This window comes from Cryptomeria japonica, chromosome 3 (assembly GCF_030272615.1).
Source record: "Cryptomeria japonica chromosome 3, Sugi_1.0, whole genome shotgun sequence".
Lineage (NCBI taxonomy): Eukaryota > Viridiplantae > Streptophyta > Pinopsida > Cupressales > Cupressaceae > Cryptomeria > Cryptomeria japonica.
In genome coordinates this window covers 255,980,134-256,124,312 of record NC_081407.1, presented here as the reverse complement: position 1 = coordinate 256,124,312, position 144,179 = coordinate 255,980,134, and the positions used below count along the sequence as shown (strand labels likewise).

The 144,179-nt window shown below is 37.1% G+C and overlaps 1 protein-coding gene and 2 non-coding genes across 3 annotated transcripts; all 3 read left to right on the top strand.

Moving 5' to 3' along the window:
• The first annotated feature begins 33,324 nt into the window (after positions 1-33,324).
• On the top strand, positions 33,325-120,281 carry LOC131064144 (glucose-6-phosphate isomerase, cytosolic). Its single transcript, XM_057998169.2, has 24 exons — positions 33,325-33,522; positions 34,006-34,071; positions 34,188-34,264; positions 34,454-34,535; positions 34,697-34,744; positions 35,291-35,446; positions 35,554-35,650; positions 35,836-35,878; positions 36,230-36,297; positions 36,395-36,479; positions 36,605-36,653; positions 63,791-63,863; positions 63,986-64,046; positions 78,263-78,329; positions 78,444-78,500; positions 78,615-78,668; positions 78,787-78,915; positions 118,449-118,512; positions 118,601-118,674; positions 118,806-118,859; positions 118,958-119,026; positions 119,253-119,342; positions 119,451-119,558; positions 119,711-120,281. The coding sequence occupies exons 1-24, from the start codon at positions 33,376-33,378 to the stop codon at positions 119,762-119,764; spliced, it is 1,872 nt and encodes a 623-aa protein (XP_057854152.2). The 5' UTR covers positions 33,325-33,375; the 3' UTR covers positions 119,765-120,281.
• Positions 46,214-46,285, top strand: TRNAV-AAC (transfer RNA valine (anticodon AAC)). The gene has a single exon. It is a non-coding gene; the product is annotated as a tRNA-Val (tRNA).
• On the top strand, positions 48,947-49,018 carry TRNAV-AAC (transfer RNA valine (anticodon AAC)). The gene has a single exon. It is a non-coding gene; the product is annotated as a tRNA-Val (tRNA).
• Positions 120,282-144,179: the final 23,898 nt, after the last annotated feature.

Sequence of the window (144,179 nt, the reverse complement as noted above, 5' to 3'; positions counted from 1 at the left end):
ATTATGCATGTCGTGGGTTCATGAACATCTTGCACTGACACATTAGAATCATGAAGGGGATTAGGATCATGTTGTGGACATGGTTCAATGACAGGCTCTTCAAGAGATGGAATGGGAGGAATAATGGGATCATCACAAGAAATACGATCTTGGAGTGTGTATGAAGGATTAAGACAAGGAGATGGAGGAACAAGTGGATCTTGTGGAGGATCTGAAGGAATGATAGGGTCTTGTGTTGGAAATGAACTTGGAAGGATACTTTGATCTTGACAAGGAGGAAAATCATTGGATTCCTCTTTAAAGGTACTTTGCTCTTGACTTTCAATGGGATCATCGGAAAGGATGGAAGGGATATCTTGATCTTTCTTAGGAAGTGGAATGTCCATGGGATTTGAAAGGACATTGTTTTCATGAAATGGAAGGGGATTGTTTGGGATTGGATGAACTGGGATATCTTGATCTTGCTCAGGGAATGGAGTGTCAATAGGACTTTGGATAGGATGGACAAGAATAGGAGAATCATCATGAGTTTCTGAGAAGATGAGATCCTGGTCAACAATTGGATATGATGATAAGGTTGTAGGATCTTGATCTTGATTTTCTTTAGGACACATTTCTTCATGCTCTAAATTATCCTCTTGACATGAGGTTGGACTTTTGATATGCATGGCGGATTCTGACAAGGGCTCAATGTTTTGGGATGAAGGAAATGCACTTTGAACATTTGTGATGGATTCTGACAAGGAATCAATGCTTGAACATGAGGAAGAGGGACTTTGAATGGGGTCCTCTAAAATAGGTAATGGCAATAAAGTGCATGGTGGCATTGGGTCTTGTATTTCTGAAACATGACAAGGATGGGCATCATGAATTGGATTATCTTGGCAATCAATTATGGATAGCTCTTGGATAATTGCATCCTTGGGTGTATTGTTTGATGAGGACAACATAGAAGGTTCCTGCGAAACTTCTAAAGGTGTAGGGATAGATGCCACTGGAGAGTCAATTTGTTTGTGAGGGGATGAGGCATTGCTAGACATAAGTGTATTATCTTGATATTCTTCAAAGTACTCACTTGGTAATTTCCTTAAGAGCATTGCAATAAAGCCACCTTTCTTTCGAGGTTTTGACATGGTTGTATCTGGAATTTGAACTTGTTTGGAAATAATTTAGTTTTGATCTGATGTCATGTTTTGATATTGGACTTGGTTCAATTGTTCTAACATGTTTGAAACTTGGGTTGGTGTGGGCTGCAACCTTTGTTTTTGAATTTGTGATTGGGGTTGTTGACATTGATATGTTGATTGAACTTGTTGATATTCCACCATTGGTTGAACTATTTGTTGACATTGTATAGTTGGTTGGACATATTGTTGAAATTGGACCATTGGTTGTGTTGGTTGCATATGTTGGACAATTGGTTGTGATGGTTGAAAATCTGATTGATAGTAAACACCTTCTTGTTCTTGTTGTGGAGGCACATAATGTTGTTGGCTCTTTTCTTGAAATTGTTTCATCATCTCTATTTGGGAGAGAAGAACTGGTATGTCTGATCGTTTGATAAGAGACCTTACATCAATTGGCTCAATATTTGGATTTCGACCTGGAAGTTTTCGAAACATTTTGGACATTTGTGATCTATTCTTCTCAATGTTTTTCACTCTTTGTTCCAATATCTCCTCTTCTTGAGCTAGTTTCTCTCTAGTTTTTGTATTTGGAGACTTGTTTCATCATAAAAAGTTTGATCAATATTGCCTTGTTGTTGGGTTGGATAGAATTGTGATTGCATTGTCGGTTGATATGTCAAACTTTGTTGCATCATTGGTGCTTGAAACCTTGTTTCAATAGACATGTCACTATGAAAATGCAATATTTTTGGAATTTTTCAAGGATAATGTATGATATGCAACTAAATGCAAACTAAATAAATGAAGATGCAATCTATGGCAAGAATGCAACCTATGTTTTTGGTTGTTTTTCAAGATTTTGACAAACTTTTTGGAATGCAAATCTAAAAGAGACCCTTAGGAAATTGAAATGATGTCTAGACCTCAAAGGACAAAAGGACCAAGTGACAAAAGGACAAATGACAAAGTCTCCCCTATATGCTTGGATACTAAGCTAGGTTTGACCAAATGACAATAATGACATAAAAAGAAAAGGTTTGACAAGGTCTAGACTTCTTAACAATGACTTAGGGTTTATCAAAGATTTGGATTACTCAAGTATGGCAAAACCTAGTTTTGGCATTATATGCAAAGGGACAATTACTATGCAAATGACCCTAATATGATATGATAATGACCCAAGCTTAATGAAGAGACCTAGGGTATGCAAATATGAATGAATGACAATGATATGACTTTTATGCAAGAGGACATATGCAAATGGATGACTCTTATTGATATGCAAAGGAATATGACTTAGGTGACACCTAACCTTGGTACTTGACAATGACTTTTGCAAAATGCAACCTAGGATGCACTTAAATGTAAGTGACATGAATGTTGAGACAAGATTTTGAACAATATTTGACAACCATGTTTGAAAATGAGTTTTGAATCTTGATAAACTTTTGTTGGATGAATGTCTCTTGTGTTTAAACTTATGTTGGATCAATTTGTTTTTCTTTTTGAAATGGGATGCAATTCAACTTTTGACAAGCAAAGAATACAAGATATTGCAACTTAGACTCAAGACAATCATGCTCATTTCCACATTTCTTATGGTAGGCAAAGACATTAGGTACTTGAGAGGTAGACTCATTATGGGATTCAAGGAGAATACATAGATGCTTGACCCCACGGGCTCCCCTCCATGGCACTCACTTCTCAGGGCAGCCAAGCATCAGTCCCCATGGAAATCTCCCCATGGCGAACTTAGTATCTCTTCCAAGTATCTGAAATTGTCCTTCTCAAGCAACTAGAAGGGTTTTTGGCCTCTAAAAACAAGGTGTTTAGTAAGGATTTCTGTTAAGCATTACTCCTTGATGTCACGCAAGCGTGATTGAGACATTAAGCCCATCAAGATACCAAACAAATGCAGTCGTACAAGCACGATTTAGACCAAGAGGCCCTACTTAGATGTTGATATGAGAAAGAGTCCAAGGGTCATCACTTCCCAAGTAACTGCAATTCCCACGTAATACTTCCTTCAAAGCTTTCGCTCATCAGGTATTTTTTTATAGTAGTTAGAATGCCAAGGAATTCTAGCCGTACTCACTTTGGGTCGTTCCCTTCTCACGATTATCACTTGCTTGCAAAAGCAAAATGGTCGGGAAGGCAGGCCCTCTAAAGGAGACAAACAATCAAAGACATGAGCATGGTATCGAAGATCTGGATTTCTGATCACCCTAAGAAGGATGAGAGCATACTCTCCTACTCCAATGTCACACTCAACAATCAAAGCACAAACACGTTCATTCCAACCTATTTAAAAAAACACTAGGTGCCTAAAACATTAATGACAAACACCAAGTTTAGTTGTTTCTCCAAGGCAACCTGCAAAAACCCAAGTTAGAAGTTTGATACGCTTATTCTTTGACTTTCGAATCTGCACAAAGCGTGTTAGTAGTTTGATTTATTGTCTTTTCCATGCGTATGCCAAGATTCTGCACAGATAATTAGTACCAAAATCCAAAGCACAGAAAACAGAATGCAAAAACTAAACAAATTTCAAATAAAACACTGCATTTTTACCTCTGATCTGGACTTTACACAGGCGCAGAACCCATGACACAGGCGCAGAATGCAGAACACAAGCACAGAATGTCTTCAACACAGGCGCAGAATGCTCAACACAGGCACAAGATGTAGGACACAGGCGCAGAAGTCTCCAGAAAACCCTGCACGACCCTGTTTTTGGTTTTTTTTTGGCCTGCAAATCAACTTGAGAGCACTCAAAACACCATAAAGAGGTTAGAAGGTTAGTGTTCACGTTGGGTTCACCAATTAATGTACGTTAGGAAATAGGAAATCATCACAAGAAATAGATAAACGTAATAGCTCAATCACAAATGCATTCATTGCAATGATCTATCCTAAACAACACTCAATAGAGACATGAAATAAAAACATTCAAAAGCAAAGATTATGCAAACCAAAAATGTGATTTGAATGCTCCTTCATGTGGCTCCATTGTTCTTCTTTCCTCTTCAAATGGTTGTGGATCTCACCTACAAGTGCACATACATAATTGAAAGCAAGATTGACATTGATTATTGATCAAGAGTACTAGAAGCATAAATTTGATAGCCTGATTACCAATTATTAGCCTTGATTGATGAAGATCATCCAATTTATAGAAGAATTGGAGAGATGACAAGATTAGCATGATTCAATTCAAATGGAAATTGCAAATCAATTATGTCAATTATGACAAATTATGACAAATTATGCACTTTCTATGCAAAATTTGTTGATTGATAATTTATGACAAATTGATGCAGAGGGTCAGGGGTTTTAGGTGATTTTAAGAAAATATGTTTTCAAATGCTTCACACTCCTTGTAGTTACCTAGTGTTTCCAAGGCACCTTAATGGTTTTAAAAGGGAAAATCTCAATCCACTCTCCACAATGACTCCTAAGGTTGTTAAACACCTATTCCAACCCAATCCAACAAGATTCAACTATTTTCAAAGGTTCAAGTCTTCACCATGCTCTTAAACCCCACTATGTCTGCTACTAGCCCTAGAGCCTCAATTAGGCCACCTGAGGCTGAAATAAATTGTTTTCTCCAACTTTTCCCAAATAACTCCAAAAACAAAATATATTTTCAGACACCCTTTTCAGCTTACTACAACATATCAAAGATTGAGGGTAGGTTGTTTTGGACCGTGCCTTTTCTGTCCTAAGATTGGGACAAATTTGCTTGCCAAAAACCCAAGTTTTACAAAGCAAGTGTAAGAAATAATTCTTCCCCAATATTGAAACTCTCAACAGTGTTTAGTTATGCCTCAAAAATAATTAATATCCAATAAAATTGGTTCTATGTGCTCTTTTAATGTGCAAACCCCAAAACCCTCACCATTAGGCTCCAAAACCGAGGATTTTCTAATTAAGACCTTTCCAATCACTTCCAGGGCTCATTCAAAGTCCCTTCACCATCTTCTTGGTCATATTAACCAACTTAAATCATCAAACTACCCTCTCCAAGAGGTAGATCTTCTGCTGCTATAAGTTTGCTATGCTTCCTACTCACTTCTCCCTCATCAAACTCATGGTGTACACCTGTTAAAACACACTTCCTACAAATTTTTTGGTTAGGATCATAATGTACATGTTAGATAGAGCCTCCTCTATGAGAAACAAGACCTTACGTCCATAGAAGGGCTCCAAATTGCATTTTGGGCCTTCAATGCCAATGACACAACTCAGAAAATTTTAGGACAGTCAGCATAAATGACAAAATCTGAGAAAAACATGCTAAAAAATCATTCCAAATCAATTATTACAATGTTTAATGAATGCCCAAGACTTATACCATGAAAGATCAATCACTTTCAAGCAACAAAACACAAGAAATTGCAAGAAAATGAGGGTTTTATTCACTTTTTCTGTTAAATCCGTACAACATCCGTACTGTAGCATCCAACCACACCAAAATGGAATTCCAAGGTTTTATAATACCTTCCCCTAACTTCCCAAACTGAAATCCATCAGTTATTCATGATTAAAATGCTTAACAAACAAGTTTTTAGCTTTTCCCCCCAAAATGACACTAGCCACTATTTTCAAATTTTTGAATTTAAAACTCTTATGAAATGGACTTCTACCCCAACCTAATGACTTCTAAAGGATAAAAATGATTTATCAAATAGGTCTAAACACCTTTGAGACCCTTCCCAATTCTATATCCATGAAACCCTATATTTGGTCCTATGGCCTTATTAGGTCCATTAGGACAATTAATCATTACATTAGGATCATTACTATAAAATGCCATAATTGGCTTCAAGACATCATAATTGAGTCTATTAGACCCATACACCTCCTTGTCATGCTTCCATGGTGTCCTCCAAGTTGTCTTCATGCCTAGTGCCCCTGCACCACAAATTATGACAAACTTCTATGTCAAAATTGATTGATTGTCAATTATGACAAATTGACATGTCATTTCCATGAATTTAGGAGAGAAATAGGAGGAAATTGAAATTAGGAATTAGAAAATTAAGAAATTGATGGAAATTATAAATTAGGTAAATTAATTAATAATTTTTCATTTATTAATTAATTCACAAAGAGGAATAATTAGCCAATTAAATGAACATTTAATTGTGATGAGAAGACTTAGGATAAATAAATAATCTATTAATCCTAAAGGAAGAAATGACACACAAGGTTAAATGATTAAATCATGAAACCCTAGAAGATGAATTAGCAATGCGAGAATGACAATTAGGTCTTGATTGAAGATAATTGATATCGATCATGATTTTGAATTGATAAATGACCAATGTGATAAATGATTTGATTGAGAAAATGCGCCAATTGACGAGGAACAATGACAAATTGATCCAAATTGACATATTTGAGGCAGACAACGATCGATGACAAATCAATCACAAAATGACAAGATCGAACAAGATGACAAGAGTTGATGATAAATAGATTGCAAAATGACAGGATTGAAAATGACCACGATCAATGACGAATTGATCGTAAAATGACAAGATCGAACATGACAACGACCGATGACAAATCGATCGTTAAACGACAAGATTGAAGGATTGATGATAAATCGACAAGATTGATAAGAGGACAACAATCAATGACAAATCGATCGCAAGATTGACAGGAGGACAAAACCCTAATTAGGATTGACGATGTCCAAAATGATGACAAATAAGCACGCACATTGATGCAATAGGATAAGATCGATTAAAATCATGACTGGATAGTGTTGTCGACAAGACCAAATTCGAGAGCGAGATAAATGAAGAATGTAGAAGAATGACTCGATGTTCACAAATGATAAAGACCAAGTACGAATCATAGGAGAAATGTTAATGCGACACAAAAACCTAAAATGAGGTAATGCGCAAATGTTAAAGTATGACTCTGCAAGCGTTGACCATTTTTAGGTGTCTACACACTCATCACAATAGAGATTGGTACAAAAGAGAGAGTTGAATAGTCTAACAAGTTGTTTTATGCTAGTCAACTCATCTCGAAAATGTATCGATGCAAAGGAAAGGTCAAATAGTCTAGAAGCAAGTTGCGTTATGCTAGTCAACCTATCCTAAAAATGTTGTCTGGTTTCAGGAGTTAAGCATCTCATCTAAGGCTTTGGTCTAGTTTTGAGCATGCAACAACCTATACATGACATGTAATTTGAAAAATGTGTCTTGTTTTGGGAATGCAGCATCTTATTTAAGATGTTTGGTCTAGTTTTGAGCATGTACAACGCGTCTAAGATATGCGATAAGAATAATCAATCAAGACTTTATGCAAGGAAATCCACAATAACTGGTGCAAAAGGATAACCAAGGAAAGCATTGTCTCTAAGGAAATCCTCAATATAATACACAAGGGGGCCACATATATGCCCCCCTCCTTGATATGACAACGTAGAGCTATGGTGACATCTTAAGGTAAATAAGAAGAAGGATGCACACCTTTAATCGCCAAGGAGATATCCATAACAAGAATGTACAAGCAACCTTGGCAAAAAAGGTATAACTCTTATGAGCCAAGGAAGGGATAATTGTGAGATATATTGCAACAAGTGTAAAGGGGATCCTTTAGAGGAATGCACAAGAAGGAGGAAGAGATATTTGCTTAAAGAAATATACCTCCAATAGGAGTTCTCAAACAAAAATAATATCTTTGACCAAAATAGAGGAAGGAGAACACGAATTCACACCTTCCTCCTATTTCTTGGTAAATAGATTCTTAATGAAGGATAACACAATTTTTATCCCCAAGTGAGGGATTTGTTTATAGTAGACATACATCATCAAGTGAGAAGAGGTTGTACCCAAGGACACACACCTCTTGCATAATAGAGAACCCTTGAACAAACAAACAATTCCACAAAACAAATGATATCATATCATAAGAAAATACCACCTAACTAAGGAAACTGGATCCTTAGAAAGAGATAGAAGATAGAATCCTTGCCCCCAAGCATAGGGATAAAGAGAAGGGTACACACCTTCTAAGGAGAGATTATGCATAAAATATGTACCATTTCAAACAAAGAATAGGTCCTAACAAGGAACACACATGCACTCACATAAAGGACAATTCTATACACAAAAATACATCGTGTTATGAAAAATGCAACTCGGTAGAAAGGAGAAAATGATAGAAAACTACTCTTTCCCCCTAGGAATAGAGACAATAATAAATAAACTATTATGTTGTTGTCCAGGTATGATTGGAATTGAAGTTGTATCACCATCCATGACAACTAGCCCCCGAATAAAGGTAAACTATCAATGTCATAAGGTGGGGAGCAACATAATAAGGTGAGAAGAGTGCTAAGGCACTTTTGGTATACCAAGAAAATGTATAAGATCAATTGTTGGAGTAATATAGGATTGATCATATTGGTCTTGAACAAATTATTTAAAAGCTTTACAATCTCCAAGAGAATGAGAATAACTATGATGAAATATACAATACACATCATTATCTTTGTTCTTGTAATTATTGCTATACTTTATGAAAGGAAAAAACACATTCTTATCGTATTTCAATCTCCAAAATATTTGTGTAGCTAGTTTGTCATGATTATCAATATCTATATGGCAAGAGACATTAGTAGATGGTGAAGAATTGTTTTCTTGTAGTAAAAGGATTGCTAAGGGAGGAGGAGGATTGTTAAACGAAGAAGCATGTTTAGATGGATTACAGTTTCTATGTCTTGAAAAGTATTCCTTAAGCATTTGTACTTTAAGGAGATCATCAATAGATGAGTGATGGGGATGTCTTAGACCTTCTTTACTAGCTTGTGAAGGAGGTTTTATAGGGACTTTGATTCCTTGTTCATGTTTTCAAAGTCCTTGTCCACTATAACCTTGTTTTGATATTATATCATAATTGACCTTTTAAGAATTTTTCAAATATGAAGAAGGAATATTATCATGAACTTCTTTAATATTTGTAGTTTAAAGACACATGGAAGGGCCAAAGGGATGATTAGATGATGAAGGAAAAACCTTTGTAAGGAGATTCTCCTTTCTATCATCATTATTCATGTCCTCTTTGGTTGGTTGGGAAGGAGGTTCTTTATCATCCAAGGCTTCATCTTTGCTTAATGTTATGTGAGAAGATGGATCATGCATAAAGTGCATGACATCATATTATTTTATAATATTTTGACCATGAATATAAGAATAAGGAGGACCTAGAGGGATTGATATACCGACATTTCGACCTTGCCTCCCTTGCACTTGAGTATGAAAAGAAGATGATGTCATATTTATCTTCAATGCTTCCTCTCTATTGGAGGAATCATTGATAGCAATATTGACTCTTTTCTCATTCTAATGAGATACCCAAGGAGAGGTACATGTGTTATCCTTTTCAATGTCATCTCCAGTAGTATCATTCTCTACGAAAGCTTTTATGTGATCTACATATGCTATGCATTTTTCTAAGAATATTATCATAAAACAATATGCAACATGGATAAAATCTTTGAGAAATGATTCAAAAGTAGGAAATATCTTTGAAATTTGAATGATGCCATATGCAAGAGTACTATGAATGAAAATAAGCAATGTAAAGTGAAATAAACCATTTTCCAACACATAATTATGATAAATGTAACTAAGAAGCAATGTAATCATATGTGAAACAACAAACCAATTAGATTAAATGAATTTCATTATGAATAATGAAAGACACCTAAATTAGATCTGAAAAGAAAAATTAGAATTAATGCAATGTAAGAAGTGTCAAGTTTACCAAAATGTAAGGTGGTGAAATAGGTTTCACTAGTTTTTGTATGTGGGGTATTGCACTCCTTTGCAACATAGTCCTTGGATCTCCATTCTCATATCCTTCATCATTTAGTCCTCCCATATCATATCACTATTCATCCACTTAATCCATCGAGATCCTATCCAAGACATCTCCCCATCCATTTCACCCTTTTATCAAGCCTTGGTTCTCCCTTGTTATTGGTACCAATCCATTTATCCTTCATTCAACATCCAATCCCATCCTATCCCATCAATTTATCCTCCTCCCATCCTATCTAATTATTTCACCCCCCAAATCCAAAAAACCCAAGTCAATCCAATCCAATGCAGTCAATCCTAATCCATGCAATCCAATCTTGAAATTTAGCCCATCATCCTTAATCAATTCATCATATTTGTGAGATTTTTCCAAGATCAAGAGCTCAACAATAGAGACAAAATATTGATAGGAATAAACTATATTCTATCAAGATGAAAATACTAATCAACTGGATCATCAATCGTTGCATATAATGAATATGAGCCTTCTTATATAGGCAAGGCTACATGGATATGTGAGCACACAAACATGAAATGTGGCTCAATAAGAAATAGTGGTAGGTAGGAAATAGGTGTGGTAGGTAAGAGAAACAATATAATATTCCACATGAGGTGGATCACCCACTAAATGTGGAATGTAACACAAGATAAGACCACAAAAGGTGGAAATTATCCTACACATACTATCCCAATGTGGCACAAACACCCAAGTGTCTCGTACCCAAACTACTATGAAGTGCATTATCCTAAGTAAACTTAAGTAAGGTGTAATAATATCCAAGATGAATAAATAATTACACCAACAATCTTGATCCAAATTAGTTGATTATCCATTGATCAACCTTTAATATAATTATCATCATGGGATGTATCCTTCCAAATCCTCAGAGTATGAATTATTCTTATTGTTAACATTGTTATGCTCTTAATAAATCAATCAATCAATTGGTTTTTAGCTTGAATAGGGTAGGAAATTGGTTTGCTTTTGGTTTGTTGTGCATTTTTGTGTGTGTTATCATTGTTTGTATTTATCATGGTGTTTGCATCTGATTGCCATGAAGACATCATGGTCTCCCGTATCATGGTGTCATAAGGCATATGGTTGCACTTGACCTTTTTGATCACGTACTTGGCACATGTCATCTTGGTTCCTTATACCTTGGTGCATAATGTCAAGTATAATATTAAATCTAGGTTGCTTATACCACTACAACATGACTCTCCTCCATAATACATCTTATTCACACCTTCATCATCCCTACCCTTTTCCTTTTCATGTTTCATCCTATAGTCCTCCTATCCATTTCGAGATCACACCCATGTTCTTTGAACCTAGCATGTCCTCTCAAGGGAGCATACCACTACCTCCTTGTCATCCTTCCTAAATCTTATTAGTGACCGGGGCATCACACTACTAGTCATCATCCACTTCTATCCACCATGTTTTATTCTTCTTTGATATAACATGACTTCATGATGCTATATCAAAGAGGAGCAAAATGTAGACACCTAAATTTGTCTATACTCAACCACACTTGATTTTATCCCATTCTAGCCAATTAAATAAATATTTATTATTTATTTAACTAATCCTTTATCTTTACCCCTCACCCTTAATTAAATAAATTTACATTTATTTAATTAAGTTTAACCTCACCTTTAATTAAATAAATTTATATTTATTAATCTTACCTTATCCCATAAATCATCCTACTTAATCAATTAATTAATACCTACTTAATTACTTGATTTAGGCTACTTAACCATCTTTACCATTTTCCCTATTATTTAATTCCACATCAACCTCAATCCTTATTTACTTAGTCCTAGCCCTTGAATCCATCTACATGGATCAAGATCTAAACTTACCATCATGTGATAAGTGTCCCTATGGACCCCTCTTGCTCACACATGTGTGAGCATGAAAGGTCACATCATACACATGTCATAGACATGCCACTTTCACAAGCCCTGTACCTTTTACACATGTCACTTTCGCAAGTCAACTTATCTCTTACACATATCATAGACATGTCTCTTTCGTTAGCTTCCCCATGTGTGCCCACACATATGTGAACACACTTAGCCCTTACACTTCACTTCTCATCAGAAGGCTAAGACTCCAAATCTAAGACCACACTCCCATTCAAATCTAGTCATCCATTTAACTTCCAATCTTGGCCATTGATTGTTCTTATAAAAAATCTATAAATTAAGGCCTCTTCTCTCATTTTTATCATATCTTCATATGCTATCCTTATGATGTTCATTTCATCACTCAATCACCTTCACAACACTATCATGTTACTAGATCAATGAGCAACCACATCTATAACCAATCAACATATCAACATACTTATTGTTTTGAGGTTTGCATGTCTTTTTTTGAATAGGCTAAGTTGATATGCATATTCCTTTTATTACATTTGCATGCATTCAATACTATTGAAGCTAAAGAGAAAGTTTCCTCTAGGACTAAGAATCTTCAAAGCTAACATTACAAATCTTTGTTTGGGACTTTCTTTGCTAGATATTGCAAACATTCCTTTTGAATGAAAAAATTATTGTGCAATTTCCTAAGACCCATGCATGTTTGGGTCCAGCTTAATTAAATGAATATTTTCTATTTATTTGATTAAAAATCCACTAGCCATTAGTTAATTAAATTAATATTTAAGTAATTCTTCTTCAAACATTCTTCTATTAATTAAATAAATTATTCAATTTATTTTAATTAATTCGTTATACCAAATTCACAATCAATTAAATGAATAAAATCTATTTATTTAATTAAATCCCCCTTTTCCTCTTTTAAATAAATTAAAATTTATTTAAATCATTTTAAACCCCCCCCCCACTTGCATTTTTCTACAAATGCAACTTGCACACATTTATTGAAATAAATGAATTTTTATTTTTAAAAATCTTATTTTCTTTCACCCACCAAACCCACTTGCAATCCTAATCCCCTTCTAGATTCTTCTAAGCCCTTCCTAATTAACCTAATCCATTCCCTAATTATTGTCACATTCCTAAGCAACTTTAAGTCACTTCTCAAAGACTCCAAAGTCTTTGAGAAATATTTAATGCTTTGTGTGTTCAACAATTTAACCTCCAAAGTCTTCCAAAACCACTAATGGCTCTTACATGACCATTTATGGTTATTTCAACTTGCACTCATGGGTCTCCTCAAGCATTTATTGCTTTGACCATGTTTATCCCTTTTGCCTTTGCACAAGAGTTTATCTATTCGATAAAAGCTTTATTCTTTGTGTAGCGTCCTAAAATTGCGACACTTGCAATTTCGACTGCATTTGGGTCTTCACAATGGCGATGCAACACGGAACCTAAATGGAGACCCCGAAACTTGCTTATGACATCAAAAACTGCATTTTTCTTGCACCCTGGCCTGATCCTCCTTGCACCCTGCTGCCCCTGGAGGTGGGACCATGGCGCCCAGCGCCCTGGTTCCCCAAGACTAGGGCGCCCAGCGCCCTGGTTCCCCAGGACCATGGCGCCCAGCGCCCTAGTTCCCCAGGACCATGGCGCCCAGCGCCCTGGTCCCTGGCCCTATTTTGGGCCTGGTCTCTTATGGGGCTTCGGGTCTTTAAGTTTGCAAATTGGAAAATAATGTTTCCTAGTCGGCCTAAGGTCGGGAAAATCAGTCTATCAGCCCTAATTGACAAGTATATAAGCTACATTTCCTCTCCCATTTTGGGTAGATGGAAAAAAGGCGGAAACGATATTCAAGCATTCAAGCATTTCTTCAAGCAATTGATCATTCTAAGTCTCCATTCAAGGCTAAGTGTTGCATTCAAGACAAGGATTCAACCATTGAAGAGGAGATCATATACAACATACAACATACTACATACATTACACCTTCGCATGTAAGAATACAAACATTTACATTTACAACATTCTCATTTCTTGGTTAATTCCAAAACCGGGGTTTGACCTAAAGGCAAACCCCTCATCCCTAACCCCCCAATCATCCTTTCTTTTCTGTGTGTAGGTTGCAGGTACGTGGCTGTAATTGAAGATCTGGAATCCTTGTGCAGAGACGAACAGATCCCCTTTCATTTCGCGGATTTTTCAGAGGACCGTGCGCACGCCGGGCGCCATCATCCCGTCAACTTTCGCTCAAATTTGCAGAACAACATCATCTCAACATTTTACTGCATATTCCAGTTCCGCAGCTTCATCCCATATCCCTATCTCTGTTTATAAGCAAATCTTTCCTACTTTACATGCATTCCTAGTTCAATCTTTCTATCTACATTCTTTACAAAAGAGGGTATCCTTGATGTCACAACCCTTGAAACTCATATAGAATCCAATCTTGCATTGCGTAGGATTGGATCTTGTGGGTTTCAACCCCTCTTTTGAATGTAAAGTCTCTCCTAAGTGAAAACCATCAACCCTAGTGACTCTCCCTTCTCTCTCCTTGGAGTTGGGGAGGGGAGAACGACTAGGGTTCGATTTTTCCGCTTTACACTTTGAATAAAGAGTTTATTCATTCAACTAACCTTGACCTTAACTCCCAAGGTCATGTCAAGCATTTAATGCTTATTCCCTCTCCTCTCAACCTATCTCACATTGACACTTGTCATCCTAAGATTGGGTTGAAAGCCCTCACATGGATCTCAAATCATTCAATCCTGACCCTTGTTGAGATTGCTCAATCTCAACCATCCATTGCTCCATTTTTCCTATAAATAAAACCCATTTCTTCATACTCCAGATCCTAAAAACTTGTATGCATTTAAGCTATAGGCATTTTGAGAGAGCATTTTAGCATAATCAACTAATATATTGTCATTTTGGATAAAATAAATCATTTTAGTATCAATAGCATAGTATTAGCTTTTTATTCACATTTAGAGCAAATACTTCAATCTCAAACCTCCATAAGCATCCATAGTGCAAAAAGCTGTTGAGAGATACACTATTTTGGAACTTGGAGAGGAGAGGAACAAAGGAGAAGAAACCAAGAGCATGTTAGGAGGCATTTGGAGATGCCTCATCATATTTACCTTCCTAGTTAGATATTCTATCATGCTTTTGATATCTCTTTTGATATGCTTGTGTAGGAAAGTATTTTGTTTGTGATTTCTGACACTAATAGTTTGGCTTTTTTTCTTGTTTGTGTTTTGTTATCATTGACTAACCTTCCCTTTTTGCAGAGCATCATTTGGTGAACCCAACGTGAACCCAAGCACCCAAAAACTATTTATTTTTGACCAATAACATGTTTGAATGTTGAATTTGACACACAGGTTGCGCTTTAGCACTATTGATCACGTTGTAGCGCTATTGCAACTTGTTGTTCTAGCGCTATTGTTCTTACAATAGCGCTATTGACATTGTTTGAGCACTTTTGACCTTGTTTTGGCGCTATTGAGCATGTTTGAGCACTTTTGCCTTCCTTGTCATTTTTCTTCTTTTAGTGTGTTTGTGTTAAATAGCGCTTCTGTTTAAACACAGAGTAGCGCTATTGTAACAGAATGTTGTAAAAACGACCCTGTAACCGAACAAAAAAAAATTCTTAGGCTTGTGGAAGCCCACCATAGGTTCGGTTTTTGCTAACTATTTGTCTCTTGTGCAGGTCTAAAAACCAACCTCCTTAAAAATCAAAAACTTCTTTTTGGTGTTTTAAAATTGAACAACACAAAATTTGCTTTCTTGCAAGCTTAGGATCAAAATTTGTGTTTGGTGCTCTAAAATTGAACAAAACAACTTTGTTTATTGCAAGTTTAGGCTTAACTTTTCATTTGGTGCTTAAAATCAACAAAACAAATTCATTTCTAGCATAAAAAACTTAAGCAAAAATTTACAATCCACACTTCAATTTTTGGGGCAATTAAAACTTACAATCCACTTGTTTCAAAATTTTTGCAAAGTGATTTTTCCTTCATACGTGCTTCAAATTAAGTTGACCAGGATTTTCAAAGTTCTAGTTTACTTAAAATTTTGCATTTGAGGTTAAAAAGAACACCATGATTGTTGGAGCAACATCTCCAAATAGTTAGAACACATTGTGATGGCAAGTTAAAAAGAACAAGTGTTTTTCGTGCTTGGCACACTTGTGCAAAAAGTTGGTCGAGTGGTTCTACTTCTAACACACACTATCCTCTCCCTTGGCTTTCGTGGTTCTAGGTGCAAGAGAAAAGTGTTAGTAACACTCAAATTTTTATCTTTTTAAGAGAGGCCTGTCAAGAAACACATCACTCTTGGGAACAACCTCGCGAGGTAAATCCTTCGAGCCACTATAGAAATCAAGTGAGAGCGAAAGTTGTAGCCTTGGGTATAGTTGTTCCTACAGTGTAACTTGTCGAAAGGACAAATGGGCCCCACCAAAAGTTACAAGGCTCTTAAGTGAGTCACTGCAAAATGAACTTATGTCCAAAGACATCGAAAATGACTAAACACCTTTAAGTAGTAGCCCACCCGTTCTATTGATTGAGAATATTTGAGACATAATTCAGTGCAAGAGCATAGATGGTTTTGCTCCCAAGATACTCACCATACATATTTCCTTGAGTAGAAACATAGCTTTTTGAAAAGTCACTTGTGGCATGATAAAAGTGGTGACTCCCCCATCATAGGGATCATCTATTTGTTATACTCGTGCAAGACTTAGTATATCACATCCTTACCTGCCACGGCAGGATTCATAAGGTATGTAGTACCAAAGTCAAAGAAATATCAAGATGTGGGTTGAATTTATCACAACTGGCCATTTGACCTTAGGCATACAAAGTGTTTGAAGTGTTTTTGTTTTAGTCAAGACCAAGTACAAATTGAGTCGCCTTCAGGCTTTGGAAAGAGAACACCTAAAATACACTGAAAGGAAAGGGTCATAAAAAGTCCAAGGATTGGGTTGATCTAGACCCATACTTATTTGTGCCTTTTGAGGAAACATTCTTGTGTTTGTGTGCTTGCTTTGTTTTCTTGTCAAAGAAACATCCTAAAATCCAAAAATCGGAACAAGTATTCATCCAAACAAACATTTTTCAAAACAACACAAAAGATCAAAAACAAAGAAAAGTATCAAATTTTATGACCATTCTTCACACCTTGCGAAAGAAGAATCGTCATCAGAACATCAACTTGAAAAGAAGACCATTGAGCTCAAAGGCTTTGATCAAAAGGAGGAAATTCTTCTATCTAAATAGACAAATCTTTGTCTCTCATAGAGTTTTTCTACATCATGTGTGTCTCTACCTTCAAGGCAAAACAAATGAATTTGATTCAGAATCATTAAACCGCAGAGCTTTTATGCAATATAGAGCTTTGAGTTATCACAAGAACCAAGGAGGCAAGATTAATCCCAACTTCTTCCCAAATGTTTGTATCACATACAACATAGCTCGAGAAATGCCACCAACACCCGAAAGGGAAGAGGTAGAATTTGTTCCATTTGTGACACAAAGCTTTTATTGAAGTTAAAACATTTTATCCATTACCTCATTCATACATCATCACTTCATCAGCAATCCATTCCAACTCTCGAAACATTAAGAGGTTCTTGTCCTAAGTTCTCTTTTAGATATTGCTTGAATCAAACGCATCACATCACTTTTTAGATTGTTTCTACATCTGGGATAAGCTCATCCTAAGAGACACATCTACACAGGTTAAAACTAGTGTATGAGTGAATCCTCTCATTACTAGGTAGTTAAGTCTGTAACACATCTCAGATTTTTCTACACCTTATCAACATCAAACCTTATCAAACAAACAAGCAATTCAAAGAAGGAATTTTGGTCACATATACCTTTAAAGTGCCAGAGATCCACATGCAACACAATTCACCAACCATCAATCTCTCATTTCATCAACAACTCATCATCATTTTCGCTCAACTTCAACAAAAACTTGTAAACAAAATGGCTCACACCCGATCACAATCAAGGCAATGAGAAGTAGAAATTGAAGAAGAAGAGGAGGAAAATATCAATGAATTTCAAGAAGCACTTGGAGGAAATGCGAATGATGAAAACCCAAGTACTCCTACTCCTGCAACAATAGAAAGGGCCCAGCATAACCCTCTCTTTAATAGACTTTTTGACAAAATACTCAGGAGCAATGCGGATGCTCACTTTTTAAAGCTCGCTCAAGAAGGAGCCAAACTCCCCTCTGACTTTGATCTTGCCCAATTAAGACAAGAATCAGAACGACAAAGTCGCCATGAAGAAGAAAGAGGTAGAGATCCCATCAGATATAACATTCCTCGAGGTAACCCACCACCTCCTCCTCCAAATGAAATGGAGATGTTGCAGTAACAAGTCAAAAATCTCGCCCAACAACTTCATAGTGGTGTAAAGACTAACCAATTCTCACTCAATGACATCTGTCCTTATCCCTTTGATCAAAATCTTTATATGCCACCCTTTCCATGAGGATTCGAAACACCCAAATTTGAAAAATATAGAGGAAAGGGAGATCCTCGCGATCATGTCAAAGAATTTCATTCAGCTTGCCTCGAAGTGAAATATGAGGACACATACCTAATGTGACTTTTTCCCCAAAGTTTGGGAGGAACAACTACATCATGGTTTTCCCAGCTACTAGGTGGCATTAGGACCTTTGAAGAGCTAATTTAGAAGTTCTTGGCACATTACTCTCATAACATTGAACGCGACATCACCATGGTTGATCTGTGTAACACTAAACAAAAACCAGGTGAACTATTCTCAGTATTCCTGCAACGATGGCATCAAATGTCTAGCAGACATTCTCTTCAGTTACCTGAACGAGAACTAGTGGAAATATTCATTTCCAACTTAAACGAAGAAATGGAGTTTCACCTGGATGTCAAAGACATAGACTCTTTTAATGACATGATCACTAAGGGCTTGAAATGTGAGCGGGCCCTCATCAAGAAAGGACTTATCAAAATCTATAATGAACCAAATGATGGTCCTCGCCCACGCTTCAATAGTGATAAACCAAGCTTCTAGAACAAAAACAAGAATATCATCAACGATGGGGTTGTGGATGCCATAACTATCAAAAGTGCACAACCTGTCGTTCGATTTGCAGGACAAAATCCCCCACCTCAGAACAACACAATTGTTCCTTCAAATCAAGGTCACATCACATCTCGTGACGAACCCAGACCTCATCAGCAAAAATAAAAATGAACATACACTCCCTTAGGGGAACCCATCGAAACAGTGTTGCGACAACTGGTTTCTCAAAATTTGGTAACTCTACCTAAAACATCAAACTATGAACCTCAGGTCAAACCTACACGGTGGAGGGATACTGAACATTGTGATTTCCATCAAGGGAGAGGACACAAGACAAGTAATTGTCACATATTAAAAGATCTTATTCATGATCTTATTGACTGAGGTGAAATTGAAATCGAAGGGCATGACCCAAAAACAACAAACAATGATCATCTGATGTTCAAAAATCCACTTCCATCACAAGATCAAAGGGGTCCTTCCACTTCCAGGAGAGGCACTAATACCACTGATTATACACAAGCTGCATATAATTATACTGTAAATCACCTGTATGATGCCAGTGAACAAATTGCAACTATAACCATCAAAAATCCCAACTCCAATTGCAATGTTGTTACACGTCGCGGCAAGGTTACCATAAAGGCAGCTCCACAAGGCACCACCTCCATACCAGAGTAGTACAATCTCGTAGAACAATTAGATAATATGCCTGCGCTTATATCCATTTTAGAGCTATTGCGCCTATCTCCATCTCATAAAACAATCTTGGATCAAGCTCTCCAAGAAGTGTCAGTCCCTGCTAACTTGAATACAGACCAATTTCAAGCCATGGTTGAAAGTCTAAAGTCATCACCTTGTCTCACTTTTTCTGAAAGTGACAACTCTTCCTTCCAGCAACGTCATAACGCTTCGCTACACATTGAAGGCTTTATCAACCAACATAGGATCAAGCGAGTCTTGATCGATAATGGAGCAGGCCTTAATATTTGTACACTGTAGTTGGTCACAACATTGGGATATGCCATAGAATCAATGGATCCCCGTAAGAAGATCACAATCAAAGCCTATGACGATGCAGAGCGTTCATCCAAAGGAGCTCTGGTACTAACAATCTGAGTGGGCCCTGTGGTAAAGCACATCATCTGTCAGGTTTCGAACCTTCCTCTGCCATACAAACTATTGTTAGGAAGACCTTGGATACATGCCATGCAAGCCGTTCCATCTACCTACCATCAATGTATCAAGTTCCCACATAACGATGTAGAGATCACAATCCTGGGCGATGCAAATCCCTTTGCATATTGTCATAATATCAGCCATCAACCAGAGATTACCATTCCTAACAATAGAGAAGCCATTTCCTCCACATCATATATAAGTCCAACCTCTCTTGCCAGTTCAAACACCACTATACCCAAGCAAGAAAAGCTTAAGATGAAAATAGTAGAGGAAGGTCTTGGGGAATATAATTTGAGTCAACTCTTTTGTGTGGGACAAATGCCCACTTCTCCTAGAACACATGGCAAACCACAACAATTACTTCAGCAACCACTGATCACGCCAGCATGTGCTTTGACGCCTTTCATCCTTGGAAAGAGTCAAGAAGAAAAAACCCAAGATGAGGACTTAGCGGAATGGATCTCTAAAGATCCCATCACCATTGATATACCGCAAGCTATACTTCCCACAGATCAATATGGCAAAGGCCTACTCATTATGCAAAGAATGGGTTATGATGGTCAGAGTGCTTTGGGATTTTGCAAACAAGGAAGACATGAACCACTACTGCCAGAATTAAAGCCCAAAGGTAATACAGGCCTAGGCTTTGAAAAGGAGATCTTTCCTAAGCTCAGATTCAAAGGAAAACCCAGCAAACCACTATATCAGCCTATTACAAAGAGGACACCTTTCATTATCAAAGCAACATCAAACACCATCACAACTGCCCCATCGAGGCTCAAAATCCCAACACAACCATCTACAATACCAGTCATCCCACCAATCAAACCAGTAATCCCATCAGTAGCAGCAATAACATCAATAGCACCACTAGCAGCAGCAACTGTATCAGAACCCGTAGCAACATCTACAACACCAGTAGTTCCAGCAGAAGCATCTGAGTCAACAATACTGATACTCCTCGTATCAGATTCATTGATCCCTATCATCCTTCCTACAACACCGATTATTTCATCTACAGAGGTACATCAACCGATCACACCCGCAATGTTTAACACAAAGGACATCCCAGTATGGTATAGTAATCGAATGCTGGAAAGTGATTCAGAGACTGACTCGCATGAATGGGAATTTGATTCCATACAGCTTAAAACTTCAGATAAGGAAGACATATCACCATCTCCACCCTGCAAAGACATCCTTGTTTACGAAGAAGCACAGATAAAGACTTCTTGGGTTCTTGAGTTGGAAACTTCTTCCACAGACCCTACGTCGCATCCCACGCCTGATTCTAACAGGGAGAGTACCATCAGCGACCTTCACCATAACGTCTTAACCCTCACTAATACATCTAACGAACTTAACCTAATCGATGAAGTAATGCCCATTATCCATCCTGAACTCATTAAATGGAACCAACCAAATCCCCCATGTCTTGACCTCTTCCAAAACAACGAGGCCATCATTGACTTTTTGGAATTAAGGGATAACCTGCCAAGTGGGGATCACAAAGCTGGATTCGCCATAGAACTTAATAGCGCAACATACTTTGGGGCGGATGCCAAACCTTTCAGCTGCAAAAATATAACAAAAAAACATGGATCTTCCAATGAAAACCACACCGTGGCACTGTTTGATTCAACAAAAGTAAAAAGAAAGAGCATATCCAACGATGAAAACCTCTCTGAGGTGCCTGAGGATGAAAGGTTTGACATCCTTCCCTGTAGCACACAATGGGAATGATCAACGATTCTCATCGAGGAAACAAAGGAATACAACGTGGGGACTCCTGAAACTCCTCACCACATACATCTGGCATCTCTTCTAACTCCAGAGGAACAACCTAAATTTGTAGAGTTCTTTCAAAAGCGTTAGATCAACTTTGCATGGTCATATGCATATATGCCTAGACTTGATCCCGATTTAGTCATGTATCACCTCATCGTAGCAGAAGGCGCCAAACCTGTCAAGTAGAAGCTTCGCAAGATGCATCCTCAGATTGCAGTACTAGTCAAAATAGAACTCAAGAAACTCCTAGATGTTGGTTTCATTAGACCAATTGATTATGCAGACTGGATCTCCAACATTGTTCCTATCGGCAAACCAAAAGGGGGCATTCGCATTTGTACTGACTTCAGAGATCTGAATAAGGCATGTCCTAAGGATGACTTCCCCCTACCAAATATTGACATCATAGTAGATCTGACAGTAGGACATGCCATGATTTCACTCATGGATGGCTTCTCAAGATACAATCAGATAAAAATTGCACCAGAGGATCAACATAAGACAACCTTCACATGTCCGTGGGGCACATATTGTTGGAATGTAATGCCTTTTGGTCTAAAGAATGCAGGAGCAACCTATCAACGAGCAATGACCACCATCTTCCATGACATGATGCATACTATGATGGAAGATTATGTTGATGACTTACTAGCAAAATCACTCACCAGAAAAGGTCATCTCGACATATTAGATAAAATCTTTGATAGACTGGAACAATACCATATTCAACTCAACCCAAAGAAATGTGTCTTTGGAGTAACCTCTGGAAAGCTTCTAGGATACATTGTCTCAAGCAAAGGTATTGAGGTCGACCCAACAAAGGTAAAAGCCATCATGGACATGCCACCAACAAAGAATATCAGTCAGCTAAGGACATTACAAGGACAACTACAATCCATTCGAAGATTCATTGCACAACTGGCAGATAAATGTCATCCTTTTACACACCTGTTACACAAGAACATCTGCTTCCAGTGGGATGCCAGATGCTTAAAGATTATCTCGTGAATACGCCATTATTGATCCCACCATATCCAAGTAGACCTCTGTTATTCTATATATCAGCAACAAGTACATCATTGGGTGTACTATTGGCACAACATAATGCAGAAGGGAAAGAGTGCACTGTTTACTACATCTCTCGTACACTGGTGGGCTATGAACTCAATTACACACCTATTGAGTGAGCTTGCCTAGCAGTAATCTTGGCAGCCACTAAACTGAGGCACTATCTGTTAACACACAAGGTACAACTCATTGCAAAGATTGATCCACTCAAGTATTTACTTAGCAAAGCAGCATTGATAGGCCGCTTGGCCAAATGGGTGATGATTCTAAGTGAATTTGACATCGAGTATGTAGACCGTAAAGCTATCAAAGGACAAGTTATTGTAGATTAGTTGGCCGAAGCACCACTCATAGGCGATCATCCTCTCATTTCCAATTTTCCAGATGAAGAGATATTCATGATCACACCAACACAACCATGGAAACTATACTTTGATGGTTCATACACTAGGCATGGCTCGAGGGCAGGCATTCTATTTATCACACCTCAGGGTGATAGCATCCCGAAGTCTTACAGGCTCACATTTCCATGCACCAACAACATAGCAGAGTATGAGGCCTTGATCACAGGACTCAGGCTAGCTGTACAATGGAAATTACAAGAACTACAAGTATATGGCGACTCACAACTGGTCATTCGACAAGCAACAAATGAATATCAGACCAAGGATGATAAACTCATGCCATACAAGCAAATGGTGGATAGTCTAAAGGTATCATTTACTACAATTACCTTTGAGCAGATACCCAGAGATCAAAATCGAGCTACTGATGCTATGGCTACTATCACATCTCTTCTAGATCTTCCACAGAATTCAACACACTATGAGTTTTTGGTCGAACAACTTTGGATTCCCACTTATGATATCCCCGAATCCGAGATGATATGTCACCTTGTCGGTTCCGAATCCCCATGGTACGGTGAGTTCTACACCTATCTCCGCAATCACACCCTTCCTCCTAACCAATCGAATAACCAACGTAAAACCTTCATTCGCCAAACTGCTTGATATACCATTATTGTCGAAACCCTATACTGACGCAATCTTGATGGTACTCTCCTTCGATGTTTGGAACAGGATGAGATAACAAAGGCCTTGGAAGAGGTACATGAAGGAATTTGTGGAATGCATTCAAGCAGTTCGTCACTAGCCAAGAAACTCCTGCGCAATGGATACTATTGGCCATCTATGGAAAAAGACTCCTACTACTTTGTCAGGAAGTGTAAGAAATGCCAAATTCATGGAGACCTAATACATGCACCGGCACAAGAATTACAACCCATCACAACACCATGGCCTTTTTGTCAATGGGGCCTTGACCTTGTGGGTAAAATCCATCCATCTTCATCCAATGGCCATAAATTCATTATTACCGCCACCAAATACTTCACAAAGTGGATCGAAGCTGTTCCACTTACCCAAGTTACCAGCAAGCAAATCGCCTCATTCATCCTCAATTACATCATCTGCCGGTATGGTGTACCCATGTCCATCATCACAGATAACGGGCTTCCTTTCAAGAATCAAGATGTCCGTAAACTCTGCGAGAAATTTCACATCCAGCAACGCTTTTCCACTCCCTATTACCCACAAGGCAATGGTCAGGCCGAAGCATCAAACAAAAACATATTAAGGATCCTAAAGAAGACAGCCAAGGATGTCGGACGTGATTGGCACGTTCAATTGAATCCAACACTATGGGCATATCGAACTAGCATTCGAACCCCTACAGGCGCAACTCCATACTCATTGGTCTATGATGCAGAAGCTATTCTACCTATTGAGGTCGAGATACCATCACTACGGGTTTCCTTGCACAATCTCATCGATGATGAAGCATACAAAGCATCCCATCTCCAAGACTTAGAGCTACTTGATGAGAAACGACAAGCTGCATACAACCACCTCAAAGCCTATCAACAACGCATGAGCAGAAGTTATAATCATCGAGTTAGGCCTCGTACATTCGAGGTAGGTAATCTTGTTCTTCGAGAAAATCCTCATAACCAACCCAACTGAGAACATCAAGGAAAGTTTGAATCAAATTGGCTGGGTCCATATGTTGTCACTGCTATATTTGGGTCTGGGGCATATCAGTTGGCTACGTCAAAAGGAGAACCACTAGCAGATCCAATCAACAACATGCAACTCAAACGGTTTTACACATAAGCTGCATAGAGCATTAGGCTCCCATATATACTGGCAAAAATACCAAAAACATTCAGATAAATGTCCTGAAGAAAATACAAAAACATCAAAATAGTAAAGAAAAATCATGCATCTGAATGGTGAACAACCACTCCGGTGGCACCTTGAGTAAGTGCGATGGTGAAAACCTGGCAAACAAGCGCCACTCGTAAAGGCTATGGCTCCATTGTCTTTCAGACTTGTTGCAATCACATTCTACTTCATACAATACATCCATCTGTCCAACACCATGGCTTGTTATTAATCTGCAATTAAGAAAGTACTCCATGCATCTCGCATCCCGCTTTTTCATAGTCATGTCTAAACTGGGGACAATACCCTTAACCTATTGATGGAAGTAGATTCTACATTGTCTTATGATTCATTAAAATCAACATTGGAAAACTATCTCACAAAATCCAAAAACATTCAAAACCAATCATCACAAAATCCAAAAACATCAGAAAACATCAAAAATCAAACAAAAACATGGCAACACCTTGTACATACTCATCCGCGCAGATACCAAACAGGCATTGAAAAATCTTCGCACGATGATCACTTCTCAAAATTGACCAAAACAATCAACATCAACAATCAAATTGTCTTCAATAAGGATGCATCCTTCCTTACCAAAACAAAGACAAATTGACGTTTTCTTTGACAAGAAAATTGTGTCAAGCTATCAAATACTTGGTTGATTAGTGAAGTAATTCATTCATTTATATGTATCAGGTTCTTACATCATTGTTTGTGCTTCAGTGCATTATTCCGATGAAGTTTTGGGGCATGTCCTAATGGTGTCTACGTGGGAAGTTCACTAAGCTACATGATCTTATGCAAAATGCAGTCATAGATCACTACGACTTGCTGACTACAGCGTATACCTCGACCATATGAGCACAAACCATTACCAAGGATCCATATTCTTTATTCTTTATGAACATACTATTTGCTTACCCAAACAATTCTCCTTCGTTGGTTCCTCCTCATCCAATTTGGATAAAGGTTTTTGTCTTTTATTAAGGTGTGAACTTGTCTCAGGATATGATCAATTCAAGATCAAGGAGGACGATCCAAGTCATGCCTAAACGAGGATGATCCTTGTCCGTTCTGCAAACAATACTCTGGTCGACTTGACCCTTATATCAAGTCGTTTGTAATAACTTGCTATATCAAATCCATGTAAGAAATACTCAGGTCATCTTGAATCATTATGTCAAGATGCTTGTATTCTCTTCCAACATTTTAAAGCTCAATAATGAAAATAGAGCACTATGGATCGTCATTTCATCTCATCTGATTATATATTGCATTTTGTTGCATATCACCCATCCATTCACTCATTCATATATATGATTTGTATGCAAATATGAACAAGGTTAATCTGAACAGTTATGTGAAAATTAAGCTGGTCTTGGATACAATCATGACCGAGTACTCTGATACATCATCCATGCATCATGCAAAGTCTCAAAAACCTTACATTCCTCATGGTCATATCATCATTACATTTAGTTGCATTTTGCATTAAGTACATTCATGTCATTTTTAATTAAAATTGCATATAGTTCATTTAGTTTATTGACATTAGTCTTCATTAAATCATTTGCATCATTGCATAATTCGATTCATATGATCAAATTGTCTTTGATCGATTTAAACCATTTACTATGCATTCATTTAGTATCAGTTATCCATTATCATTTTATCATCCTTTATCATCCTTTATCATTGCATACATTCACTTATCTATTCATTAATTGAAAGGTGCATTCATTCATCCATTATTAAGTATCTTATTATGCTCATTTTAGGATTCATTTACATTGCATTCATTATCCTTTTTTAATTGCATTAAGGTGCAGTTATTAAACCATAAGTTGTAGTATCATCACATTATCATTTTTACTTAATCATATTGAGACATTTAGAATCATAAAACCATTTGTTTCCAAACATTGGTTCATACCATTTTATATATCCATTATACATATGCATTCATCTAGACATTATCATATAAACATTTGTACTTTACATTTTGTTTATCCATATTACATTCATCTAAAAACATCTAGATGCATAAACATACATAACATCATTCATTCAAACATTGCATTAACATCATTGCATATCAATATCTCATCATTATATCAAAATAGGAAACACCAAAATCCTATTCATAAATCATCATAAGCATACACCATCATCATGGCATTACATACATAAAGCATTACATCAACCAAAACATGCACACATGTATAAACTTGCATTCATGTGTCAGTATCCAACATCATAAATCATCATAAAAACATGCATATAGGAATCATCTCATCAATGCATACATGTACACGTATCCATCTAAGCAAAAAACTCATACAATCACCATCCTGCATAGCATCCATACATATCAAATACATATCATCAAAATATGGGATCTCCTCATATGCATCATCTCATGTATCAGAGTACAATGAAGTCTACAAAATCGGCTACCAAGAGCCATCCAAGATACAGTCCAAAAGAAAAATACATATATGCAAAAATGCTCTCTCAGATGCCACTTTGACCAGATGCTGCACCACCATCGCCACCTGCTCCCCCACTCGTCCCCGCACCACCTGATCTATTTCTGTGTGGAGGCCCCATCAATCCCCCACTAGCTCCTGGCCCCCCTGACCTGTCTCTCCGTAGAGGACCCATCACACCCCCATTACTCTGCATCCTCTGGGATCGCTCTGATCTGGCATGTCGCATCTGCGAATAGCTCAGTGCTCGCTGACTGGATGGTACCACCTGCTCGTATAGGCCCCGCCAATAATCAACCTCTCCACCTGCTCTCCATACCTCCCTCGCCAATGCCTCCACATATGGCCCCTATCCCTGTACTCCCTCCAAAACCCTCACTCTCTCCTGCAACTGGATCACCCTGTCCATGGCCTGATCTCTCTCTTGCAACACTACAGTCAGCTCTAACTCTCGTGCAAATAGCTGCACATCTCTAGCTGCAACCTCCGCCTCCAAATCCTCCACCCGTGTCTCAGATGCCTCAAGTCGAGACTACAAATGTACTATCAATCACTCCTGCACATCTCCACCCGATCCCTCTCCTGTCTCCATGGCTACCTCACCAGTATATCCCTCTCCAGTGGCTCCCTCCCCTCTATCCATCAGTATCTCCCTCTCCATACCTCTCCTGCCCAATCTAACTCCTCCCTGCATCAACGGTCCCTACGATATCCGCAGTGGCAATCCGCCTCTCCCTCTCCGCTGGATCCGACTGCCCAACCCACCACCTCCTCCACCATCCCCACCATCTCCTCTCCCTCCTCCACCTGCTATCGGCCCTCGACCTCCTGCCCTCCTCCATCTTCGGCCCCTCTCATCCTCAAAATCGGGCACCGACTTTGCTGGATCAGATATCCGTAGAATCGGATGAGCCGCCAGGTACTACGTGTACTCATCCGATACCCCTACATCCACAACCCTCGGTTGTATATCCCAAGGTCTCGCCTGCAACATTTGAAACTCTGCCAGTGCCTGGTCATACGGAAGTACTGGCCCCCATGCATATCTCTCTCGTATCACCCGTGCACACTCTCTCGAACCACTAGGTAACCCCTATCGCCGCCCAAACTGTCTCAACACTTTACCGGACACCTATCTCTCTACATGATACGAGGTCCTCCTAATGAGGAATCGGGTTATAAACACATATGGCAGTGCCTCCGCATCATCATCCTAGGGTTCGCACTCCAGATAGGGTCTCCATATAACTCAATCAAGATCATCCAATACCCGCCGCCACCACTCTAACTTCCCCAAGTGGGGCTGACTCATCATACCGCTATACATAAACATATACGGTTGATCCATTGCTCGAAATCTGAGACTCATTGGTCGAGTTACTGGTAAGTGCTCCCATGCCCAAATATGTAGCAACGTCACTCCCACTGCTAATGAGCCCCTCCCACAGTATACCACCTTATGCAACTCCTGATAAAGGTGCGCCAGTACGCGCGGTCCCTAGGAAAATCGGGTCCCCTCTGTAATCATCTGCTCTATCACCTGTCCCCATCCGACGACCAGACCATGCGAGTGCCTATCAAGACACAGTAGTCCTCCCACAATGCCAGACAAAACTGCTGGTAAAGACTCGTATAATGTAGCAATATCCTCCCAAGCAATGGAGCCATCATCAATGAATACATCCTCATCAAAAAATCTTTGTACTACTAGAGTCCCCCAGGATCTATCATATGTAACCAACTCCCCTCGAATCAGAATATGCAGGATGCGCCACACATCCTCCAGGGTCACTGTCATCTCCCCCTGCGCAAGGTGAAATGTGCATGTCTCACTGTGTCAGCGCTCTGCTAAAGCGGTAATCAATCCATGATTCATCCGAATCACGGGCATGTGCATCACATCATATAAACCAGTAGCTGCAATGCAATCGATCTCAACCTTTGTCAGCCTTTCCCGCAACCCTTGTTTCGCCGAATGTCTCTCGCGTAACTACAACACGCATAGATCCTCCTGCACATGGGCATCAATCAATCATTATCAGTTGTTTTGTTTTCAAACTTTCTTAAATTTTAAACCTAGACTATCAACAGATATTTTGATCAAGTATTTTCGGGTCTCAACAGGTAAGCAATCATGGCACACCCAGACTTCAACAAACATTTATCCTAAATGACCTAAGTCTCATCAGGCTGCTATGGTTCAAAACAACTCCCACTTCGCCTTCTTATCCATCCATCTTTAACATCGAGAGATTTTCACACAAACTAGGGCATCCATTATTTTGCAAACAAAAACGCTACTTCTCTACAATAGCGCTAACCCCCTAACAAAAGCGCTTAATCAACTATCCAAAAGCGCTAAAACTACAAACGTGCTACAACAACTATACAATAGCGCTAAACCCCTAACAAAAGCGCTTAATCAGCTATCCAAAAGTGCTAAAACTACAAACGCGCTACAACAACTATACAATAGCGCTAAACCCCTAACAAAAACGCTTAATCAACTATCCAAAAGTGCTAAAACTACAAACGCGTTACAACAACGTTGATTAACAACAAAAACGCTTAATTAACCATTCAATAGCGCTAATCCAACAATAGCGCCTAAACAAGCCTACAAAAGCGCTAAAAATTTCAAAAGCGCTCAAACAACACCTCAATAGCGCCATTGCGGCACAATAGCGCTAGTTAATTGGACAATAACGCCAAAACGTAGTTTCAGCGCTATTGTCCCGACTCAACTTCGACTCAGCAGAAAGCGTATAAAAAATGCATAAAAATTGAAATTTCAAATTTGCGTACCGCTCGTCCGTAGTCGCCTAGCCGCTGGAACCGACAGACTCGCTCGAATTGGTGCTCTGCTACTGGTACCAGCATCTTGATTGCTGCTCGCTCCTCTCAAAAGTCAATCTCAGAGCTCTGGTTTCACACTGGTCGCAGTAATAAATGATCCTGTTTTCACCCCTTTCTCCCCATTTAAACCCTTTGCAGTCACCGTAACTTTCCCCGCTCACCGCTGTGGTCCCCGTAAAATTTCCGAGTCTCCCATTTCTCCATTTTACCCCCGATTTCTTCTATTTTTCACCTGCGTTGCTACCTTCTTCTCTTCTACCACCCTGCCAATTTTCATTTTTTTTCGAGAGATCGCTCGATTTTTCAAAAAAATTCGGCTCATCTCTCGAGGAGGCATACCACCCATTAAATTTACATTTTATGGCACATTTCCTCACACCTATTTTTCTTTCTTTGAAATGACACGATAAATCGCACCGTCTCAAAGAGGGGCAAATGTAGTCACACAAATCTGTCCAGCTTAATTAAATGAATATTTGCTATTTATTTGATTAAAAATCCACTAGCCATTAGTTAATTAAATTAATATTTAATTAATTTTTCTTCAAACATTCTTCTATTAATTAAATAAATTATTCAATTTATTTTAATTAATTCATTATACCAAATTCACAATCAATTAAATGAATAAAATCTATTTATTTAATTAAATCCCCCTTTTCCTCTTTTAAATAAATTAACATTTATTTAAATCATTTTAACCCCCCCCCACTTGCATTTTCCTACAAATGCAACTTGCACACATTTATTGAAATAAATGAATTTTTATTTTTAAAAATCCCATTTTTCTTCACCCACCAAACCCACTTGCAATCCTAATCCCCTTCTAGATTCTTCTAAGCCCTTCCTAATTAACCTAATTCATTCCCTAATTATTGTCACATTCTTAAGCAACTTTAAGTCACTTCTTAAAGACTCCAAAGCCTTTGAAAATCATTTAATGCTTTGTGTGTTCAACAATTTAACCTCTAAAGTCTTTCAAAATCACTAATGGCTCTTACATGACCATTAATGGCTCTTACATAACCATTTATGGTTATTTCAACTTGCACTTATGGGTCTCCTCAAACATTTATTGCTTTGACCATGTTTATCTTTTTTGCCTTTGCACAAGAGTTTATCCATTGGATAAAAGCTTTATTCTTTGAATAAAAAGTTTATTCATTCAACTAACCTTGACCTTAACTCCCAAGGTCATGTCAAACATTTAATGCTTATTCTCTCTCCTCTCAACCTATCTCACATTGACACTTATCATCCTAGGATTGGGTTGAAAGCCCTCACATGGATCTCAAATCATTCAATCCTGACCCTTGTTGAGATTGCTCAATCTCAACCATCCATTGCTCCATTTTTCCTATAAATAGAGCCCATTTCTTCATACTCCAGATCCTGAAAACTTGTATGCATTTAAGTTATAGGCATTTTGAGAGAGCATTTTAGCATAATCAACTAATATATTGTCATTTTGGATAAAATAAATCATTTTAGTATCAATAGCATAGTATTAGCTTTTTATTCACATTTAGAGCAAATACTTCAATCTCAAACCTCCATAAGCATCCATAGTGCAAAAAACTGCTGAGAGCTACACTATTTTGGAACTTGGAGAGGAGAGGAACAAAGGAGAAGAAACCAAGAGCATGTTAGGAGGCATTTGGAGATGCCTCATCATATTTACCTTCTTAGTTAGATATTCTATCATGCTTTTGATATCTCTTTTGATATGCTTGTGTAGGAAAATATTTTGTTTGTGATTTCTGACATTAACAGTTTGACTTTTTTTGTTTGTTTGTGTTTTGTTATCATTGACTAACCTTCCCTTTTTGCAGAGCATCAATACCCAATAAATCTAAAAACCATCAAATTAAATTATCATAGATTGTGGAAATTTCATGCATTTAAATTCATAAGTGCCCTCTTTATATTCCTTCAACAAAGCTCAAACCTATTCCACTCTCTTCAACTAAAAATGAATATAAAAGTTTTTAATGTTCACAAAGTAGACACACCTAATCATTTTAAACTTTCTACTAATCTTTTATAATAATAATAATAATACTCTCTCACCTATACCTAATTTACCATAATTCTATTGTGCCATTAAGATAAAATAAATTTTTAAATGTTCACAATAGTAGTCACACCTAATCATTTTAACTTTTTCCTATATTTTATTTATTATTATTTTAATAATAATACTCTCCTACGATCACACCTACATTAGTTTGAATTGTCTACATAGCACATGGAATGTCCCTTGATCACATTTATTAATTAATTATAAAATAGAAGGAAATTGTAATATAATTATTTTTTATTTTTTTTCTAATTTTTAATTAACTAATAAATACAAAGTCAACGATGCATTCTTGTATATGTATAAACGTTACCCAAATAAAAAATTATATACTATATGAATGTTACCCAAATAAAAAATATATCAAGAATGTGTACTATATAGACTTTTACCCAAATAAAAAATACATAAAAAAATGTGTACCATATAGACATTACCCAAGTCAAAAATGCATTCTGTGTGCTCTATAGATTACCCAAATCAAAGATACATTCTATGTGTTGCCCACCTAATTTACCATAATTCCATTGTGACATTGAAAATGAAAGCAAATAAAACTAAAGAGAGAACTATGAAGTGATTAATTTCCATGACATGGCAGCCACGTGGAAGATATGACACGTAGACTCCCTCTTGTTCCTCCCCTGCCACAGATGTGGTGTTGTGATTTGTAATATTATATTGGAAAATAACGCACGATGTATTCAACAATTAAGAACATTGTTTAGAAAACTGGATGAATAACGCTTGGTGGCTGAAAAATATTTTGATATTCAGCGGCGTGACCAGTGCAGGATTAGCAGCATTCTTCGTACACCGTCATATAACCTCTTTGCCCTCCTCTACTGTAGCTCTGCGCTTTAGCAAATTATCAGATTCTGCAGTAAGTCTTTCTACAAACAGCTAATTGACTGTAATTTATCTAGAAAAAGTCTAGCATTTGGCTCCGATTGTTTTCAGTTGGTATTAAGCTTTTTCATTTTATTTTAATGAGGATCTAGGACTATTTTACAATGCTAAAAACCCTTGTATCCGTCTCTGGTGCATTTCAATCTTTAGATTAATTTAATACAATTAAACTGTATAACGGCTATATGCCCTAGCTTTTCATTGGAGAGACATAGACTTTGCACTTTGCATTGGTTATATGGACATGGAAAGGAAGCTGTTTCTGGGAATGTAGTATGTATGTGTGTTTCAAAGCAGATCCTCGGCTATTCACTGTGAATGGTTGTATTTACTGAGATGTTTCTCTGAGTAGAATTCAGGCCTCTTCATTTTCTGGGTTTGTCATTTGATAATTTTAAAAGCGGCTTTGATATGAAGTGCACATAAAGAATGAATTATGGTCGTTTTATCAATGCAGGCTGAAAGCCTTTCAATGGCAGAGACAACACTCATTCACACAACTGATGCATGGAAGGGCTTAGAGGTTGGTTTTCTTTAGTCTTCATTTCTTTTAGGTCTTGCTCTTAAAGTGGATGTGTGTGCTCTGGTTGCTCAATACTTACTGAGCATACTTAATTTGAAATTCATTCCATTCTTCAGGCACATGTTGCAGATATCCGTAAGACACATTTACGTGACTTATTGAAGGATGAATCCCGCTGTAAATCAATGAGCATGTAGGTTTTTTTTGGCTTTTGTCAGGTGTATGTTTTTCTATTTATTGAATTAAAATATTTGTTGGTATTCATTTTTCCATTTATTGTACCTGGTTATATTTGACACACTGGTAGAACTTTTTGGACTTTTTTGTAGCACAAATTAAAAAATAAAATAAAATTTGGTGTTTCATGTGTTTAACTCTCTAGAGAATATGATGGGATTACATTGGATTACTCACGGCAAAGAGCAACACAGGAGACATTGGAGAAACTTTTTAACCTTTCCAAGGTGACGTGCCATTTTCTGACTTGATCATAAGAGGGATCTGAGAACCATCCTTAACTTGAATTCGCAAATTTTTATTGAAATTTAGTCTAGAACTTGTCCATTATCAGTGCTAAAATCTCAGGTGCTGGAAACCTAACGACCTTAATTGTTTTTATAACTAGGTTGCACATCTGAAGGAGAAGATTGACAGAATGTACAATGGAGAGCATGTACGTTACCTTCATCACTATGCATCGTTGAACAAGGGTCCTGTTTATTTAGGGAGATGTTCAAATAACTTAAAAGGATTAGACATCCTACCACAGGCTTAGAGCAAAGTCTGAGATATTCATAATGTGATCTGTTGTTGGAAACACAAATAGTTTTTAATGTGCCTTGAGTTTAATGGTACCATGCACTAATGTCAAATGCCCAATATATATGGCAAACATCTTTTATCACATTTTGGCTCTACCAATATTTTGATTACTAAGCAAAACGTTCAGCTGTTATTTAAGCCTGGTTACTGCATGCTAAAAAGAACATGCAATTAAGAGTTGATGAAAATAGGAAAATTCACCTGATAAAATTTTTGAAATCTGGTAAAGGCTAGTTGGATTACTTTCTGTTACAAGTCTCATTGTATATCGTTATGAGCATTTGGAGAGACAATTTAATAGGTTGTATTCAGGATCCATGTTCATAATCTTTATGTGCTTCTTTAGTCTGTGCAGGTTTTTATTAATTTGTTATCTAATAATTTATAACTATGACAGATAAACAGTACAGAGAATCGTGCTGTGCTTCACATTGCACTAAGGGCAGCCAAGGATACAGTTATTAACTGTGATGGGAAAAATGTTGTTGATGATGTCTGGAATGTTCTTGACAAAATTAGTGAATTTTCAGAAAGGTTCCGGAGTGGTGCTTGGGTAATGACAAAGTTTGAGTAAGATATTAATTTTGCAGGTTTGAGCTAACAGGAATGAATTGGCTATGATATATTACCACTGTTTTAGTAATATTTAGAAATTGACAGGTAGGTGCAACAGGGAAGCCACTCAAAGACGTTGTATCGATAGGTATTGGTGGCAGCTTCTTAGGGCCACTCTTTGTGCACACTGCACTTCAAACAGGTAGAGTAATAATATAAATCTTCCATTTACTTTTCTGATTTTCTTCTGCATGGACCTCCATCTCTGTTTCATTAAACAACTTCTTAGAACTTTTCTTTTATGCCTCATTTATTTTTCTATTTTACAAGAAGTGTGACAATAAATTTGGGTGGTAAGACTATAATATGTTATACAAATATTTGCAGATCCAGAGGCAGCAGAGAAGGCAAAAGGCCGTCAGTTGCGATTGTATGTAGGCAATAGCATGTCATTTTCTTTTTTTTTCAAGTTGACGAACTTTCAAGTGCATTGCTTCTCCATATGTTTTTCTCTAAAACTTTTTTTTAGTCTTAATTGTTTGGAATCCATACAATAAATACTAATAGTTTAGGTATTGTATATGCAGTATAAATGCATAAATTTGTAGTTATAACAATAATTGTTGCAATCATAGCATGCCACTGTATTACAAGTGAGAGAATATTCTTCTATCCAGAAGCGATATTATCTTTTTATCATTTTATGAACTATTTATTATCAATGTAATTTCCTGATTTTACAGACAAAATTCTTTTGAAGCTAAACATTCCTCTTATGCAGTTTGGCAAATGTGGATCCAGTTGATGTAGCACGGAGTCTTAATGGTTTAAATCCAGAGACTACATTAGGTCTGTTTTATCAATGGATGTGTTTGAAAAAATTCTAGCTTATTCAATGAACATTGTATTCTGTTATTTATGAGAATCCTGTAATTGGTTGCTGTAGTTGTTGTTGTCTCAAAGACATTTACAACAGCAGAGACCATGCTAAATGCTAGGACATTGAGGACATGGATTATATCTGCCCTTGGGTGAGTTGGGGAATTAAGGATATGGATTGAAAATGTTTTTGATGAATTCTGTTGGGAATTATCATGTTGTATTTACATGTTGAGAACTTGAGATAGCTTACAAGCCTCCATTGGCACATCTACAGGCCTGATGCTGTTGCAAAGCACATGGTGGCAGTTAGCACAAACCTCAAGGTATTCTTTTATTGGATTCAATAATTTTTTCTTCAATATATTTACTCTATTTGCATGTGTTCTTTCTGTAATGGTTGGTTGTCTTGGTTTCTTTTGTTTAAAAATATAATGTTTTTCTGGTTCAACTTAACCTGGCATATTATCTCATATGTTAGCCAATATCTTTAGCTTGAAGTAGTATTACATAGTTGGAAGTTGTGGCATTTATCCATGTCCATTTGTATTTATCCAAGTAATTTTCCTCTAAGTAGATATCTTGTTGATGTAAACTTGTCAATTTTGGCAAATGGTTATCATCCAAGTGTCGTTGCCTTTGTTATTACACATGTTTTAATAATGTAGTCCTAGCCCTAGTCTTTGTTATTATTTAAGTAATATAATAAATTTTGTACCTAGGCTCAACATATCGTTATACTTATGTAATAATGTTTTGTCTACCTAAGGTCAGTGAAGAGTGAGGTCACGAATCAGACGTTGGTTAATTAGGGTATAGTGAGGGAAAGCCCTAAATGATGTATATAGGAGTGCTCTTCAATGTAAAAGACTAGGATTATTCTTGGCAGCACCATCAAATTAACTTGATCCATCTTAGAGGGGTTGCATGATAAACTTTCTTCCTTTTGGCCAATTACTAAGAAGAATAAATTTTTTGTTTTTCAAGGGTAAATGCTTTTGACTCGGAGCTATTGTGATGCCCCAGCCTGAGATCGTGACTGTAGTAAGGAACAGATACCAAACCCTAGGCGGCTGAATAAAAGAGAGCCGGCACAAATGAAAATAAAATTTGCCCATGTTAAATTAAAAAGAGGGCAGACTAGGATTGAGGGGCCAACTACTAATAAGGAAAATTATAAATATTTAAATTATGTCAATTTCTTTAAGAAGGTTGACTGAGCCTTGTTTGGAAAGTTATGATTCTTGCAAAAGGGGAATGGGGTTTCAAGAAGAGGTGTGACTCCCTCCAAATGGGAGATATAAAAGGAAAAAATAGGACATTTTTACAAGTAGAGCAGACTTAAGGAGCAGACCTTAAGAACATAAAATTGCAGAACTTATGGGTGGAAATGTCAAAGGATATGAACAGAAAATTACATCGTGGAGCAGATTTAAGAGTCCCTTTGAGAAGAATCCAGATTTCAATAAGAAGCAGTTAAAAAATAGAGAAGGGAGTAAGTATTCAATCTGAAATCAGGTATCAAGTCAAAAGGAGCAGACTCTGATTTTATATATATGCAGTCTGAAATTAGTGGAGATCTATCAAGCAATAAATCCAAGCAACATCGGTACTCATAAGAGAGCAGATCAGTTTATAAGATAACAGCAATCAAGCATATAAATCAATCAGACCAGAGGATTACTATATATTGCAGACAATAGCAATCTTATTCATCTTTGTGGTATGCAGCATGATAATGTTTTTATTTATAATTTCACATATTGATATAGGCAGTAATATGTATGCAACATAATAATATATTTGGTGTATAACCTCTCATATATATTGGATATAGGCAATAATGTGAAACATCTAGATTCCTAGTCTATTCATCAAATTGCTGTAATCAATCATGATGAGGTTAGTAACGGAATACAAGGAGGGAGATTTGATATGAGATCCTCTTCTAATTATGCCACCTCATGGTGGATGGCTGGCAGCCTGCCACATGAGGCCAAGTGGGCAAGGTGTATACCGCCCTTGGGCTTAAATGGGAAGGATACTGTGGGCACCATACTGTGGTTTCACCTCCAACCACTACCATGGTTGATTGTTAGAATGAATTAAAAGAAGTCTCAATCATAGGAGGGTGAATAAGGTGGCATGAAAAGGGAGGGCAGAGACAAGCCCCCACTAAGTACACCACCTCATGATGGATGGATGGCATGGGGCCAAGAGGGATGGTATATCTGCGCTTGGGCTTAGTGAGAGGATTGCTTCAGGCACTCTATCATGTCTCCTCATCCAAGCTCTATTATGCTTGAACCCCAATAATGAAATATAGATATTGTATGTTTTATTTAAATAAGATGGTTATGAATGTATGTTCTTTAACCCTAGCAAAAATGATTGATTTTATGAATTATGTTTTTGATAATTGTCTAACATGGTTGCAGGATCTCAACCAGGATCTATCTTGTTTAAACAGTTTTTTTGGGTAAAGATATAATCTCTGACCATATTACATTTCTTGTTTTTATCGAACTTGTGATTTCAGGGCAAAATTTAGGGTAATCCCAAAAGGGGACATTACAGCTATGAACTAGTGAGGTCACAAAATGGAGACCTCATCCCCAACATAATAACTCAGTAATACACCCCAATGGGTTTGAACCTTGGTGGCAAGAACCTCAACACCACAAATTATCCATCAAATTATGCCAATACCAGCTCTAAGAAGAATAATTGAACCCAACTCTTCTTGTTTCCTTTAAAGATTTATTGTTTCTTTCCAATCATATCCTCCACCCAATCATACTCAATGCCGTATCCCAAAGGTTTTGATTGACCAATGCCAAGACTACAAATGATCTTTAGAATGAGTTGCCAATAACTTAATATATATTGAAATTGTTAAAAATCAATTCCAAATGTCCATCATGTAATCATAGTGAAGAATTAAGTGATTGTTTAAAGAAGCCTTTCCATCTAAGGTGCTTTAAAGTGAGGATCTTAGTGTGGCAAACTGATCAATTAAAGAATTTTGCCTTAGGCCAAGCTTTGGAGGTCCAAATCTTACCCCAAGAAAAGGAAGAATTGCTTGCTATCCTTGGATTCACTAGCTTGTAGTAACCCTCCTTCATAGAGTAGATGCCATTTCCATTATGAAGCAATCCAAACCAGTTTGCTTATTACTCTAGATCAATTTGATTCTATGTAGAAGGAAAGACATACTAGATAAGCCCTCCATGATATTAGGGGGCCTTGGAAGAGTTTTCCAAAACCTAGATCTTCCAAAAGTCTCTGCCTTTTCCTCTTGGTAATCTTTGACCTTTGGTCCCTATCTATCTTTGAGATTGTAATGCTTCAACTGAAGCACCAAGGGAAAACCCTAATGGAACAACTCTTTTTTTTGAAACAATGACATGGAAGATATGACAACATGTCACACTTGCACTACAATGTACACACAAGTGTCATATGAGACACAATGACACAAAGGTAACAACAAGAATGACCTCATCAATGCACAAGCATGGTGGCATCAATAGAAGACTTAACAATCATGGGACAAATACACCATGATGAACCTACGAGAGAGGGTACAACACTTAGACAACGATCAGGTATTAACCCACGATCGTGTTCTCTCACAACATGGCATTAGAATAGGATGCGAGAATCACCAACCTCCAATCCACATCTAAACATACTTTACAACTCAACCACACATTTGGAACCCAACACAAATGATGGAATGCCTAGAAGCTAATACTGTCAATCCACTCAACAAGACCTAAGGCAACATCAAAACAAGGGCCAACCTTCACAGGCGTTTGCATAAATAGGAGGTACAAACTCTCCACCCTCTTTAACAACGATAGGTCACTTCCATACAACAATACACTTCCCAAGGCAAGGAGATGCCATAAATCTTGATGTATGACACTTGTTGACAAAACGACGTCATAGGAAGACTCTTGAGGTCAAGGCAGATAACTTTCATATACAAGGTTTCCTCGAAAAACTATCAAAAGATAGGATTGGACAATGAAATGGAGCACTAGAGGACACTAGTGCCTAGAGAGGACACTAGCGCCTTGGTGTTGGAGTCCAGTTCTAGTGTTGAATTCTCGACAAGGCATTGTAGTCCCCATAGGGCGTTGACGTCTAGATTGGTGAGCAAACCTAAGCTAGGGCTTGGATAGCAAGACATGCCAAACACCTCGGAACTAACCAAGATTGCACTTGATGAATGATAGACTTAGAAAGTGACAAAATGACTTAGGGCCATTCAAAGAATTCTATTCCGTAGGCACACAACACCTAAGACATGCATAGGAGAAGGCATGTAGGGTTATTGTGACCTCCTTGACGCTCCCACATGCTGCCCTAAGCAAGATGACCAAGGGAAAGGTGTGTACCACAATTCCCATTCACAACAAGGGCTTACAAGAGGCCTCAAAACAGTCCAAAACAACCTGACTTTCAAAGGACAGTCATCTAGATACTTGACTAACAGAGGATGCTTTACAACACCATCCAAAACATTGCCAAGATTCATTACATTCATTTTAAGCCCAAGTTAAAATGTGCCTGTATTAACTTTTAACCCAAAATAGGAAAGCTTTGAGAGCATACAACATTACATTTGTGCTTCGCTTTAGCACCGAGGCACACAAACGAGATACAAAGATGGCACTACTTAGGTAGCACAATACAATCTGCCCTTAAACAGGAGGTCCCATGACATACCATTATATTTTACAAATGAGGACTCAAATGTCCTCTCTTCATCATTTACAACATGTATTCAAAATGTGAAATGAGCCTGAAATCTGAAAGACTCCGATCTCTATTCTGTTAAATTCAAAGATAAACTGATTGCAAAAGGTAGACTCAGAAATAGAAAACATACAGGGCTAGTAACTCCAAGTTACTTATAGATTATCAAAATAGATAATAATAATTGCACAGTACATAATATTAGCAGCATGATGCATTCTTGAAGCTACAAATCCAAGAGTTGATTCACACACAGGATCTGATATCACTCAAAATATCTAAATAGCAGTAATCTGACCTTACATATCTTATTAGCAGAAACACCTGATGGGCCAGAACTCTTTCAGAGAGCTCAATATAGAATTTGGCAGGGTGCTGTTATTCACTTATGTGTTAGGAAAATAGATCGCTGCTGACTCCCTGTTGATTCACTGTCTCAGACCTACAAATATAAATGGATTGCTAACTGGCACCAACAGCGCTGATGCAAAATGAAGAACAGAAGATGAGGTGTTGTCCCACCTTCCTGGTCTCTGAGGTTTCCATTTCAATGGCAGAGCATTTGTTTAATGCAAATTGAATAATAAAATTCTGCTGTCTTCCAATGAATTCATCTCCTTTAAATAGGCGCCAGCCACACTAATCCTCCAAGTCGGTCCAAAGGAAATAAAAATAAAATTGTATCATCCAGGTCGGCCACAAAACAAAAAAATAATCATCCCAAGTCAGCCTCACAAGGCAAAGTAATAGAAATTAATAATATTGCCACAAGTCGGGCCTAGGAGTGATTTTATTAAAATTAACAATATTTAATGTTTATTTATAATTATAATTTATTATTTATGTAATTAATTAAAATAGTAGCAAAAAAAACGGCCTCAGCTGTTCTTAATCAGGGACATTACAAAATGAATAAACCAGCTTGAAGCCATCTTCGACTCCAACCATGATCCTCTAATCCCCAATGATGGTTTCCACGCCATCCAACCTTGTGGAATCAAAAGATCCACTCCCACAGCCCTAGGAGATAGTCGTACAGGCCACAAACACACACTCACACCAAACAAATTGAGAGAGGGCTTACACACATGCTATACATGGAGCATACATGCGTCACATGTAGAGCAAAGTAAACCAACATCACTAGATGGATCAAATACAAAACCTCTCTAGGTACTATTGATGTGCGTTTTATGACACTTCAAACACAAAATAAAATATTGAATACTTTATCCTCTCTTGAACAAAATCTTCTTAAATGCTGAGTGCTAGGATCACTTGAGATGAGTCCAAGGTTTATATATGTCAGGTTTTGATGTGTGGATAGCTTCAATGGTTGATGTGATTGCTGCTCTTCCAAGAGGACTTATGTAGTTGTTCTTTAGGAGACGAATCTTTTAATCACAGGGAATGCTTTATGAGTCTAATCTTTCAAATGATATGCAATGAAGCTCTTTACCTACTACTACTACTACCACTACTACTAATGATCGCTTGATAAAAAAAGTGCAAAAGGGTTTGAGGGTTGAGGAATGCTAAACTAAAGCTAAGAATGCAAGGATGATGGATGATTTCTAGTGAAATTCAACTAAGCTTTGCTTTGACATGCAAGGAACAACTCCACAACTCCACAAAGCTAGTGTAATCTTCAAAGGTAAGCATACGATATTCAAATCACCACCAATGACATAGAGACCATCAATGTGATGCATATCAATGGGTAAGTAGCAATTGAAGTTAAGCTTATAAAGAGTTCATTTAACCACACAAGTATTTAGCAATCAGCGAAATACAAGTAGTATGAACATAAGAATTTCACCATTAATCATCCACAATAGCTTCCATCCATCTAATCAACACCATCTAATCATGAGGATATAACAAGAAACCATGCAATATGTAGAAGAAACAACACATTCCACCATAAATTCAATGAAAAGGATGTTTATTTACAAGCTTGGCAACGATTTTTGCCGTCGCCTCATACTCTACTCCTAACTGCTAATTGCTTGCTACTTGCTATTGAACTATTAACTATTAACCTTTACAAATGAGAGAAAAGAGCCTTTTATATTGCTCTCAATACAATTGAATGGCCAGGATTAAATCTACATCAATGGCCAAGATTGAAAGATAGAAACCCTAATTAGGGTTTGTTACACCCATTACATGGCATTTAATGCTTGACCAATGATAAAATTACAATAAATAGGACATGTCCTTCTTTGAATTTTGACCAATAGATGATGAGGGTAGGTACCGTTGATGTGTTTTTTATGCACAATCTAACACATTAAAATACCCAAAAGTATCTTATCCTCTCTTGAACAAAGTTACTCAAATGCTGAAGATTAGCTTAAGGATCACTTGAGTCAACTCCAAGGTTCATAAATGTCGGGTCACGACGTGTGGATAAGCTCAATGGTTTGATGTGATTATGCTGGAATCACAAGGGACTTACGTTGAATTGTTGAATGCTTGAATTGCTGGAACTTAGATCCTAAGTACTTACTTGGAGAATAAAGAAAGAGCAAAAGGCATGGGGTTTAGGGAGTCTCTATTCTAATTTTAAGAATGCAAGAGAATGGGTGAATGAATTGAATGGAATCCTACTGGGCAAGGTCTCACCATCAAATTGAACAATTTGACACAAGCTCAGTGCAATCTTCTAAGGGATAATTCAAAGATATTCAAATCTTTACCACCAAACATTGATTACCATTCAAGTTAATGCATAAGCAATGGATATATAACAATTTGAAGTTAAGCTTATATCATTCTAGTTGACCACGCAAGACACACTTACAATCAGCAAGAGGCTAGTGGTGTGGACAAACGAATTTCATCATTAATCATTCACAACTTCTTTCATCCATCTAATTATTCATCATCTAACATGAAGATCCAACAAGAAACCATGCAGTTTGTAAAGAAACAACACATTCCACCATAACTTCAATGAAAAGGAAGTTTATTTACAACTTTGGCAACAATTTCGCCTTCTCTTCCTCCTCTACTCTAGCTGCTATCTGCTATTGAACTACTAACTATTTTCTATTTACTCTTAACTATTCTTCTATTCCTTCTATTAACCTTTACAAATGAAGAGCTTGAGCTTTATATAGAGAGCTCATTACAATGAATGGCTAGGATTGAATCTCCATCAATGGCCAAGATTTTACAATGAAACCCTAATTAGGGTTTGTTACAACAAACTCCATCAATGAAGAGCTTGAGCTTTATATAGAGATCTTGAGCTTTACTATTCTTCTATTCCTTCTATTAACCTTCACAAATGAAGAGCTTGAGCTCTTCAATTAACCTTTACAAATGAAGAGCTTGAGCTTTATATAGAGAGCTCATTACAATGAATGGCCAGGATTGAATCTCCATCAATGGCCAAGATTTTACAATGAAACCCTAATTAGGGTTTGTTACAACAAACTCTATTCTACCAATGAAATAATTACAACACTTTGACACATGTCATCTTTAGAATATTCAACCAATAAATAGTGGGGGTAGGTGCATTGGAGTTTGTGCCCCCATGTATAAGCTTGATTCATTGAATTCGGACATGTTGATGTGGAACTCCTTGATTTGGTGAGTGGTGACTGGGATGACACCTCGATCTGCACTTGTAGATCATCACGAAGAAATGTTGAGCAATATCTCTTGATACTCAACATTATCCAGCTTCAACAATGATGATGATGATCTTTTAACTTTGATTAACTCTTCTGAAACTATCCTCTTGAATGTCTCGGTGCAAGGTGTAAATATTGACTTCCTCTTAGTTTTGGATCTTGAGACTATCTTGGAATGAATCCTTGATGTCATAGCTGCTTTGAGGTGATTGTATGACTTCTCCTTTTTATGAAATCTCTTGAATATCTTGAAGTCCTCCCTTCCTGCTGTTGGTGTTGTGGATCATGTCCTTGTGTAAGCGAATCTTTCTTGTGTAGTCACCTTCCTAGATGTCCTTATTATTTGCTGATGAAGTTTTCCTCTTGAAGACATCTTCTTTGTATTTTGACCTTGATATTGAAATTTTCTCTTTGAGACACTTGTTCCAATCTTCCCCCAACTTGGTTCTTTTGATTTCTTTCTTCACCTCCTGCAAAACAAACAAATGAGCATCAAACACACATGATATACACCTTCTATATAACCTCCTAATTTGATATAATTTCTAATTTTATGTGATTTGCAGGTTTAATAAGAGGAGGTCGCCCCTAAGGGTGGGCAATGGAAGTTGGAGCAATTCCATCACCTCTTCAGTAATTGATCTCTTGTACCTCATTCATTCCTTAATTTTTTTTAGTCTCCTTGTGCAAAAACCATCAAACTACCCTCAATCAGTGCCTTAGAAGTGAATTCGCTCTCATGAAGGAGCAAAGGCAAGTGATTTCGCTCCTCTCAGGGAGCAAAAGAAGTAGTTTTCGCTCCAAAAGGGGAGCATTTTCCAACACAACAGATTTTGGCATATGCATCTCTTTCAATGAGCAAAAGGGAAATCCGCTCCTCCAAAGTGGCAAAGGAAGTGATTTTGCTTCAAGGTCAAGGCAATGGAAGTTCATCAAATTCAATTATTAAGCTAGATTTCCACCTCTCATGTCTCAAAATCGCCATCTATTCCATGTGAAATGCTTGAAATTGTCATCAAAATTGCCTTCGGATGATTTTCGCTCTCAAAGAAGGGCAATGGAAGTAGAATTTGCTCCTAGCAAGGAGCATTGGAAATTTTTTGATACATAGCCAAAATTTCAACCTCTTTTCATTCCATCATTTTAAAACTTAAGTTTTCTATCCTTCATGCGTGAAAATGTGTCAAAATAACCTCAAGAAGAGCCTTGGAATCAACTTCGCTCCTATCTAAGGGCAAAGGATGAGCTTTTTGCTCTCAAAGGGAGGCAATGGAACAAGAATTCGCTCCTAGAGGGGAGCAAAGGAAATTTTTTGGTACTTAGTCAAATTCTTGCTCTCCCTTCATTAATTCATCTCTCATATTCAAGCTTTGTCAAATTTCTTCCAAGCTTCTTGAAAATGATTTTGCTCCATCATAGTGTTGGTGTTGGAAATAAGCCACACCCGGACTGACGATGGACTGGTCCAAGAGGGGCCAGTAGCTCAGTGGTAGAGCACTCCAGCAACATATGGAAGGTCCTAGGTTCGAGTCCTAGCTGGTCCATGTCTCAACATGGTATCAGAGCGGGTTCCTTCTATTTTGCCTAACCGCTTGAAGGTAGATCTTGTGCTTTTGAGGGAGTTCAATCAAACTAATTTGCAATCTGAGAAATCTAAGTGCAGGCAAAAGTCGATTACCGAGCCTATCAACTCAGTCGTGAGCATTGCATATGCTCTGCGGCGAGTAATGACTGTTGAGGTGCCGATGATCGTCATAGATCTGTCATTAGTGCTCAATGACAGATTTAGTCTGATGCCTTGGCGTTGAAAGTCTCCAAGCCTGGTATCGAAATGCTGACGGTAAGTAGAGTCGCTATGAACATCTCTGTCCATTTTAACATTCTATATTTGAATTCTTCATTCGGGGAGGAGAACATGTTGTGGAGGATTCTCTTCGGCGATCGTAACATTTTACAAGCAAATGAAAGTGGCGGAGATCGCTCACTTCACGACGCTTGTGGCTAGAGACATCGACAAGGTGGCAGCAAGCATTTTGAGGATTCAACGAAGCGACACGAGTCGGTATGCGTGCTATCGATTGCTTAGTGTAATGGAAGGTTGAGATAGAGCAACAACATAGTGGCGAGTTTTGTGATGATCACATTAAGCTGTACACAAATGTGAAATGTGTGCTTATGGGGACGAAAGCGAATGGAGGCACCTCTGATCAGGAATGGTGGAGAAGGCCTCCGTGCAATAATGCCTTGCAACAACTCCAACATCATCCTAGAAGCTTCGAGAGTCACATGAAGCATTTGTTTCACTGAAGCCTGCATAGGCATCGGATGATATTGCAACTGAAGGTCTAGTTATTCGAGTTCTTACTTATGTCGCTCTTGAAGATCATCTAAAGTTTGTCCTAGGATAGGCACTGCAGCTTAGCATTTTGGCACACCCTGCTACAAGTGGATTTCTGTCACATTTATGTGGTTGGTCCATCACTTTGCTGTGGATGGTATTAAAGGCAATTCTACAGATGATGCTTAAGCTATGCTTGAAGCAGATATTGTGGACATATGATGAGTGATGGCGAGGGCCAAAGGCCACGCAGCCATCAGATCATCACTAGGTGCTTCGGTGTGATCAATCCAAGTGAATGGAAATTCCATTGCTGAGCAAAATTACAAAAGATAAGTACTCTTTATGTTTGAATAATGCTACATCATTGAATAGTGAATCATGTATTGACTTTTCCCCTGACTATCATTATCTCTCTCTGAAATGCTTCTAGGACGAATCAGAGATTGCATTCAAGGAAGGAAGATTGCTTGCATTTCTTCGCAGAGGAAGAATCAACATTTAGAGGGAGTCTGACATATTGTCAGAAGTAACCTTGGATGAAGAGATCAAAAGGTTGATATCTGCTTCAGAGGGAGCTTGACATGACAATTTAGCTTCAGAGGGAGCTTGACATTTTAGCTTCAGAGGGAGCCTGACATTTCAGCTTCAGAGGAAGCCTAACATTCTAGCTTCAGAGGGAGCCACGCCATCATGAAGATTTGGTTAATGCATTTTTCTCTGTGATGGAGAAATTTGAGGTGAAAGCCCTTGTTAATGAGTTCTTCTTTGTGAGGGAGAAGATTGAGGTGCAATCCCTTGTTAATGAGTTCTTCTCTGTGAGGGAGAAGTTTGAGGTGCAATCCCTTGTTGATGCATTCTTCTCTGGGAAAAGTCTGAGGTTAAAGCCCTCGTTCCACCCTCTGCGAGTAGGTATGGTGGATCCACCCTTTGCGAGTAGGCATGGTGGAGATGCATTCTTCTCTGGGAGAAGTCTGAGGTTAAAGTCCTGGATCCACCCTCTGCAAGTAGGTATGGTGGATCCACCCTCTGCGAGTAGGCATGGTGGAGATGCATTCTTCTCTGGGACAAGCCTGAGGTTAGAGCCCTCGTTCCATCCTCTGCGAGTAGGCATGGTGGTAATGCACCCTTCTCTGGGAGAAGGTTGAGGTGAAAGCCCTCTTCCACCCTCTGCAAGTAGGTATGGTGGGTATCATGGAAGAAATTCCATGATGTGCTTGTTCACCCTCTGGGAGTAGCTATGGTGAACGTATTATTCATGGGAGTAGCCATGGTGGTAGTCACTATGTGACTTGGTTATTTAGAAGGAATCCTCCCTAGCTAAGAGGGAGTGTTGTTGTGTAGCTAGGTCGGATCCCTTCTAGGGCCGACCTAGTGCACAAAATGACAAGTGTCCTGTCGGCCTTGGCATTTGGATATCTCAGTTGTATGAGTCTAATTTGGGGCAGGCCCTATTTGGGCGAACCACTTATGTGTAACTTGTGATTAAGTTAAATGTAACTTGCAACTAAGGGAGACTCATATGTAACTTGTAATATATAGGTCTGACCCTATCCTTGGCGCCAAAAGTATATGGACGACTTGAGGTCTATTAGGAGGTATTGATTCATATATATGCAAGGTCATGATTGCATCATAGACGATAAGAGCTTATCGTCTATGGTTGGGAAGGCAACAGATCTGATGTTTGCCTGTGGTTAACGAGCACTACCATAAAATTAACATGTTATCAGAGCCAGGTCCAGGCTAGGAGCCCCAAGCTTTGTCAAATTTCTTCCACCAAGCGTCTTGAAAATGATTTTGCTCCATCATAGTGTTGGTGTTGGAAATAAGCGACACCCGGACCAACGATGGACTGGTCCAAGAGGGGCCAGTAGCTCAGTGGTAGAGCACTCCAGCAACATATGGAAGGTCCTAGGTTCGAGTCCTAGCTGGTCCATGTCTCAACACATAGAGGCAATAGAAGTAAAATTCACTCCTGATGAGGAGCAATGGAAGGATATTTCGCTTCAATCAAGGAGCAAAGGAAGTCATTGCAATTTAGATACTTAGTTCAATTTTATTCACTTTCCTTCATTCCATTGACTCAAACCTTTAGTTTTTAGCCACCCATACACGAAAACATGTCAAATTGACCTCAAAGAAGGCATTAGGATCAATTTTGCTCTCAACCAAGAGCAAAGGAAGCAAATTTCGCTCCTAATGAGGAGCAAAGGAAGTGCATTTCACTCCTAACAAGGAACAAAGGAAGTCATCTCCAAGTTGACACTTAACTCACTTTCGCTCACTTACATTCACTTTCTCAACTCAAATGCATCAAACCATGATCAATGTGAGGTCTAGAAGCAAATTCGCTCTCATGGGAGAGCAATGGAAGAATATTTCGCTCCAAAAGAGGAGCAATGGAAATCCATTTCGCCCTCAATCTTGAGCAATGGAAGTGACTTCTATCTTAGTCTTATCAATTCGTACCTTAGATTTAACTTTCATGCACAAAAGGTTATCAAGTTACCCCCCTATGATCGCTTTGAGTATGATTTTGCTCCTAACCAAAGGTAATGGAAGGGAAATTTGCTCTCAAAGGAGAGCAATGGAAGTGCTTTCCTCTCCTAGAGAGGAGCAATACCCTAATTCACCATCTTCCCTCCATTCCTTAGCCAAAATCATGATGAACTTCACCTCTTCTATGATCAAAATGGTGTCAAAGGCATTAAAACTCACTCATTCTCTTCAAATGTGCTCAGGAAAGCAATTTCGCTCCTAGATGAGGTTAAAGGAATTGGTTTTCGCTTCTAATGAGGAGCAATGGAAATGATCTCCACACTTAACCTCATTCAAGGTTCCTGATCAAGGATTGAATCCTTTGCTCAAACTAAGGTGTCACATGATGATTAGAGGCAACTTTAGGTGATTTGGAAAACGTGGAGAGGGATTTCACTCCTAAAGGGGAGCAATGGAAGTAAAATTCGCTCCTAGACCTGAGCAAAGGAAATTTTAGCATACTTAGTCAAATTTTGCTCCCGGGTCTCACCTCTCATTGAAATGTAATTGGGTCACTTGGAGGATCAAGAAAACACTTGGATAGTCGACTAGGCTTGGCCTAAAGGGCTCCTCTATCAAACTCTTGACTTGACTTCTCATCTCACATTACTTCATTTCGCACCTCACAAAAGGGCTATTCACCTGACTCCTGGCTTCTTGACCAACTACACCTCTCCAATGCAAAGGTTAATAGCAAAAGACTATAACACTACCCTCGAAAGCAAAAAATAGTGGGGTCCCAATTTGCAATGGGGCGATGTGTGAATACATCACAACAGGTACATCGAACTTTGTGCCCCAATATGTGGTAGTTATCCTCTTTGTTGGATGAGTTAGGTGCCTTGAATCTGGACATCCTAACTTGGGATAAGTGATTAGGGTGATAGATGATGACTAGGCGCCACCTTAGCTTGCTCCTTGTAACTCATCACAAATGTAGGTGATTGAGGCATATCTCTTGATACTCAATATTTCCAAGCGCCTGCAGTGATGAATGTGATGATGATGGGAGATACTCCCAAATTGCATCATCTTCTAACTTTGATTTACACTTTTGGACCTGTCTCTTGTCTTGATCACCTTTGCATTCTCTTTCTCTTCTGTAGTAACTCCTTCCTTATGATGTCTTGAACTTGTCCTTGCATTGCTCTCTTGCTGTACTGGCAATAGTTCTTGGATTTCTTGAGGAAATTCAAGATAGTCATATCTTCCTTCCTTTTATTTGATCTCTACACTCGCCTTGAAGATGCTGATATCCTTCTTTTTATGATGATGAGTCTTTATCTCTCCCTTGCAATGTTGATGAATGCTGGAGTGTTCATCATGTGGAGCAATCTGCTTCTTTGCCTTGTATAATCTTGTGAAATCTTCCCCTTTGAGCAGCTTCCTTGTATGTTTGTAGCTGTGGGATATCCTTCTCTTTCACTCATTCATCAATCCATAATGCTCCTTTGCAGTGGTAAACAACCCTAATGCTGTCTGTAATCTGCACCCTCATCCTTTCCCTTGATCATTCCTGCAACATAAACAAAGAATACATAAAACGTACAGGATATAGACAGATTTCTCAACATCCTCAATCTGATATGCATCCTAGGTGATGGTAAAATTGTGATTTGATCCTTGATTTCCATGTCTGATTTGGTATGTTTCAGGTCTGATTTACTGATATTTGAAATCTGATTATTCATGTTCTCAGTCTGAAAGTTCACCTTCTAGAGGTCTGATTCATGTTTTCACCAAACCTGCTGCACTTCACCACTAACTTAGGTCGGGGATTCTAAAAGATCAGGCATGTGCTGGGCTTTTGAAGGGATCAGGCATGTGCTGCGGGGAAGGAGTGATGAGAAATGTGTGGCTTGTGTTGTTATTCTCCTTTATCTTTAGGACTTCTTCACTTAAATCTCTTTCAAAACATTTTCATCTTCCTTCACCACATTTTTTTCTCAAATTTTTAAGTCATCTTGCTATATCGTGGATTTGGGATGGTGAGGAATATCCTCAAGATCTGGTCAGGGTTTTTGGAGGACAAGGAACATGCCGTGGTTTTGAGGTCACGAGGAACATGCCTAAGGAATGGTCGGGGATTTGAGCTTGTGATGAAGGTGCGGGGCCTTTTGGTGCTGCAAGAGAGGTGCTCACTTAGACTTCTCCAAATCATATCTGCTTCAAGCACTTTCACCGTCATCAGCTTCATCTCTTGCTTGATCAAATATCAACATTGTTCCTTCCATTGCTAGGTCATGGATCGTAGGGACACAATCACCACCCTCTTGCCTGGCCATGGAATTAGAGTAGTGAGGAATGTTGCTGTGGATTTGGAGCAGTCAGGCATGTGGCCGGGGATCAGAGGAGGTTGGGCATGTGTTGGGGATCTTGGATGGTGAGGAACATTGCTAAGAATGTGCTGTGGATTTTGAGGAGCAAGGAAGGTTGGATCTTCTGATGGATGAAGAAGGTGCCAGACTTTTGGGGCTGCAAGGAACATTACCAAGGATATGTCGAGCTCTTGAAGGCATAAGAAATGTGCATCTTCATTAATCTCATCTTCAACATTGAAAGCTCCCTCACTCCATTTTCCTCAAAAACTTTTTTCTTGATTCACCAAGGTAATGATATCCAAGCTTCGAGACTTAAAGTCATCTTGCTAGGTTGGGGATTTGGGGCAATGATGAACATATCGGACTTTTGAAGGCACGAGGAACATTCCCCACTTCGGTTAGTTTTATTGGACCCGGCCCATCCTTCCGTACTCACTAAGGCATTGTCTTCATTTGATTATTCCAAGTCATGGATTGGGCATGTTTATGCTTCATCTTTTGATAATTGCCTCCATCTCCTTCCTTGTCCTTGACTTCCAAGTTCTGACTTGAGGGCATTCACTTGCTTGGCATCCTAACCAGACTATCACCCCTAAGACCATACCTTGACCTGACCTAGAAGTTGCACCACATCCCTCACAAACAAAAGGTTAATAGCTCAAGAAACTACTGCCGAGCTAGATGAATAGACTAAGACAACTAACCTACGAGCAAAAAGTGGGGGTCCGCATTTGCAATGAGGTGATGTGTGAAATGGTCACAACTGGTACAAACACCAATGGCATAAAATATAGTACTCACATTGGGCACAATCACCAATGGAGCAAACAATAAGTCCTCATTGAGCAAATTCATGAATCGGATAAACACACAAACCTGATTGGGAAAATTCACTAATGGCATAATAAAAAACACTCACATTGGGCACACTCACCAATGGAGGAAAACACCAAAGCTATAAATACAAAGCACACTGGTTTGGTAAGTGGATTTGTGTACACCTCTCTAAGATACAAGGTTACTCAATCATACAAGTCCAGTGCTTCGTGAGCGGTCATGTCTTCTAGAGATATCCTAAGCCTTTATGAGCAGTCGAAGCATGACAGGGCATCCGTTATCTTGGTTCATTTTATTCTCATGTTTCATTAGTTATAACTTAATTACAAGACTTCCCAACAAGATATCTTGGTGGCACCATTGTGCCCTGATAAACGTTGGAATCTACTCCATTTTTTTTAATTAACATGTACCTCCTAGGTTCACATTCACCAAAAATAGAATGTGGCACAAAAAACAATGCAATAATTTCGCATAAATTTTTTTATCTTAGAAAAAGGAAAACATGATCTCAAGATGATCCTTATTAAATCCACGAGGGAGTCATCTTTTCCCCCGTTACAAAACATCCTAAAACACTTTGAGTATTCAAATTATCTAGAAATTTTTACAAAGGAAACCAAAAAACCATAATATTCCCAATTCCACTATTGGAGAAAAGCTTGAAAATTGAAATTTCAAATTTCAAAATTCTAAAAATACCTTGTGGCTCTAAATATACCCAACACATGTTTGAGGTCAAATTCACATTTCAATGATTTTAAAAAAATGCCAGTGAGGGCTCGAAATGGAATTTTCTCAAAAATTTAAATAAATTTAAATCTCATAATTGGTCAAAATTGAATCTATGCAGGAAGTCCTATGCTCCCTTAAGAGTGAGCATGACATCCAATTGAAAAATGTAAAAGAGGAGAAAATAAAGAATTACCTCAATCTTTAACACACCAAAATGATGAAAACTCACAAATTTTCCAACTGAAGGAGAAGAAATCTACACACCGATCACAATCCCATTCCTATTCCAATGAGTCCCATGCAACTCCATCCACTTCCAATCCAAAGAACAAGATTTGCTTGCAAAAGGTTTTTGGAGAAAAACCAATTTCCTTCCCAAAATAATGAATGAATTAAAATGACCTTTCTTTTCTGTATTAGTCTATTTCCCTTTTCATATTTTTCTAACTTTATTTATTTTGAATTCCAAAATTTTTATTTAACAACAAAAATCATTTGCCTTCATTCATTAGCAATCATATAACAACATGATCAAATTGAATATAAATACACCATTCCCACCCCAAGAATTTTTTGAAATTATTGAACTAAATTATATTTTTTTCCCAATTTTCATGGAATAACCCATTAGTATAAAAACAATCTTTTAAAATGTAGAGATCATTTAAACATTTTACCTCAATCTGATATCAATTTAAATATGATTAAATCAAGCAATATGCAACTCAAAATGTCTTTATGAAAAAATACAAAATTTAAGAAATCAAATAAATCATGCATAAATTGGCATTTCATGACAGATGGATTTTACAATCATTCCTAACTTAGATCCGGTTTAACACCAATCAAATACATCATAAATTGCACTCAGATCAAGTACAACAGGGTTTGGGCAATAAGGGATTGCCTAGTGTGACATCTCTTATACTAGGGGTTGGTGGGTGGATATAGTTACAAAATGCGGCTTTGAAGATTGGGAGGAATAGAAACGAGTCGATTGGTTGCTTGTCGGAATCAGCCCCCTACCTTAGTTGGAAGGGAATAGGAGGATCATTGTACAAAGCATTCTACATCTTTGTTGGCATTTGCTCACTTGCTAGATAGTGGGATATTGGAAGGGGTCGATCATTCAGTCTAATGACTCCAAGGATAAGGATTGTGGGTGTAGTTTCACTGTTGGGATTTGTAAAGACTTTTTATTAAATTGATACTTACAAAAGGAGACAAAAGACTCCTTAAATAGAGACCACAAGTCAATCTTTCCATAACGGAAACAATCGAGAATAGAAACATGAAAGATAGAAAGGAAACTAAACAACTAATTAAGATGACAAATATAGAAATATTACATTACTATTTTAATACTCTCCCTTAATGGTCATCGTACTAAGTACTAACTACTCTATGAAAGACTTAACATAATCTGCAAGTCATTTGGCCATGAATGCAAAGAAGGCTTCCCCATTCTCTTCAGAATGCTCTGTGGCAGGAGCCTTTTAGACTCTAGTTCTGCAGAACTTCTGGATATGACCAAGAATACCACAATTCTTCTACCGCAATCCTTCCAACTTGATGTTGGGTAACAAAAGCCATCCCTCCCTTTGTCCAGAAACATCGAGATCAGCTTCTCAAAACCACACAAAAAACTCATTCATGATTTTTTCATTGGAAAAAAATGAAAAAGCCCAGTAAACAACAACAACAGTCATGATTTTTTGCGGAAAAAACTGGAAAACTTCTAGCAGAAAAAGAACCCACGAGTTTTGTGTGAAAAATCATGTAAAAAACCTAAAAAGGGCAAATCTGAAATATCATGAGAATGAGAGTGCTGAGAAGGGCAATTCTGAAATAATATCAGACTGCTGCATTGCGCCTGATCTGAAGATTAATTCCTTGTTAGACTTCTATGAGCGATCTTAGATCTGTTTTCTCTTGTTTGAGTGCTTCGATCCTCCTAATCGATCTTCCTTGATGTAGGTGTATTGCTTGCTGATTGTTGTTGATCTGTAGAATGTCTTTAGGAATAAATGTTCTTGACCAATTGCCTGATGGCTTCCTTCCACCGCAGCCCTCTCTATTTATATCCCACTATTCCTTTGAAGGGAGATGATTCTTGTGAAGAGACATGCCTCTTACTTAACCACTGATCAATTATTTGTTTCTTTTTCTTGATTGCACCTCCTTATGTTTTATTAACAACTTTAATTATCTTACAATGTTGCTGTTTGTTATCTTTGTCTGCTATTAATATGATTGCTGTTCATCCTTACCTGATCACTGACTTGTTATCAAGTTCACTTCCTTAAAATCATTGGTTCTTTTTTGCTTCATTCATTACTTTCTATCCTTTCCGTTCATGAGAAGAGTCTCTTTTGAGGCGGGGGCATGACATTTGTAGCCTCGTTAATATTTTTCATCATTTCTTGCTAATATGGTGACCAAACAATGTTGAAAGACAATCCATTTAAATGATGCATCTTGCAGTGTGTTAATTGACAATCTCAAGGTTCCTTTTAAATCACCTTTTGTAATGTTCCCTTTGTTCTCTTATGTATAGTGGGTTCTTTTTCATGTGTGCCAAAAGTGGGCACTTCTCTAGCACAGCTATAGGAATTCTAAGAGGGGGGAAAATAAAGGTCCTCATTGATTGAGATCCTCGCTTTGCCAAAAGTGACTTGCGCTAAGGGCATCTTATTCTTTTACTTGCTTCTGCTCTCAAATATATTGCAATATTCTAGATGTTGGCATGAATGCATCCTTTTGGTCTAGGCAAGAGTTGTTCATGTATGTCTACAATCGCACTTGCTATAAATCCAAACATACACCCCACTACCTAGTACTTGCTCTATCATGTCAACACAATTCCACAAGGGTGATTTGGGTTGGCCCATGGACTAGAGCAAGCAAAGGGAATGAAGGATGAACTCTATCCACCATTGGAGCTTTCAAATTTAATCTCAATGAAGATGGAGATGTGATTATAGGAGTCTTTGTTTCATTCATTGGAGGAGTGATTATTTCATCCATTGAAGGAACGCAAGTGGGCTTGTTGGACCCAAACTCATTTAACATCCCATTAGATAGAGTAAGAGGTAATGCTCTAAGTTTGTTAGAGATATCTGAGAGGGTTTTGAAGGGGTACTTGACTTCTTCAAAGAATTTGAATAGACAAGTGATGGGGAAGAACATTTCTCCATCAATAAGCTTGGCTCATAGATTAGCGCTTAAGGCTAGAGCAATCAGCAACCATGTGGGTATAGGAGTCTTTGTTTCATTCATTGGAGGAGTGATTATTTCATCCATTGAAGGAACACAAGTGGGCTTGTTGGACCCAAACTCATTTAACATCCCATTAGATGGAGTAAGAGGTAATGCTCTAAGTTTGTCAGAGATATCTGAGAGGGTTTTGAAGGGGTACTTGACTTCTTCAAAGAATTTGAATAGACAAGTGACGGGGAAGAACATTTCTCCATCAATAAGCTTGGCTCATAGATTAGCGCTTAAGGCTAGAGCAATCAGCAACCATGTGGCTTGTTGCATAGCACTTGTGACAATGGAAAGCAAGGCCCTCATATTCCAAGGGCTTCTTACATGAGCAATCTCACACTTTCAACACTATATTTGCTAGGAGATCATCCAAAATATCTAGTTCAACTTGTAAGTAGGATAAAGTAGTATGGGAGAAAATAGAGGTTGCCACATTTGTAGATAGAAATCTCCATAGGGGATCACATATTGCTACAAAGCGAAAGTTCAGCCAAAATTGGAGAGGGAGATTTGGAAGCTAGATCTACATTAGAATCTTATTAAAAGATTCCGTCAAGGGATTGAAATTAGCTAACCAAGGCTTCATGAAGAATGTATGCTTATCCCAAAACTAGATCCAGTCTTTAAGAATAAAGTCTCTACCCTTGGTAGATTCAAAATTTCAAATACTTCTATAAAAACACCTTGCAAACAAGGGTGAATTTCTAGACAATGCTCTGCAAATGGTTTCTATGTAATGTCCTCAACCAAAAAATAATATTACTCTAGGATGTAGAAATTAGATTCACAAATGCTATACCAAATTTCGCCAAAAACACCAAAACTAGCTAGCGAGTCTTGCACATAAGAAGCCAATTTCAATGAAAGCTTCAAGAATGCATTGAAACTGATTTTTTCTGATATGAGAATCATATAATCAGGCCTGAAACTGATCTATTACAGCAGCAACATAAATATGTTCAAACTCCAATTTTGAAGCAAAATCCACAATAACTATTACAACCGAATACCACCAATGTCATTGTAAACATGACAAACTGATTTTGTTTGATTTCCAAATGAAAAGTACAAAGCATATGATCTTATACAAGATTGCTAACAGCAACAAACCTCTTAGAATACATCTAGATCACTTCAGCAACATTAATAAGCCCCAAACACAAACAATGGAAAACTACTCGAACTGCTGAAATCTTGAAGCTCCAATGCAACCTCTAGATCAAGTTGTTCTATGCGAACAATGGGGTTTTGTCCACTATCCACCTAAAACTCATGGGTTTCCGTCCACAAGTCTCCAATCTCCAATTGGTTTTCGTCCACTGATGAATTTTGCTGAACATGAAGTTCATACAAAGAGAAATTGAGAAGTAGAAATAGCATAATGATCCATTTTCCCAAATATGCTTTGTATTTATCTTGTCCTTGGCCAATTTGGTGGGAAAATCAATAATGAGAAATATTACAAATTTCCACGCCACTCCTACTTTCCAAATTTGCAATTGGTGGGAAAATCATTAATTAGAAATATTTTAATTTCCCACTCCACTCTTGCTTTCCAAATTTGCTCTTGGTGGGAAAATCATTAATTAGAAATATTTCAATTTCCCCTTCCTCTCTTGGTGGGAAAGTCATAAATAGAAATATTTCAAACTTCCCATTATGGCACAAAATCCAATTCCCCACTAATTGTTTCCAAATATTTAATTTAATATTTGAATGTCCTTTTAATATTGATAATATCTGGACATTCATAAATATTAAATTAATTATTCTCCCAAAGATTGTCCAATTAACCCATAAAAGAATAAAATGGGTTAATATTGACCAAGATCCATTTTTAGTACAAGGGGACATGACATTCTAATAACTTGACAACCGTTTGTGCATCTCAAGAACATTGGGCCATAATCAATTGGAATTATAGATCAAACCATTGATCAAGAAAAACATCTCTCATTTGAAATCTTCTTGCCCAAAAACTAGAGTAGGGGGAACTATAGAGCACTAAAGGGGCTTTGTCCTTGCTATTCTACTTCAAGCCTTTATTTAAACTTGCATCCTTAGAGCATGTAGTTGATCCTCCCTGATAACATAAGCAAAGAACTTTGAAAAAAGTAGGAACTATACCTTGAACACGTTGTTGTAGGGAAACGTGTTTTCGACCCCCATGGGATGCGTTTCCCATATTGGAAATGCATATGGAGACATCCTTGCTTATAGGAAATGTCCCATCCATGAATCCTTAAGTTTCTAGTAAAAAAACCTACATTGTGTGTTGTTAAATATAAATAGTAGAAAGATCAAAATGAAAACCCTAAAAAGCAGCACACAAAGTCATTTTTCTGTGTTTTGTGTAGGCGTGAGGTTGTTTGGACAAGTTGAGTAGATGCGATACTAGCAAACAAACGAGTAGTTTGACCTAGATAGATACAAATAGACTTGACCTAGGAGAAAATTTGAAAATTAAAAAATGTTGTGTTGTTAGGGTTGTGTGGCAATGAATAGACTTCCATTCGTATAAAACTTGTGTTCACCTTCCCTATGATTGTTTATCAATCTGATAGCAAATTTTGACTTGGTAAAACTATAAAAGATGTATGCCTTTAGTGGGGTGTGTGCCCCTGCACTATATTACAAAATTTTGTGAACTTCAAAACATGTTTCACTTCAAATTATATGCCGTTCCAAGTTTTAGTTAAAACTTCTTGTTGACGCTTAATCAAGCACACACTCCTTCATTAAGGAACACAATTTCATGTTTTGATGAATTTCCAGTGAAATTTAAAATTCAAAACAATGAAATTTATTATCAAACTACCAATGTTGTTTTTAAATTAATAGTTTTATTCATTTTTTGTTTAAAATGTTAGGCGGGGGAAAAAAGGGCCTCTACCCACTGTGAAAGTATTGTGATCATGTTTTATGGACGAAGGGGTCAAGTAGAATAACCACCATCACATGTAAACTTTTTGAAATGTTATGGCAATATACTTGAGGGTGAGAGTTCATTTCCTTCACAGACTTGAAAAGGTGCTGATCCTTGTTTAAATGAATGATATGATGTTATTAGGGATCAAGAAAGGGTTGATGGGAAACTCTCTAATTTGAGCTCTCACTCTTCAACAACAGGGGCAATTGTTGCAACTCTGAGTCAAAATAGAGTGTCAGAGGTGGACGTGTCTTCTAGTGATGTTCATGTGACAGCAAAAGATGTAGCAGCAAAATATTCTTGCAAGAGACTGCACATTGGTAGCTCAAGTCCCATTGGAAGATTAGTTGACGTGTAAGCTCAAGAAGCGGTTGATGTAGTGATTGCACTCTTCTTTTATGCAATTGGAATATTGTTTAATATTGCTTATTCACCTTTGTATGGGGAGATGGTCCAAGCTATCAATAATGGACCAGCTGTGTATAAATCACTTGGGTATGAAAAACTTCACACTACTCTAATTGATAAAGAAAAATTTGATTAGAGTAAAAAACCACACCAATGAAAAGAGTGTAGTCTATATAAGGATGCGGTATTATAATGGATGGGTGAACAAATGCTATAAATCATCCACTACTTAATATCATGGCAATATGAAACAAAGGGCCTTTTTTTTTAAGGCAATAGATTGTTTAAGGCAAGAAAAAAATGAAAAGTTCCTTCATGACCAGCTATGTGATGACATTGAGGAGGTGGGACATCACATGTAGTCTAAAGTTGTTACAAATCCTACCCTTGTTTGTAATGCAATAGGCATGTTGGTGCAAAAAAAAATACAAGCATATATTTTGGACAGCATGTGGCGTGCATTTGTTGAATAATGCACTCAAAGATGTTGGCAAGTTCTAGTGGATTTCAAATCTCGTTAAAAAGGTTAAAAAAATAAAGATGTTCATATATAACCATCATCACACACACAGCCATTTATTTAAAATTTGCCAAGGTGGAACTTCTCAAACCTTCTGATACACAATTTGCTTATTATATTCTTCTTGAGCAGCTTTGTGAAGTCAAAGGAGATTTGTGTTCCAAAGTAGTTAGTGATGCATGAGCAGCTTGGAGAGCTACATTAGATGTTGCAGCTGAGGTGAGAGTTATGGTCCTTGATGACCATCTTTGGGCTGATGTCAAATTTGTTGTGGACTTTATTATAAGCCCAAATGTGAGGTGATCAAATTTGCAAATTTAGAGAAGCCATGTTAGGGAGAAATTTATGAAGAAATAGATTCCATGTATGAAAGAGTTAAGAAAGTAATAGACGAAAGAGATCCTTCTTTATATCCTTTGATAGAAGACAAGATACATTGAAGATGGAACAAACTTAACACACCCCTTCATGTCATAGCTGGAGAAATTTATTTAATAAAGTGACTTATTTTATTATTTTCACTTTATTTTATTATTAATTTAATCAATTAAACTCATCCCTTTTGGAAAAATATTAATGTCTGGACATCTTAATTAATTAATTTAATTAAATCAATTTATAAAAAATTGTGGACATTATATGAGTATTTGGAAAGCATCATAGCTGAGGACCTAGGAATGGATGATATAGAAGCGTAGACAATAGATTTCTGATTTTTGTTATATGTATGTGTGTCAGCCTATCAGGCTATCAACATTTCTGAATTTCAATATGGAGTACTCTTTGACATTTTGTGTTTGAACTTTGAAGTTAATGTTAAACTTTACCGGTACTCTTGTTTTGAAAGTTAAATGTCATGATATTTTCATTTTTAATGTTAGTAAATTAATAAATTATATTAAAAAATTGGCATCTCCAAGTACCCTTGTCTCCTATTTTTCAAAAACAGATGTACCAGTATCATTCTCCCATACCAATGGCAGTACGGGTCTCCTAGCAACCATGATTGAACTTCTTTCATTGCATTGTCTGTAGTAGAAGCTACAACTTTATTATCCTGCACTAGCACAAGATTAATAATAGATGAATCCTATGTTGGGCACTGGGCTGGGTCCCAGGGATACCCCTGAGCTACGAAAAAAAAAATAGCAGATGAATCCTTACCATTGCAGGTTTACTAGTGGGAGATCTTTTTGGGTGAGTAAATTATGGTTTGAGGTGCTGCAACATCCAAAAACCATTTCTTTTTTAACAAAATATGGGATCCTAGAAAGTTTTAACTTATATTTGCGTATTTTTCTATTTTAATTTAAATAGATTAAATAGTAATAATAGCTTCTAAAAGTAAAATATTGATAGAACTTTTTAATTAAAAAATGAAAGAAAAAAGTAATGAAGCCTTAAAACCTATCTCAGCTGCCCAATGTTGCTGCAGACACGGGAAACCCCTGATGTCACCTGTTGTAGAATAGCAGTTGCTTAGTAATATCTAACTCCAATACACAATTAAAGCGCTCAATCCTTGTTGCCCAAAATACAATACATGGCAAAAAGCATTCAATCTCCATTGCAATGTTTTTTGTAAACTCTTTTGCCAAATCCAGAGTTAAGATGGTAGGCACAGGAGTATTTGAAGCAGGTCACAAACAATGAACAAAGATGCTTCACAAACAGAGACACTGCATAGATGCCTTCAAATCTGCAAGTGAATAAACACACAACTATGGCTATTGAAAGGAAAACGAGATAGCACTGGATGGGTTACATTTTTGCAATGAGTTTGGGTATAGATAAAAATGTAAAGCCCTAATACAAAACAAATTTTTTTAATGAAATATATAATTTTTCCTTCAGAAATTTGTATGACCGACACATAGATCATCTTAATGACAATCTAAATGAATTTTAGGGTTTATTTAATGTTCACCAGATTTTGAATTTCTATGGTAAAAGATGACAAACTTTGGGACTTAGCTTTGTATTATGGAAGAAGATTTGTGAAAGTTGCAAGCATGGAACAGCTAGATGCATCTCTCAGCGTTTGGGTTGTGATTTGGATATGTGGATGTGTCCTGGATTCTTGGAGAAACAAGATGGGGACAGAGATGTTTCACAGGTCTTGGAGACTTTGTCTAGAATCTCCTGTCTCCTTGGAAAGTCCATGTCCTTGAAAATTTAAAACTGTTAAACACTTTTGTTTATGGTTTATGAGGAATCTATTTTGTGCTCTCTTTTTAATCTCATGTATTGTGCTAAAACACTTTATGTATTTTGTATGGTTGTCAAATTATTTCATTGTATGATGTTTGACATATAAATTCCGAATTTGATGCATTTTAGTTTACAGAAAATCTCTCTCTCCACACACACAGACATATATGTATATACATATACAGAAGACGGGAATGAATCATCTATAGATTAATATATAGTATCTCACAACCATAGTCACCAAGAGATGGGGACAAGCATTCCAATTTGAGATACTTTTCTACTTTTTTATTTTGTCTCTTGTAGTTTCTCTAAAACATTTTATACATTTTGTTGTGAATTTTATTTCATTGTTCAATGTTTCCTATATAAATTCAGCAAATTTTATTTTGTTGTTTGATGTTTGCCATATAAATTTTGAATTTGGTGTATTGTATCTCTCTCTCTCTCTCGCTCTCTCTCTCTCTCTCTCTCGCTCTCTCTCTGTATATATACATATCACACAATCAGTCACCAGGAGAGAGGAACGAGCATGCCAATTTTGAGACAGAGTATAGGGTGATACTTGGAGATGCTATATATTAATCTGTGGATGATTCGTTCCCCTGCCCTATGTTTATGTTATACTTGCATTAATGCAATTTTCTGGCTGAATTGATCTGTTAGCTCTGCCATTAATGTTGTAATGTCAAATAGAATGGATATATGGAATTTACATTTTTCTTACATCCTTATGTAGGTGTCACATGGGACTCGGCATTAAATTAATGCCACTGACCCATGTTAATCTTTTGTTTTGAAGATATATTTTCCTACTAAAAGTTTATTGATATTTGCATCTGAGAGTAGGGTACCCTAATTCATAATACATTGTGCTGCACCTGTGTAGCACAATTGACTTAATGGAAATTTGAATGGAGCTTTCTATTTCTCTGTATGCAGCTTGTAAAAGAATTTGGAATTGATCCCCAGAATGCTTTTGCATTTTGGGATTGGGTTGGTGGCCGATACAGTGGTATGTGGCAAATATTTGGTTCTTTTGATGTGAACTTTTTTGCTGACATATACTTCCAGATGTACATTCCCACTTGCAACCTTTGCCATGATTTTTAAACTAAATACCTGTATTTGCGACAGTGTGCAGTGCTGTGGGTGTTTTTCCATTATCACTTCAGTATGGCTTCCCTATTGTAAGCAAGTATGTATTATTTTTCTGAAACGACATTTATGCTCTCAAATTTTTTAATAGCATATTTTATAGCGTGAGAATCATGGCTTGTTCACAAATTGTAGCTATTAAAAAAGTTCAAATATATTTCATTTAAATAAGCTTAGAACAGAATGCAGAACAAGTATGAAGAAATCACCATCACTGCCATTGAAACATTTCCATACTTAGATTGTAGGAACAGCCTGAACAGAGAAAGATCAAGATGTTACACATTTACAGGAAGATAGTACCTACAAGTACAGATTTGGTCCAAACTTTAACCATGTTATGCAACTGACTCCATGCACAGTTTTTGTTTTTTATCAGAATATTATCCTACTTATGAAACTAAAACGTTGGTTTTGACCAAAACTCCCTGAGTTCGCACATATCTAAATGCTTGCATCAGACATTACATTTCAGCCTGAGGGCATAGACCTGACATAAGAAAACCTTGTTGATTGATCCCACTGATAAAAAAACATTTGCTTCTAAATACACATTTTCTCATCTTTAGTAAAATTAGCAAGGCTTGTTTCAATAATTTATTGCTTCATCTTGTGCCCATTAGGGTAAGAGCTCGATGCATTTTTTAACAAAATTGGGAAAAGGTGTAATGTCCTCCTTTTAGAACTCTCTGATTTTTTGTATTTTCCTGAATTCCGAAACAAACAGAAACTGAAACAGCAAAGTGGAAATGGAAACAGACAATTTTCTGCTTTTTTGTATTTTCCCGAATTTTGAAACAAGCAAAAACTGAAGCAGAAAACTTAAAATGGAAACAAGTGGCTGGAAACTAAATGTCAAACCCTTAAATACTGATATGTGACTTTATATAGAAAATCTGAATCAAATCTCATCAATTATAATTACTGGGATAAACCTAGATTGCCAAAAACGCTCAGATCTGAATTGAAAAAATTTTGACAGCATATTTCCACATTAAATATCAATTTTGGGAACTCTGGGTGCTCAAACTCCAAGGGTCATAATTTTATTTATTTAAGGCAAATTAAAATCTTTGATTTGGGCCCCAAAACTAGATTAGGTCTGCCAGCAAATGTAAAGGACTGTCTTGATTTCCTCTCTGACATTAATGACAATATTTTTCCAACATACATTTCTATAGTATCTATGTATCTTTGAACTCATTTGATATTTTTTGTTATCTAGTCGATGTATAGCTTAGTTGGGGTTTATGAAATGTAGGTAGTTAGTTAGATGTAGGTAGTTGGGGCCCTTTTGAGGTTGATGAGGCTATAGGCAGGAGGTACTGTCTGCAGAAGATGATTAACAAAATCTAAGATAACATCTTTCATGGAATGCTCAATGATGTGTTCAGGTGAAGCAATTGCAGCAATGAGTCGCTTTTTATAAGTTGATGCTCTAACTTGGAGAGAAAAGACACCATGGAAAAGTGTCCCAAAGCAATTATCTTCATTCAATCCATGCGAAGTATGATTTCATTTTATACCAGTAATGAATAACTCAAGGTACTGTTACAAAATAACATACCAGTAATTGCACATAACATGTAAATGTATAGAAGTGTACTTTGTTGATATACTATGTGCTGTACGTTCACTGCTATGGTACATGAGGAATATGACAATGTATGAGAGCTCCCTTCCTTAGCTGAGATCTTCCTATATGTAGGTTGATAGACTGAGAGGTGTGTTGACTAGATCACAACTATCTTGGTACCAACCGATGCTAACTAAAACTTAAATAAGTGCATATGGTCACTGATGATTTGTGCCAAGCCCAGGAATTTTGAATGGCACAATTCACAAACTAATTAAAGAATAAATCTGCTTAACTTTTTGTAAATTATGCTTAACATGCAATGGGAATGAATGAACAAAAAGCAAAAGCACCAATACACATTCATTGGAGAGAAGAGATGGCAGATATTTTGTTTTGTTATTCATTACAGACAAACTACTATACTTACAAGCACACTGTGGGATGTGTTCTCCACTAAGGACTAGCACATTCCATGTTGACAAAGGATTATAGAATGCCTGATAAATTCCCTTTCTAGTCATTCATATACACTTGTGTTGGAATTAGAGTCCCTAAACAACAACCTTTACTCATGCAGTAGAGTTGTTTTAATTGTTGTATTAAGTGCTTCTAATTGTGTGAGAATGGGCTCCAATAACTGTTTTAAACAATGCTAGATATCATGTTGTACTTCCCATATATGCAAAACTTGTGAGTAAAAACCTACAGTGAGTAACTCACTAAAAAACTCGTTGGCAATGTTTTCAAAAAGTTGTTATATTGTTTGGTCTAAAACTCGTAAAAAAATTGTTAAAACTTTTTTTTGATCAGTAATCGCTTTTGACTGGAGCTACAAACCAGTGGGGTCACATTGGGGGACCCCATCCCCGTGGTGATATTTTGCCGAGGTATTAACACCTCCTTAATTTGACTCTTGCTGATATTCCTGATCACATCTTTTCTTTTCTCCTTATCCCTCCATTCACCTTATCCCTCTGAGCTTGTGTCACCCTTATCTCTCCATTTTTCTCCTTATCCCTCCACTGCAATGGCCACCCTTATTGCTCCAGCTCCTCCATCCTTGACCCCTTATCTCTCCAAACCTCGCAGCCTCCAATATTTTTCACGGTGAGAGAAGGCATTAACACCTCCCAACGGTGGTGTGGTAGAGCCTATGGATGGTACGGGGTCCATCAGGTTACCAGCTTTGCCCATCACTCAACACGTCCAGCATCTGGTCCGCAGTGCACACTTGTCCACCTGGATATCGCTGCTGAAAGATAAATCATTTTCCTGCATCAAACAAGGGACTGAGCGAAATTTCAACCACCGTTACACCAAGCATGGTTTGGACTCGAACTGAGGTCTCTGTATTAACACTAACTTGCAACTGCTGTTTTCATTGCGGGATCAACCCCAAAAAATTGTTAAAACTTGCCAAATGGGGTGTAAAATCATTTTAGCTGCCTAAAGTTAAAAACAAAATTGTGATTTTTGCATTTCGTGCATGCAAATACACAGGTTTTTTTTCGCATTTCAGGTGATGATTGGCTGTGACTTAAGGCATTGCGACTGACAGTGGCTTAAGGCACATGAATACATAGGTTTTCTTTGGATTTTATCCCAGTCACTTTCAAACGACTATATCCCAAAAACTGTAGAAAATACAAAATGTACTTTGTGACTTTAAAATGACCAGCACAGTCAGTTTCTTTCAAACAATTTTAAGAATTTGTCATTAAATTCTTTAAAATTTATGATTTATAATTTTCCTTGATATTGAAACTTGAAGTTCATTTGTATTTCGAGGTTGAACTTGTTTTTTGGTCTATAATATGTATTAAATGCTAATTTTGGTTTATATATGAGGGAAATCAGAAATATGTTCTACAAATTTAGTAACGTGCATTTTTGAAGAATATTTTTTAAAATTTGTATTTTCAAATGTTCGATAAATTTGTTGAGTTATTGCCGAGTCCCGAGTTGTTATAAATATTGGGCTTGTCAAGTAGTTGCTGGGTCTGAGTTTTTCAACTACGGTTCTTCTAAAAAAGGAAATATATTACCATATACATCTAGGCCATTTGGAGGTTTTTGTTGATTTGATGCTTCGATTAAAGTAGATTTCCCAGAAACATAAATGTAGGGCCACTATTTAACAAGGGAAATTCTGACAATACTATGTCTATCCCTTGTACAACAGATATTGGCTACTACCCATAAGTTTCCCTATCAGATACATGTGCACTAGTACTTGGTGTCAGAATCAAACTCCCTAAACGAGGCAGCTTAGTTGTACAAGAGTGTTGTTTCAACTGCTTTATCAAGTATTTCAAATGACATGACATTTGGCTTTGCTAATTAGAGTAGTCCACGCAAAAAAATGAGCTGAAGGAAATAGATTTATGATATACTTTTAATTTATATACAGATTTTTGATGATGGCATTCTTTGACAAAAGTAGATTACTCAAAAACATAATCATTCTTACCTAGGTGGTAACCAGACTTGGATTTGACACAGACTTGGCAAGCTGATTTTGGACTCAAACACAGACTTAGTCTGGACAGTTTGAAAAAAAAACCATGATATATTGAGATTATTTAAGCAACTACACGTTTTTCTATGCTCTATTCTCCATATAAATTTGTAGTTTGTAAACATAAATAACTTATCAAGCACAAGCTATATTCATCAAATACACAAGCATACATCATACAAATGAGTGCAGAGGTGGATTGGAGCTTAAGGAAAGAAAATTATTAAACATATAAATATGAACATAATAAGAAGTGTATTTAGTGCACACAATTCATTGATTAGAATATCTGTGATATAAAAAATAAAAATCACATGAAGTCATGAACTACGGTAGATTTTAGCTTGTATCACTCAACCCAAAATCACTAGCTCTATGTTGGGTCCTGCAGTCATGTCTTAGATAGGTCTCAATGTTTCTGTAACAATGATATCTGCATATGTGCCAACAACATCAAAGGGATTTGCTAGTCCCCTCTCCACTTCACCCACCATCATTCCTTTTCCTCAATTTCAACTTGATCAACCAATGCGTGGTCATCCATTGTAAACATATTATCCTCAACCTTCCACTTAGTAAACATAGTATCCTCAACCTTAGTGATGAACATAGACAAAGTTACTCAACTTTTGCACCGTCAATCTATTGCGTTTTTAGAGTGTGTATGCTCAAACATACCAATTATTTTCACATCTTGAAGCGCTCCATGGTCAGATTAAGACATGTAAATCATCATTTGAAGATTTGACACCTTAGCATTAAAGCTCTCCCAACATGCATCTGATTCAATCTCATTGTTTAACATTAACATAAGGAATATAACTGTATAACCTTACACAACTTTTACCTAGTTGCAATGTCAGTCAAGTTGTCTTACATATATCTTGCACAAAGAGGCCCCCTTGCACAAATTTGAAGGTCTCGATCTCAAATATGATTGTTGCTCTAAGTTGAGAATTTTCTCTACGACTATCTAGAGATCACTCCAGACCATCTAAATGGCCTTGAAATTTGAACAGAATTGAAATGTTGGTCTAAGGAAATAACCAACTACATGCAATGGCTTATAAAGTTGACAGTGTCATCTTTTTTGTTTTAATGATTTCTCATTGGGATGATATTTTCCATCAGTCCTACCATAGGTGGCTCTAATAGCCTCCTTGGTCCTATCCATGTCCTCATACATAGCTCATTTTGGAGTTTTTCCTATTAACAACATGAAGGCTGCTAACTAATGTTTTATGACTTGTTAAAATTTAACACAAATAAATAGCTGGATTGGAGAAGAGAATATAAACAAATAAAAAATAGATCTTGTAAAACAATATCAATATGGCAATGGTGTTTGAGTATGAAGATTGGTACTACTCCTCACTAACAAACAAAGTTTCATAACAAACTTTGACTGAAACAAATATTGCAACATATTAAATTGGTTGCTATTTTATCACTTAAATTGTAAGACAATGTAGCTATTTTATCAGTAACTAAAATTACATAATGACCATTAAATAAACATTAATTACTCTAATACCCTCCCTTAATGGTCATCCTGTCAACTACATCAAGTTGTCCCCTAAATTTTACAAACTTGTCCAGGCTCAAAGAGTTGGTGAAAATGTTTGCAGTCTAGTCCACAGTTGGAACATACTGCAAGACCACAGTTCCATCTTCAACAAGCTGTCGGATGAAATGACAATGAATCTCTATGTGTTTGGTTCGCTCGTGGAAGACTGGGTTCTTGGCAAGTTTTAGCACCCCTTGATTGTCACAAAACAAGGGTGAAGGACCTGCTTTAGATATTTTCATGTCAGAAAGCATCTTCCATAGCCATACTGCCTCACATGTTGCTTTAACATTTCCCTGATACTCTGCTTCTATTGAAGAAATAGCTACCACCTATTGCTTCTTACTAGTCCATGTGACTGCATCCATACCAAGACTGAAGACATAACCAAAAGTAGATTTTCTGTCATCGACAGAACCTGCCTGATTTGATTATGTAAAACCAATTATCCAAGGATCTTTTCTTCTTTTGTATGGAATGCCAAAGTTAGGTGTCTCTTTCACATATCTCAGTACACATTTTGCTGCAACCCAATGTTTTTCTTTAGGGGCTGTCATGAAATGAGATATATAGCTCACAACATAACTAAGATCAGTTCTAGTGGTTGTAAGATAGATGAGACTGCCAACTAGTTGCCTGAATGCCGACTCATTCACCATATGTGAATCTGATTTGGCTGATAGTTTATAAAACATATTTGCAGAGATCTTAACGCACAAACTGCACAACAAACTTCCAATAATTGAAATAGCTACAATGTCTTACAAATTTAGTGATAAATATAACCTCCTAGTTAGGAAATTTTCCCAGAACTATTTGATTCATATGGCTTAGGGTCTGTTTGTTAATTTGCATATGCTATGCCTGGTATTGACCTTTTGTTTCCCTACTGAACTGGTACATTGGCTAGATTATCGTGGTCGTTGGTTTGTTTGGTGAACCCTCCTATTAGTGATTTGGAGTAGATTTGGCACCTATCTAGATCAGATTTTGAGGATACTTTAGCTAGTTAGTTGCTTGACAATTTGATGGTTTGCAATCTCCCTTGCTATTGACCATATATGGGAAATGTTGTCCTTGATTTGTGTTTAGTAGAAAATTTGCCCTCAATCTGGCCCTGTACAGTCTACAAACTTGTCTTGAATGATGGTGCCACTTAAATCTGGGGAGGGTCTTAGCTTCACCTGTGAAGCATCCAAGGAGTGGTGATAATCAGTGCTCCATAGAAAACAATAGGAAATTCACAGTTATAAAACACTGTTGGTAGTTTGATCCAAGACAAGAATTTTGTCCTACCTCAGGGCACTTATAGGGGTTTTTCTCACTGTTAGAGCAGAGTGAATTGGCTGCCACAGCAGTAGTTGCATATCCAAAACTTCATACCTCCAAAAGTTGTATTCGCCATATATGCTTGCTGTTGTTGGGTAGTTGGAAATCTAGGTTGGCCCCAAAATAAGCACATTAATTATTGATGTTTGAACTTTGAACGAGGTCGGCCGACAAGTAAAATTATTATTATTATCAATATATAATTATATTATTATAGTAGTGTTAATAAACACTTTTATTATTAAAATAGTACTAACTTGGGATTAAGTGGGAGGGACATGACATGCTAAGATCCTTCAATATAAGGTCAAGGCAATGAGCAGATCATGGAGTCTAGAAAAGATACGCGTGCCTCTCCATGTGAGGTCTATTGATAACAAGATAATTTTCTGCATTAACTAGGATGATTTGCAACAGATAGGCTTCATTTACCTTCTACGACTTACTCTAAAAATCTTTTAAACATTTTTTTTCTTTTTTTACCTTTATTGAAGCGCCAATGGATTTCAACAAAACTATACCACTTTGGGAGGAAACAAGGAAATTCAATGACATGTATTGCCTATCCATCCAACCATCAAACATGATAGTGCAACTCTTTTTCCACCATATCTAATGTCTCATCATTGGTGGACCTCACATCTACTATTTTCACAGTTAAAATTGAGTCTCTCATCTTTTGATCATTAGAGCCTTTGAACTCCATCCCATCCTAGTAAATAATATTCTAAATTTATAAAACCGCTTATTTTAAAAAATTTAAGAAAAAAAAAAATCATATTTTAAAACATAAATAAGAACCAATTATCTTATGATATTGCTATCAAGATTCAGTTGATTTTGAGTCAACTTATTGACCCGTGTTTTATGAGTAGTGGTTCACAAGAACCTATCTCTCATGAGAATGACACTTAGTACTCATTGCATCTAGGTCATGCTCACAGAGGTGAAGCATTGGGCCTTTTGGGAGGTCACCCATCCTAGTACTAGTCCAAGTCAAGCACGCTTAACCATGGAGTTTCCTCTAAGGTTAAGCCCGCTTAGCTTGCAACCCCATTTGCAAAACCTTTAGCAAGTGTTTTTCTTTATGAACCATTCATTATAGAGCCCTCTTAGCTCATCAATTGACAAGTAGGAGATATATCCACAACAAGCCAAATTATGACATTGCTATCAGGATTCAACAGTGTAATTTTTGAGTCAAACTCATTGACCCATGTTTTATGAGTATTGGTTCACAAGAACCCTTTTCTCATGAGAATGAATGGTACACTTAGCACTCATTGCATCTAGGTGATGCTCACAGAGGTGAAGCATTGGGCCTTCCAGGGAGGTCACCCATCCCAATACTACCACTTGTGCACTTAACCATGGAGTTTCCTCCAAGGTTAAGCCCACTTAGCTTGCAACCCCATTTGCAAGACCTTCAACAAGTGTTGTGCCTTATGAACCATTCATTATAGACCCCCTTTAGCTCATCAATTGATAAGGAGGAGATATTTCCACAACAAGTTAAATTATGATATTGCTATCAAGATTTAACTACGTAAAGTCAAACTCATTGACCCATGTTTTATGAGTAGTGGTTCACAAGAACCCATCTCTCATGTTCACTTTGTGCTTTCAAGTGATGGTTGGGAACTTGGAGAAGTGTGTGGTACAAGATAGGATCTATGTCATTTGTGAACTCCAAAGTGAACAATAGTGCTGGAACTAGAAGAGAATGGAGTAATTTTAGAATTTTAAGTCTCATTTACCCATGGCTGCCATCTCTTCTCTTTGGCCTTCTCTCTAAGGTCCTTCATTTCTTCAAAGCATTCTAATTGAGTTTGGACCTCTCGTACAACTTCTGGCAGGAATTGTGTGCACAAAGAAGTATCTTGCCTAGGTCTACATGCAAAGTGAAATTTTAGGCAATTAATACCTTGTCCACTAATTTTGGTTTTGCAATAGGTGCAAAGCAATTCCCCTTTCTTAGCCCCTTGGGTAGTATGTTTATAACATGGTTTCTTTCTTTTGGATTGACATTATGATGATTTATAAATTGCAAGTCGGGTGCAAAATGAAAAAAAGGAAAAAGAAGATTTTTATAAAAGGCATTTCTACTTGTAGATAAAAGAAAGAGAGATCTGGGAAAGCAATGGGTTATGAAACAAGTTAAAAAGAGGGAAAACTTAAGGCAATAAATTCTCTTCATTTTTCCCACTTTTTGTTTCCTGTTCCATGAATTCAGAGTAAAGAGGAGGAAAAATGTAAAATGGAATGGCAGATGAAAAAAAAAGGAAATGATTCAAAGAACGACAAATATCTCTTCAAATTTGCTGCTCCAAATGGACTGTGGTCTGCTTGAAATGCTTTGTGTGCTGCCCCAAATCTAAAAAGGTAACCTTTCATCACTGTTTGCTTCCCAAATCTGTTGACTCTGTTTTGTTAAAACCACTTTGTTTTGCTCTATATGATATATTTTTCTTTTTGTCGTTGCTTGTAACTTGTAAGTGATGTCTCTTTATTTAAATTGGTCGTGTTTGTGCTTTTTAGGATTTAGATTGTCACATTTTTGTTTTTTCTTGGGAGTTTTGGATGATCAAGTTTGCATGGTGCCAGGTGAGACTTGACAAGTTGACAGACTCGGTGAGTCTATCAGGAACTTGCTGAGTCTTACCATTGAGTCTGCAGGACTTCTTTTGCTTGCCTCAACTCAGGACTTGGCTGTATCTAGTGATTTCTATTAATTGACTAAAGTAAGGTTCAATTGTGATTCTTAAATACCTCCACTGTCCTTTTTTTGGATTTAAATATACTGCATGAGAACTTATCCAACATTAATACATAAGGCATTATTGTCCTTAGAACTTTTCATCCCAACTCGATTGTTGGTGCCTTACTTCAAGCTTTGCACATGTTCTTTATACTTTGGACCTTTTTCCTTTTCCTCATGTTCCTGTGTTGTGTATCCTATCAGACATATTTACCTTTGTATATACGTGCCATTTCTCTGTTCAATGCATGTGCTAGATGATTTTCTTTGCCCTTGGCCTGTTCCATTGTAAACAAGCTTGGCTGTCTGCCTATATATCTTTTTGTTAAGAAAATCCTTACATTTTATTATTGGTTCCTCATCAAGAATCTTATGGGAGTAAGATGAATGGAATCTTTCTTTCTCTTTATGGCAAGGGTTTCCTTCTCATAAGAATAATAATTTAATTCTGCACTTTTTAATGAACCTGAGAAATGACTGCATAACTGCTCTCCTTTTGTCTTATCATCAAGTAATACAGTGGCCAAATACTTAGACAAAGGATTAGTTTGTAAAATCAACTTGGCATTTGGCAAGAGCTTATTTAACTCTGGTAATCTGTAATGTCCCCTTTAAGAACGCTACTTGTTTCCCAATAGTTATATACATCATTTAACATCATTATGTCTTAAATTAGCTCATTGAGATTGGAAGTATATACAATGCAATAAATAACTAATTAAATTTAGGAATCACCCTCACTTCTTCCCTAACCCTAATGGAAGATGGTGGAATTACTGTGCTAGGGCGCTAGGAAACAGTCTACGAGCGGGTTCCTTCAAGGTTTTTTAGGAACATATGTTTATGCCCATCTCGGGACTCTCCCTCAAGGCTTCAGAAATATGTCCTCACCCATCTTGGGATTTACCCATCTAGTGACCGAATTACTCCGCCTTTCCCTACACAAACCAACCTATCCTCATGAAGGTATTAGCGAAAGATCAAGGAATGGGCTATTAATACAATAGTCTTTCATGTATTATGAATGTATATGAAATTAAGTATGACTGTCATACATATTGCAGTCTATATTAATATTACTATTAAATTCTGCATAAGAACATCATCAGGCTTCATATAATAAGCATACATATTAAGCACATCCCCATACATATCACCAAGAACAAGGATGTTACTTCCTGTAACTTAATAACAGTTCTGATCTCATCTGATTTGACCAATGGTGATGTCACTGGATGCTTTTGATTCCTTTCCTTTATATCTCTCAATGTGAGGGAGAGGTCACACGTCTTCATCATGCATGCCCTTTGGCAAGAGACACACCCTTTCCACCATTATCACCCTTTAAAATTGTGCAACTCTTCATTATATCTGCCCTTTGAAAGGGACACAACCTTTTATGATCAGATCTGCACTCTTTATTTAAATCAGATCTGCACTTCTGATTCCCCAAATTATCCCCCTTCAAATGAGTTCTCTTCTCCCTCTTATACCTCATATTTGGGGGAGTCGCAACTTATCATTTCATGCCTTTTGAGTCTTGACCATTCATTAACTTCAATCAAATTTTAATTATATTCTTTTATATTTTAATTTAATGTTTGTTTTTATTCTTTTGTGTCTTAATTTAATTATTATTATTTATTATTGAATTATATTTCGAAGTGGGGACATTACATAATCTTTAGCACTTGATCTTAATGGTTTTAACCATGCTTGTCCAAACTTGTGACCATTTCCATGGGCTCCTTTTTCTCAGCAATTTTTCAAGTTCTATTCTGTTTTAGGCAAGGTATGGATAGAAGGGCTTGCATTATTGAAACAACCCAACAATTGCTTTCTAAGATAATTAGAAGATAAAAGGTGAGGGTTTGCTCCCATGAGATCCATAATCTGGCCAGCCACGTTACTTACAAAATAAAAAGCTGAAGGTGTGCTTTTTGGTCAGCTGTGGGTATGCTATTGCCAGTACAATTTTATGTCAATCGTCATATTCTGAGTTTGAGAGGACATGTTGTTCCTATTTTTCATATTAGGTTGAAATTGAGGAGCACTTCATTTTCAAGTTTCTCATCTACTATGAGATTGAAAGGTATAATTGTCTATTTAGAAATTGATGGTTCATCCACCTTCTGCTACTTTGAGCAGTGATGTTTGGATCTCTTCCTTTGAGTGGTTGTCATTTCAATCATAGCACTTTGCTTGGAGCCACAGTAGTGCGATATTGCTAATCCCTATATCCCTCCTCTAGGGCACCCCGACAACCTTACTGACATTCTAGCTATACCAGATCTACTTCGTTTTAGCATTTAGGCCTTCTGACCCCTTTGATTGTAGTTAGTTTTGCAGGGGCAGATGCTCATTACTAGTGTTTTTTATGACATCAAGGGTTCTTTGCCTTTAGATGGTAGGAGATATTTAGGGTGAGTGCATTGCTTCCTCTTGGGATTGTCCAATCAAATCCATTAGAGCTGGGCATTTTCGTGATAACATTATCAATTTTTGCGCTTGCAATTTTCCTGTGATTAACAATGATGTTGTTGGTTCTTTTAGCACAAGCATTGCTGTAGACATGTGAAAACATTATTTTATATTCTTGGTTGGACATTTTGATCTTCCTCATTTCTATGCTTCATTTTGTCACCTAGTATGGCAAAAGGTTTGTAAGCATTTACAATTTATCCCCCATGCCTCTATCCCCTGCCTGTCTCTCTCTCTCCCCATCCTCCATTTACTTTTTCTTTTGTGTTTATCACTTTCATAGCCTAATGTAACCCCCCTATAATTTTGAGTCCCATGACCTACTTTAGTATGTTAACATTCTTTATTTCTTGTTTAGAGAGCCTCAGTAAAAAGTTCATGATTTCTTCTGTAAAAGATGGCATGGAAAAAATGATAGTCTTCTCATTTATATACTTCACTGTCATATAGGCTGGTTTAGGATAGATAGAGGCCTTACTGCCTTCAGATATCTACTCTGTACTCATCTCATGATGACAGGACTAATGGTGGCATCTAATTTTTGCCAGTTGAGATAAAAATCACATTTTCTTTTTACTTCTCTTTTCAGGTCAGTTTTGTATTCAGAATATGGCCAAGCACTAAATGTGCAAGAAGTGGTTGTTGGAACGTGTCCAGTCCCTCCCCTCCAAATTCATGACATGTTTTAACAGCTTCCTGTGAGATCCTTAATTGGAATGGTAGTGGTTTCTTGAACAGATGCATCTTTTGGAAAAAATGGCCAGTTCAATTCCCTACAAGTGGTATCAGAGCAGGGTCGTAGGTTTGAATCCCCTTTGGTATGCTGATGGGGAGATTGTTGGAATATGTTCAGTGTCTCCCCTCGGGATTCGTGACATGGTTTAACAGCCTCCTATGAGATCCTTAACTGGAATGGTAGTGGTTTTTTGAACAGATGCATATTTTGGGAAAAATGGCCAGCTCAATTCCCTGTAGTGGTGAGTATCACTAACCCCTTGTGAGAATTCTTCTGAACAGAAATATCTTTCAAAAATTAAACAGCTGCAGACCTTGGCGAGTATCATGGACATGGAGGAGCATTGATAAAAAAATAAAGCAAAAATATCTGACCCTGCTTGAGCTGAATGGAAAAGGTTGAGAACTTGAATGTGCAGGGGCATGGGGGTGAAGTTATTTTTGATCTGGTCAAATTGAAAAGCATTATTTAACATCTCCAGTGCTAAAAATGATCAGATCAGTGGGAGAGTCTGAATACTTTATGACTGCACAACACGACTCTCCAAAATTTTAAGTACTGGCTTTCTAATTTTTTCTAATAATGTAAAACAGAATATAGGAGGGCTTTTCTATTTTACTTCTTTTAGTGACAAAGAAGAATGTTGACGACAGTGGCATTTCACATGTGGATGAAAAGTTGAAAACCTTTTAGCTTAGCTACCTATATTCAGTAGAGCTTCAGAATTCTAAGTTTTACTATTAGCCCCAAACAAACGTTCTTTTCTAGACCATAAATCTGTAATGAACGCAAACATGCTATATCACATAAAGGTTGTATGGAGTTCATGGTAGTAATATACTGTGTATGGCTAATTATTTTTAAATTGAGTCAACATAATTATGTTCTTTTCTCATTCCTCATCTAGTTTATTTGACTAAACAGTAAGAGGTTGTTGCCAATGAAGAAAAAGGTCACCTGCTACTGGCTTCTATCTTTTTCAATTGACAAATCAAATGGAATCATGTTTCTGGTCACTGAGCATTGTCAACATTTTGTCTGTTAATGTACTGATTAAGGAAATACAATAACATCTGTTGTCCATTACTATGAGGAGATAGAATTATAAGCAAGACTCTTCTCAGTAGATGAAAAATAAAATGACTTTGTGTGAGCATGCAACAATCTTCCCATGGAATTTAAATTAATCAGTTTTATATAGGTCAGTTGAACTGGGATTTGAAGTTCTATAACATATTAATGGTTCATCAATGCCATTGAACTCATCTATTGGAATCTGTGTATGAAGGTTCTTGGAAGGAGCACGGAGTATAGATCACCACTTCCACACAGCTCCCTTTCAAAAAAATATTCCTGTATGCCAGGATTCAAATAATTTGATTACACAAAACTTAGTAGAATTTGATGTGTTTGCTTTCACTTAAATAGCATGCTCATTTTTAATGACCATGACAGTGACTTTATTTCAGGTTTTACTAGGCCTCTTGAGTGTGTGGAATGTATCCTTTCTTGGGTATCCTGCTAGGGTAATCTTTGCAAGAGCCTGATAAATTGTATTTATGAAAAGATGTTTCTTTACTTTCTTAAATAACCTTTTTGTAAGCTAGAATGCTAACATTTTATATTTTCTATTTTGTCAGGCCATCTTGCCTTATTCTCAGGCTCTAGAGAAGTTTGCACCACATATCCAACAGGTATACTTTGTTTTGCATGCTACGTAGTATGTCCATCTTATTTTTGCATGCTCCAGATTTCATTATTTGAGGTTGTCTTTGTGGTATTTGATAATTGAATTACTAATGGATATTACAGCTCAGCATGGAGAGTAATGGGAAGGGAGTTTCCATTGATGGCACCCCATTGCCTTTTGAGGCTGGTGAAATAGATTTTGGGGAACCTGGAACAAACGGCCAGCATAGCTTTTACCAGTTAATTCATCAGGTATAACTGTCTTTCATTGAGCTATTAAAGCATTATTGATTTTGCACAACCTATTTCAAAATTTAGCAGAGGTTTTGCATTTTAATTCAGCAGAAATGGTGTTTTATCAAGGAAAGTTTAGCTGTGCTAAAGATGATGTCTGCACCTATCAAATGGTTGCTTTGTGTTTTTAAATATGACCTCAGCCACTCCGTTCTCTTGTCAGACAGATGCCATTATTTAGTTTTAATCACTAATTTTTATGTGCAATTCAAGGTATAGATAATTTCTGATAGCCTAATTCTAAGCCAGTATGGTACTTACTGTTTTAGTATTTGTTTCCAAACACTTTTTATTAATTTGGAATTCTTTGATGTATGCTGCTAAAATGTGCTCTGAAACTTGCATAACTAGCATGAATAGAATGCACAGCACTTTTCTCAATGAGAATCACTAGCACTTTTTTGAATTGTTTATTTAATATACGATTTCCATCTCTGGTAGGTTAGAGTTGAGCAGTACTTTGGATTGAATATAGAGGAAAGACTGTTCAATATGCCCTGAATGCTAGATTTCCATTCACAATTTAAGATGGGTTATCAATTAAATTTAACTAGAACTTGCAAATCACATATAACTATTTGATTTTCCCTACAGTATCTGGGTATTCTTTTGGCTTTAAGTCTTTTGTCATATCTTTTTTTCTTTCTAAAAGCATTTGCTCGGGTCAGCGTAACAACTATGTAGGCCATTTGGGAATCATATAAATAGGTTTCTGTCTTAAATTTGACTATCAGAAATTATCATCTCTCCATCATAGAATGCTAGAAATTGAAATTACGGTAATATTTTCTTAGCCTCAAATGAGTAACAATTCAATTTTTTTGTAGAAATTGTATCTAGACCTTTCGGAATTGAATAATAAACTGAAGTGTTACTGAGTGATCAACCTAGAAGTCAACCATGTAATTGAATCAACATGTTGAGTCACTTGTGGACCACAGGATCTTGGTATGTGGCTGTATATTAGATATATATACATATGCAAATTCCATGCCTCTATATGCTGAAAGATAAAAATAGAATGCAGTTAGAACTTAGAAATGAGAATTTAATATGTATCATTATTTTTATTCTGTTTATAATTTTTTAATTTTTATTCCCTCTTTGTGAGGACTGCAAAAAGCCCTGACTAGTGCCTCAAAGGAAGCCCCAAAGATAAGGCATTCAAAAACTAGTCTGAAATTGGGTTACATGGCTCAATGACGTCAGGTTTGGCTGTCTCTCACCTGCATAACGTGTGTGGGTTCATCTGGGGTACAACCTTAAAACTGTTGGATTGTAGAAAGCAGGTACAGAGAACCTTTTGTGGACCACTAGGTCTTAGTATGTGGCTCTCTTTTAATAATTATAAATAAATAATAAAATATGTATATATAGAAATGCCATATATATATACTATTATGCACACTGCAAGAAAACATTAGTATCAATTTCTGTTTGTAATTTCATTATTTTTACTTTCTCATTATGAGGACTGCAAGAGGCCCGAGTTGTCTCAGAGGCTTTTCAATGCATTGTTCATGCAAGGAACACAGTCAGAAATTTGGGTTTGCGTTGTCCAAAGATATCAGGTGTTGGTTGCATCTTAGATGCCATGTAAAAACTCTCAGATATGCATACCTGTGCAAAACTGCACTGAAAAATTAAAGAACATATTTTACACGTTATGTATCCATGACTTAAGAATAATATTAGAAACGAGCTTTAATATTTGGCATTATTTTTTGTGATCTATTTTTAACTTCTCCTTTTGTCTTTAAAATATACAATTTTAATGTTCTTGTTTTTGGGGTGCATGGAGAGGCTTGGTTTGTTGATCAGGATTCATAGGGTAAATGGGATTAAACATAGTTTAGCTTTATTTTAATTTCCTATATCATAATTTATGAATTTTAGTTTTTATCCTATGTAAAAAGTGAAAACTTAAATAACTAATTTCAAGTAGTTTATTTGTTTTCATTTAAGTTCACATTGGTTTTTCATTCAACAAACAAGAATTTGCCATAGTTTATGGCTACACACACGGCTTGTAATTTTTTCAATATGATTAATCAAGGTGGAAGCTTCTTGTTGATGGCGAAGGCTTGCACTTTTGTTCAACGTAGAATAGAATGTCGAGTGTTCCTATCCTCTCTTGAATAAGGAAATCCTTAATGCTGTTCGAACTGATCATATGGGGTTGTCAGGTCTTGACTTGCTTAGGATAACTCAGCGGTCGATGTGTATTGCTGGTAAACACGAGGGGACTTATGCATTTTACAAGCTGGCCTGCATCTGGTATGGCTATCTAGTGATGCTTTACTTCTCGAACTAGGGAAAATAAAAGGCAAAGGGACAAGGTTTAGAGATCCTAAGGAAAATGATAGTAACGGTTGGTGCTGTAGGTAGACAGATTTCAAATAAACTATTTCTTGCTGAGCTAGAGATAAACTCACAACTCCATAGGAATAGTGCAAGCTCCAAGGGAAATAAAAGGATATTCAGACTATGAATTATTCATTTAGATATCCAATTCTAGCACTATCTAAAACGAAACATTCACAGTTGAACTAAGAGCAATGGTAGGCTCAGATTAACCATGCATAGAGACCTACAATCAGCATGCCTCCAATGGTATGAACCTAAAATCAAATCAAATACCCTCACACTCCACCATTAAGATAGCTGACCTTTGCTAACTTGATGAAAAGAAACCATGCAAAATGGCTAGAGCAAATGGCAAAACACCATTCTTCAATGCTTTATTGATTTGTTCTAACTGCTATTACAACAATTCCTATCCAACAATCCTACTCTATTCTACAATTTCTACTTGTATTTCTAACTATTGCTACTTCTCAACTAATAGCCTCTAAAATCTAATCTTATAACCCTAAAAAATTAACCCTTTGCAATGAGAGAGGCACTGGCCTTTTGTAGCTTTTACATTCTTAATCAATGGCCGGGATTCCTTATCCATCCAATGGCTCTAGTTTGCCTTCTAGAGTCCTAGCAGCTTATTGATTAATGATCTCAACAACCTTCAGCCACTTTTTCAGCTGCCTACAACTATTTTCAATTAATTCTATTAGAAGACAAAAATGCACAATGCTCGAGGTACAAAAAGGTGAATTTGGTAGCTAGGAAATAACTAACTTGCGGCCCCCTTTTGAATTACATTAAACTGGGCCCACAAGCAGTCATCTTACAATAAAGCAATTGCTTTTATAATAAATTTATTTTCTGTTATCTCCAGCTTGTTCATTTTTTGTTTTCACATGCCCTGTAGCATTTTGTGCATCTTGTCAATGTGTTTCAGAATTTTTGAAACAGTGCCAATCAGCATATTGCTATGTGATTCTTCCATCAATCCCTCGCTTTGGGAGAAAACCAGGTTACTGGGTTCGCCCCTGGGCTGCCCTGGTACGGGTCCGGGTTCGACTAGGTCTGTGGTACGGGTCCGGTTCGACTTGGGTTCGAAAAACCCAGAGTGGGTTTGACCTTGGTCGAACCCAGTTGAGCCCGAGCAGACCCAGTCGAACCCGGGCGGTTGGGCGGCCCATAAAGTCAAAAAACATTGCAAAATTAATTTTTTTTTCAATTCCGCCTTGTAAAAAGTGAAAATTATAACCTAAAATTGACTTTTAAATCATTTTATTGACTCATTTCACCTCATTTGTGTTGCAAACAAAAGTTTTATGAGAGCAGGTTGAAGAAAGGGTGAACAAAATTTGGCTTCCAAGATCAAAGAGGAGGAGTTGAGGACTGATTTTTGAAGCTTCAACAAGTGTTGCAGCATCATTTCCATACATTTTCAAGCTTCCATTGGCTGCAAAAGGTAGGTTTTTAAACATTTTTTTCCAACTATTTTTGTTTCACAAATTGTCAAACATGAAACTTGAATTTTTTTTCATTATTTAGTTTTTGTTTTTGAATATGTTTATATTATTTCTTGCCATAGGAACTAGAATGGCATCTACATCTTCCTCCATTGGCAATGAACAAATAATTGCAAAACAAAGAAATGATCCAAATTCTCCCTTATGGAAATATGTGGACATTATAAAACAACTTCCGGGAGGTGGGGGATTCCGTTGGAAATGCCATGGATGTGATATTGAACGTAATAGTTCATATTATCGGGTGGTAGGCCATTTGTGTGGAATAAAAGGAAGAGGCATCAAAAAATGCCCTGGAAAAAATGGTAAATGTATACCAGATGAGACAGTGATGAAATATATTAGGGAGCATGAGGCAGCAGAAGAGAGGGAAGCCCGTAGATTGAACCAAACCGCATCAAAGAAAACAAAGGGAATGCAAGGCCCTTCTAATCCCACTATTGTAGTAGAAGACTACCCCTTCTTTGCCACAAATGAACCTCAAAGTGAACCACCCTTGACACGTAAAAGAACAAAGGGGCCTTTCTGCATTCCAAAATGAGAGTAGAGACAATGCTGACGAAGATATAGTAAGGTGCATTTATGCAAATGGGTTGTCATTCAATGTTGTTCGCTCCCCATATTGGAAGCAAATGATAAAAAGTGTTAATGAGGCTCCAAAAGGGTATAAGGGCCCCGGTTATGAGAAGGTATGTGGAACATTATTGGAGAAAGAGGTGAAGAGGGTTGAAGATGCATTGAAACCCATAAGGGATTCATGGGTTGAGACAAGTGTAACAATTGTTTCAGATGGGTGGAAAGATGCTAAAAACCGTCCCTTGATCAATGTTATAGCGGTGTCCCCTAAAGGGACAATGTTTTTGAGAGCTGTGGATTGTGAGGGCCAAATAAAAGATGGCCAATTTATTGTAGAAATTCTCATCTCTGCCATTGAGTTTGTGGGATCCTGCAATGTTGTCCGAGTCATAACGGACAATGCAAAAAATTGTAGAGCTGCTGGTTTGTTGGTTGAGCAACGCTATGATCACATCTTTTGGACACCTTGTGCGGTACATTCACTCAATCTTATGCTACAAAGGATTGGGCAAAAAATAAAATGGATCAGAGATGTGTATGCAGAGGCTGAGGACATCCAGATGTTCATCACAAACCACCACATGTCTTAAGGGATTTTTAGAACCTATTCGAATTTGGAGCTATTGAAGGTAAGTGAAATAGTAATTTAATTTTACATTTTCTGATTTTTTTAAATTTTCAATGTTCATAATATCATTGTGTAAGCTATATTGTGTATTCTTCTTTAAAGTTTGGCTTTATTTTTTAATCATTTGGCATTAATTTGTGTTATAGGTTGTTGAGACCCGTTTTGCATCAAACACAATCGTCTTAAGACGACTTGTGAAAGTTAGAGTGGCACTATGCAATATGGTGATCAACACCAATTGGACTGTATGGAAGCAAAGTAGCATTGAGAGGGTAGAAAAAATTAGGGATAGAATATTGAGTGAGAAATGGTGGGATCTTGTTACATATCTCCTAAGTATCATTGAGCCCATCATGAGCATGATTCGCTATACAAACATGGATAGGCCTTGCATAGGTGAGATTTATGATGGCATTGACTCAATGCTTGAAAAAATAAAGGTCACTATAAATGAAAAAGAGAATGATCCTCGGGAGAAATTCTTCAAAGAACTGGAAGTAATTATTGTAGAAAGGTGGAATAAGATGACCACCCCTTTGCACCTTCTTGCCTATGCCTTGACACCTAAGTACTATAGCAATCAGTTTCTTGATAAACCAGGAAGGATTCCACCATGGAGAGATCTAGAAGTATCTGATGGGTACAAGGCGGCATTTCTTAGACTATATCCTGCTGATGATTTGCGAGATGTTGTTACAAATGAGTTCATAGAATTCGCAAATGGGAATGGTCTAAGTGTTGATGCACTTCGTCATAGATCCAAGAAGGATGCTCATAGCTGGTGGTACTTCCATGGCACATGCTTCCAACACCTACAACCCCTCGCTATAAAAGTTTTATCACAAGTAAGTTTAATTAATTAAAATTTTAAATTTACAAGTTTTAGTTTATTTATAGTTTACTTTGTCTTCATAGGTGTTGTGACCATTTCACACATCGCCCCATTAAAATGGGGACCCCCTCTTTTTTGCTTTTGTTTTGCCTGTTCTTCTCTCTGCTTTTAGGATTTTGAGTAAGTGAGTGAGTCGTCTGGACTAGGGTTAAGCTTTAGGAGTTGCCTTTTGATATGTTCAAGCCGAGTCCAGTCTAATTTTGAAAGATAATTAAGCATCCTAACTGAGATTGCAATTTTGAAATAGCTTGAGCCTGTCAGGAAGTTGAGTATGTCTCGGGATGGGTCCAGTCAGGATTTTGAAGGCAAATTCCAGTTAGGTCTAGGGGTTAGCATTTTAATGATGGAATTATTCATTTTGTTTGGGCAAATTCTAGCCAAAATTTTGGAAGCAAGGTAACCGATTTCTGGACTTAAAGACGACTTAGCCCTGCATGATGAAGTGATTTGAAGACCTAATATTTTGATATTTTGGCCTATAAGGGCAAAATCGCTCCTGTCCCTCTCTCAGGCACCAGGGCGAAAGTGATATTTTATGCATCTTGGTTATTGACTTGTTTTAAAGGGATATAATCGAACATGAATTGAAGATTTTGAAGATTTTGAAGACTCAAAATGACAAGTTTTTAAAAGGTTAAGACCAAATCGCTCCCGTCCCTCACTGAGGGACCAGGGCGAAATGGTTTTCTTAGGTCATTTTGGGCCTTGGTTGATCGAACTGAAGCATCAAGGACGCAATGAAGGATGAAATGAGCATAAAGGAGTATCCAGACTTCGTCGTTGACAACGAAAGATTGAACTTTGGGCCTAACAAGACAAAATCGCTCCTGTCCCTCACTGAAGGACCGGAGCTTGTTTTTTAAAGTTGCACTGTCCTTGCAGGATCAAGACAATTTTATGATTAGAAGAGATCAAGGAGGGCATGTTTTGTCCATTGAATATAATTTGAGCGACCAACTAGCAAAGAAATATGCTAAGATGACAAATATCGCTCCTGTCCCTCACTGAAGGACCGGAGCTTGAATTCCAAGTTTGCCTTATCCTTGCAAGATTTAAATGATTTCGCGATTTGGAAGAGATCAAGGAAAGTACGTTTTGCTCATTGAATATAACTTGAATGGACCACAATGGAGAAAATTGATCCAAATTGGCTAAGGCGCTCCTGTCCCTCTCTCAGGGACCAAGGCGAATTTCAAAGGAAGCTCCTGTCCCTCTCCCAGGGACCAGAGCGATTTTCCCTCAAGACAAGTTTTTGGCAAAAGTGAAGCAATTTTTACGTTTGGGATGAGTAAAGGAAGGCGTAATCACTCTATTGAAGATAATTTTGAAAGATTGCAAAACACAAGTGGAGCCTATTTTGGCCAAGGCGCTCCTGTCCCTCACCCAGGGACCAGGGCGAAAAATGCATTTACAAGTCTTCCCTTCCAAATTTGGTCGAATCTAGGCCAAGGCACAATATGAAGATAATATTTGAAAAGCCTCAAGGGAAAACAAAGTTGCAAAGACCGCAAAACTGGACGAATAATGGCCAAAGCGCTCCTATCCCTCACCAAGGGACCAGAGCGAAATAGTCAAGTATGCCTAATTTTGAAGTGCCACTTTCGTTTCCAACATTCAAGATGGAGTAAGCAATGACGTTTTTCGCCTTGAAGGCAATTGGAAGTTGACACGATCAAGGGTTTGCACCAAGAACTAAATGGCGCTCTTGTCCTTCACTCAAGGACCAAGGCGATTTTCATAAAAACAATCATTCCCTTCCAAAGCCACGCCAAAGCAAGGTTGTACAAAGTCAAAAATGTCTTTCGAAGGGCGATGAACAAGGAACCAACCTTAAAAAATTGACTAACTTAAGCACAAATGCAAAATCGCTCCTGTCCTTCACTGGAGGACCAGGGCGAAAATCCTAAGAAGGTCAATTTTGCCTTGAGAAAACAAGCAAAACGTGCATACAACGAGAGATGAGGATCATTGCCTACCTCACATCATGAATTGGCGATTTGGAGAATGAAGTCCAAAGATAAAAGGTAGAGCGCTCTTGTCCCTCACCAAGGGACCAGAGCGAAATCTTCAAATTTGCCTGATTGCCTAACATTTTGGAGTACTACTTTCGTTTGCAGGACTCGAGATGGATTAAGGAACAACGTTTCACGCCTTGAAGATAATTAGATATTGATATGATTAAGGATTTGTGCCATAAATGCAAAATCGCTCCTGTCCTTCACTGGAGGACCAGGGCGATTTCTATAGAATCAATCATTCCTTTCCAAAACCACGTCAAGGCGAGGTCATGCAAAGTCAAAAATGTCTTTAGGAAGACGATGAATAAGGAGTTAACTTCAAAATCGACAATTTTAAGCTCAAAAGCAAAAAATCGCTCCTGTCCTTCACTGAAGGACCAGGGCAAATATCCTTGGAAGAGCTCATTTGGTATTGAAGAAACGAGTTTGGCATGCATAGAACAAACGAGGAAGATCATTGATTACCCCCAAACTTGAATTGGCGATTTAGAAGATAAAGATCAAGGGCAAAAGTAGAAAATCGCTCCTATCCCTCTCCAAGGGACCAGGGTGAAAATGTTCCAAGGTACGCCCCTTCCAAAGATCACATGAATCAAACTCAAGATTCCAAGCGAAAACGCCATTTCGAACATAAGGATGAAGTTTCAAACGTAAAAAATGAAAGATGGAGGACCAAAATGCATGGGCGCTCCTGTCCCTCTCCCAGGGACCAGAGCGATGTTGATAGATGTCCCTTATTCCTCCCATGCTTAGACGCCAAATTTTTTGAATTGCATTAAATGCCAAGTCCGCTAAAACTTTGGAATATTTTTAATTAAAATGGGCATTTAATGAGTTCGCATAAATAATTAATTTAGCCTTTTAAAAGATCAAAATTTTAATTGAAAAGGCATTTTAATTAATTAATTATTAAATTAAATAAAAAGGAGAGCGCTTGGGGTTTTATTTTAAATATTCTAATAAAGGTCGGCCTCCTCCTTATTTAATTTTTATTTATTTTTAGGCTTATTTTCCAAGTCGGCCTATGGGAATTGCAATGCATGAGCGCCTATATATGGGAGGTACTTTGAGGCATTTTAATCCATCATTCAATCATTGTTTACATGCGATTTGGAGAAGCAATAGGAGGAGCGAAATCTCATCCAAGGAGAAGTGCAAATATTGATCCAAGGAGAAGTGCGAATTTCAGTCCAAGAAGGAGTGCGAACTTTGTTAGAGGTGGAGCGAGTTTCCTTCAAGGCGTTGAAGACCCAAAGGGTGGTGAAGTTGATGAAGGAGGTGCCTTTGCTAGAAGACTTCGATCTTCATTTTGCCTAGCAAATTTCTTAATTTTTGCATCGCTTTTTAGAGCTAGTTCTCAAAGAGAGGTATGGCAAGATCTCCCTTGTTTAAATTTTGAAATTTTGAATTTCCAATTGCATAAATGTATTTAGGAAATGATAATTCAAAGATTTATCATGAAGTTTTCCTAAATTTAAAGCTTAAACTTAATCTATACTTCTACGTTCCAAGGTATATTGCTCATTATGAAATGTTGTGTAGGTGTCAAGATGGCGACCCCAAAGGCGGGAGCATCCACCAGTCGTCCAGCCCTTATGAAGGAAGATCAAAGGAATGAAAAAATGGAGACCAAGATCGTGTCAAAATGGAGCAACATTGGAGATACCAACTTGGGAAACTTCAGTGTGAAGAAGTTTCGAGAGGTCCCTTACATTGGAAAGCCATCACCTGTCGCAAGAAGAATAATTGAAAGTGGCATTATCAAGGCGGCCGGCTTCCCTCCAGCAGTCCAGTGCCATGAGCTGATGATCAAGTGTGCCCGCCATTATGACCCACAGTCAAGATCGATCGTGTCCAAGGAAGGAAACACTTTGGCCTATCTTTCAGATGAGGCTATCAGTGAAGCTCTCCACCTGCCAGAACATAAAGATATGATTTACAAAAGCTTGGAAGGAGCAAGATCCATGTACGAAGATGATCCAGACACTTGCTTGAGCATCATCAACAAGAATTGGTTACTCAAAAGTCGTCCTCGTCTGAGCAAGATTCCCAACACACCACATAGGATCGACTTCCAGGAGGAGTACAGAGATTTGATAACCTTACTCAATCGAGTTACAGGGGCTCCTCAAGCCTTCTATTTTGAGAAATGGATGTTCTTCTTCATCCAAGTGATAGTTCAAGGAAAAGGAACAATTCATTGGGCTAGAATTATTAGCCATTGCTTGGACGTGTAGTTGAGAAGACTGAAGGCTACCAAGTCATTCCACATGAGCTCATACATCATATATGCCTTGATCAAAAGTTTTGAGTATGCAGGACTACCTCACAGAGGGGCGATTGGAAGAGGACCTGGAGAAGTCAGAGTTTGTGACTCTTATGTTCATTTGCATCATCCACCTGGGAGTAATTATAAGTTAGTCAATGATACCTTCACAATGAACATCACCAGGACACTGCAAGGCGGGATTCACAATCGGCTATCTCAAGAGGCACAAGAACTTGTAAATAGGTATGGTGCTTGGTTTATCCAATTCCAGAAGTTTACATATATCAGAGTTCATGGGTGTCCTTCACCTCCATATATGTTGCCAAGATATCCGACAGACAGGATAGTACTACTTGAGGTGACTAGGCAGTTGGCAGCTTATGCGAAGGCATTCAGACACAGGCATGGAAATGGGATTCCTGTACCTATCATACTAGGGAATTCAGTTGAGGTATGTCCTAATGTTCTAGCTTTAGATGATGCAGAAAGGGAGTTGGCCTTATATTCATTTTCATTCTTTTCATTGAGGGAGAATTTTGATCCTTATGGATATATAGAAGAGACAGTTGGTAGGAAATACAAGCATGAATGTCAGGTAGAGGACTTTTGGATGAATCTCTCAGATGATTTAGAAGTGAAAAGAAAGATGCATTCCAGATTGCCTTTGGATTTCATCAGGAAATGCAAAGTTTACAGAGTGGCTGATCAAGCTCAGGACAGTGGCAGGCACCTCCAGTCATCATATGATAGAGAAGACAAGGCAGTAAAGATAGATTGGAATGAACCTGAGGTTGTGGACTTAAAGGCTTTGATGGCCCCAGTTTTGTCCTGTACTCGCAGATGGGTTGATGTGCAACACCAAAAGTTGAGAGAGCAAAACATATCTATGACTTTTACTTTGGAAGAAAGGACGGCAGAAGGAGGAGCAAGCGCAAGTGAAGGCCATCCTCATCCTAGATGCACAAGCAAAGGCAATCCTCACCCCAGAAGCGTAAGTGAAGGCAATCCTCATCCTAGAGATGCGAAGAGGAAGGAAAGAGCTGAGAAAAGAGAATCTTCCAAGAAGAAGCAAGAAGCCAATCGAGATCGCTCATCCGGCACATCTTCTCGACAGGAGAAGAGGACACTTGAAGTGGAGGAATCTATGGAATCAATGGTTCAGAATGATTAACATGAAAGAGGACAGGCTTCTCAACGTTCATCAAGTCAATCTCCCCAGGTCAATGAGCTACATGAAGACCAGAATGACGATGAAGCGACATCTCCTCTCCGGAAAGAAGAGCCACTACCTAAAGAAATACAAGTTAGAGAGACAAGGTCCGCCATTCCAGATTGGCTGAAGGAGAGACTAACAAGGGTGATTGTGATCGAAGATGAAGATAATGTGATTGATTTAGATAGCCTTGTCGGAAATTCTCAGGGAGTAACAGAAAAGAAGAAGGCCGCCAAAATGTCCAAGATGATCAGAGATGAGACAGGGTCTAGGAAGTTGCAGATAGCTACACCGGCAGTGGACAAGTACGAGGGTGAAATCCTTGCAAAAGAATATGATGTAGAAACCGTTGAGCTTGGTCCACTCACCACCGAGCAGGCATTGGATGAGGCAACTGATTCATTTGAGGCACTTAAAGACAAGCTTAGAGGAGAAATGGAAAAGAATAGAAAACTTGAGAGAGGTCGGTGCTTGGAGAGGCTACTTTAGCCACCTCAGTCAGCCTTTGGGACGGCAGGATCCAACAGTATCTCCTGTGCAAGCACTTTCCCTTGAATCAGTTGGTGAGGCAGAGAGAGTTAAGAGCTTGGTCCAGCTTATGAGCTCTTGGACTGACAAATCCCATACAGTTGCCGTTGAGTTTGCAACAAGAATGATGCAGACCATCCATCGGGCTATCCAGGTCCTTGAGATCATCCACAACCTAATGATAACAGTAGCCGCCTTTGCTCATACTAAAGATGTTATCATTCCTGTTCTTCAAGTAATCAGGCAAACACCAAGGAAGACCTTGGCACAAGAAAAGATAATGGATGGAGGAGCTCATAATTTACTCCAGTGGTCTACTTTACTCCAGATGAAGGAAGTTCTTTTTGAGGATACCAGCGCCAAATGCAATCAAGTGGAGGAGGTCATCCATCCAATCCAGGACAAGGTGTTTGGGGTTTTATGCACTATTCTTGGTAGAAGGATCGAAGTTGAGACAGATGTGGATCTTCAAGAGTTGGAAGAAAGGGTCAAAGTCATCTTTTGCAAAGATGAGAATGTTATTTCAGATGAGCAAAGAGATCAAATGTTTGCTACTATGCTCCTGATTGAGAAAATCAAGGAACTCGAACCTGAATGGGACGCAACTCTTCTCAAGGCCTTTGATCAGATTATTCACTTGGAAGAACGAATGAGGAATCTTCCCGAGATTCCTATTGCTGAGATTGAGGGAATCGTGTCTAGATTCATTGCATATGCTAAAAAGGAGCATTGGAAAGGAAATAAGGTTCTAGAAGAGCGGTTGTTATAGATGACGTGGCACCTTAATTGTCATTGGTCTATGTTTCCTAGATTTTTGTGCCAAATTAAATATTTGGCTATGCATTTAATATTGTGCAATAAAAAGGGAACTTTTGTAATAAAACCCTAATTAGGGTTTAGGTGTCAGAATCTCAGCCGTTGATCTTCTTTTGATCTGGGCCGTTCATTGTAATTGAGGATGCTATATATACCCTCATTCATTTTCATTTTGTAATTAGAAATAGAGCAATAAGAAATAGTTAGAAGATTAGAGCTTTTGGAGAGAAGAAAGTTATTTTGTAGCAAGATTGAGTTTTGAAGAAAGAATTTCAAGCAATTGTTGTCTATTTTGGCTTTGAGATCAATAAAATATTGAAGTTATGGTGTTTTATTGCAATTCTTGTGGCTATCTTCATGGTTGTTTGCTTTCTTGAATCATTCTCAGTCGAAGTAGTATTTAAGTTTGAAGGACTAAGTGTTGGGCTTGATTTTGGTGAGATTCACATTCCAAACCACTAGCTTCTTACTGATTGTAGGAACGCCTTGTGTGGTCAACTGGAGAGACTTGAATTGCTTAAACCTTCAATCGTCATTGAGCTTTGGATATGTGCCTTTGTGGTAGTGTCCATGATCCTTGATGAATTGAAAAATCATTTGTTACCTTAGAAGATCGCATCAATTTCAGTTGGGTTGTTATTTCATGGCAATATTGAAATTGGTAGAATCTTGCCAAGTCTAGCCTACATTAGGTCATTTTTAGGATTAGATTAGAATTTATCCCTTGCAAACCCTACCTTTGATCTTTTTGAGAACTTGTTAGTTTAGAGAAATCTTGTTCCTACAGCTTGGAGGACGTAAGGCCCCTTGATGAAACAGCATTCACAACGACCACTAGTGCTTATCCACACGTAGAGACCCTACATAAAAGAACATTGGAGTCACCCTGATTGATCCTTTTTTGCGACATCTTCAGCAATCAGAGACTTTATTCAAGAGAGGATAAGGTACCCTTGGGTATTTTATTCTGTGTATGATTGTGTACAAAATACACGTCAACAATAGGTTGCTAGTAATTTTATTTTTATTAATGTATAACTTTAATTGTTTACTTTGTCTTCATATGTTGCTAGTTCATCTGCTTCAGAAAGAAATTGGAGCACATACTCTTTCATCCACTCTGTAAAGCGCAATAGGCTGCTATCAAAAAGAGCGGAGAATTTAGTATATGTGCATTCCAACCTATGTCTTCTTTCACACAAACAACATGACTACACACAAGGGGAAACAAAGATTTGGGATATAGAGCTAGAGCATACTGATTTGGATGCTCCTGCTTCTCAGCTTCTTGCATTGACACTTGATGACTCGGAAATTGAGCCAACTTATAGTGCAAGTGCAAGTGGCATTGGCTCATCTAGTGTCAATGTCAATGAGGAGGAGGAGGAGGATGAGGAGGATGAATTAGATGATCCATTTGATGATTAAACTTTAAGTTTATATTGTTGAAAGTTGAAACAATGATACTAAACCTCTTTTCAAAATTTTGCCGTACCGGCGTACCGGGTTCTTCGAACCCGAACCAGCAATCTAGCTTTTCTGTTATTGCCTTTCTGGTGGTAGGGATCTGTTGATGTGTTTTTTATGCACATGCAAACATAGAATAAAATACCCAAAAGTATCTTATCCTCTCTTGATCAAAGTCTCTCAAATGCTATGCTTTGTGATCAAATGAGACAACTCCAAGGTTCTTGTATGTCGGGTCACGACGTGTGGATAAGCACAGTTAGTCATTGTGATTGTTGTTTCATCAAGGGGCCTTACGTTAAATTGTTGAATGCTTGAACTGCTGGAACTTAGACTCTAACTACTTGCTTGGAGAATTAAAAAAATGGCAAAAGACGTGGGTTTAGGGAGACTACGCTACTCCTAAGAATGCAAGAAACAATGAATGATCTTTTGGGAACTCCACTAAGCCTTGCTTTGACATGCAAAGCAACAACTCCACAAAGCTTAGTGCAATTTGTAAATGATGTTCAATTTACATTCAATATGCAAGTCATATTCTATTTAATATTATCTTGTTCTATATATTACTGAATTAACATATGAATCTGACTATCTTCTTTTGTGTGGCAGGTGAGAGGAGCATTTGTTATTTTTCTATGCCCTTTCTCATGAATGCCATTCGATATATATATAGCAAGCGGGGTACGATCAAGCAATGCCTTGATCGGTCATGACCGATCAAGATATTACTTGATCGTGCCCCTTTGCTAATTATATAAATAACAATCGGTGCATATTAATAACCAATGCCAACCGGTATATGTTTATACTTTAACAACCGATAACTATCGGTGTATGCTTTAACCTTAACAACTGATAACTATCGGTGTAACTTTATCATGCCACCCGATATTAATCGGTGCACATATAACCCGATATCAATCGGTGTTCGATTAATCATTTGTTTATTATTAATTATGTTAATGACCGATCAAGGCATTGCTTGATCGTACCCCGCTTGCTATATATATAAATAACAATCGGTGCATATTAATAACCAATGCCAACCGGTATATGTTTATACTTTAACAACCGATAACTATCGGTGTATGCTTTAACCTTAACAACTGATAACTATCGGTGTAACTTTATCATGCCACCCGATATTAATCGGTGCACATATAACCCGATATCAATCGGTGTTCGATTAATCATTTGTTTATTATTAATTATGTTAACCGATACAAATCGAAATGCATTAGCATGATTTAGTAATCGATGAACATAAACAATGATATAGTATGATTATCGATGTTAAGCATTTGATCGAACTGAATAGGTTAATTATATGCAAATGTAGAATGGCTATCAAATGAAGGATTAATTGCTTGAAGGTTTTCATCATAATTATCGATATGATAAATGATTGAATGGACTTCATTTATCTCTCATTCAATCATTTATCTTACCGAAGCTATCATGCATTAACACAATCTTCTAAGGAAATTAGATGATTTTCAAATCATTATCAAGCATAGACACCATTAATTGAATGCATATCATTGATTGAATAACAATTGAACTTAGGCTCATTCAAGTATTCCAGTTGACCACATAAGGCGAATTTGCAATCAACAAACTGCTAGTGGTATGGATTAGGAGTTTCACCATTAATCATACACAATTCCTTTCATTCATCTAATTACTTATCATCTAACATGAAGATTCAACAAGAAACCATGCTCTTGTAAAGAAACAACACATTCCACTATAACTTCAATGAAAAGGAAGTTTATTTACAACTTTGGCAACAATTTCTGCCTTCTCCTCCTATTCTACTTTAACTGCTATACACTATTTTGCTATTAGCCTTCTATTAACTATTCACTATTGCTATTACTATTCTCTATTATTATTAACCTTTACAAATGAGAGATTTGAGCACTTTTATAGTGCTCTCAATACAATTCGATGGCTCCGATTGATTTGAGATCAATGGTCGAGATTTTACAATGGAACCCTAATTAGGGTTTGTTACAACAAACTTTATTCTGGCCAATGAAATAATTACAATACTTTGACACATGTCCTCTTTAGAATATTTGACCAATAAATAGTGGGGGTAGGTACATTAGAGTTTGTGCCCTCATGGATGAGCTTGGTGCATTGAATTTGGACATGTTGAGGTGGAACTCCTCTGATTGGTGGGATGATGACTAGGATGCCATCTCAACTTGCTCGTAGACTTGATTCATCATCATGAAAGAGTGTTGAGCAATATCTCTTGATACTCAACGTTATCCAGTTTGTCAATGAGATGATGATGAGAAGCATCATTATGATCTAGCAAACTTTGATTAACTCTTCTGAAACTATCTATTTCCTTGATCTTGTTTGATGTAGACTGTGTGATGCCCATGATTGATCCTCCCTTGTTCATGATATGCTTGATGAATGATACACCCGGTTGTATTTAGCTCCCCAATGCACTGACTTTGATTCTTGGATTCCCGGAGGGAATGCAAGATTGTAAACCTTTCTTTTATCATGTAAGTTATCTCCCCTTCACGCTCCAAGGTCTTGGCTTTGATCTTTGCTTTGCATGACTCCAACTTGATCTTGATGTTGACTTGTAGTTCGTATCTTCACCCATTGTTACTTGCAAAATAAACAAAGATATCATTAAACACACATGGATAGGTTTCACGAACCTACAATTTGGTATATCCTCCAAACGATGATGAGATGGTGATTCTATCTTTTATTTCCATATCTGATTTTGAAGTGCTCCAAGGTCTAAGTAACGTGTTTGGAGATCTCATTCCACCTTGTATATGCAGATGTAGGGTTGATTGTACACAGACTTTGATCTGAAAATGTTTTTCATAACGATCTTCAACTTGATTCCACTTTCCTTGTAGATGTGTTTGATCAATGAAATGATTGCTATCCAAAATCGCCAATATAGGTGAATCTGCCCCCTAATCCTTCTATCAAAATCGCTGTTGTAGAGAGATTTGCTTTCAAAATCTTGATTTCAGAAATGGGGATCTGAATGTTGAATTGATTTTGCCCTTCTTACAAATGTGCAATGATCGGATTTGCTTTGCTAATAAAGACAAAATCCTCCTTCTTGATTGTAAATCTGAATGATGCCTTGAGGTTGATGTCTCCTTCACAATCGCTGATGTAGAAGGGATTTACCTTTCTTGAAAATCAGAAAATCCTCTCATGTAGTTCGCTGTCTTCTTGAATTGCAGAGCTGCTTGTAATTGATTGCTTTAATTGATGCTTAAGAATGAAGATGACCACTTTCTTATATAGGCGTTGGGGTTTAGGGGTGTGTCTCCTCATTTCAAAGTTTCTTAGGCCGACTTTGCATCATTATTAATAATTTTTTTTAATTCTTTCAACTTTGGCGGATATTAGGAGTGTCATTGCAATTTTCGGAAATCAAGGGGGTCTTTGCAAATTTTGGAAATCAAGGGGTCTTTGCAATTTTTTGGAAATCAGGGGGGTCTTTGCAATTTCGGAAATCAAGGGGGTCTTTGCGAATTTCAGAAATGAGGGGGGTCTTTGCAAGTTTTCGGAAATCAGGGGGGTCATTGCAAGTTTCGGAAATCAAGGGGGTCATTGCAAGTTTTGGAAATCGGGGTGGTCTTTGCAAGTTTTGGAAATCGGGGTGGTCTTTGCAAGTTTTCGGAAATCAGGGGGGTCTTTGCAAGTTTTCGGAAATTAGGGGAGTCATTGCAAATTTCGGAAATCAAGGGGGTTTCTTTGCAAGTTTTCGGAAATCAGGGGAGTCATTGCAAATTTCGGAAATCAAGGGGGTCTTTGCAAGTTTTCGGAAATCAAGGGGGTCATTGCAAGTTTCGGAAATCAAGGGGGTCTTTGCAAATTTCGGAAAGCAGGGGGGTCTTTGCAAATTTCGGAAATTAGGGGGGTCATTGCAAATTTCGGAAATCAAGGGGGTCTTTGCAACTTTTCAGAAATCAAGGGGGTCTTTGCAATTGTTATCAAATCGGAATTTTGACTCCCCGTTGCAACTCCAACACCTAGTCAAACTTATATCTCATCTTTGTATTACACCTCTTGAGCGGCAAATTGGAGTAGCATTGCAAGATTTTCTCTTAGGTGACCTATTGAGTGAGCATTGCAAGCCTTCACCTAGGCGGCAAATTGAGAGACCATTGCAACTTGTTTGCAGTAAAGTTATGTCCTGATTTTACGACTAGATTTGACAAAATCTCAGATCTTGATTCAATACTTCATCCTTAGCCATCTAAGCTTCCTTCGCACTAGAACCCGATGATACAAACCCTCATCTCAAACCCAAATTGACGTAGGCGACTTTAATGATCCTGATCCTTGAATGCACCTCTCAACTTCATGAAACTTACATCCTTAGCTACTAAGATTAACAATGCTCTAAGACAAAAGAAACTTCATTTGGAGCCTAACATCGAGAGTTAACCATTTGACCAACTTTTGAGCAATTGCATGTCTTACAAATGAAAGGCTAATAGAAAAGACTCAACAATTACGAAAGGCTAAGCTAAGACAACTACCCTGGAAAGCGAAAAAAGTGGGGGTCCCCATTTGCATTTGGGCGATGTGTGAAGACATCACAACAGGATCCTTGCTCATCCGACCCTTCTTGCCTTGTCTTTGGGCCCACTCGCTAACATCTTTAGGATGTTGGCATGGAATTCTCTCTCTAGCTTTATCCTAGGAATCGTCCGGAGGGTAGTGCCATCTCCACATGACCTCCTTTGAGTCCTCCACCTTGCATAAACACACAGGCCAAAGATCAATCATCATTTTGCTTAGCTAGTAATTCTCATCATCACACTTTATCCAATGCCATCACCTATTTCTTACTCATCCCCCAAAGGATTTGAACATCACTCTACAATTGTCTCTAGGAGGGTCTCTGGGCTTTGAGGAAGCGATGAACTTCATAAGATCGGGATGAATGAGAGAGGCACCGTGGGAGTGAAGACTTTCCCTAATTTTGAGCTTCAATCAATGCTGATTTTGTAATGCCTCTTAGTTGGTCTAAGAAAGGCCCTTGATATCCTCAATCTTACCTTTTGTGGCTGCAAAGTCCAACCTTAGAAAGTAAACTTAGGAAAGAAGTCTCGACATTTGAAGGAGTACTAGGGAGTCAGGGACATCACTGAATTCTAACACATAATGAGAAAGTTTGACCTTTACCTCGACATTGGAAGGGTCATTAGAAACAGTGCCTCACTCTCAACCAAAGTTTGGACAGTCATATTGTTGATGTGTTTTTTATGTACATGTGAACACAAAATAAAATACCTCAAGTAATTAATCCTCTCTTGAACAAAATATCTCGGATGCTGAAGATTAGCTGAAGGATCATTCGAGTAGACTCCAAGGTTCGTGAATGTAGGGTCACGACGTGTGGATAAGCTCATTGGTTGATGTGATTATGCTGGAATCACAAGGGGACTTACATTCGAATGCCTGAATGCTTGATTTGCTGGACCTTAGATCATCTGATATTTCAATCTTGTGATGCTTTTTTGTCCTAAACTAACTTGAAGTGAAAAAATGGCAAAAGACGAAGGGTTGAGAGAATCTATTCTAAGGCCTAGAATGTAAGAACATGGATGAATGACTACATGGAATCCTACCGAGCAAGGTCTCACCATCAACTCGAACAATTTGACACAAGCTCAATGCAATCTTCTAAGGACGTTTCAAGGATGTTCGAATCAATACCATCAAACATTGATCACCATTCAAGTTAATGCATAAGCAATGAGTGTAGAACGATTCGAAGTTAAGCTTATATCATTCCAGTTGACCACGCAAGGCTCACTTACAACCAGTAAGAGGCTAGTGGTATGGACAAAATGGATTCCACACGAATACATTCAACAAATCCCTCCACTCAATTTAATCAACATGAAAGCAAATTGAGAAGCAAAGACGATGCGAGTTGTTGAAGTAACGAATCAAATTCACCATAATTTCAATGAAATCAATTGTTCTCTACAACAAGATTTGGCAACAATCTTTGCCTTCTCCTAATCTAAATTCTATTCTAATTGTTATTCTAGCTATTCACTATTCTACTCACTATTAGCCAACTATTAACCAACTATTAACCTTTACAAATGAAGAGTTTGAGCTTTTATAGAGAGCTCATTTACAACGAATGGCCAGGATTAAATCTTCATCAATGGCCAAGATTTTACAATGAAAACCCTAATTAGGGTTTGTTATAACAAACTTAATTCGGCCAGTGAAATGATTACAACATTTTAGGATAACCAATAGACAAGGGTAGGTGCCTCAAAGTTTGTGCCATCACTGGCGAGTTAGGTTCATTGAATAAAGACGAGCTGATGTGGAACTTCTCTGATTGGTGGAAGCAATGACTGGGACGATGACTAGGATTCCACCTCAACTTGCACTTTGAAGGCTTGATAGATCATCATCATGAAGATATTTCTTGATACTCAACATTATCTAGCTTGCTCAAAGAGATGATGATGACGAGAAGCAAACTTTGATTAACTCTTCTGAAACTATCTACTTCAATCGTGCTCGATGTAGGTCTTGTGATGACTTTGGTTGATCTTTCTTCGTTTCAACATACATGTGAGTGATGCAACTGGTTAAATGTAGCTCCTCATTGTACTAACTTCAATTCTTGGATTCCCAAAGGGAATTCAAGACTGTAAAACATCCTTCCATCATGTAGGTTATCCTTCTTTGATGCTCTTGTGTTTGCTGATGAAGCTTCTTGAATAGGTTCTCCTTGTATCTTGCTTCGTTTCCTGCAAAACAAACAAGCAAGTATCAAATATACTTGATATATAGGTTTAATTAAAGCATATAAAGAGGATTTGTCATCATGAAGCAACACTTGAAGTTGCTTTTTGCTCGTGGAGAGGAGCTCATGAAGTCTACTCCTAAGTTCTTGCTCATGAAGTTCGCCTTGCTTCTCATGAAGTGATTTTTTCAACTCAAAATGATTCTTTCCAATGATCAAATCTCTTTCAATGTAGTGGTCCTGTAGTCAATCTTGCAAGTCCACCCTCAATTAGGAACACATGAAGTAGAATTCACTCCGTAACTTTTACACTTGAAATTCACCCTTGAAGCTCGAAACATGAAGTTCGCTCCCCTTTGTCCATTCATGAAGTTCACTTATATATTTTAGAAGGTAAAGTTCGCTCTTCTCCTTGAATTCATGAAGTTTGCTCTTGATCCTTCAAACATGAAGTTCACCTTCATAGGGAATTCACTCCATTTTCTCAAATCATGAAATTCGCTCTAATCTTCTAAGTCATGAAGTGCATTTTGTATAAAGTTCGCTCCATTTTATTGATTCATGAAGTTCATTTGAATGGAATTCGCTCCCAATCATCAACTCATGAAGTAGACTCGTATGAACTTTGCTCCAAATGTCCCAAACATGAAATTCGCTCCAAGATGGCAACTCATGAAGTTGCAAAATTCGCTCCAAAGTGGCAACTCATGAAGTTGCAAATTTCGCTCTAAGGGGTGTACACATGATGTCTTATCTCAATCACTTTGCTTTGCTGAGCTTGCTGGTCATGAAATCCGCTCCAAAACTCTCCAACCTGAAGTTTGCTCCAATACTTCAACTCATGAAGTTCATGTTGTGTAAAATTCGCTCCAACTTGTGAGATCATGAAGTTCGCTTGCAAAACCCAACTCATGAAGTATAAATTTCGCTCCAAAGTGCAAAGTCATGAAGTTGCAAAATTTCGCTCCAAGATGGCAACTCGTGAAGTTGTGAATTTCGCTCCTAGAAGGCAACTCATGAAGTTGAGAGTTTCACTCCCGGAAAGCAACTCATGAAGTTGTGAATTTTGCTCCAATATGCAAAGTCATGAAGTAAGGATTTCGCTCCAAAGGTTGAATTCATGAAGTTGATGTTCTCTAATTTGCTCCAATACTTCAACTCATGAAGTTCATGTTGTGTAAAATTCGCTCCAACTTGTGAGATCATGAAGTTCGCTTGCAAAACCCAACTCATGAAGTATGAATTTCGCTCCAAAGTGCAAAGTCATGAAGTTGCAAAATTTCGCTCCAAGATGGCAACTCATGAAGTTGTGAATTTCGCTCCTAGAAGGCAACTCATGAAGTTGAGAATTTCGCTCCCGGAAGGCAACTCATGAAATTGTGAATTTTGCTCCAATATGCAAAGTCATGAAGTAAGGATTTCGCTCCAAAGGTTGAATTCATGAAGTTGATGTTCTCTAATTTGCTTCATCCCTTTATTCCCAATTTTTTTTCCCTTTGGAAGAGGGACAAGATCCCAAGTGTGGTTCCTCTCCAAGGAATTGAACTCTTCTTGCATAGCTACATCCCACTCGGGAACACTTGAAGCTTCTCTAAAGGATTGTGGATCAGAAGCTGAAGCAATAAAGAGATGTGGAGCTTGCTGAAATTGTGAACTTGTTCTTCTAGTATCTAAAGGATCACCAACCCAATCACATGTTGACTCTAGTGTCTTACAAGCCCAAAGAGGTCCCGAGACTAGAGAATTTGGAGGAGAATCAACATCTTTTGAATGATGAATGTGGGAGGAATGTGAATCCTCATCATCACCATTTAAAGTGGAGAAAGAAGACTCCTCATCAAAGGCAAGAGGTTTAATATCCTCTGAAGAACTATCATCATGATGGAGTGGCTCCAATATGATAGTGGATGGAGAAGTGGTAGAAGAAGGGCTAGATTGACTCTCCTCAAAACAAACACTCCTCTCAATGAACAACTCATGAGTGGTAGGAGGTCTGTAGCCTTGGACATTATCCTTTGACATTATCTGTATATCCAACAAATATGCAAGGCTTACTCTGCGAATCCATAGTTGTGCATTTCTCTACTAGAATGCGGTCCCATGCATGAGAACCAAACACTCAAAAGTGCTTAACTAAGAGTTTCTGACCAATCCAAGCTTCAAAGGGTGTTACCCCCTTTACAACTTTGTGAGGGACTCAATTTTGGAAATAACACACATAGTTAATGGATTCTGCCCAATACGGTGGTGCCAAAGATTTGGAGTGAATCATGCAATTGGTTATTTCTTTCAAGGACCGATTTTTCTGTTCTACACTCCATTTTGTTGAGGACTATAGGGAACTGTATGTTGCAAGTCAATGCCCTCAGAGACACAAAATTGCTCAAGCTTGTTGTTGACATACTCCCCCCCATTATCCGTACGCAAAAGTTTGATAGATTTCCCAGATTGTTCTCTACAAATGCTTTGAAGTCCAAGAAGGAATCAAAGACCTCAAACTTTTGTTTGAGAAAATATACAAAGTTGTATCTAGAAAAATCTTCAATAAATGTCAAAACATATCGGGCTCTACTGAAGGATGGATTTGGAAATGGTCCAACCGAATCACTATGTACCAACTCCAAAAGTTGTGAAGCTCTCCAAGCTTTTCCTTTGTCAAATTTCTCCTCAGGATGCTTGCCAAGAATACATCCTTGACAAATACCATCTGAAAAGTGAATTGGAGGCAATCCTGTAACCATGTCATGCGGACTGAGTTGCTGCAAGGAGCAATAGTTTAAGTGGTCAAACCTCTAACACCACAAGTTACTCAATTCATTAGAATGAGTGAGCAAAACAAATGAAGGAGGATCAGGAACAAAACGAGAAAACAAATCAAGTCGAGATTGATGATCAGCTTTCCCAATTGCAACTGTAGAATCATTGTGCAATTCATGAATTACCACTGAATCAAGAGAGAGCTCAACCTGCTTTCCTGAACCTGTGTGAGTGATCTGATATACTGATAGGAGATTAGTTGATGGTGAGGGCACACAAAGAACATCATGGAATGTGCCATCCCCCACATCAACAGACCCTCACACACACCTCAATAGGACTGTCATCACCCATCAAAATAAAAGGCATAGAACATGGTTCCAAAAATGCAAGTTCATCCTTTGATGAAGCCATGTGGTGCGAGGCACCCAAATCAAGAACCCAAGTGGATGGTGGTTAATTCCTTTCCCCTTTTTGTTTTCTTTAGCCTTATTAGACCCCTAACTTGAATTATGTTTTACTTATTCAAGTACACTGATATTATTCTTTTCAAGAATGTGTGTTAAGTGATCAATTTGTTTCTTCAAATATTTATGCTCATCATGACTATGTCTTTTACAATAGGCACATTTGACCATCTCTTTCTTAGGCTTGTCACCATTAGAAGATTGGGTCTCATTAGCTGCTTTTGAGGCACCTTGATTCTGATCCTTCTTCTCACTACTATTATTTTGTTTCTTCTCCTTATTGTTGCTACTTTGTCCTTTCTGTTCTTTTGTGCCTTGGTTGAGATCCAGGGCATGCTACTTAGAAGATTTTAGAGTGCCCATCTGGATTAGCTTATCTTGTTCCTGTATGAGAGAAATAGCAAAATCATCTAATGTGTAATGACCACTCCTAGTTTGCAACCAATTTTTTAATCTTTCCTATGAGCAGTTGACACCCAAGCTCTGATATCACTGTAATAGTCAACCACTATTTGCAAACCAATTCTTTTCAACACCCATAAAGATTACTGATTTCTACCATGTAGGCATTTTGTCAATCAGTTTGCATTTTGTTGGTCTCAGCGTTTTTTTCAATGTCTGTCCAATAGTATTTATTATAGAACAATGCAATATGCAAATAGGAAGTATGGCATTTAATTTTGCATCAAAAACATCACAGTAATAGAGAGGTATTTTGTTAAACATATAACATGCACACAAACTATAAACAAATTGTATAAATCTGACCTCACTCTGAAAACTCCACAATATTCGGTGTAATTTCATAATAATGTTGCTCATATATTGCAGATAGTAAACAACTTTGAGGATTGCTGTTGTCACATACAACTACACTGCTGTAGCTTAACAATGACTGGCTGTAGGTGCACCTTTGGTTTTAAATTATAAATCTGCTCCCAAAACTATACCCAACAGGTCTGAAATTGTTTCTAACAGCTGCACTTGTAACATAGACTCAGTGAAACACTCCCAGCTCTAGTGCCTTGTCCCTAAACAGTCACCCCCAGCCTTCAATTGGAATATGCAGTCCCTTCTTTCTTGTGGCAACATTCATCAATAAAGTTCTGATTACTGAGACAGCTTCTTAATACCCTAGCTGTCCTTTTTTAGCCAGCAGTATGAGTATGGCCCGTTCCTTATAGGTACGGCCTGAAAAATAAATTGAATGAATGATTCAATAATCGGATAATCTATTCAACAATATACAAGCGTATATAAAGAGATTACAAGGACGACGTTCTAAATTAAGAACAAATCATTTAAAGTGAACTACTAAAAAGCTAAACGCTAAATAAAGCTTAAAAGCTAATTAACTAAAAAGAAAAAGCTAAATGCTAAATAAAGCTTAAAAGCTAATTAACTAAAAAGCTAAATGACCATTAAACAAGGAACTAAATATAGGTGACTAAAATATAATTAAATATTCTAATACCCTCCCTTAATGGTCATTCTATCTACTAACTACTCTATAGAAAACACTGCAGATCTTTTGATCACAAATGAAAATAACAGTCTGCTGCGGTGGAGACCCTCCCTAGATCTGAAAAGTGTTAATGACCAAGAATACCAGAATCCATCCAACCTTAGGTTGGGTAACCAAATTGAAACCTGAAACCATGATTTTGAGGAAAAATCGGCAAACCCTCCAAAACTGAAGATACAAATCATCATTTTTGTGGGAAAAAATGGTAAAAACCCTTGAAACGATTTTTGTGGAAAAAATCAAACAAAACCTTGAAACTTTGCATGGCAAGACCCAAAACACCACATGGTAAGACACCAAACATCACGTGGTAAAACATCAAACATCATGCAGGAAAACACCAGACAACATCACGTGGTAAAATACCAGACATCACGTGGTAAAACAACAAACCTCACGTGGCAAAATAGTAGACATCACGTGGTAAAACAACACTCCCTGATTTTTGAGGAAAAATCAAGCAAAACCCTCCCATGATTTTTTTGTGAAGAAAAATCAGAAAACCCACAGACAATTTTTCAGGAAAAAATCATGAAAACCCTGGAACCTGTAAGTTGAGGTTTGGCCTAAATCAATCTGATAAAGGTAACGATATTTAGATATCGTGAACATGCACAGTTTCCAGGTGTTGTGGCAATTGTTGAACTTTTGACTATGTTTCAACATGATGTTGGTCAAAGATGCCATCACGAAAATGGAGGTTGAACGAGGTCAACCTAGTGAAAGATTGAGACAGAAGAATCTGATTCAAAAATCAGAATAGAAGCAGCTGCAAAAAAAATCTGAAACCCTGGAGGAGAATTTTGGCACGAATTCCAATGCATGAATTTCGACCCAAGAATTAAAATTTTCTGCACACTTAAAACAGCATAAATGGTGCCCAAAAAACAACAAAAATCCCAACGTCCACAGAAATAGAAGAAATTGCGAACTGTTTTTAAATTCCAAGGCAAATTTGTTGGCACAAAATTTGAGGCACGAAAAACAAGGCACATAGAAAAATCCACTAAGAATCTACAACCAGAATAAAATTTCGAGTTGAACTGAAGGGTCAAAACCCTAGTCGAAATTGCAGAAACCTTAGGAAAATTTTCAATCTGCAAAAAAACCTCCTGGTTGCAGGCCCGAAAATCTCTTGAACTCTAAAAAAAAACTAGAACTGCTGCCCAGCACAAAGAAATTCGCCCACAACTAGAAACCCTCGAAACCCTCAAAAAGCCTTAAAAAAAACAAAATCGTTTTTTATAAAAAAACAATAAAAAATCTGGAAAATATTCCAAAAAGGCCATGAATTTTTATTATAAAATTCCCCAAAATTTAAAGAATCCCATCGACCCGCTCTGATACCATGAAAAATAAATTGAATGAATGATTCAATAATCGGATAATCTATTCAACAATATACAAGCGTATATAAAGAGATTACAAGGACGGCGTTCTAAATTAAGAACAAGTCGTTTAAAGTGAACTACTAAAAAGCTAAATGCTAAATAAAGCTTAAAAGCTAATTAACTAAAAAGAAAAAGCTAAATGCTAAATAAAGCTTAAAAGCTAATTAACTAAAAAGCTAAATGACCATTAAACAAGGAACTAAATATAGGTGACTAAAATATAATTAAATATTCTAATACGGCCCCTGTCATGAGTAAGGCTCAGCTCTCAAGACCCCTTCCCACGTTTAGTTCTATTTGTGTTTGCAGCTGCAAGAGAGGTAGCTGGTCTGGGAAAATACAGCCAGCAACAGGAAAGATTGGTCAGTAGATAGAATACAGCCTTATCAGCTACGTACAGTCCAGACAGGGTGGAACAACCAGCAAGAGTTACTATCTCATCCATTAAACTCCTTCAGGGCCTCAGAATCGATCCTCTCATACTTGCTAATATTCACTGAAGATAAACCAAACTGAAACAACCATTGAATGATATCTTCAATTGACAATGGCTTTCTGTCCACTGCCTCCAAGCTCGAGGGTTTCCATTCTCAAACCTACTGAAAGCCAAAGCTCCCAAAAACTCCAAGAGAAAATAATAAACCAAGCATGCTGAAAATGAACTCTCAAGTGTCTTTTATAACTTTCTTGGGAGAGCTCACACACTTTTCCAGCCAATGTGGGATAAATAGATATACTTTTCTTTTTAATATTCAAGTCTCCAAGTACTTTTAGTGAAAGGGAACTTTTAATTTTTAAATAACTTTTCTCTTTACTTAATTTCCCACATTAATAAAGGTAAATATTTAATTTAACTTTATAACTTAACTTTATTGTTAAATAAATTAATAATCACACTGTCTCCAAGCTCGAGGGTTTCCATCCTCAAACCTGCTGAAAGCCAAAGCTCCCAAAATCTCCAAGAGAAAATAATAAACCAAGCATGCTGAAAATGAACTCTCAAGTGTCTTTTATAACTTTCTTGGGAGAGCTCACACACTTATCCAGCCAATGTAGGATAAATAGATATACTTTCCTTTTTAATATTCAAGTCTCCGAGTACTTTTAGTGAAAGGGAACTTTTAATTTTTAAATAACTTTTCCCTTTACTTAATTTCCCACATTAATAAAGTTAAATATTTAATTTAACTTTATTGTTAAATAAATTAATAATCACAAGTGATTATTAAAATCTCCAATCAAAATCAACACTATCATCAATAGGATATTATTCATGAGTTCTCTATCGATCCAAAACTGGCATAGCTGACTTACTATAAATAGTATCTCAAAAACACACCAAAACACCTTAGAATTGCCTGCAACTAAAACTGTCAAGGCCAAATATCCTCAAGATCCCTTAAATGACCTAGTTAGCCTATGGGACCATGGAGAAATAGGCTAACGACAACCTCATACAACATGTGCTAGAAAGGAATTGATAACAGTCAGCCAGTGGAGGAGTAGGACAAGATTAATGAGGAAAGGGAAATGGAAATTGAGCAGGAAAAGGACAAGGAAACTAAGCAGGAGAAGGACAAGCAAAATTTGAGCAAGTATCAGGATAAAGATGGAGAGGGGATAATTTTGGATAAACTCAAAAACCAGTCCGAGGCTCGCATGGATTTTGACAGGTGGGTTTATGAAGGAATCAAGAATCTGGAAAAAACTGATAAGCAACAGGAAGAAAAAGGGAAGAAAGCTGAAATAAACCAAGAACAGTGGAAAAAAGGAATGGAGGAAAAATTGGAGAAGCTGGAAGCTCAAATTGGTAATCTGGAGGAAGGAAAAACAGCTATGAAAAACTTTCTGCTAATGATTCCGGATAGCCTTACCTCTGTGACTAAGAATTTAGAGGTAATTGCCAAGTTCCTTGATGGTTCCAGCACCCCCAAACCTGTTGTGGATCTTGATATTAATGGGGATGCTATTGAGGCAAGAATAATGGAAAGTGCTTCTGGTGGTGCGGCGAAAAGAACAAGGGGAAGCATGAAAAAAGCTGTTGCGGCCTCTTCCAAGGATATCCCTAAGCTTAGGGATAATATTAAAGATTTGCAAGGGATTAGCGAAAAATTTGGCTAATGCCCTAAAAAACATTAAGTAATTTGTTTTTTGTCTCTTTTATGTTTTGGTTGGATATGGCTAGTTTTTTGGGGTTTTTTTGCTGATTTTTGCCCATAACTGTGCTGGTTTTTTGGCAATTTGTCTTTTCTTGTTGCTTAATGCTATTATCTTTTAAGGATATTTTGTAAAGGGTTTCGGGATCCCTTCAAAACTTGCTTTTCCCATAATCAAAAACATGTGCTAGAAAGGGGACATTACATAATGATGGCATGGTAAATTGAGCCCAAGTGCACCCTTAGTAGCATGGAAAGTAGAAACTAATACTAAATAGTCAAAACTTAGCTTAGAGAAAATACTAATAATTAGTTGTACATCTTTCTTTTAAATTCCACATTGCTTTAACTATAGCCTTATTGATTTCAATTTTGTGAAGAAATCTTAGATTGTGTTAAAGTTGCCTGGGCTTAGACTTATGAGCTCATTTTCCAACATACGGCCCCTCATTGAATCTTGAGTTCCAAATAGAGTTTCCAGCTTTGTCCAAATTTCATTAGGTGTACTAAAAAATTTAATATGAAAGAGTGAATTAGGAGATATAGACAAACACAAAGTTCCATATGCTTCATCACATCTATTGAACCACTTAGGCTTTTCTGCGTCTATAGTAAGTTCAGTTTCCAATCCCATTGTTATCCTATGCAAACCAAACAAATTTTCTCAAGTAGACTTTCATGCATGATTTCCACTCAAAATAATTGTAAGGAGTTAGAATGGGAACTGTTGTTTGTTCATGATGTAGAAAGAAGTGCTAAAAGAAAGTGAATGCAAGAACACCAGTACAACCAGTACACCTCCACCCTTTTCACTAGTCTAAAAAATCACCCCCCCAAAATATTACACTATTGGAACTTTATATTTTAGTGCGTTTACAAAGCTTTTCCCAAATTACAATAGTGTTAAGGCCCACGATGGCCAAAAGTATAATCACAGAATCTAGGAAAAAATGGCTATGTAGTTGTGTTCAGGACCAACTTCAGCATGAAATATTTGAAAAAGGAAGTAACTAATCCAATTGTGACCAATATGGATGGAAAGTGCTGATCTTTATCTTTCCAACGATATCTCGTTCGTTAAAATCCAACACCCAAGCAAAAAGATATTAATTTTTTTTTAAACTGATTTTGTCCTCCACGAACAACTATTTCCAGCAACAAAAAATTTACTTTTGATTTGATTTCTGAAAAATTTATCCACTGTATGTAGATAATATAAAAAATGTTGAAATATTTCTGAGCTATGAACCAAACCTAAAAAACGTTTTTTAATCTAGCAAGTAGAATCTGAAAAAATAAATTAATTTCAACTTTACTACAGCCAAAAAAATGGTCATGCGACACTTTTTGGACAACAATTTTCACAAGATCTGATCAATATCTGCAAAATTTAAAAGATACTCAGATGGTATTTTTCAATTTGACTTGCAAAAGATAAAAATTCGATGTACCAAATAAGCCTCCTCCAATCTTTCTCTGAATTTTTGTGCTATGATTTCAATGAAAAGAAAGCCAAATCTAACTTTTTTGAGCCTCCTGGACGTTATTGAATAGCTGAGAATGGCATTAGGATTACCAAATTGTTGCAAACAACCAATTTTACAAAATATTTGCGCAAAAAAACTCCAAAGATTAGAGTTTTCCCTCAAACTTTTCCAATTCTCAAGTTAATATGGAAATGCAAGAGAAAAGCATACTCAGTTTTTTAAGAAACCTGTAGAAAACGTATTAGCTCCCCTTGGATCTCTCAAATAAGGAAACTAAAATCCATTCTTGCACTAGAATGGCTTTGATACCATGTTAGAATCTGAAGAGATGAATAACCTAGAATAACTAGTGCAAACGAATACAAATAAAATTGTAAATGTAAATGATACAATATCAAAATAACAACGCAGAGTTAGTCTCCAAGAGAAAAATGCAAATGCTGCAAAAGCAAAATAGCATTAGGAGAATGCAAGAGCAAAAAGCTGCAAAATGCAATTACAATGCAATAGAAAGACTAGCTAGGAATGAGTATATATAGGAAATGAGAGAGGGAGATGTGGCAAGTACGACCAATGGGAAGAGACCACCACAATAGCCTAAAAAAGGCAAGTGATCCTATTAATACTCAATTAATCCTAAGCAAGTTTAATAAAAAAATGTAGGAAAAACCTAGGAATATGAAAATAAATAACCAACTAGGAAATAAAAACCTACACTAACATTGTTGATCATTAATAACATTAGTGCATCATCTAAAATACTGTTGGCTAATATCTTGATACTTGATATTCCTTAACAAGACTAGAATAATGTCGATGCCTAGTTGTGATCTTGCATAACTGGAATATTTTCTTAATTGTCAGCATATACTATTACCAAAAGGTGACATCACCATGTTAGCACCACATAAATGCTAAGTTGCTAACCCAATACGCATCATCTTCCCACTCAAGCAACACTTAAGTACCACTTAGTCAACGAATGGTCACTCTACTTCACTGGATAGTTTGTGCAATGCCATCCTATTAACATCAACATTACATCATTGAGCGCTTGAGAAAATCCTTCTCTACAAAGTTTGGTATTTCTATTTCACCCCTTAACTTTGATAGACATGTTCTCATTCATCCGAAGTTTGACCATAACGAAATTTTTGAATCTCCCTATATTGTTAATACTGACATAGTGGTAATCTTTGTTTCTCGTGCTTCTATTCTCAGTATTTGCAGTTTTCTTTGTGATCTCTTGTCATGTTCTTATTTTTGGAATTTCCAAGGCACATTTGTTACTAACATGAATTCTTTTTCAATGGTGTTAAAAAAAAATGCATATTCTTTGAGTAGAATCCAAATCTAAAATCACAATTACATCAATTTATAATACAATTATATTTCTTTATCCCTCTTGTTGGGAGGAGACATTTGTCTATTGGTGGCTCTGACTCACCATATGGTCATTAATTTAGATGAGAAGTAGTTGATCTTTTTGGTGTGGGATAGTAAGTAAAGTCAATGACATAGTGGTCATGAGCATTACCTCTTATGACATCACCCTTCTTCATACCACACATGCTATAGACAAATGAGATTAAAATCAATGATGGCCCTCAAAACCTTGAGGTCTTTGCTAATTGGATTCTTGATAGGAGACTTGGTTCGATTACAACTACATAGTGATGAGAAAGTCTCATTTGCAAAGTTGAAGCTTTATGACATTGTTAATGTCTTGTTCACCAATGTCAAGATGCTTAGAACCCTCTTAAAATCTGGGAACAACTTGTCATAGCCCTTGGGCCCTAATGAAGAACAAACTGCTCAGATAGACCATGCTTTGTTTTGAAAGGGTTTTCAATGCATCCACCTATAAGGAAAGCAGTGCACTGAAAACGCTCTCCTAACGTCAGTTCTAAGGGGATTACCAGGCAAGGAAGTATTTCAATTTCAGTTTGCAGTACATTAAAATAAAACACAGACAAAAGATTAAGATTAACCAGACAGAATAGCACCAGAGAAAGACATCAAATATGCGTAGGAAAACCCTTACGGGTAAAAAACCCACCACCAAAAAAGAGATCCCTTTATTCAGTAAACAACACGGTTACAATAAAGTACTCAAATCCTCTTTTATGGACTCCGTTCTCAGAACTCTGTTCTCACCACACGCAGACACCTCTACTCGGCTTGGCTTCTACAACTTCCCTTTTTTCTCTTCGGCTACCACCATAGTATTTATGCACACCCATCTGCTCATCGGTTACATCTCTGGCAACCGCCATCTGCCAAACCAATCGGCCTTGGAGCATAACCGTCCAGTAACAGCCTGTTCATTCATGAATTCGTGGAAAACATATTATCCCACATTCATCTGGAAGACAGGTCGGTTCGTATTCAAATACATCGACATAAACATTCCAAGTGTCCGCCTACTAGTCTTCGGTCCAGGCGACATCAACCCGATCGTCGAAGGCGATCTTGTCGGGCATCAGCGTAGCAAACAACCAGTTCTTCCAATCGTCCGATCTTCCTTGATCTCTTTCTGCGTTCCGCCATGTGGCACCCCCTGATTGGTTCCGGGGTCCTTGCCCTAACACCTTAGCATGGCCTCACTAACCACCCAAAATTCTTCTTTGTCGCTGGGTCGCAATGGAAAGTCTCATGAGCAATTTCCCATCGCGACCTAGCAACCACCGTCGGATCTTTTGCGATCGTCGTCCGATCATTTCTATCTGCTCAACCTTTAAATCACCCGAGCCCCTCACCTGCCGGGTCCCACCACTTGGTCGCCATGTCGCGAGGGATATTCCAACGAGCAGTTTCCCATTGTGACCTAGCGATCACCGTTGGATTAACCTTGATCGCCGTCCTATCATCCTGGACTTGCTCACCATTTAACTTCTCTTGAGTGCTCTCTTGCCGGGACCCATCACTTAGTTGCCAAGCCGCGATGGATAACGTTTTGGTCATCTTCCCATCGCGGTATAGCAACAGCCGTTGGATCTTTTCGCCCGACCGTCACATCTACTCAACTTGCTCACCCGATAGCCAATCACAAGAAGAGGGTTCCATCGGGGTAAGTTACACCGATCAACCCGAACACTGGGCAGGAGAATTCAAGGCATATTTCCAACACCACCTTTATGCAAACTTAGTAACACCCGAATTTGAGATCCAACTTGTGTAAAAGTTGTATATTGTCATGAGTTTTTCACAAGTTAGAAATTACTTAGTGACTCCTGAATTTGAGATCCGATTTGACACAACCTAGACCTCTTATCAGCAAAGAGGAATTGATGATCAGTAAGAACCAAATTTCACAATTGGAGTGATATTTCAGTTTAACACAAACATGCAATTGACAATTCCATGTGGGTGTGAGTAGGTGATATTGCCATCACATGCTGTTGACAGTTTCAAGTGCATGTGATGCTGTTATCCGCACATAATAATGGCAGTAAAATATTATAGAAGAGAGATCACACACAACAGAACTAGAAGAGATGTTAGTGGGCCAAGATGCCCTTATATCCAATATATGCAAAAAGAGAATAAACCCTTGAGGTAGGGTAACACCATATAGTACTCATGGAAGAAGCCACTCCTCACTATATCTCCAAGAGATCCCAAACACATATCATCTCTTCACATGTCCTTGCAATGATATTCACCTTCTTTATATAAATCTCCTAATAATATAATGGAGGAGTAAACTGCTGAACCCAGTGTAGGCTTGCTCATCACCTACTATAATTAAAAATGCAAGTTCTCCACATGACCTGATATAACTAACTTAAGGGATGTGTGCCATTTTTTGACATCTCCATTCACCTATATACCCTAATAATATCATATTTCTAGTTACATACCATATTGCCCCTCCTTAACTTGTTTCATCTTAGAAACATGAGAAGAAGACAGATATTAAGACTGCTGCAAGTCATTACAAATATGAGGTCATGTTTTTACCATTCAACCATCTATAGGTGATATTTGTGGTGGTTTTAGTTTGATGGTACCTAGATCCCATCCTTGATTCACATTTTTCTGCACCCATTTGATTTCATTGGTCATCATAGTAAGTCATTTTCTGCGATGAATAACCATCACTTCTATGATGCCACTGTTTCTTGTAATTGTTCCTTCGATTCCAAGCAGATCCATGGCGGTTAGTAGTATCATGACTCCATGATGGTTTACTCTTGCCTCACAATAATATGGATGCCTATATATTGCACCCTTTGTAACTCTGGAACCTTCTCTGATTCTTCACCATTTGTTGCCACATGTTTTGTTGGCTCATGAAAAGAAATAGTATTTTCCTTTTTTCTTCTCTACGTCTTGCTTCTCTTGTTTGTCATCTAACTCTTTGGTGCAGTCTTCAGTAGATTTCTCAACTTGCTTTATCTTGACTTTCCTTTGGTCTTTATTATGTGTAATATCCTACGATGTAACTTTTTTCCTTCTATACCAAAGCTTCATGAACTTCTTTTGCACATTAATGTTTATTGGCCCCAAAAATTCTAACAATATCCAAAGCATACAAATTTGAATGTAAAACATATTTACTGTTAAGACCCTCAAATTATACTTGCTACTAGGGTTTATAGAAACAATAACCTTTGCATTTTGAATACATCCATGGAATTGAAGAATTGAATCTTCCTTCGTTTGAGCTAAAATGGATATAATTTTATCCTTTGTCTTCTCTTCATCATCAGCTTCACCTTCTTCTTCTTCTTCTCCTATTATCACTTTTATTGCTCATCTATCTAAGAAAGCTTTTTCTAGTTCATCTAGAAGAAATATAAAGATGCAATGGCATATGCTAGTGTTTAGCCTCAGCTTTTAAGTGTACAAAAAAAAATGCTTTCTATAGTATATTTGGACCATAAGATCTTTTATATTGGTGCCACCATTCTAATGCATTTTCACTTGCATTAAAATTAGGACATCCCATTGAAGCTAGGGTTTTACGACATTCTTTTAATAGATCACCTTTCTATCTATATTATTGACTCAACTTTGGTTGGATCACTTAATAATGTTGTTGGCCTTAAAATAAAAAACACAATATCTAACCCCTAATGAATTTTAATGAGCTTTCCAAAAATGTAAACAACTCAGAAAAATTCTTTGATTTTTGGCCTGTAGAGCTAAATAATGTTTGTGAGATAGGCAAATCTTAAAAAATTAGGGTCTCATTCTACCTTTGCCTAAATCATGGTTTTGATACCACTTGGTATAATCTACACATATAATAATGTCAATAAGATAACGTAGAAGAGAAATCACACACAACAGGAGATGTTGGTGGCCAAGATGCCTAATATTTAATATATTTAGAAAGAGAATAAGCACTTGAGATAGGGTAACACCACACAATGTTCCTTATGGAAAAGCCACTCCTTGCTATATCTCCAAGAGATTCCAAACATATATCATACTATTCACATATCCTTATAATAATGTTCACGTTCTTTATATAGATCTCCTCCCAATAACTTAATGGAATCTTAAACTACTAAACCCAATGTGGTCCTACTAAGTAGTTTATCTAATTAATTACACAAGTTGTCTACATGACGCAATATAACTAACTTAAGAGTTAAAGAGATGCTTGCCACATGTTGGCATCTTGTCATTCACAATGCAATTGACAATTCTAAGTGCATGTGACATTGTAATTCACATGAAGAATTTTAGAACTAGCTTTCGTTTGATGCACGAAGAACTTTTGTATCAACAAATGGTAACTGTCTATTTTGTTAAAAGATATTTCTGCAGTTGTCTTGTTGAATTTCTCTTGCTCTTAGTTAGAAATTGGAAAAGTAAATTTAGATTAAGAATAGGCCCTATTGACCATGAGAATTCCTAGATGTAAAAGATGGAAAGGCAATCATGAACTATTGAGAAGCTGCACAATCTTGTAATCATAGAAAAATGGTAGCTGCCAGCACACATTCATGATCTAAACAGTTCTGATCTAGAAGTTTGGGTAAGGAAATAAAAGGTACCATAGTTTTCAGCTATAATTATCTAAAATATGAACCTATGAAAACAATCTAAAAAATTTATATCTCTAATCTGCTTTGTTAGTTATCTCGAACATGGAAGCATGTACATCAGTTGGTTCCACGATCCTTTAGTTCTCATAACAATGAATCTTGATTATTCCATAACATGATTTAAAATCTGCAATTTGTATTTTCTTATTTATTAAAATATAAGTTTGACTAGTTTGCATATCATAAAATGGGGACCCATATGATTTGACAATTAATTTCAAACAAATCTTCTAAACTGTTTGCTAACGGCCATATAAAACCTTTGAGAAGCTCTAATCAGTACTATTTTTTGCAAAAAATGCCCATTGTCATGGCTCCCTTTTCTATAATCTATGTTGTAGTCCAAAATGTCCTTTTCCTATTTCCCATGTCCCCCCTGATTCAAAATGTTACAAGTTCTTCCCGTTTAGTCCTCATGCATTTGCTTAAGAACCCCAAATTTTGAGTATGGGGCATGAACGATTTCTAAGTCAAGTGTAAGCTGTCAAAGTTGCGGAGTTTCCCTTAGCATAATTTTCCTCCCGAGTTCGATTTCTTTTATAATTCCTCTAGGACTTTGGGGTTTCCCATATTGTTGTACTTCTCCACCATACCTCACTCCTTCACAAACCGTTGTTAGAGAGTCAAATTCCCGTAGCCTGCATGCTTCCCTTCCAATTGGTCCCTAACTTAAGATACGAGTAATGGAGTACCCAAACTTGGGAAGTTCGACACTCCAACCTATTTTGTACTATTCACAACACATACCTTCCTACATGACTGGACAACCATTATTGCATGAGGTGATGACACATTTTCTAGAAGAGTACACATGCATAGAAGTATCAATTAATAATGAGGACGTGGCTCCACATATACACCCATTTGTGCAAATGAAGAGGACAGGGGTTGTCAATAAAGAGGTAGTTGGGTTTCCAAACCCTCAAGGATCATCATCACTATTGTCAAGGATGGTTGTAGTTTGTAGGGGACGTTCTACCATGCTTCCCAAGGCCATTTTAGTGCATGTAAGCACATTTCTAAGCACGATTAAAGGGGAAACAGTGCTCAATTGGTATGAACCATCCCTGCTATGTACCAATCTTGAGTTGGTGGTTATCATTGTGGATTTCAACACCCTTTTTGGGTGTATAAGGGGCTGAAAAGAAAAACAAAAGGAGAACTTTTGAACACCCGCACCAAATCCTAACTAGATTAGCTTGAGCACTTATGCTTTGATGAATAGATATTGAGGACAAAACCTCATAGATTTGTCATGATCAAAGGATGAAACCCCTACCAAGTCATAAGTGGCCAAGGACAAAATCCTTGTTTGGCGAGGCAAATCTCACCTAGCGGTAGTGGTTGACCTTTAATGGTGGCTAACATCAGTGAAATTAAAACACAGCAACTCTTGTAGTTCTCGTAGTAGAAGTGATTACACTAGAGGCATCCATGGTTGTGGTTACCCACAGTAACAAACTAGACCGAAGTGCAAAAGGTTGTAAGCACTGGCCAAAGCCTCTTGAAGTCATGAAAGTTGTTGAAGTAGCATTTGTAACGTATTTCTTGTTTTTTTTAAATGTAAGGTCGGCCCCAGAACAGCTGTGTTAGTTGTAAATCAATGCAAAATAGGTATCAATGCATGCAAATCAATATTTGCAATCTGGGTTGATAAAATTTGTCAATATATGAAGTTATGATTGATCTTGCTATTATTGCATATTCCAGGTTAGTGTTATCACAAGAATGAAAGAGGGAAATCTAGGTTTTATGGTTAAGCATAAATTTGAGTAAATTTAGTGTCCATTCATCTATAAAATATGACAAGGATTAATTGATTGATTGAAGTAACATATTTAACAAGGGGTTATTGGAAATATCTTGCCTAGTTAAAACGGAAGCCCCAGTCCAGTCCATAAAAAAATCCACGGTTTAGAGCAGCTGCATTAAAATATTTAGGTTTTATTAAGGCCTAATGATATAAATTTAAATGTCCAAAAACCATTTGTATTAAATCTAAGCGGGGACATTACAGTGGTATCAGAGCGTATCATAAATATTTGCAGAAGGTTTAATAAATATTAACAGTTCCATATTGGCAGGGACAATACACTCATCCATCACCTTGTCATTCAACCACCTTGAAGCATATATGGACTACAGATTAGTAGAAAACAGTACAACATAGAATCAAAGACTGAGTATCATATCATATCACACTTGAAATTCTGACATACACTCATTTTGCAGTTGATATTAGTGTTTCAAAACTATGCAGCCCCCAAATATTATTTCCAGTGGATATTAAAACAATTGATGGGCTCTTACTAAGGATGTGTTTTTCATGTTATCAATTTCCTTCTTGTTAGGTAGTAGCAGTACACTAGCTTTTGCAGTGGAATCTGCGTGATATAAAAGCAGCTTTGCCAAAAGATTTTCGAGCTTTTCCTTTGAATGATATTAAAATCTCTTTAGGAAAGTACTTGATTTAGAAGATTGTTTTGGATTTTCAATTAGCTTTTCTTCTCATGATTATGATTTTTTGTGAAATTCTGTCAAGCTGACACATTTCTCTGCAATGTACAGGGTCGGGTGATTCCTTGTGATTTTATTGGTATTATCAATAGTCAGCAGCCAGTGTATTTGAAAGGTTGTTTGTCACACTTTTTCTGTTCAAGAATTGGCAATTTAGGATTTGATTCAGTTTTAAATTTTTAACATAAAAAATGTAATTGCAGGTGAAGTTGTAGATAACCAGGATGAACTCATGTCTAATTTCTTTGCACAGCCAGATGCTCTTGCATATGGGAAGGTAACCTTTTCCAATGGGCACCTTGAATACAAATTTGCTTTGCTGCCATTTAAATCTCATATCAGGACACTATGCACTTCTATATATAGAAATTATGGTGAAGTTCGAGTGTGAATTTCAATTTCTTGCAGACCGCAGAAGAGTTGAAGAATGAGAAAGTTCCTGATAATCTGATTACGCACAAGGTATATTTGCAATTTTTTCAGAGATGACTATTTTGTATGTTTTAAGATATACTGCATTAATATGGTTTAGTTAATAATCTCAACATGCTTGCATGCAGACATTTTCTGGTAATCGACCATCACTTAGCATCTTACTACCATCATTGACAGCATACAATATAGGCCAGGTTAGTTGAAAAATATTCTACTGATGTTTTTGATCCTTCAACATTTTGAATCTGGTACATTATGTGATTTACTCTACTGAATAATTCTAGCTAACTAGTCTTGATTTTGTATAGAATAGATCTAGTCTTGATTTGTTTAGAGTAGTATAATGAAATGGTGATAAATATTTATGTTGAGATTTAAGGATGTTTCGCTGGGATAACATACATTTTCCATGCACTTCAGTTGCTAGCAATGTATGAACACAGGATTGCAGTTGAGGGTTTTATTTGGGGCATTAATTCATTTGATCAGTGGGGTGTTGAACTAGGCAAGGTGTGATCAAAGCCACTCAAACTTTTCATTAATAGTTTTGTAACATGGGAAGAAAGAGACCCTGGGCTAGTATATAATTGGAAATATTATGTTTCTTGCTTTCTACAGTCATTGGCATCTCGAGTTCGTACCCAACTGAACCTTGCTCGTACTCAAGGAAAAGCAGTGGAGGGTTTTAACCACAGTACAACTGCCTTGATAAATCGATACCTGAAGGTAATGAGGACCTATATCATATTCTTTAATCTTTATCTTGTAGGGAAGTGGAACTGTATTAATTATCAGAACAGTGCTGTTTAAACTTTTATTTGAATTGCATATATATCACATTCATGGGCTGCCTCATCTAACAAATTTTTACCTGATAGGAAAAATCTCCTATTCCCTCCGAGTCATGTGACTTGCTTCCTTCGAGTGTATAGTTGGAACTCGTTGACCTGTTGAGTATAGTCAGTATGAGAAACATTTCTGCATCTATATATACAATAAAGAGGATTTAGAGCTCCCTATGATGTAAGTTGGTTGGTTGATGTTTGCGCAATCAGATACACAGTTGATTTATCTAAAAATACAGAATTTTTGGGTTCATGCTTATATTTTATTCGAAAATAAGGTGCAATTCCCAAGAAGGAAACCTGCCAAAGCCATTTCATATTATCAGAAATTTATTGTGATAGTTTGTCTTAAAAGTATCCTCTTTCTTAATATTTCTCGAATATGTCAAATTTTTGTCATCTTTTATGTTGTTGCCTTGCAAGATGTAATAAAGCCAGGCATTAAGATTCATGTGTTAAACATGGACCGTAGAATGCTAGATCTACAGTCAAAGAAGTAGATTAATCTGTTGAATCTGGCTTGTTATTTGATCCTCATGAAAACTTAATTGAACAATACTAGTTCATGTTACCATTAATCAGGCAACGTGAACTATTAGATGCACTCTGCATGGGATTTTGTGTATGCAAGGCTTGGCCTTTTATTGGGGTTGGAAAGAGCTTTGGATTTTGTCGCATGTTTCTAGTTTTGAAGAAGGCATAGGAGCCATTCTCTTCAAGAGGAGCTAGAACCTTTGAGTTCATCTCACTAATATCTGATAATTTGGTCAGAGTTTTTTCAGCTTTCTAGTGAAATGTTCATTTTGTTTCTTTGCTATTATATATAATTTTAAAAGGCAACCTTAATTATTTCCTTTTTTAGATAATGTAGTGAGGATTCTATAGGGCCCTCTCCAAACAATCTAGGCATTAATTGGGCCTAGCTAGTGGGACCACGATCAAGGTGCCTATCCCCTAACAAAAAAAAGTTGAAGCCTACAACTTTACTTGCCAAGCAGGGGCTTGAACCTTAGTGGACACAACATGGCCACCCTCCACCAATGCACTATGGCCTTATTGGCAAAAGGCAACCTAAATTAATAAATGATCTCTTGTATGGAATTAAATATATGCAAGGATTTGCATTTTATGGGGATTGGAAAGAGTTTTGGGTTTGGTTGCATGATGCTATTTTTGAAAAAATCATAGGGAGCATGAGTTACATTATTGATCAAGAAGAACTAGAAACTTTGAGTTCTAGATTCATGTTCTTTTTCTAAGTTCTAATATTTTCTTTTTTAAGCCATCTTAACCATTGCATCTGCTTTGTAGTAATCTACCTGTTAAACTTGATTTTGGTTGATAACTATTGTGTGATTATGCATAAAGTGATAATTTGTGGTAAGGTGCTACTACGAACAATTTTTTGTTCCATTTTCCAAGGCTTGCCAAACAAAAGCAATACACTATCCAACAGATGGCCTATTATTGCTGGGATACATTTATAATAAGTTGGGTGGAAAATAATCAAACTATTTTATTAAGATTTGAGTAATGCAAACTGTATATGCATGATTACCATTAAGTTTGTAGCATGGCTTAAACATTATAACCAAGTCATATCCATGGAAGACTGTCACTCTAATATACAAATTATCAAGAGATACACTTGAAATGTGGAAAATGTGATATATTATGCGATGCAAGAGCATCTAGGTTTATGGGCAAAATCCTGCATTATAAAAAACAATAGCATTTTATGTTTATAGTTTTGGCTTGAGCTTTGAGTGCTTACTCTTCTTCTTGTTTTTTTCTGCTTGTGTTAGAAGATATTGCTATTAGGGGTCATACCCTTACTGAAAAATATATTGAATGAATGATTCAATAATCAGATGATTATATTGAACGATATACACATGTATATATAGAGGTTACAAGATGATGTTCTATAATTAGAACATAACGTTAAAGTAAGAGATTAAAGAGCTAAACGCTAAATTAAGCGTGAAAGCTAAATAAAGCTTAAAAGCTAATTAACTAAAAAGAAAAAGCTAAATGCTAAATAAAGTTTAAAAGCTAAATGACCATTAAACAAGGAACTAAATATAGGTGACTAAAATATAATTAAAAATTTTAATACCCTCCCTTAATGGTCATTCTATCTACTAACTATCCTATAGAAGACATTGCAGGTCTTTTGATCACAAATGAAAAGAACACTCTGTTGCGGTGGAGACCCTCCTTGGATCTGAAAAGTGTTAATGACCAAGAGTACCAAAAGCCATCCAAGCGAATGTAGCCTTCACACACGAATTAGAGATCTGGCACACATGAATTACTAAAGCCTGAAACAATGATTTTGAGGAAAAACTCAGCAAACCTTTTTGCAGAAGAGTACCAACTCCAAAATTGACTGCAAGATACCACGGTTGTAGATGTACACCTTGGCAAGTGCAACCCAAACTGATTTTTCCATACCTCGATTTTTGAGCCGTCGGATCTGCATTTTGATTTCAAATTTTTGGTGGGTTTTTAGAGATCTTTTTTGGGTGCCTCGTTTTTCGTGCCTCAAATTTCGCCAACAAATTTGCCTTGGGCTTTAAATATAATTAAATATTCTAATACTTACGCCTTGGACTTTAAATATAATTAAATATTCTAATACTTACAACATTGCTACATTCTTCTAATATAAGGTATTAAACCTTATATGCTTTATTAAGCATATCTCATTTAAAACAATTAGTTGAATAAATGTTGGATTATTAATTATTTATGAACGATTATTTGGAATAGTTGTGATTAATACTTTTTCGGTATCGTCCCATCCTTTTTTTCATATTTAAGGAGTTGTTCTCTCATTAAGAGTGTTTCAGAGTTTGGACATTTATAGTGAATTATATCACTATGCATAAAAGGTATTATTGGCCACGTAGAAGTATGTAGAGTGTTTATAGGTCCAGTTTGTATGTAGTAGACTTTTTTTAAGTATTTAAATAAAGTGATGCTTTATGTGGGCTTTTTATTTGAAAGGGTTTTCCCATGTATATCTTGTGTAATGTGTAAAATCTATATTTGTATGATTCTCATTTATTTATTTTATATTTTGTTTATAATGAATAGTATTCTAGGATTCTAATTTCTAATAGCTTGCTTATATTCAAGTGTTACAAGAAGTATGTGGTTTTCTTTTATGTTTTAGCCTTATATCGCTATGCTACAAACCATCCTTAGTTGATACAAACCATAACTAAACTACTATAGGACATGACCTTTGGTATTCAAACGACTAGAAAAGATGTTGCAAGAATTGTGTGTTACATGACAAGGATTGTGTAGGGTGTGACATGAAGACAACATTTGTGTTTTGAGTTTTGCTTTAGTTTTAATTATGAGTTTTAGTGTTGAGTTTATTGATCTAACTAGATGCCAAGTTGGACATTACCTTACATTATAGAGTTACTATTGTGGGAAAGTCATGACACCATGCATACCCCATTTGGCTTGCTTCTCATTTGATCTCATGACAAAAAAACATAAAGAAATTAATGCATTTAGAGAACATAAGAGCCATAATTGAAACATTACACGTCATATGATCTCTAAACACTCAATATATGAAATATGATCTTTCATACTCAGTTTCAAACTTTAAAATGTATAATAGCAACATAAGTTTGTAAAGGTTTACAAAATTGCATATAATGATATGTCCAAGTGTGAAAAACAACAATGATCAAACTAAAGAGAAGACTGCATCTTCCTCTTTGTACTTCTCCTAATATAGCTCAATTTTCCAGGCCTTGAGCTAGTAGTAGTAGCAGTAGGTGTCGAGGTATCTAAATGGTGAGATGATTCTTCTTCTAAATCAAAGTCCTCATCTTCATCCTCCATTTCATCCAATCTTGCTCCTTCTGCTTCTTGTGTTGCGGCTCTCTCTATTTTTGCAAGTTCTTTTTCAGCAAGGAGGACATCATCACCATCATTTTGTCCATTGACGATCCAATCACCATATGGATCAATTTCATCCAAGTCAATGGCCTTATATGAAACACCCTCCACCTTTCTAACTTGAAGGCGAAGGCTGTATCGAACGAAGACAAGATCATTGAGGCACTTTTGTGTCAATCTATTTCTCTTCTTTGTGTGAATGCTCTCAAATTACACTCCAATTTCGTTCACACCTAGAAGCACTGCATGGCTAAGACAAAACATAGACGACTATCTTTTGAAGATTAGGCGTGCTAGCATATTTCTCTCACCATAAATCTACAAAAATTATTTAGAAATATTAGAATTGAGAAAAAAAAATAGTAACAATCAAGTTTGTAGTTTTTTTCTTGCAGTATTGAACTAATTTTTTTACTTGGTTGTTGTTTTCCTCTCCTATCAATTGCTAGTTGTGAACAGAAGAGTCTCCCCTTTGCACTCTTGTAGATCTTGAACAATGAACATTTCCTAACTCATAAATAGATAGTCAAAATGTCAAACTCAATGATGAACATTTCCAAATTCATAAATAAAAATACAACAAATGTCAAATCTCGCCTCCAACTAATCAAGAACCTTGTCTCTCAACTCAGGATCGGGTGCCATCTTACCAATGCATGCAATAACACCTGCCATGACCTCCTCATCAACCCTAAATGAATTAGAGAAGTAGAATTTCAGGTTCAAGAAGTAGGCGAAGGCATGTATCAGTTGGTGGAGTTGGTTTGTCCACCTACGATCAATGATGCGCCAAAGGATTTCACATTTTTTTGTATTTCCACGATAGTAATGTGGAATGGCCTCTTTGGCCCTATCCATGGCCTCATAAATGAAACCCATTGGCATGCCCTCTCCATCCACCATACAAAGAACCGTTACCAAAGGTTCTGTCACCTTAAAAAATGAAAACAAATTTTAAATTAGTACAAAATTAACCTCTAAAAAATAAAATCATCAAATAGATTATCTTGTATAAAGTTTACGTTTGTGTTTGTTACTTACCGCAGTCAACTCTTCTCCACTTTTGGTGAACCCTTCATCAAAAACAATGCTTTCAATCTTCTTTGCTTCAGGTCTTTTGGAGTATGCAGACTTCAACCAAGCATCAAGCACAAATATCTTTTTAAGTTGAGGAATGGCACCAAGAATGCTCTAGAAAGTGATGAAGTGGCTAGCAAATCGTGTCACTCTAGGTTGTGCAAGGTCCTTGCCATGTGTGTGTTTTCTCATGAAAGCAAGGACCCAAGTATTGTTGTAGATGAATTTGGTGATACTTCTTGCATCTTCAAGCACCTTTTTCACCCATCCAATCTTCCCAATGTCCTCTAGCAACAAGTCCAAGCAATTTGCAGCACAAGGATTCCATGTAATCATAGAATGCCTCTTTGTAAGCATTCTACTCGCAGATACATATGCAGCTGCATTGTTCGTGATAATTTGGACAACATTCTCAACTCCAACTTCTTGAATCACCCCATCCAATAGATTACACAAAGTCTCTGCATTTTTAATTTCATCTGAGGCATCTAAAGACTTTAGGAATACCATTGAACCATTTGAAGCCACCAAGAAGTTGATAAGAGTCATATTTGGTTCATCTGTCCATCCATCCGATAAAATGTTGCATCCTTTTCTCCTCCAAATTTTTTTCTGATCATCAACCACAACTTGTGTATTTCTTATAGCTTGCTCTAGCAATGGCCCACTGAAGTCATGACCTGTTGGGGCCTTAAACCCCTTACCTGCAATTGTTAATGCATTAACCAAACCTTCCCGATACACATTGTTTGCCGCATTGAAAGGTATATTATTGTAAAACCAAAAGTTTGATGTTGCTATCCTTGTTTGTCATGCTTCTCATTATTCCATCTTGTACCTTCAAGTGAAGATTGTGCAACTGGAACATTGTGTGGAACAAAAAAATTAGGGTCTGATCTAACAAGAGTGTCACTAGCCTCATCCTCATTGTCACCAAAAGATGAAAGTGACTGACGTAAATTTGGGCTTCTATGACCACGAGTGTGACCAATGGGACCCAAAGTGGACAATGTGGGATTCATTGCAATTGCCACGATTCTTTTTTTTTTTGTGCGTGTTTCTTCCTTTTTGATGTAGAGCATCCAACAACACAACACAACCTAGGGAGATCTTACTCCCAACTCACCTACTCAAATAGGTGATTGTTCTTCATAAGCCTTCCAGAGCACTCACAAGGCTACTAGATACATAACAGGTCTCAACAAATCCAAAAGGGAATCCATGTCTTCCCACCTTGTCCAACCATTGAAATATATCAAATTAGGCTTACTACACATGTTCAAGGCCAACTTGAAACATTCTAACATTTGGATCACACCAAATCCTTATAGCTCACTCATATAAGCCTATCTTCACTTAGGACTCCAACTTGTCCATAAACTCAATTCACAATGCTAAATAGGTGTACACCAACCCCAAAGGCTTCATAACAACATCAAGGAGACTCCTCCTGATTGACAAAACACCATTCTTTACCCTCCCTTCCACCCAAAAATCTCAAGAAGACCTCCTGTTGTAATTTTGCCTTTCTATGATAGTCATACACATTTAGGACAGTCATAAGGAACTGAGCCATTTCCTCATTCTAAGGTCTCTAAACACCTTCAAAGGCTTCTCAAAACATCCACACACATTTCCCAATCATAAACCAATCAACAAACCCATTCAATGTATCATACTCACAAAATCTCAGTCAAACAACTCTCTCGGCCAGTCACATCCCCACTTTAGGACAGTCATAGAATGATGAGTTTCTTGGCCATCCAAGGGCCACAATGACTTCTCTTGGGTTTGCACTAACCCCACACATACTCCCAAACACTCACCAACCCTTGAAGATTCATCTTTTGCATATTCACCACTCTAACACATCAATTCCATTGAGAAAATTAGACTAAGTAGACACAAAATTCAGATTTGTGTCACCCTTTGGCATGTGGCAACTTGCAAGGAAGACAAGCTGAAAATAGACATTTACAAGTGTCATCCCATCCATTTGTATGAGTATTTGATGATGGGATGACCAAAAATTACATATTTTTATGTCACTAGTTACCCTAGCAAGGGTTTGTGACTGATTTTACAAAATTTATGATAACTTGCTCAAAACAAAGTGAAAATGAATAAAACCAAAGCCAAAACTTCAGGGACTCATTGCTCTTTCAAGTCCAATATGTTTCAAATGTCCACAATAGGGATTTCACAGTGAAAAACGCTTGGTATCAAACTGCTACGCCCAAAAAATAAGAAAAGTGCAGGGTAAACTTTGAAATTTTATTGCTTATGCCTCAATACATGATCCAACCAACACTTGGTCATGGAAATGAATATATTTAAAGGATGAACATATGAGACAAGTAGAACCACATATTGAACTTAAACATTACAAATTGGTCTTCAAGGACTTTATTACATGAGAATGGTCATCCATGACCTTATTACATCTTGACATGCCTTTGAAACTTAAAATGATTCAATATGGCCAAAAAGAAGCATGTGGCCATCTAGGTGCTCTTGCACCACTTTTGCATATCATGCTCAACAAGAAGGGCCTTCATCTCTCTAATAATCTCTGGAGTTGATTTGGGGCATATCTCCACACCATATCTAGGTGTTTGTGCAAGGTGGTATTTTAATCTACTAATTCCACCAGTCATCCATTTCGTACACTCAGTGCAAGTGACCTCCCCCTTTTTGTTTCCTGGAATCCCATACTTCCATGCTTTATCTTTTTGTCTTCCTGACCTTGGGGTTGCCATTGAAAATGAACTTGCCATTTCTGTTTTAACATGAAAAAATAAAGAAATCAATAGAGTTTTATGAAAAATCAACCAAAAATATGATAATGAATCATTTGCTAAAAATAGCATTCAAAAACAAGAAAAAAAAAGAAGAAAATAAGTTAGGAAGGGAAATAGAAAAAAAAATTGGTAGCATATCCCCTTGTTTTTCAATATTTTTTTTATTTTCAAAACATGGAAATGAAAAAAAGAAAAAAGAGAGGAAAAATCCATATATAGATCTCTTTTGTTGTTTTAATCTTGTTTCTTCTCCTCCTTCAAACCCTACAATCCTGTTTTCAACAAGCAACAATGCCAAATGAGTGAAAAAAGTAAAAAAAAAACACTTAAAACCTTGGTTGGGTGTGTTAATTGGATCGCGCGAGTCCAAGTAAAAGACTTGTGAGTCCGACCAAAAAACTTGTGCAAATCTTTTTTAAGGACTCGACTCACGAGTCCTTGGCGAGTCCATGAGATTTAAAACTATGCTCGTGACAATTGTAGCTTTTTTACAAGGATTTTTTTGTTGTTGTCTTCACACTTTCTATCTTGGTTGTGTGAAACCTTCTTTATTGGTGTTATGATTATTTTTAGTAATGAATGTGGCTTGGTGATAGATGATACACATGCTATTCTGGGCAACTCCAATCTATCCATGTGTGACCTTCCAACTCCTATGTCTCTACTATCACGTTTGATCTCCACTCTTAAAACATTTTTGTTGTTAGATGCTTTCTTGGTCCTTTTTCCTATTTTGTGTGGTATTTTCTTAGCTGCTCAAATGGATGATCGATTGTCATTGTTTCTACGGGTTGTGTATGCATGTTCTATAGGTTGATGTCAAAAATCTAATAGAAAACTAAGAATTGGTTTGACCGTATGCTGATTGGTGAGGGTTCTCTACAACATAAACGTAATGATGCCTTTTTGGCTTACCCAATAGTTACTTTTGGAACACCTTTGATTAATTCCAATCCTTACAGTGCTTACAACTTTCATAGCATTATGAATTTTGTGATAAGTTTTGCACTAAGCTACAAAAAATAATAAATTATTGCCTTTTGAAACCTTTTGTTCAACCTTTGCAAATCCTAACATTGATTTTGCATTTATTTATTTATTATTTAATCATAAATCTAGTCATCTAGTGGGACCCACAAGCTTGGTGGCATCTTACTTGACAATGACTATATGACACATATGTTGCACATGTGGAGGTATTGTTGATGGGTGTTTCATGACCACACCAACACAAAATAATTTTTTGCCAATAGTCACTTTATCCTCTCTTGATCAAAATCTGATGTATGCTAAGATTGCAGGAAAATCATACATTGACTCCAAGGTTCCAACTGCTTACTAGCGACTTTACTGTGGATATAGACTTGTTTGATTGATGTTTGTTGGTAATCCAATGGGACTTACGTTTGGATCATTCCTTCACTTCTTTGTTGTTATTGGAGTTGAGAAAATACAACACCACGGGAGCCCAAATGATCTCTGCAAGCTGAAAAACCTGTTACAAGAAGCAAGGAAGCAAATCACAGAAGAAAGAAATACATAGAAAATATGCTAAAAAGAGAGAGCTCAATATTCACAAAATGTAATGTAATAATCCTCCTTGTTACAATGAAAAGAATGAACTTAACCTTCAATAGGTCAAGAAACCCTAAAAGGGAAAACCTAGGTTTGCACATAATTATTAATAAAATAATTAATTATTATGCACCTAAAGTTAGCTTAAGTGTAAAAGAGATAAAGGGAACTTAAATAATTAAACAAATATTGTTTAATTAATCAAGTGAATACCCGAATACTCTAACAGTTGTGGCAAGAACTTCATCCTCGAATATAGCAATTATGTGATGCTTCTGCTTCAAATGAACTAAACTGGGGTTTAGGAAGACTAAGCTAAATCTAAGAACTTGACAGATAACAATGATTCAACTGAGATCGACCACACTTTACTTCGCCACTTTTAGACAACCTCATAAATCGGGCGCAATCTTCAGAGCTTGTGCTTATAAGATTTTAAACCATTAATGAACACCATCAAAGAACAATGTTGATCCAATAATCCAAATTAAGAACGTGCACATAAAATAGCTCAGTCCAACCTTGCATTCCTTTTAGAAATCATCTATTAGCAAAGGGTATGAGCATATTGATCTCACCACAAAGCAATACAATCTATCTCATTCATCTAAATGCTTGAAATAAATCTAAACTAAGTGAGGAAGTTGAAACCATGCAAGTTAAGAAATAACACATATGAACACCATCAAATAATAATGTATAACTTATCGCAACAATTTCATACAAACCTCCCTGCTAAACAAATGAAGGGGTGACCCCCTTTTATAGGCCTCCAAGAGGAAAATGGACGGTCGAGATTACAAACCAATCAATGGCTAAGATTGAACATGCAAAACCCCAATTAGGGTTTGACTAAAGATTCCCAACCATGATGCCAAGTAGTGGGAATAAACATTAATGAGGAATCACGCCACTATCTATTAATTACCCTTTGTTCCCAAAAATGGTGTCCATAATGCATTAAATACACTACATTCAAAATCGTCCATCATGCATTCAATGAGCCACTAATTCCTTGAATGTGCCAACCACTGTGCAATTAATCAACCACTACTTGGTCAAATATTCCCTAGTAATAAATGTGCCACCATGCCTTCGTGTAATTAATAGATTCTCGTCCAAAAATGGACAACCATTATCTCATTCATTTATGGTCAATGCAATGAATTTAGTGATGATGACCTCTAGCTCTCATATGGAGACACTTGGCATAGTCTCTGGTTTGAATTCCAGCAATGAAATATCCTCTTCACACTTGGAGATTTTCCTACCTTGGAAGAATTGTAACAATTTTTCCACTTTAGAAGGAATTCTACGAGAGAGAAAATCTTTCTAGAGAGATTTTTATCTCGAAGGAATTGTCTTGTGTTCTCGTGCATACCTTGTCCTGGAGAAAGATTTTCTGTCAATTGACCATTTTTTCCCATGTCTAAGAAATTTCGTCCTAAAGGAAGGAATTCCCAACATTTTTAGCCAATTTTTAAGTGTTTCCAAGAATTATGTCTTGAAGAATGAAATTTTCAACACTTACCCAATTTTTCATTGTTTCCAATAATTTTGTCTTGAAGAAAGGAATTTTCTACACTTAGTCAATTTTTCATTATTTCCAAGAATTTTGTCCCGAAGTAAGGTTTTCCAACACTTAGCCAATTTTTCATTGTTTCTAAGAATTTTGTCTTGAAGAAAGGAATTTCCAACACTTAGCCAATTTTTCATTGTTTTCAAGAATTTGTCCTGAAGGAAGGAATTTTCAACACTTAGCCAATTTTTCATTGTTTCAAAGAATTTTGTCCTAAAGGAAGGAATTTCTAACACTTAGCCAATTTTTCATTGTTTCCAAGTATTCTGGAAATTATCGCTTAGGCTCAATTTTGTTGTGGTGAAGGAATTTTGTCTTGGAAGGAAAATCCTCCTTGATTAGATTCTAGCGCTCTTCGTCTTCCTTGGGCACATTTTTAATGAGGTGAAGGAATTTTATGAAACCTAGAAATTCCTCCTTCATTGGATTCTGGAACTCTCCACTTGTCCTAAAGTGCATTTCTAGTGTAGTGGAGGAATTTCCTTCAAGAGGAAAATTCCTCCTCAACTTGGTTTTGGCGCCCAACTCTATCCTTGAAAGCATATCGAGTGGAGGGAAAGAATTTAAACTTTGAACTTTTTCCTCCTTGTCCTTGAATTCCATGTTTTGTTTTGTCCTTGGGCACATTTTGAAGGTGGTGAAGGATTTCTTTGTTATTGACATTTTCCTCCTAGACCATGTTTCTACATTTTCTTCTCGTCATGGAGCGCATTTGCTAGGAAGTGGAGGAATTCTAGAAAATTAGACTTTTCTTCCTTAATGTCATTTTGGTGCCCATTCCTTTCCTAGAGCACATTTTCTACATGGTGAAGGAATTTTTATGTGGAGGAAAATTCCTCATTAACCTTATTTTGGCGCCCAACCTTGACCTTGATTCTACGTTGCTCGTGAGGAAGGAATTTCTTCATGCCTTAGCCAAATTTCACGTTTTCCAAGGCCTTGTGCATATTTTGATTAAGTGAAGGAATTTGAGAAAAAATAGAAAATTCTTCCATATACTGATTTCCAACCTTACCTCTGTCTTTGAACACATTTCAACTAAGGAGGAATTTTGCCTAGGTTGAGTTTTCCTTCATGGCCTTGATTTTGCACCCATCTCCTGCCTTGGAGCACATTTGAAAGGGGGTGAAGGAATTTGGTTGGAGAAGGAAAATCCTCCTCAACCTCATTTTGGCACTCCATCTCTACCTTGGGTGCATTTTTGGTAGGGAAGAGGAATTTTGGTTGGATGGAAGAATTCCTCCTTAATGCCACTTTAGTGCTCTTCCACTCTCCTTGAGCTCCATTCCACCGTGGAGAAGGAAACTTTGACTTTTTTGAAATTCCTCTTCTTCAAGTTTCTAGCGTTCTTCTCCTGGCTTGGGCACAATTTCCATCTGGTGAAGGAATTTTTGACTTAGAAGGAAATTCCTCCCGCTCATGCATTTGGTGCCCCTCTTCAATTTTGGGCGGATTTTCCTTAGTTAGGAGGAAACTTGAAAAAATGTGCTTTTCCTCCACTTCTTCATTCCGACGCCTATCTCCACATTTGAAGTGCATTTTGATCAGGATGGAGGAATTTTTTGAGACTTAACAATTCTTTTCTAACTTCCACCTTTCCAGATTTGGATGCCATTTTAGAAATGAGGACAATTTCTCTTGCCTTAGAAGGATTTTCATACTTTTTCCACTTTAGGAAAGAATTCCAGACTTAACCATTTTTCTGATCATCTTCCTGCTTTTTTCAACTTTTCGGATTTGGACTTGGATTTTCAAGAATGCTCTGCCATCAATGTCTTGACCATTGCCTGAGATAGACCTACCAAATATAGACTTACTAAAAATAGTAAGTACTTCCAAAGATCAAATTTGGGCAAACTGGGATAGGGTGACACTAAAAATAAACTTACTAAAAATAGTAAGTTTGTTTAAATGCAAAATTAAGCCAATTTGGGACATAGTGAAACTTACTAAAAATAGTAAGTGCTCTGAATTCACTCAAATTTCACTAGTAGCTTCCTTGAAGGGTTCTAACTTCATTGCAACATTCAGATTTTCCAAAACCCTAAGAAGATGACCTCAAATCTAAGTCTAAAGGGCAAAACCCCTTAAATAGACAAGACAAGCTCCAGACCTAGTCAAATTCGCTCAAAACACTTGTAAACTTGATCAAAATTTACAAAAACACTCGCAAACCTAGGGAGACCGAAGGGATTGCTACGAAAAGACCCAAAGAACCACAACCAAAAGACCAAGAGGACCAAAAAACTAGGGGGAGGGGGGGCATTTGCAATGGGACAATGTGTGAAAAGGTCACAACAGGTAGGCATCCCACTTTGAGGATTTTGCGAAGTGTTAGCTTATGATGGATTCTATGACATATTGGACAAGTGGCAAGAGATACTTTTTGCATGGAGAAGGTGGGTGTCCAATTTGGGTTATGACGATTTGTAAGAGAATAAGCTAATATTAGTCATTTATGACGGATTTTCTTACAAGTGTAAGTGTTCTAAGTTATGATAGTTGTAAGATGCGTAAGAGAATTTGGCATACCTCCAAATAGTAAATTTTGGGTGCCCAACTTAGGAGTTTTGAATGGAAAGTCATTTGGAGGTGTACATGTGTCATTTGCATGTTTTTTGGTGGACAAAAAATAGGGCTAAATGCTTTGGACAACCCCATCTTGCTTCATCTAGAAGCTTCCTTGTTGTATTTCTCTATAAAAGGTGGTCTTGGAGAGTATTAGTCATATTGTGTATTGTAGGTGAAGTGCTATGGTGGTGAAATTAATCCAGATTGTGGGTTGTTAGTTGTAGACTCATGTTGGAGAAGCTAAGTGCTCATATTGTATTGTAAGATTTTGTTTACTAGAATACAGAATATTGTGCTTTTGGAGTGTGGAGTTTTTCACCCAAAAGGGATTTCCCCACGATATAGCTTGTGTTCATTGTGTTTATCTTTATGCATGCTTATTATCTACTTGTGAATGTATTTTTTATTTTGTAATAGAAAATTTGTAAAAAAAAAAAATTGCACCATCCCCCATTAGATTAGTGTTATGAAACATTATTTGCACCTTAGCTTCCTTTCAATTGGTATTAGAGCTTGACCAGTTTTGGTTCCATTGTTGGGTAATGACTTTTGTGTACTAATCTCAGTTTGAGTGAGCTTTTTCAGAGTATTTTCTTAATCTTGTTGCAGGAAGATACAAGCACATCTACAAAAGTTGATATGAAGTAGTTTAATGGTAGCAACTTCGAATTTTGCAAGTTGAAAATGGAAGATATGCTCATGGATAGAGATCGATGGCTTGCAATATTTGGAACAAAACTTTAGACCACGATGCAATATGTTTGGGATTCGATGGGTCGAAAAGCTAAGGGCCTCATAAGGCTTTGTTTAGCAGACTTCATTTTGTTGAATGTCCACAAAGAGAAGACTGAGAAAGATCATAGGAAGAAGCTTGGAGATGTTTATCAAACTAAATCCCCGTTAAACAAGATTTTTCTAAGAAAGAAGATGTATTCTCTTAAGATGGGAGATGGAGGATCCATTGTTGATCATCTCAATGCATTATGATTGTTGCTAGTTCTGTTCTATTGGTGACAAGATCAAGGAGGATTATTGCATTGCTTCTGTTGCGTTTCTTGTCTGACTCATGGGACCACCTTGTTATGGCTATTGGGAGTACAACCACCAAGTTCAAGATGGATGAGGTAGTAGCATCGTTACTTTCTGAAGAGATGTGATCGAAGACTTCTGAGTAAACTAAGGAGGCTCTTGTGATTCGTGGTAGATCATAAGAGAAAGGAAAGAAGGACAAGAAAGACAAAAGAGGCAGATCCAAATCATGTGGGAGATCTAAGTCTCTTGGAAAATCCAAGGCAAAGTGCTAGAATTGCGGCAAAACTGGTCACTTCCATAAAGAATGTGAGGAGAAAAAGAAGAAGAGACCCTCCGATTCGGATTTGGATAAATCCTCTCACAATGATGGTGAAGCATTTGTCGCAACCTTGGCAACACATGCATCAAAAGATGTATGGTTGATAGATTCAAATGCATCTTCTCACATGACCTCACATCGGGGTTGGTTTTCAAAGTATGAAGAATATGATGATGGGAAGGCGTATCTTGGTGATGACTCTCATCATAAATTTGTTGGTCCTAGAGGAGTTTGTTGCAAGGTTGATTAGAATGAGTTGCTTATGTGTTGTCATTTATCTCAACATGCTTTGGTTGTCATTAGTGACTGATTGGTATAAGTGTTGTGGAGTATTCTGTCTAGTTGTGTTGAGTAATTTGCTTCGAATATCTTCTATATTGCATATCTATTCGTGTGGTTTGGACATGTTAAGCTATGATTGGAGATGTTATATTCTGGATGTGGTGCTCCGGATTGTTGTGATGAGGAAGTTGTGTTTACCAATATGATTGATAGTGTTTCTGTGTGAATGCATGATCCATATTTCTCCATGTTATGGTTTCTAGCATTACATTTTTGGAGTTATGCTATTAATGTCCTTAGCTTCATTCTATTCAATTGGCACAAGTGTGTGGGCTTCAGAAGCATAATTTTCAAGTTTAAAGGTGTTTACTATAGGTTTGGTTGACCTCGAGTGTCTACACTTTACTTTGTTGCTCTGATGATTATGGACTTTTGCATAATGTGTTTGATAATTGTTTTGGTCCTAATTAAGAATTGTTATGGTCCACTTTACATTCTTTTCTACCAAAAGAATGTTTAGTGTCGACCTAATTTGAATTGTGTTCAGTTAAGTTGCTTAGTCGACCTTGGGAGATTTTGCATATGTGAGGATGATATATATAGTGATTCTTGGATCTTGTGAATGATGTATGTATGAATGAAGGAAAGTGAAATGCAATGAAGGTGTATGAAAGAGGATCTATCTTCCCGACTATTTGATAGTTGATGAGAAGTGTTGAATAGTGTGAGATTTCATGTGTTAGCTATCAGAAGCAGTGAGCAAAATATATCTACAAATCTTGTGATTGCAGAAGTGCATCTATGGTGGATTCTTTCTCTTTTATTCTTCTTCATTCTAACAATGAGTCCTCCAGTAGTGAGCCTCTTCTTTCTTTCTCTCGGGCAATGAGATTTTCTTTATAAAAATCACCTTAACTAGTGTCACACTAACATGTGTTCATATATTGAGAATAGATTCTTAGTGGTTTTCCCCTAACAAGGTTTTCCACATAAAATTTGGTGTCTCATTCTGTATGGTGCGTTTGATGTTTCATGTTCATATCTTTCTATGATTATTTGCTAAAGTTAAATTATTGTATATCTGATTTAGGTAATAGATTTTAAGATTTTATACAATTGAGTCACCCCCCCCCCCCCCCCCCCCCGCTTCAGTTGTCTTGTGCATTGGTATATTCAACATATTTGATTAGATTCCCTAATTGTAAAATTTGGTGTCTCATTCTATATGGTGTGTTTGATGTTTCATGTTCATATCTTTCTATGATTATTTGCTAAAGTTAAATTATTGTATATCTGATTTAGGTAATAGATTTTAAGATTTTATACAACTGATTCACCCCCCCCCACCCCCCCTTCAGTTGTCTTGTGCATTGGTATATTCAACCTATTTGATTAGATTCCCTAATTGCAAAGTAAAGGGGATTGATGGTGTACAATGTTCATCCCAAGTTTGGCATGGAATCTACTCTCTATGAGTGGAGTGATATGGGTGTGCAGGTTGTTTTCTTGTAAGGTGGATACAAAATGACTAGAGGTTCTATGGTGCTTGCTAAGGGTGTTCAGATAGGAATCTTGTATAAGTTGGATGCGTGCACTGTATAGTGCAATAGTGCTTATGTGGAGTCCAAGAAAAGGGCTCTAGATTCTTCATCTTCACCATCAAACCGAGATATGAAGAGGATTGTTGCTTCTACATCTGATGATCATGCTTTTTGGGTACCTAAGAGTGCCAATGTTTTGGAGATGAAACTCTCAATGAAGAAGACAATGTTATGGCACCAAAGACATGTCACATTGGTGAGAAGGGTCTCAAAATCCTAAAAAATAAATGCCTCGTAGAGGGGCTTGATGATTGTAATCTTGAGTTCGATTTCTATGAACACTGCATCTATGGTAAACAAAAGTGTGTTCAGTTTTACTCTAGTTCTCACAAATCTTTTGGGTTGTTGGACTTGATACATTCTATATTTTGGGTCTTGTTAATGTTCCTTCAATTTCAAAATATTGTATTTTGTTTCATTCATTGATGACTACAATAGAAGGACATTTTTTTTTCTCATAAGTAAATCTCAAGTCATTAGTCGATTTAAGGAATTTGAGGCTCTTGTTGAGAATCGGACTAGAAGAAAGATTAAGTGTTTGAGGACTAACAATGGTGGTGAGTTTTTCTCGGCAGGTTCTATAAGGACCATGGGATTGAGAGGCATAAGACAACTCCATACACCCCTTAGTAAAATGGAGTTGTAGAGAGGATGAACAAGATATTGATGGAGAGGGCTAGGAGTGTGCTTAGTGGTGTTGGCCTCGAACAAAAATTTTGGGCTAAAATTGTAGCCATTGCTTGCTATTTGGTAAACCGATCTCATGCATCAATACTTGTTGATAAGGCACCTATGGAGGTGTGGTGAGGAAATAATCCTTTAATGAGACATCTCAGAGATTTGGTTGTGAAGCTTATTCTCATGTTGTGAGTGAAAAGAGATCTAAGCTGGAGAACAAGGACATGAAGTGCATCTTTATGAGCTATGGTGTCGGTGTAAAAGGATACAAACTTTGGGATCCAATGACAAAGAAGGTTCTTTATAGCATAAGTGTTATTTTCAAAGAGATGAAACCTTCCACTATTGAGCTATAGCCTAAGAAAGAGGAGAAATATAATAAGGAGGTAGTTCAAATTCCTTCTACCCCTGAGAAAGAAGAACTACGATATCTTGGTGGACTCGATGATGAGGAGAGCTCTAGTAGCTCTAAAAGTTCAGAAGAAAATGAAGATCCTCATCCTCAGCCTTTGAGGAGGTCTACTTGTGATAGGTGGCAACCTGGTAGATATGGATATTCACTAGAAAGGTTTGGATATTCATTGTTAGAGTAGTTTTTTCTTTGATTGCTAACATTGATGAGCCTAGGACTATTAGAGAGGCTATGGGTATGTAGGATGCAAATTCATAAATGGAAGCCATGAATGATGAGATGACATCTTTGAAGAACAATACTTGGGATTTGGTACCTTTTCTTGAAGGATGTAAGCCTGTGGGATACGAATGGGTGTTCAAGGAAAATTTAGGTCCTGATGGTAGTTTTCAGAAGCATAAAGCATGGTTGCTCGCGAAGGGGTATTCCCAAGTTGAGGGAATAGGTTATGGTGAGATTTTCTCTCCTGTTGCAAAGTTGACATCCATTTGATTCTTGTTATCATTTGCTACAGTTCATGATTGGGAAATTGAGTAAATGGATGTGAAGACAACATTCCTTCATGGTGATTTGGAGAAAGAGATTTATGTCATAGGCAGAGAATTTTGTAGTGAAAGGTAAAGAAAGTTTGGTTTGCAAGTTGAAAAAGTGTTTGTATGATTTGAAACAATCTCCTAGGATGTGGTACCAGTAGTTTGGTACCTATGTGTTGAGTTTGGTATTTCAGAGGTCTAAATATGATCTTTGTGTTTACTTTAAGACTGATAAAGGTCGCATTCACATTATTGCATTATATGTGGATGATATGTTATTGATTTTTGACTTAAAGTCTCAGTTGTCAGCATAGTTTGAGATGAAATATTTAAGCGCAACTAGGTACATTCTGGGGATGGAGATCATAAGAGACAAATCTTATAGAAAGATTTGGTTAAGCCAGAGTAAAAATGTGAATTCTTTGCTGGAGAGATTCAGCATGACAACTTGTAGATCCATGATAGTTCCTATTGCATTGGAATGAAGTTATTTGTAGAGGATTATCTAAAATCTCCTTTTTTGGGTGGAGGTATATGCAAGTGCGGTTGGCAGTCTCATGTATGTTATGGTCTGTACAAGACCAAACCTTGCCCAAGTAGTGGGATTCGTAAGTCGGTATATGGCTAATCCTAGACTGGTGCATTGGGATACAATTAAGCAAGTGTTCAGATATTTGAGGGGTACATCCGCATATTCCTTGTGCTATCATGGTTATCCTACTAGACCTTGGCATTCTATGAATATTTGTGGATATGTGGATTCAAATTGGGCATTTTGACATTAACAGTAGAAGATCCACTAGTGGTTATGTCTTCACCATGAATGGCGGTGTTATTAGTTGGATGAGTAAGCGGCAAGTTGTAGTCGCTTTGTCCACAACAGAAGTAGTATATGATAGCTACTCATGCTTGTAAGGAATACATTTGTCTTAGACAGTTGTGTTCAGATATTGGGTTTGATGTAGGATTGATTACTATATGTTGTGATAGTAAGAGTGCAATTTGCTTAGCAAAGAATCTGACTTTCCATGTCATAATAAAGCACATCGATGTTCAGTTTCATTTTGTTCAAGATATGGTAGAGGATGGGAAGGTAAAATTGGAGAAGGTTAACACTATGACGAATGTTGCAAATACATTGACGAAACTAGTGAGCACAGAGAATTTTAGATGGTTTTCTAGCTCTATGGGCCTCTCGGTCCCCTACAATTGATCTATGGGCTATTCGAAAGGTCTTCGACAAGTGGAGAATGTTGAGATTAAGGTGTCTCAACCTTTGCAAATCTTAACATTGTTTTTGCAGTTATTTATTTATTATTTGCCTACAAATGTCTAGTCATCTAGTGAGATCTAAAGGCTTGGTGGCATCCTACTTGACAATAACTATATGACACACATGTTGCACATGTGGAGGTAGGCATTCCACTTTGAGGATCTTGAAAAGTGTCAACCTATGACAAGTTCTATTGGACAAGTGGTTGGAGATACCTTTTGCATGGAGAGGGTCGGTGCCCAAGTTGGGTTATGACAAGTTGTAAGAGAATAAGCAAATATAAGTCATTTATGATGGATTCTCTTACAGTTGTAAGTGTTGTGAGTTATGATGGTTGTAAGATGCATAAGAGCATCTTAACTTCAAATAGTAAATTTTTGGTGCCCAACTTAGGAGGTTTGAATGGAGAGTCATTTGGAGGTGTACATGTGTCATTTACATGTTTTTTGGTGGCCCAAAAATAAGGCTAAATGCTTTGCACAACCCTATCTTCTTACTTCATCTAGAAGATTCCTTTGTTGTTTTATTTCTCTATAAAAGGTAGCCTTGGAGAGTATTAGTCATATTGTGTATTGCAAGTGAAGTGTTATGGTGTCAGAATCAAACTATATTGTGGGTTGTTAGTTGTAGACTCATGTTGAAGAAGCTAAGTGTTGATATTGTATTGTAAGAGTTTGTTATTGAAATACAAAGTATTGTGCTTTTGAAGTGTGGGGTTTTTCACTTGAAAGGGTTTTCCCCATGATATATGTTGTGTTAATTGTGTATATCTTTATGCGTGCTATTATCTACTTGTGAATGTGTTTCTAATTTTGTAAAAGAAGATTTGTAAAGAAAATTGGCACTATCTCCCCCCTTAGATTAGCATTAAGAAGTGTTTTCCGCATCGCAACTTCCTTTCATTTATGTCATTCATTGCAATGATTTGGAGTAGAATGCTTGAAAAATGTGGATGTACATAATTGAAGTCTATTCTTTAATACTTTGTATGCCTGATAATATTTGTAAAGAAGTTTCTGACTCTAAACGATTGACATCAAGAAATTATCCTTGACGTTCAACATAACACTACTTCTATTATTTGAGATGTCCAAACACAAGCCTTTTGTTCTTATATAAAACATGAAGAGAGCAAGGGAAAACAAATGGTCAGCTACATATAGATTGAAAGGAAAACCACCTTAACCCTTAGAGAAGAATCCAACAATGTAGATACTATCCTCAATAACTGGGTATTATTGACTAGAAAACATGTTGCCCAACAACATATATTGATAGCTAGAGGGGTTCATAAAAATAAGACTTAAAGAAACAATTAGTTTATACAGGTTTGTAAGGTTTCCTCAAACTATCATGATCTTCCATACAATGATTTGGAGTAGAATGCTTGAAAAATGTGGTTGTACATAACTAAAGTTTATTCTTTAATACTTTGCATGGATGACAACATTTCTAAAGAAGTTCTTGACTCTAAACAATTCATATCAAGAAATTATCCTTGATGTTCAACATAACATTGCTTGTATTGGCATTTGTCATGGCATTGAATCCTACAACAATGCATGGAAAAATTGAAGTATCTAGAGAAGTTTATGTGTTATCATCCCCAAAAAATGTTGCAAACGTGAATGACTTCTATGAAGGAATTATTCAAGAGGGAATTGCTTGTATCTATGGTCTTCACAAATGTTGAAAATGCCAGTCTTCATTATCAAAAGGTTGATGTTTGAATCCTATAACACACCTATGTTTTTGTTTCCTAAAGAGGTTTCTCAAGTTCAAATTCAATTAAAGCATAGTAACTAATTAATGGTTTAAGAATATTTTTCATCAAGTTTGGCAAGCGAGAAACATATCTTTGCTCTAGAAACCCAAGGGCAACTCAAATAAGTGAATACAATATGACACCATCTAAGTAAAATCTTATTTGGAAATGTGAAGTTGAGAGTCCAAGGCTTGTTCAAATGTTTCAAAAAATAGAATTTACTTTAGAATAATTATTTCATTCCACCTAATGGAAACAAAGTGGCCACATATAGAAATGAACGATAAGTTTCAATTGATTACATTGGTTTGGTATTAATAATATATTTACAATTTTTTTTATTATTTTTTTAGGTAAACTGCAGGTTGAGGGCCCACTCCCTTTATCAACATAAAGGAAACAAGATACAAGAAGCTTGGTAGGCAGGAAATAGAGATGAAGAAAAAAAAGAAGAGAAGAATAGAAGGAGAGAGAAGAGACCTAAAGAGAGTACTAGAGGTAATTACATAAGCCTTGCTAAGGTAAAAACATCTGCAAACAAGGCACAACACAATAGAACCAAGACCAAACTAGATTTTTCTCTTACACGAAAGGAGGGCTTTCATTGTCCATTGTGAACCCTCCTCCACTAGCTTCAAGAGGAAAATTAACCCTTTCCCTTAAAGAGAGACGAGAGTTTCACTATTGATTATCCTTCAAGCACTTTTCACCATTACATTAGGGAGATAAAGGGGTAATTCACTAGATCCAATCTCTACACAAAGATGATGGATTGAATTTTGAATTAATTGAGGATGTTATGATGATCCCCTTATTCCCCTTTTGTTTGATTTGAAATTGATGAATACTAGGGGGGCAGGGGGGGTGAATTAGTATGCCAAAAAATACTGTAAGCAAACTCTTAAATAGTTTAGCAGATAACCGGTGCAACAAATTCACTAATAAACTTGTTAAGATAAATGCAAACCAAATAGCAAACAAAGCATTCACCCACAAAAGAACAATCACCATAACACAAGATATTTGATGTGGAAACCCAAATGGGAAAAACTACGGTGAGCAGAAACTCACAAGTAACTATCTACAGAATAGTAACCAGACCGGTTAAGGTCATACAATGTTCTTCACCAGAACAGATCCTGTTAGGAATCTTGATCTTTGTTAGGAGATAAGTCCTATTAAAGACTACCTGTTAGAGGATTTAAGATCCACAGTTGTGAACCACCTTGTTAGAGGATTTGCAAAGGTCTTGCTGAGCCTACCCAGTTAAGGGCTTTAGAATTGTCAAAGATGTGAGTAATCAACAAGTGAATGATCTAGATAATAGCACAGTATGCTTAATTAGATCCTTGACAGCTCCTTGTTAATGCATTTCAGCATTACTTCAGTCTTCTATATCTGCACACTCTATCTCTTCACATAGACCTAACCTTCTCTTCAATGATCGCACATAATAACCTTTCCTTTTCTATGTCACATACAAAACCTAGACATGATGTCCTTATAAAGGAATTTGATTTCATGTCGGTCCAATAAAATTAGACTAAAAGTTCTTAGGTACAGTGCATCTAGACACATTTGGTAACATGGCACAAAACACCGCCAAAGTGTCGGTGGATGATAACTCATCACACATTACAATAATACTGGTTGGTAACTCATCACAGATATATATCGGTTAATACAATATATCGATTACCGGTTGTCAAAAATGAAGACTGGATGATCATAGTGTTCTGATAAAAAATTGACTACCACTTGGGTCCTTTGTTCCGATTGAGATCCTCGTACTGCTTGGGGTCTTCAGTCAATCTGTGATCAGTAAACCATCTTTTGCAAAATATCGATAGTCTAAAGACTACACATTCAATGACATACAGTACCGGTTGGAACAACTACCGATTGAACATAGTTCATACATCAAGTAAGTGTGTGTCCATCAATGACAATCAAAACATCATCAAAATACCAACAATCTCCCGCTTTGGCATTGATGGCAACACTTAGGAAAATTTTGACATCTAAGTGTTTTACAAAAAAATGATGCCATAATCAAAATTACTCCCCCTAAGCATATATATTCCTCCTTTTGCAAAAATTACAAGTGCATAAAATGGTAACTTTCACCAAAATTTTAATGTACACTACTCCCCGTTTGCCAACAATGAAAAAGTAATGCAAAGTATCCTTTTTATAAAATAAAATAGAGTAGATGTTCATGACAATAAGGAATGAAATTTCTCAAAAACAGGTTTAAAGTTCTACACAAAAGTCTTCATGTCCAATGTCCATGACTCAAGTAGCGAGGTAGCAATCTCACTTTCAGTCTTCATCTAGAATGCTAGTTCTTCCATTGCATCGATGGTACTCATCTCTTGAGCTACCGTGATATCTTCCAAGTTGAGAAAACATCTCTAAAGAACCTGCAGTTTTGGCAATAGGAGCAGTTGAAGCTCCTGCAGATCTTGAGTCCGATTGTTGATTTCTAAGTCCATCTTGGCAGTCTGATGCTGAAAATGATGAACAATTTGTCCATAGATAGTGAATAAATCATAGGGCATCTTGAAGGTGCAGATGTATTCCTGTAACTCCGATTGGAATTGAGCTTTCTTTTTGAGCACATCTTCACAAAACATATGGGGTTGGCAGATTTAACTCAAAAGTAATTTACCCTCACCCATAGCAACATTGATATCATCCTTCTGCTTTAGTAGTTGTGTCCTGAGTTCATTCATTTGCTTGACTAAAGCAATATTGAGTGCCTTTTCATGGTTCTTTCTTGCAGTTGCTTGAGCAACATCCTCCAAGCATTGTACCTGGTCCTCCACTACGGTACAAAGAATTTTGAGCTTGGATAGAGAGGAGTCGGTACTGGGGAGGTTAGTACCTAGAATTAGACTGGTAAGGGTGTCAACAACAAATTGTATGACATCCTGTTCTTTCTTCTTCCGCAATTCTTCCAGTCTCTCCTGTGCAAGTTTAATGCTTCGGAGTAGCTCAAACTCATATGTTGATTGAGTCAGACATGCAAGAGTTAGATCAATAGGATTGGTGGAATCAACCTGCTTGGTTTG

What these genes read in the sequence shown, in the direction of transcription:
- LOC131064144 (XM_057998169.2), top strand. Translation starts at nt 33,376, where the DNA reads ATGAATAACGCTTGGTGGCTGAAAAATATTTTGATATTCAGCGGCGTG. An exon ending in CAGCATACAATATAGGCCAG is followed by an intron (nt 119,027 to 119,252) that starts GTTAGTTGAAAA and finishes CATGCACTTCAG; the next exon opens with TTGCTAGCAATGTATGAACA. An exon ending in TGATAAATCGATACCTGAAG is followed by an intron (nt 119,559 to 119,710) that starts GTAATGAGGACC and finishes TTTACCTGATAG; the next exon opens with GAAAAATCTCCTATTCCCTC.